Source organism: Prinia subflava, chromosome 23 (assembly GCF_021018805.1).
Source record: "Prinia subflava isolate CZ2003 ecotype Zambia chromosome 23, Cam_Psub_1.2, whole genome shotgun sequence".
NCBI classification, from domain to species: domain Eukaryota; kingdom Metazoa; phylum Chordata; class Aves; order Passeriformes; family Cisticolidae; genus Prinia; species Prinia subflava.
Genome location: NC_086269.1, coordinates 680,082 through 815,389, shown reverse-complemented (window position 1 = coordinate 815,389; position 135,308 = coordinate 680,082). Strand labels below are relative to the sequence as shown.

Here is a 135,308-nt window from a genome sequence, read left to right as displayed (position 1 = left end):
TCTAAGGAAAACGCTGGAAGGAGTGGATGGATGGAAGCAGAAAGCACATAAAGGCTCAGTTCAGCAGATCTGTCTTTGTGCTGCCTCTTTCCAGTTCTCATCTGCTGCCTGCTGAGCTGACAAGAGGTGCACTCCAGCTCGATTTTTTTTTCCTTTTGCCTCCTGTTGTCTTCACAGAATTTTAGAATATGCTGCCAGATGCTCATTCATGCCAGAGCAGGATGAGTAATAGTTTCTACATTCCGAAATGAGCCCCTCTGATTCATGGTATGTGCAAGTCATTTTCTGCAAACACCGAGGGAATCAAAGTTCCTCCTGGGCCGCTGTAGAAAGATGAACATGCCAGCAAAACTCTGGTGGGCAAATAATGCTGGTTTGTGTGTTTGCTCTTTGCCTGCAGTTCTTCCTCTCTGAGCAAAGCCCATCAGCATTTCCATGGATATTACATCCATTATCATAATGAGGAGGAGGTAAATCTTGCTCACCATCTCCTTGCTAATTCTGCCCTGACTGTGCTGCTGTAATCTCCTCCAGATTGCATCTTCTGCAGAGCTGCAAGAGCTGGAGCTATGAGATCATGGCCAAAGAAGCCCCAGGTCTGTGTCCATGGCTTTATATGGTTTTTCTAAGGAAAACACACAGAGGAAACTCATAAAATGTCTGCTCTTTCTTGTGTTGCTTCAGAACTAAGAGACTTGTAAATCACTGCTGAATGGGATGCTATGTGCTTTTCTGCCTCTATTATGTATTATGGGGAAATTAATAAGTAATGGGATTTGCAAGATGAAAAGCAAGGAAACCCACAGGGTAGGTGATGGAGAGGCATAATTTAAAAAGTCAATGAAAGGTTCTGTTAAATCACGGCTAAATTATGCTGATATTCACCAAAATCCTGTGGTAAAATGCTTTTTTTCATAAAATATTGAGACTCCTTTCTGCAGTGACAAATGAGGGTTCCCTCAGTCCTGGAGGACAGGAGGAGCTGGAGATGAGCCCTGTTGCCCTGGTGTGAGGTGCTGCAGCTTCAGAGCCTGGGCTCACCTTCCCTGGAGCTCTTTTGGGAGCTCTGCCCCACGGGCCGGGCTCAGGGAACGTGCAGCACTGCAGGGCTCAAACTTCCCAGGAAATGTCCTCCCCTTCCCAGCCCCTCCCGCTGCTGGGAACCTGCTCACAGCTTTAATTCAGGTATCCACACAGCCTCCCCCAGGCGCTCCTGAAACCAGGCCTGTTTCGTTGCCTCTGGTCCCATTTCCAGGGGAAGAGGAAGCTCCTGGAGGGGAACGGGAGCTCGGAGAGCTCAGACTTGCACACCTGCAGTGCCCTGGGGCTTGGGCAGACCTGCACCTCCTTTACTCTGCCCTTTACTCGGAGTAGGAGAGCTCCCCGGTGCCCAGCACAGCCCTGGGCTGCAGGAGCTTGTCAGCACAGGGAAAATGTAAATAACGCTGCAGGCAAACCCCCTCCAGCCCTTCCCATTCCCGCTCCTGCTGATGCTCCAGCCTGGCTCAGCTCAGCAGCTCCACATGGACCTAGCGCTGTCGGGAATGTGGGCAGGGGGGTTTTACCTCCCTGCTGCTCCTCAAGGGGTGAGAGGAGCCCCTGGAGCCCCTGAGCTGTGCCATGGAATCAGCACAGGCTGGGACATCAGCTCTCCCTCCCTTTCCCAGGGAATCTTTGCCCTTTTATCCGTCTGGGGGATAAAGCAAAGGGAACGAGGGGAGGGGCAGAGGAGCAGCCCCACAGAGCTGAACATCAGCTTCCTGCTGGCTGCAGCTCCTGGCCCCAGGGACAAACATCTGGGGGGGAAAGGATGCCAGGTGAGCACATGGATAAAACTCCAGAGCCTCTTCCCGACGGATTCAGAACCCCACTGGGCTTGAGCTGCTTCCCATCTGCAGGAAGAGGCTCTTTCAGTGCAATGTTTGACTGGGCTGTGCTGAATTCAGGAAAAAAAGTCCATTTTCATCCTCCATGGCCTTGCCCTGTTGGTGCCAAAGGTGGTTTGGCTTTGGCAGGGGCAGGGACAGGCTCCAAGCCTCTCCTGAGCCTTGTGATACCTGAACACTCTCTGTTAAATGGATTCTTGTAGGAAACAGTTCAGCACTGAAACTCTACCTTAGATCACATCATTTTAATACCTTTTTTTTTTCCTCCTGTTAAAGCTTGTAAGAAGCAATCTCCATCTTGTGAAGAATTGTTTTGCATTTGGGGACCTTGGGGAATTAGATGGGGCTGAGTAATTATCAAGAAACTTCCCCGAGTTGAATACAAATGGACTGAATGGGCACAAAGCTCCACAGTGCATTAAGATAAGGAAACTAAAATTGGGGAAGTGACTAAAAAAAGGTACTTTAACCTTTCTGTTGGCTTTAACCCACTTGGAATTGATTTGCATATATATTTTAAAGGCGGTTTAAAACTGTCTGCTCTGAATTGCCAAAATACCTTTGTACACCAACACTGCCTTTGACCAAAGAGGAAGGAACCTCGCTCAGCCCAGATCTCTTCAAGTATTTATAGACGTATTTTCCAGTTTGGCATTAATTTAAATTTCGCATTAATTTCCAATAAAATTCCAACATCTCAATTTTTGGCCAGATCTGAAATACGGAATGGGAGAGAGGGAATGAGAGACAAAAGACAATTTGGGAGGGAATTTTGGCTTCCTCTGGAGGGATGAGCAGAGGCAGGAATGAGTACTACCTGCTTGTCGTTTTTAATGGAAAAAGAAAGGGGATTTTCTCCTCATTTGAAGACAAACAGGAGCTGGGCCCTTCAGAAAGGAGCATCCATCTCTTACTTTCTAAAAATAGCTGCCTTTCCAAAAAAAAAAACACCCACTCCCCTAAAAAATCTCAGGTTCAGATACAGCTTCCATCTTGCAGAGTTATGTTCCCATTTGCATCCAAACTCGGTGTCTGACACTTTATTTTTACAGTGCAACAGAGAGGAAATTTGCTTAGAAATAGCCTGACAAGAGGCTGGAATTGAGGAGCTTTACAGCCCATTTTTACTGGGTGATTCCACTTTCATCACCCCGGCACTTTCCCGTCACAATCACCCATTGTTCTCCCTTCGCTTTGCACCGGGGCAAATCCGGGTGATCACAGCTTCCCATCCCCGCTCTGCACAGCCCCCAGAGGGACACTCCCAGTGCCAAAACACCTCGGAAAAAAGACACGAAGGCCTCAGTGTTGTCTCCCTTGGGGCTGCGAACCCTTGGGCGTAAAGGCGATGGGGAGGAAGAATAATTCCAGTGAGGTGAGCTCGGGGAGACGCTGCTGCTGCTCTCCCGGTGCTCTAAAGCCCCAGTGCCAGCACAGAGCCCTGCCCAGCACAGAGCCCTGCCCAGCACAGAGCCCTGCCCGGCATCGCTGCTCCCACTGCTGCCCCATGGGCTGCAGCACCCCCGCCTCACCCCGAGCCCTCCCGCAGGGCATCTCTCCTTTCCCTGGCAGAGATTTGCAATTTGTGCCGGTCGCAGTTTCCCTTTCTGAGGAAGACAAGGACCACTGAGGGGGCTGGGGCATTTTCCAGCAGCTTCTCCGGGTGCTGCTGTGTTTGGATTGGCGCTGGGTTTAGCCCCAGTGGCAGCATCGGCTTGATCCGGGGGGCTGGAGGTGCCGGGGTGCTCGCAGGGGATCGGAACTGCCGGAGCACAGAGGGGCAGGCAGAGCTGCCCTTGGGGCCGCTGCTCCTGTGGCTGTGTGCACACCTGACGGGGGGAGGAGGAGCTGCCTGTTGTTTTAAGTCTCCTTTTTCTTCTGTGCTGTGTCTGGGCAGGACCCACACGTCTGGAATGCACCTTAAAACAGCCTTATCTCCAGAACCCATCATTACATGGCAGGTGCTGGAGCCTACTTGATTTTCTCATTTCTCTTCTGTTTCTTCTCCTCCTTCTTCCCTCCCCCTCCACCCCAGGGTAGGAATTTCTGAACCCCAACCAGGGAACCTCACACACCTGGGCTGCACTCAGGGCTCCAGCAGGAAAGCAGTGGGAGGAAGAGCATGGAAAGCCACAACAGAGAGGCCATGGGCTAATCCAGAAGACAAATGCCCGTAATATCTTCAACTTGCACAGAAGCGTAACATTAACTTCTCTTCCTATTTACTTGCCCTGCTCCATGATCAAGACAACTTGTTTCCCCAGCAGGGACTCTCCAGAGGTGGTGGCACTCGGCGGGAAGGATGATCTTGGAAAAATTCTGTGTCCAAAATTGCTAAAATGAGCATTTAGTGCCCAGCTCTGCCATCACTTCAGGGAGAGCTGCTGAACTTGGCAGCACCTTCTGCTGCAGCCCAGTCCATGAGGCTTAAAAAGGACAACAGAGCTTTTTCCTGGGTAGCAGGAGCCAGGGCAAGACCCTGCCCCTGCCCACAGTGCCCTGCAAAGCTGACACTCATCCTCTGGAAATACCAACGTGTTTTTGTTCAGCACTTTCTGACTGCAAGGGTTGGTTTACAATAATTTCCACACCCTGTCCGTGGTGAGTTTAAGCCATGTAGGAGCTTTTTCTGTCCCTCTGTGCTGCATTTTTGCCCCATCAGAGCCTGGTGCTCAGCTTCTGCGAGTATTAAAGCACCAATCTGTGCCTGCAGCAAAGGGGGAGTGAATGCTGCAAATCTGAGGCTGCTCTGACTAGGAAGAATTTCTAAATCTAGAGATTTGGGTGCAGGATGGGCATTCAGAGGCAAAATCCTCCAAAGTGCCATGGATAGCACTGAGTGCACCAGATCTTTTTGAGTTAACTGCAGATATTGTTACCAGGATCAGTCTCACTGGACTTCCAGACTCGCCATAGGAGGCTGATCAACAAAAGAAAATGTATTAAAGTCACTGATGATTATTTTTGGTAATTTTCTGCTTTGAACTTGCCTTGCTGCACACCTGGAGTCTGAGATTTCTGCGAGGACATTCCACAGCAGCAGCAAGGCAGAAGCTGCAGAGCCCCAGAGTCCGCAGAGCCCCAGCCCAGCCCGGCAGCTCCGGGGCGGATTTGGGAGAGCAGAGCCTGGTGCTGTTCTGACTTGTACAGCAAGCACCCGGCCCAGGAAAGCCTCGGGATCAGAAATATGCAAAAATCCTGCAACTGTACTGCCTTTGCTCTGCCAGCCCTGAAAACACAGCCCCCAGTTACGCTTTCCGTGCTGGAAAACCCCAAAACCGCAGAGCACGAGGAGCAGCGGAGCCGCTGCAATGAGTCAGAGCGGGTTTCATCCCTCACAGACGGGCTGGGGGAGAGAGGAGGCACAGAGCTCCATTTGGGAAGGGTTCAAACACCTCACAACATTTGCTGAGCACCCCACACCATCCCCAGCCCAGACCCGGGCTCTGGGAATGTCCCCTCCAGGTGGGGGATGCGGCCACCTGGAAGTGTCATCCCCCGGAAACCCAAATTACACCCATTGTGGGGCAGGAGAGAAACCTGCTGCTTCCAAAGCCGCCTGAATTCCTCAGGTTTAATTATCTTGCTTGTTCACTTCTGGGGAAAAAAAAAATTCTGGCTCATAAAGTTACTTCAGGTCTGTGTTTGAAACAGTCCCAGGAATAAATGAATCGATATAAGGAACTAAACATAGAGAGGCATTTTGGGTTTGTTTGATTCTTCAAGCTTGGAACAGTTCAGGAAATCTGCATAAATTATTTGAATAAAATTACCACTCAGCAAATTCCTGGAGTTTCACCTTTGTCTTTTTTATTCTGCCTCTCTTCTTTCCTGTTCTGGACATTCAGGAATAAAATCTGTTCTTACACCGAAGTGCGCAGTGGCCACACGTCCACTGACACTGGGTATCAATCTCACCCCAGAGCTGGGAGGAGGCAGCCAAACTCTGCTTGTGCTGCATGTGCAGAGGCTTTGGGGAGCCGGGTTTAGCTTTATTTTTACAGCTGAAATGCAGAAAGAGAAATTCAAATCAGGGAAATGCAATAACCTCCAAGCCTGCTGCTCATCAGCGCATCACCCCTTAAAGAGCAGAGCCCTTTATTAAAAAGGACACGTCTGATTAAAAAGATATGAAACAAAAGTGATTTTTAATTTTATTGGGGAGACAGAGTCATTGCCAGAGACAGCCCATGGCTACGTGTGATGATCCAGACGAGGGAGGGCAGAGAAGCAGCAACACAAATATGGAGTTAATAACTTTTTTACTCTTAGGGAAAGTGCTGTTCAATTCCTGCTGCTCCAGGCGGGTGCAGCTTGAGTGGAAATTTAGAGAAATTACATCCACCTGCTTCCATCTCCCATCCAGGGCCAGATCTTCAGCCAGCGTAAATCAGTTTATCTGCATGCAGCCAGGCAGATTTATGCCAGCTGAAGATGTAGCCCCTGGTCTTGCACTTCACAGTAAGAAGCTTTAAAATACAAATGAGCATGAACCCCTTAAAATATTCCCCACTCCTGGAACTCGGGAGGAAAACCAGACTTCCCAGACAGGCTCCAGTCATCCCCCAGCTTGTGCTGGGGCACTCAGTGACAGTGTCCAAAGGGTCAGACACGAAAAGCCCCAGGCAGAGGCCGGGAATGAAAATCCCTGCAGAGTTCCAGGCTGATTTTCTGTCTCCTGGTTCTGGGATAATTCCCTCTAAATGGGCTCAGACAGAGGAGCTCAGACAGGCCAGGGAGGTGTCACTGGAGCTCTGCAGCCGCCCTGGCACACACCAGGAGGGAGCTGTGCCCGTCCTGCCACCAGAGCCTCTCCCAGCAGAGCCAGAGATCGGAGCCCCGGAATGGTCTGGGCTGGAAGGAGCCCAAGGCACAGCCTGGCTCCAGCCCCCTCCCAGTCACAGCCCAGAGATTGTCTGAGCCCAAGAGGTGCCGTGAGGACACCCTCAAAGGCAGGACAGGGCCTGGCTGGCTCAGCCCTGGGTGCTCTGGTTCAGCTCTCAGCAGCAAAGGAGGAGTTTGGGTTTTCCTCAGCTCGGAGGGGAGTGAGCCTTGGTTGGTTTTTTCCTGGGAACACCAATAATGTCTGCAAAATCACTTTCTGCCCATTCAAGTCGAGATAAATCACTCATCTCTGGAGCAGTTAGTGAAGACTTTCCACTGTTCATGTACTGAAGTCAACAAAAAACCAATTACTTTCTAACTGTGAAACAGCTTTCAGTCTTGGCTGGATGAAACAGATTCCCTAAAGTAGCATCTATGTTTATATTTAACACTGGTTCCTTACACATCCAAAAATGCCCTCTCAGAACACAAAAATACAAGATAACATCAGGGAAGGCAACCAAACTCCTCCTCACTCAATCATTAACAGAGCAATGCCAGCCTGGGATTCTGCAGAAAGCCCCTCTCTATCAGGCCTGCAAGAAGCCAGAATGTAAAACAAGGTCTCCTGTGGCAGGGATTTTGCTGACAGTTAGAAATCTTCAATTTTTAAAAAGGCAGAGCCATCCAAATGAAAATTGAGCTGCCTCTCCTCCTCCTCCATCTCGTTATAATTGTCACCATCAAAAATCCGAGCCGAGATGGCACCTCAGACAGGAGAGCCTGGAATGCACCAGTAAATAATGCAGGAGAGCATCGGAGCACAGCCGCTGCTGCATGGCTGCTGTGGCAGGTAGGGACAGCCCAGTGTTTGCACAGGAGCTCACAGGAGCTCACAGGAGGTCCTGGGAGCTCACAGGAACTCACAGGAACTCACAGAACCTCACAGGAGCTCACAGGAACCCACAGAACCTCACAGGAGCTCCCAGGAACTCACAGGAACTCACAGGAGCTCACAGGAGCTCACAGGAACTCACAGGAACTCACAGGAGCTCACAGGAGCTCACAGGAACTCACAGGATCTCACAGGAACCCATAGGAACTCATAGGAGCTCCCAGGAACTCACAGAACCTCACAGGAGCTCCCAGGAACTCACAGGAACTCACAGGAACTCACAGGAGCTCACAGGAGCTCACAGGAACTCACAGGAACTCACAGGAACTCACAGGAGCTCACAGGAGCTCACAGGAACTCACAGGAGCTCCCAGGAACTCACAGGAACTCACAGGAGCTCACAGGAACTCACAGGAGGCCCCCCAGAGAAGGTGGATTTGCTTTGGAGGTGTCACTTACAGACACAGACACAGACACAGAACTGATGGGTTGTTCCCTTCCAAGGCTCAGATTCCAGACCGTGTCACGCACCTGCCCTGTGCACGTCCCTGAACTCAGCCAGTGCTCACTTGGCCAGAGGAATGAAGCCTCAAATTTAAAATTATTTCTCTAAACCCCATATAAAGGCTGTGGGTGTTACTTTAACACACTTCACCAACACCAAGGTCCATGCCCACAAATATTTGATATCCAGGGCAGGGTCTGTGCGGCCCCAGCCTTGCAGGAGCCCGAGCGTGGCACCGGCCCCGGCGAGGCTCCACTCAAAGCTGAAGTTGTTTTCTTTGGATCTGAGCGGGCAGTGCCGGGCAGGAGAGCTCAGAGAGGCGCTCTCAGCCTCCAGAGCATCCCCGACAAGTCGAGGCAGCCCCGAGCTGCAGGAGGCTGAGGCGGGGAGCGCTCCCGAAGGCGCGGCTGGAATCGCGGCTCAGATAAGCCGGCGTGTTCCTTCTTGTCGGGCAGGGCAGGGCTGGGGCCGCTCCAGCCCGCGCTGAGCCCCACAAAGGCCAGGAAGGAGGTGACAGAGCTGCAGGAGCCCGGGGCGTGCTGCAGCAGCTCCGCAGCTCGCAGGAAGGGCCCTGACCCCCCGGGATGGCACCGAGCATCCCCGAGGGCTGGGCTGGGAGCCGGGATGGGCACGGCGGGCACCGGGAGGGGCTGGGCTGGACCAGAACTGAGCTATGGAATCAGAGTTTGGGTTAGAAGGGACCTTAAATCTCATCCCTGTCCTGGCCAGGGACACCTCTCACCATCCCAGGTCTCTGGGCAGTAAAAACACCAGAAGAACCCCAAAACCAAACCCAAACTTCTCAGTATTTTCAGCTTCACTCATCACAAAGTAAATCACATCACGGAGAAACAAATCCCCACTTCTTAGCATTAGCAGGAAGTGGATTCAAGCGAAGCCAGAACGGTACGAAAAGCCTCCAGAAGCCAAGGATACCTATCCAAATTAAGCCCGAATTTTGCACTACTACCTTTTGAAAGTTAGCTTTGTCAGCACTTGCAGTGTTATGAGGAGGGAGCCAGGAGCTCTGCTGGTGTTTTTGGGATCACACACACACTCAGGAGCAGCGATTGCACAACCCCAGGGCAGCCTCACTCAACATTGCACAGAAAACCCGAAATTTCCCCAAAACACTCTGGTGGCATGAGCAGGGAATGGCCCTGCCTGGTCTGATGCTGCTTTCCTGAATGCTGAGGGAGGAAAGTTTTCCTCCAGAGCAGGGAATCTGTCAGTAAAGGCTGGCAAAGCCCTCAGGACAGAGGGCAGAGCAAAGCTCTCACTCCCCCACGTCTGTGCTCCACCAAGGAAACAAATCCAAGTCTGGGCATCCACAGATTCCTTGGAAAACAAGTTATCCTCTGTCCCCCACCTGCAGGAGTTCTTCAAAACGCCTGGGATTGCAGAATGCAATTTTTTAGCTTTGTTTTAACTCCAGAGCAGAGGGAGGAATATTACCCCCCCATTCTCCAGGAAAGAGGTTTGTGTGTAATTTAATTTCCCTGTCTATTTTTGCAGTATAAATACCCCAGATCTCCGCAGACATGTGCCTGTGACTCAGTTGCATCAGCTGCCTTCTGCTTTCCCTCCTCAGCCCTGAACTTCTGCCATTGTTTTTTTCCTTTGCTTGGGAGCATGGGAAGCAAAATTCCAGCCCAGGATGAGGCAAACAGGGCTCCTGAAACCCAGCTGTGCACAGAGGCAGAGACCTCCAGCGATCTGCAAGCTAAAGCAAAGCTAAATGTTTCTTTCAAGGCATTAAAATTCACAGAGGAATCAGAAATTTCATCTCTTCTGCTTAAAAGTTCATTCCCTGTGAGGGCAGATGCTGAGACTTTTCACTTGCCTTTTTTTTTCTTTTGCAAACATAAAACTGAAAAATACACTCCTTAGCAATGCTCTGGTGGCTTCAGACCACATACATCAGCTTAAAAGGTTTATTTTTAAATTACAGTTGCATTAGTTTTGTCAGCGGGGTGATTCATTCTCCCTCCCAGAGCCGAGGGTGGGCACGGAGAGGGTTTAATCCTGCACCCACTGGGGGCTGCAGAGCTGATTTTGCCTGATGCCTGCAGCAGGTGGGTCTGGAAGATGCATCTCTGCACAAATATCTTTGTTAATGAGGTTTAGAGAGACTTCACAGGTAAAACTCGCTGACAGCAAAGAGCTACCCCAGCCAAACCCTCTGTTGGGATTGTTCTGCTCAATGGCCCTGTGGCTGGGGGAAAATGTCTTCTGAAGTTCTATTCCACAGCAGAAATCCAGGAATTACCATAAATCTCAGTTCTTGACCTCTTGCAGGCACAGAAAGCACAGGTAACCCTGCAGTAATTAAAACACAGCCACTGTGTCTGATCTTCAAAGGCAGCGCAGGCCTGGCTCCCTCCAGAGCCTTGGGATACCGCTGTACAATTAAGGCATAAATCAATCTCCAATTATTGCCTCTGAGGGTTCTCTAAGCCCTTCCCCTGTGCCAGCCCCTTCGGAAAGCTCGGGCAGAGATGAGGCAGCAGCTGCTGAGTCTCCTCCTCCCCACAGAGCCCCAGAGAGCCCCAGAGAGCCCCAGAGAGCCCCAGAGAGCCCCTCAGAGCCCCACAGAGCCCCAGAGAGCCCCAGAGAGCCCCAGAGAGCCCCACAGAGCCCCAGAGAGCCCTGGAGAGCCCCACAGAGCCCCAGAGAGCCCCAGAGAGCCCCTCAGAGCCCCACAGAGCCCCCAGAGCCCCACAGAGCCCCACAGAGCCCCAGAGAGCCCCAGAGAGCCCCAGAGAGCCCCACAGAGCCCCACAGAGCCCCAGAGAGCCCAACAGAGCCCTGGAGAGCCCCACAGAGCCCCACAGAGCCCCGGAGAGCCCCAGAGAGCCCCAGAGAGCCCCTCAGAGCCCCACAGAGCCCCAGAGAGCCCCAGAGAGCCCCAGAGAGCCCTGGAGAGCCCCACAGAGCCCCAGAGAGCAAAACAGAGCCCCACAGAGCCCCAGAGAGCCCCACAGAGCCCTGGAGAGCCCCACAGAGCCCCAGAGAGCCCCGGAGAGCCCCACAGAGCCCCAGAGAGCCCCACAGAGCTCCCCAGACCCCCGGGGCAGGGGCCCTGCCCAGCCCTGGGAGCTGGGACAGGGACCCACAGCCACTGCTGTCCTCTGGGGGAGGAGGAGCTGGCACAGAGGCCCCTCATTGTCCTCTCAAGGAGCTTCATCCCCAGATTTGCTCACTTGAGCAGCACAACTGCATCCTGCCACCTGCACCAGCCCCGGGCTTGGCGCTGCCTCAACGCTCCCTTTTATTCACTCTTCCAGTTGTTCAAAAAAAAAGAATTTATCTCCACCACAAACCTGCATCACACCAGCACTGCTTGGGGGCTGCTGTTTTTCCAGTGAAAGAGCAAAGAGCCCAATTTTAGCCACACTTAAAGGCTGTGCTGCCTTCTTTTCCCTGGTTTATCACCTCAGGATTTGGCTGGTGAATCACAGAGTGAATCATGGAATCGTTAAGGTTGAAAATGGCCTTTAAAAGCAACAAGTCCAACATCAGCCCAGCACCACCACTAAACCATGTCCTCGAGAGCCACATCCACAGCAGTTCCAGAGATGGGGACTCCACCAGTCGGACAAAAAGATTCCAAAGCCTCCAAGCTCCAAACCCTAATGTTGCAGCACGTGTTTCTTGCTGTTCCCAGGAAAAGCCGCGGTCAGAGCAGAGAGAGGAGCAGTGAGGGGAGGGACGGGCTGGGAAAGGCTGGGGCTGTGCTCCCACAGACACCCTGCAGTCACCCCAGCCCTGCCGGGAGCAGCAGCAGGCAGGAAGGGCCTCCCCAGGATCAAACGGGGAGTTCTGGCTCCACTTCAGAAAGGTCCCGGGCTGGTTTGCCTTTCATGCGTGTGGGAGAGCGAGCAGGGCCCAGGGACAGGGGCAGGAAGGGCCGGTTGTGCTGGGCACGGCAGGGAGAGCAGGGACATCAAACGGGGACCAGCACGGCCCCGAGGTCCCCTCCTGTGCCATGGGGACAGGGATGCACGGTCTGGGGCTCTGTTCCATCCTCACTCCTGTGGAAGCAGCTGTGCTACAAATACATTTTGCACAATCATAAACTTGGGAGGCAAACAGTGCAAAAACCCCCAAGTAATTCTTCTGCAGCCACTTGTAGACTGAATTTACAGAGGGCAGTTGCAGGAGATGTGGCCCTGAGCTTCCCTGGGCTGTGTTTGATGTCTCAGACCTCCAGACCCAGTAAACTGATCCCATTTATGGGACAAATTTAGAGGTCAGAGCTGACAAAGCTTCAAGACCACACAGGTTTGCAGTGGGGAGCCGAGGGGTGGAATGTGCCTGCAGAGCCTGCGGGGCAGAGCCTCCGTCCCTGACACGTTTCCATCAGCAGGGCTGGGCTTTGCAGCAGCACTTTTATGATGTGCTGGCAGCTCTTCCCACCTAACGGGGACGTGTTGAAAGTTTAAAGGAAGGGGTAGTTGACATAATTGGGTATTATGGAACAACAGGACATTCCTGCAGCTCCCGGTGCCCCAGCCAGTCCCTCCCTGTCTGTCCTTGACAGTAGCAGCTGTAAACTTTAAAGGTATTTGTTATTTTCCAGTAGGAGATAAAACAAATAAAAGGACAGATTTGTATCTGAAAGAACAACAGCACCGGCTTCAAACTGTGCAGAGTGAAAATTGTGGTGAGTTTGGCTCCTGATCTCACAGAGCCCTGAGAAAATAAAAGCAGGCAATGAACAGCGATAACCTTCAGTTCTTATTTCTCACATGAAAAACACTTACTTCCTTTCTCTGAAGGTACTGCAGGAGCCACATTTATAGACTGATGTGTTCACCTCTCTGCTTGAAATGTGTGGGCAAAAATCAGAGATTTTAATTCCTAACCGTGGGCAGTGGTGCTGGAAACTGCTGCTCGGGGCAGTTCAGTACAGCCCAAATTAAAGCAGCAAACCTCGTGACCTGTGTCACTGCTAAAGCAGCTTTGGAAACTCGAATTTACCCAGTGAACAAAAGGAAAATCACGACTTGTGTGCAGTCCTTACATGGAAAACGGTGTGGAAGAACAGGAGGGAGCTGTTAGCACCATAAAAAGAAAACAAGAAGAGCAGTGAGATTTAATTTTTTTGTTATTTAGTTATTTACACCCTACTCCACTGGAAAGTCAAACCAACTGGAATATTTCCATTTGTGCCGAGGAGCAGAGCTAGAAAATCCAGAAGAACGGTGCCTCCCAGGATATTTTTGCTAAATGCAAGGCACGGGCACCGGGGCTGGCCTGCAGAGCTCTCACACAGGGACGGGCTGGGGCTGGCAGGAAACGCTGCTGAGTTCTGTGCCCGTCCTGCAGGGCAGCCCCGGTGCCAGCCTGGGCTGGGCACCCCTGCCTAAGGAGGGCAGAGATAAAGGGACAAGGAAAGGAGGAGGCTCCAGAGACTCACAGGATGCATAAAAGGGATTCCTTTAGAACTGGAGTTAAAGCCTGTGCACGGTGGCCCTTGGACAGAGCATCCCTGCACTGCCCACGGCTCTGCTCCCCAGATTCTTTACACATTTATGTCCCCGTGGCAGGTCCTTGCCACCTGAATTCCGGGTTTACAGGGATCACAGTCCCCCTCTCACCTCTCACCACTCACGGGGCACCCAAGAGCCAACGCATTTCCCATTTCTTTAGCAGCTTTGGAAAAGTAAAATGAAATGTTTCTTGTATGGAAAGGCAGGGTTTCTTGGTTTGTTTTTTTTTTTTTTAAAGGCAATTGATGGGGTGAAAATTTAAGTGGACTCTGAAAACGTTCTCTACTTTGGATTATTGCTGGGTTTATAAGGAAGACCTCGGAGCATGGGCTGAGGGCAGCGGAGAGGGCTGGAGCGTTTTGGGGCCGTTCGGGTGGTTTTGTGAGGGTGGTGGAGAGGGCTGGAACGTTTTGGGGCCGTTCGGGTGGTTTTGTGAGGGTGGTGGAGAGGGCTGGAGCGTTTTGGGGCTGTTCGGGTGGTTTTGTGAGCGCGGGGGCCGGGCAGGGAGGGGCCCGCAGCTCCATTGGCTGCGGCCGCAGGTGAGCGCGGGGATAAAGCCGCACCTGAGCCGCCGGGAGGGGTCGGGGCCGCGCTGTCCCGGGCCCCCGCCCCCGGGATTCTGCTCCAAACACGGAAAGAAAGAAAGAACCCCCCAGTTCCCTTGCTCGCCCACTGTTCCAGCTGAGTCTCTCGTGTCCTCGGGCGGGTTTTGTTGCCTTGGCTGAGGCGCAGCGGCCGCGGGATGGGCTTGGGACGTGCCCGGCAGAGCCAGGTGAGTGAGCGCCCCTTCCACCGCCGTGCCCGGGGGCTTTGGAACTTCTGGGGCAGGGTCCGGAGATGGCATCACCTGTGCAGAGATGGGCACGGGCGAGTGGAGGCACAGGATGCGCTAACGAGCTGTGCTAATTAGCCCCGCTCCGAGCAGGAGCGCGGCTCGGTCCCCTCGAGCACAGCTGCCCTTGGCCGGGTGCAGGCAGAGGCCGGGACGTGGCTCCTAAAAGGGAAAATAAGAATTTCCTCCACAGGTCCTGGGGATATTTTGAGTCAGAGTAAAGATGCTGAAAGCAGCAGCTGATGGTGCATGGGGAGGGATCTCCCAAACCAGCAGGAGTGCGGAGTTGGTTTAAGAACAGTCAGATTCACAGAACCGGTGCAGTCGCTCTGCCCTTGCACTGGTGCAGCAAACTCCAGACCTGAGCTGCTGTCCAGGCCACCCTTTGTAAGGATTTTACTTCGTTCAATCCGTTGATTCTTCTCTTGATTTTCTGTGGGAATCGCTTAAAGTTGTTCCCTGTCCAGCGGAATCCTAAGTGAAATATTTGGAAAAGTCACACCTGGTAATTTGCCTTATGGAGACAATTTTAACTTGCTTTAGTCTGAGTTTGCCGAGGTGTTTGAGGTCCCAAAGTCATTGTGATGTGGTATTATGGGATGTTGAAGCTTACTTTGGGTGAGCTCCCTCCTGATCTCTGGGATCAGAGGGACCAGGGGGCTCAGGCTGCATTTCCCCCTCTCTGTGGATGTCGTGTTTTTGTTGCCTGTTGTGTTCCAGCAAGTGTCCAAAAGCCTCCTCTCACTTTTCCAAGAGACAATCGGGAGCTCTGGCTTCAGCTGCTGCTGAACTATCAGGGTTCTCTTCACGTGCAGCGTGCAGGGGTAAAGCCAATTCCAAATGGAACTGATTCCTGTGGGGTAAAACTCGCTCAAAACCAGGAGAAATTTTAAAAGAAATAGCAGCCAATTGCAAACAAAACGTTTGGTAAAGTGTGAGGGTAACGCCTGAGAAAGGCAGGAAGAAATGGAACCCCCTGAGTGAGCAGGAACAGCCCCAGGGTTCTTGTTGGACACAGCACCAGGATCGGGCTGGGGCTGTGGAAGTGCTGCCTCTGGAATTCAGAGCGCCAGAGCTGAGCCCATAGTGAGGGACAGGAAGGATTTTGTTTTCTCTCCAGGATGGGGAGCTCCTGGCACTTTTCATGGCATGGCACTGAATTTCCAGAGTTTGCCATCCCTGGGGTCAGTGCAAAGCCCTGGCAGTGCAGCCAGCGCTCAGAGCATCTGCCCTGGTCCCCCACAGACAAAGGAATCGAGAAATGTTTGCTCATTTTAAAGTTCAGGGCAGTCCAGCACAATCTTACCTGACCTTTAGCTAAAGGTTTGCCCCCTCTGAGCATGCAGCAGACCTTTGCTGCTGCTCAGGCGAAGCTGCAGCCTGACCCTCAACACTTCTCCCCTGCAAAAAGCAAAAATCGAGGGGTAGCTCATTAAAATTTGAAAAACTCAAACTTAAAATTTGAAAAACCCATCTCTGCACACTTTAAATTGGTTGTTTCGGACTGAGGGAGCTGTTGGAAGTGGAGCTCGTATTTCAGGTTTTTATTACCGTTGATTTAATGTGGGATTTCGCTGATAAGCGCCTGCATGTGACGATCCGAGCTGCTGCCGCAGCTGTTTTGGGCTGGGCTCGGTGGGGTTAAAGCCCCGGGGGAGCAGGAGGCGTTCGCGGGGTGAGCCCGCCCGAACCTGCCCGATAAAAGGGTTTGGAACAAGGCAGGGTTGCACAGAGGAATTTCACTCGCTGGGCTCCTGCCTAGGCCGCCCTTTCTCAGGGTTTACCCCAAAGCTCCCGACAAGTCCCGACACGGCCGAGGGAGCGGCCCCGAGCAGCAGCACGTTCACATTTAACAGCAGGAGACAGAGAAACACCCCAAAGCGTTTAACATTTGTTCTGTTAAATCGTCCATCAGCACCTCCGCACTGGGGGCTGTGGGTTGGGTTTTCGGTTGGGTTTGGATTTGCGTTTTTTTTAAATTTAAGTGCAGGCAAACATTCCAGTTCACCTTCAAGGCAAATTTTGCACCTTTACCTCTTTTTTCCCAAGCTGCGAAGTGGAAGCAAATTAAAATTTGAGCACTGAAGTGATCCAGGTGCTGGGAGATTTGCCAAAAGTCAGAAGTTGGACCCTTCTGAAAGCCCCGGGTTTCCCACACTGAGGAGGAGGGAGCCGGGGCCTTTTTGGCAAAGCCACCCAAACTGGAAACACCAAATCCTTGCTGGGATGTGGAGAATTCCCATTTCATTCGCGGGATTTGTGAGTTTTGATGTAGATTTGTTTTAAAGCTTGTGGCTCTTTAGAGGGGAAGCTACATGCAATGCTAAGGTTATGTATTATATTCTCATTTATTAATTTTATAGATAAAACCAAGACATATCTATAAAGCAAAATATTTAAACCTATAATCAGATTCTTTTGCAGGACTCTCAGAAATATCTTTACTGCACAGACGTAGGGATGGGTTGGACTTTGATGGAGGAATCTTTCTAACAATCTTAATTTTCATTATTTTGTCTCTTTCACAGATGGGAAGCTTTCAAGAAGAGGCTGCGCACCTTTTAGAAGGTTTTTAACTATTTAAAACTTCATAGTGCCCCAGGGCAATCCCATGAACTCCGTGATCCATCCCGCGGAAGGGACGGGCAGGGGCAGCCTGGCAGTGCCAGGGATGGGTCCGTGCCCTGCCCGGGCTTCACGGGGCACCCGCGGGGAGAAAACCCCAATTCCACGGCCCGTGGGGCCGGGATTTAATGGGATTATCCCTCCCCGGTCTCGGCTGGAGGGAAGTGGGATCTCAACACCCTCCCGGTACGACCAGAGGTCTTTAAAAAGCTCCAGCACTTGGAGGAAATCGCCTCCAGGCGTTCCTGGGTTTTGTAAATTCAGGGTTTAAGGCCAGAAGGGACCCTGGCCTTCCTCAGGTCGCACCTCCCTTGGAAGAGCCATAAAAGACAAAAAACCCGCCTGGAGCGTTTAATTTGCAGCTCCTGGTGGCTGAAAGGCCCTCGATAGGGGAGAGTTGCCACATGCTGGGGTCGCTGTTCCCACAATTAACGGGACAAGGTTCGAAATGGCTGCTTTGTTCCAGGCTAAAATTAGAGAGGTGAAAACCAGGATGTAGTGGAGGGGAAGGAAAAGGACGATTTCAGCCCGGAGAAGCTCCAAGCACCGAGTTCCCACCTCCACACCCGGCCCCGAGCCCGCAGGGGACCCAGCCAGGCTCCCCTGAAGGCACCAGAGCTCCCCAAAACCTCCGGAGGGAAGTGAGGACCATCCATGGGTTCTGTTGTCCTTCATTCCACCGGAGTCTGTCTCGTAGCTAACCAGATTTCAGTGGAGTGAAGCTCAAGAGACATGGAGCTGAGCCAGCACGGAGGGCTGGGGAGCGCCCGGAGCCGGGACACAGCAGCAGCACCAGGAGCTCCTTAATGACCTGAATATTCCCTGAAAATCCCCAGTAAGAACCCTCTGTGAGCGTGTGCTTCCTTTCTGCATAATGTGTAAAGATTAAAAGTCGACAAAGACCACAAGCTGCTTTCTGGAAGGTTTAAATACCTTATTAGCAGGAAATTAAACCCTGAAGTGGATAAATGAGCTGTGTAACCTCATCCCTTTCAGTCATCTTCCCTCCAGGATGGGACAGCCAGAGAAGAAACCAGAAAAAATCTCATTTCAGGCCACTTGCACCGCTGCCTTCCTCAAAAATCTCTCCCTACAGCATCCCCTGTTGTGCCTGCTTCCCTCCAACTCCCTTGCCACACCACCTTCAGGACCCGTAAAAACTCCATTAATATTTTAGACCCATTTATTTTGTAATAAAATTAATGTAAATACGATGGAAGTTGAGGGAGAACTCAGATTTTTCAGGCTGGGCACAAGATAGATCTTTCAAGGTGTCAGTGTAAATTCCTTGAAGGTTAATGCAGTTAAACACATTTGATGCATAAATGTGTCACATCTAACACTAATCATTCACCAGTTGTAATTGCCTTTTCAAAGTCCTCACCTCACTGAGACAAATGCAAAAAGAAATGAGATCTGGCAAATTTAGAACAAAAAAAACAAATAATGTCTTCCTCCCATCAGGATGTATTATTTGCCTTGATAGATTTAGTAGCAAATTTCGAGAATTTATTGTCCTGTATTATTTCCCAGCCGCCTGCCCCTTCTCTCTGGCTGATTGGAAGAGCATTCAGGGACCACTTGCTGGTGGTTTTTCCACAAGCACAGCCAGCAGCTCCCACCCGTCCTGGGCTGAGCTCACCCAGCCAGGTCAGAGCTCCTGGAGTTTCTTCCCAGGCCCGTTCCCGATCCATTCCTGTGCTGGATTTCTCACAGAGCCAGATTTCCCTGCTCAGTGTTGAAGTTACACTCGAGTTCAAATTAAATCATTTCAGCTACAGACCAGAGCACAACAGAATGGGAGTTGGGCCAGCCCTGCACTGGTTCAGTTTTCTCTACTTTCTTATCTAATAGTTCATATCTTGAAATCAATCACAGCCAAAGCCATTTTCGGGAGGCTTTCACAGAGTGGTTTGGTTTGGAAGGGATCTTCAAGGTTGTTCCATTCCGGCACCTTCCACCACCCCAGGCTGCTCAGAGCCCCGTCCAGCCTGGCCCTTCACACCTCCTTTTCCTGAAGGATTTTCCCTCAGAACATCCCAGAGCTCAGTGAGCCATTCTTTGGAGTTCTGGTGACAGGAGCACTGGGAAGAATTTGGAGATTTTTTCCTTTGTTATCCTCTTTACAAAACCAGGAGTCCAAGTGCGCCAGGGTAAGCCTCACATGCCAATCACAAGTGGATGAAAAAGGCACAACTCTGTGTATTTAGCCCAATAAAGCAAGGGGCCCTGCCTTGCCCGGTTTGGAGGGCAGGGCTCTGTGCTGCTGCTGAGATCCACTGCAGCACAATTTGCCTTCCTCCCCTCCTGCCTCCCTTCCTGCCTCCCCTCCTGCCTCCCCTCCGTGCCTGGCCTCAGCCCCCCAGCCTCTCTCCACAGGGCAGGTGAGGACACAAATGAAGCTGGGTATTAATGACATGCTGGGGTATTAATGAAGCTGGGTATTAATGACGTGCTGGGGAATGTTTACAGCATTACAAGTCACACATTACGGATCCATTTGTTCTTTTTTCCCCTATATGAAGGGTATTTTGGGTAACAGCTTTCCATACATTAAAGCAAGGCACATAATGAGGCAGCAGAAGTGGCAGAGTGTGGACAAGGCTCTGTCAGCTCGGGCTGAGTTAGCAGAGCTCCCTTCAGAGCTGACAGGTGCTGTGTAAATGCAAGCTCGTTATCAAAGCAACCACGGCTTGCTGCTCACACTGATGTAGCACCAGAGACAAGAAAAACCCTCCAGTCACTCTCTGGAGCAGGATCTGCCGTCTAGAGCCTGAGCACTCCCGGATCCTGGAGAGCAGCCGGTGATACCGATCTGGCAGCTCAGACAGGGGCAGGCTCCTCTCAGGGGAAGGGAGGAGATCAGCAGCCAACAAGTGCCAGCCAGGAGGGTCTGCCCCAGCCCGGGGAGCTCCGGGGCAATTCCCACTCCGTGCCCTCCCCTGCTGCTCCTTGTGGGCACCAAACCCTGGATGGTTCTGTCACTGCAGCGGGGTGAGGGAGAACTGGAGAACCCCAGGGAAAGGGGGGATTTGGGGCGCGTTTCTTTGAAAGAAAGAAACACACACTTGTGTGTGCAAGTCCTTAGCTGAACTGAGGTGCATTAAAGCCTTCAGGCACAGGTACCCCTGGTGTATTGGGGGGAAATAATTAAAATAATCAAATAACCCCGAGCAGGGCAGGGCTCCCACGCCAGGTTCACTGAGTGGGCAGCAGAAAAGCAGCGAGTGCTCACCCACTGCAACCTCCTGGCAAAAACTGAACTGTCAGGAGTGAGAGATGCCTGAAACACCACAAAACCAGGCTGGATTATTCCAGCAGAATGTCTGACCTCTCGGAATATCCCCCGAAGGAAACAAGGTCAGGAATTACACTGCCTAGCCCAGGGAGACACACTGCTGGAAAAGCCACGAGTTTTCAGGGTTTTTTATGGTTACATTTCAGTGTTGTGCCTAAATGCCTCACTTACCGCCAGTTTTTATTCAGGAGACAGCCAGGCCTCAAACAGCATTTCAAAATAAACCTTCCAGCCCTCTGAGCTGCTTCCAACAAATGCTGGTGGTAACTCTGCCGAGCTCCGAAGCAGAGGGGAGGTTTGGATGAGAGGCCCTTTAGAAACCCTTTACAAATGTAGAATTGATTGACTGACTGATTGAACTTAATTGCAGACATTCTCTTAATTGTACACTTAATTACTGACACTGTGTCAAAAGATTTCTGATGCAGCACCTGGAGGACAACCTTGCGAGTGCCAGTGGGTGCCAGCTGCAGAGACATCGGGAGGCGCTGCCTGGGAGGAGGGAAAGATCACAATATTTTAATAATATACAATTAGGGATCCGCCCACCCCAAACACGCGTGTGCACATGCACACAAGCACAGAGCTCCCGGCGGGGAGGAGGGAAGGGACAAAGGGGGACAATGACGGGCCCGTGTGACAGTGCCACCCCTCCACGGGCCCTGCCAGCATCCCCGGGCAGGGCGGGACAGAGGGCACGGTGCCACCTCTGCCCTGGGACAGGGACACAGGGACAGACACACGGCTGGCATGGTGCCACCTTCGCCCTGGGATGGGGACACAGGGACAGACACACGGGCTTTGTGTCACGGTTCCTGTCGCGGTTCCTGTCACAATTCCAGCCCTGCGGGTGCCAGCGGCCCTTTGGGGCACTGCAGGTGTCCCTGCGAGGGACAGAGGGACAGCACTGAGCTCTGCGTGCCACCAGAGGTGTTGCAGGAGCTCTGAGTGCCCCTCTTGGACTTTCCAGCAGCCAAACGAGTGCGCTGGAGAACGCAAACCCCAAAGTCAGAGCACACCAGAACTCCAGACAGGCAGCAGAGAAGAGTGGGGTTGTTTTAAACACAGATCTGCAATTCGCTCAAAACACCTGGAGCCTCGTTAATTTACCTGTGACATGTTGCCATACTTAATTGCCTTTGACAATTAGTAACATTTCAACACCTCCTTTAATGGCCCAATTATGGGAACACTTGTCTTCCGTGCGGCAGATAGAGGAAAATAGATGGGTGAATCTCCAATGCAAAACTCCTCTGCAGGTGTTTTAGTGAAGAACTCAGAAAACAAACCCCGAAGAGGCCGCTGGGACACAGGAGCAGGGATGGGTGGCACGGGAGCAGGGATGGGTGGCACGGGAGCAGGGATTGGGTGGCACAGGAGCAGGGATGGGTGGCACAGGAGCGGGGATGGGTGGCACAGGAGCGGGGATGGGTGGCACAGGAGCAGGGAATGGGTGGCACAGGAGCAGGGGATGGGTGGCACAGGAGCAGTGGTGGCAGCTCTGGCCCTGCAGGCTGGCACAGCCACCTCAGCTCATCACAGAGAGCAGGGCTGAGGTTCCACTCAGGTTTGGTCATTCCTCCTCTCTGCCAAGCAGGAGCATCCTCTGGATACCAAATCCTGCCTCAGACGGGGCAGGCACGGGGGAGCACAGGAACTCTCCCGGCCTCACAAGGTCCCGCCTGCCTGGTGGGAATCCCTGCCAGAACAAGGCTCTGCAGCACTGCCCGGTTAAACCTCTGCAGTCTGGGGCTGCTCTCTGGGAGAAGCACGCGGGGAGCTCCTCACACCCTCGAGGCACACAGGAGCTGATTTAACAGCTCCTCTGAGCAGGAGGGACTGCGGGAACCTTGCTGCTCTCGCTGTAATTTGAACAATCCCTGCTGATGCACACGCAGAACTCACCAGCGCAACAATTCCTCTTCTGCCTTCCCTTTTAGCAGCAGCTCTTCAAGGACTTGGATCGGGACCTGATCTTCTGCCGAGCGCTTTGTTCTCTCCCTGGAGCTCTGCAAACCAGCAGCAGGTCTGGAGAAAGCCTCAAAGCTGCCCCAAGGTGGCTCCTCCAAAAGAGCAGGTGGATCTCACCGCTGGATGGAGTTCATGAATAAAACAATGTTTTATTAAACTACTATTCCATTTTGATTGAACAGTGTTTGGACTACAGAGGAGCAGACATATTCCTGAAAGTAATTGGTTTTCCACATCTGCTTTCCTTTCTAATTGGACTAATTACTTCAGTGTAGGATCATGTTCACTACTCTCCAGAAAGCAAGAAACCCTGATTTACAGTGAGAAGAGCAGCAATTAGAGAGAATTAATTCATACGGCAACATCTAAATAAATCATATTATGAGAAGACAGCGATGTAATTATTGTGACTGGTGACTCCCTTGTTGAGAAACATCATCCTTAAGCTGAAATGGAGCAGCTCAGTCCTCCGAGGAACCCCCCACACTCCCCCGGTTTCACAGAGCGTGTAGGGCCGGTTTGGAGACCTAACTGAGGTTCACTGTCAGAACCAACGGGTTCTAGCACTCCTCAGGCAGCTGAGGAACAGCAATCACATCCTCGAGAACTCCACGTTTGTCCTCAGAACCCAACGCGTGTCCCACAGCCGTGGGTAAGAGCTGCCGTGGGGATTCCCTGGGAGTGGGACGCTCCCCCCGGGATGAGCCAGGCTTTTCCCCAAGCCTCACCCCATCCTGGCTGGGCAGAGGCTTCAGCGAGGAGAACAAGCCGAACCTCGGGGTGCCAGGAGAGGATCCTGCTGCACACAGGATAAATTACCTCCCTCTTCACCCCCGAGCATCTGGGGCTGCCCTGGGATGGGGACGAGACTTTCCTGTGCTCCTTTGGGAAGTGCTGAAAGCGTCTTAGAGAGCTCCCTTCACCTGCGTGTCATTAACTCTGTCCTTAATGCCACTCTCAGGTGATTAGTGGCGCTAATGACTCGTTAACGACACGTCTTTGTCCTCAAAGGCAATCTCAAGAACGCCGGCGCTCCTCTCGCTCGCCAGGGAAAGCTCTGCCGCCTTCTCCCGCAGTGCTTCCAGGAGAAAATCCACGATGCCTTTTTAGGGAGAGGAAAGGGATCATTTCCCCACCTAAACCCGACAGGGTGGAATGTCCAGTGCAATAATTCCATGGTTTAGCACCCCAAGAGCTCCCTGCAGGCACGGGGGCAGAACGACCCCGAGCTCCTCCTCGGGAAATGAATTCCCTGAATTCCCTGAATCCCCTGAATCCCCTGAATTTCCTGAATCCCTCTGCTCCCGGGAGGTGTCTCGGTGCCAGGGGCTCAGTCAGGGCCGGGCACTCCCAGATTCCAGACTCAGCCCCTGCCAGGGTCCCAGGCTGCCACACAGGACATTAATTAACATAATGAGATGCTGGACTCGGTGCCCACTGGTTGACACCGTTAAATCCCTCCCAGCACCAACCCCCGGGAATTTGGGTGATCAATTCTCACCTGGGCAGGTGCGGGCAGATCCAGCCCCATCCTGGGCCACAGCACAGAAACGCAGCCTCACTTCAGCAGGGAGAGGTCTCAAAGCAGGGCAAGCCCAGCCCTGGGAGCCCCAAAAAGGGACCCAACCCTGGGGCAGCCCCAAAAGGATCCACCAGAAAGGATGCACCAAAAAAGATCCACCAAAAACACCCCCAAAACACCTCCCTGTAGCCAGGGTTCCCCCCCCAAAGGATCCAAACCCCAGGGAATCCCCAAAAAGGCTCCCAAATAGGGGCAAGGCCAAATTTGGGAGCCCCAAAAAGGGACCCAGCCCTGAGGAAGCACCAAAAAAGGATCGGAAAGCAACGCCTGGGGCTTCCAGCAGATTTAGGAGCCTCAGCTCTCTCTGTTATTATTTACTGCAATTCAAATCTCTCCTTTTCCTTCTGAGAGGTTTTCATAGCTGCCTTTAAATCTCAAAACACTTCCAAAAAAATGAAGGAAAAAAAATCAAATAAAAATGAAGAATTCCCTCTGCATTGAGAGTTCATCCAGACTCTCAGACATTTGCATACATAAGGTGAGAATCCCTGGGGATGGATTCCCTTCATCCCGGACCTGGAGCCATTTCTGTGCAGAAAACACAGAAAGAGGGAAAAACGCTGCACAAAGGGGGCAAAACGCTGCACAAAAGGGGGTAAAACACGGCACAAAAGGGGTAAAATGCTGCACAAAGGGGGTAAAACACTGCCCCCCAGTCCAGCTGCTCTCAGCTGGCAGAAATTTGGATTTCAGAGCCACCAGGAACTTCTCAGCTCAGACCGAGCCCACCTGTGTGCAAACACCTCCAGCAGAGCAACACAAAACTCTCCAATCTCACTGCCTTGCTCCATTTTCATGTTAATATTTGTCACCTTAACCAGGCAGGCCTGGGAACGGAAAAACAGGGAAATGGATCTAATTAATCTGGAAGTATGGAAGAGATTTTTAATTGATTTTAGACCTGTATATCCCTAACAAAAATACAGAACGAGCAGAGGTCCAGAAAGAAAATGAAGGCCACAGGAAGCACAAGCTCATTACAAAAGCAAAAAGAAGTACAATAATAAATACACCCAAGTATCACAACAGTGTAAGAAGTATTTTGAAGGGAAGTGGAACAGCTAATAATTCACAGCCATTATTCTTTTATCATTGTTCAGCTGAAGGTTGAGAGGATTTTAAAACTGCAATTATGAACAATAGATTTGCATTGAAATCAGCTCCTCTGCTGCCTTTATCCCTCCTCTCCCCTCCTCCTCCTCCTAAATAAAGAGGTGGAAGCAACAAAGAAAGCAACATCTTGAACACAGGAGAGCAAAGGGGTTTTTAAGGAATATCCGCATAATCAGACACTCCAAAAAAAGGAAGAAAAACAGAGCCTGGCTGCTTGGGCATCTCCTAAAAACCAAACCAGTCAGGTTGGGATCTTTGTGCCAGTTGTTCAAACAGCAGGGGAGTCACACGGGCAGATCTTCACATCCCTCCCAGCCATCCTGGGCCGGGGTTCACTGCCCACTCCTGGGGCCCTGCTCAGCTCACCGGGGAGGGGAGGGATCTCCCACAGGGACAGAACCTCAGAGCCAAGGACGGGGCTGCAGATCGGGGCTGGCCCAGCACGGGCGGGCAGGGAGAGGCTTTCCCTGGAAAACCCTTTGGAGAGGGGCAGCAGCTTCCCTGCGCCTCCCCAGCCCCAGCAGCAACAGCTCCCCTGGAGATTTACCCCCTTCAGCAACTTCAGAAGTTTAAAATCACTTTTCTGGTAGAGCATTGCCTGCTTTGGATTTGTTTTCCATTTCTGGTGCCTCCTTCCCCGAGTCTCCTAATGACCGTGGATTAATGAACAATTACAAGGCTTCATTCTCACTGCCATGTAATTCCAAGAAAGGAAGAGCATCTTTCTGGAACATTATGCTTGAAAAACAAAGGAGAGCTTTGACTGTCAAGTCACTGATGTTCCCTCTTCACTTAAAAGCTTTCCAATTTACTTACAAATTATAGTGTTTTTTATGCAAATTAAGCACTAGAGAACATTCTTTCCTTCCCCCAGATTAGCAAGAACCAAATTGACCAAGAAAGCCAAACATGGAATCTGGACTCTATGAATATTTAAAATAATGAGGCTGTTTAATTATTCTGATTGGTGAAGGATGATGCTAAACGCCTCTGAGCTGATGACAGGGTTGGAGCACACGGCTCTGCTTTGTGTTTGCTGATCCTCTGTGTTCTGGCATTTTCTGGTGAGTGAACTCTGGGGTGAAATGCAGCTGCTCCGGACCTCTGGGGATCTCCGGGTTCAGGGGCAAATGCTGGGATGGGAAGGCATCGCCCATCCCCTTCCATCCCATCCCACAGATCCCATCCCATCGATCCCATCCCATCCCACAGATCCCATCCCACGGATCCCGTCCCATCCCATCCCATCCCATCCCATCCCATCCCATCCCATCCCATCCCATCCCATCCCATCCCATCCCATCCCATCCCATCCCATCCCATCCCATCCCATCCCATCCCATCCCATCCTTTCCCCTTTCCAGCACCTTCCCCCGGGCCAGCCCGAGGCAGCAGGAGGGGATTTATCCCAATCCCCCCTTGCCCCTCCAGGGAGCAGGGATGCTGCAGGGCGCTGTGAGCCCGAGTGCTCTGAAATGGGCCCGGGGAGCACAACAAGAGCAGAAACTCAAGAGGAAGAGCCTGGGATCAGCTGCAATTGGTGGCAGAATCACAGAGAAATCTGCTCAAAGCGGGGCTTTTTTGTTTGTTTTCCAAACATTTACCATTAGTTCTATTTCCAAATGCTCTGAGGAGCGCCAGTGCCCAAGGGCAGGGTCCCAGCTCTCTCCAGGGACCCGGGCATCCCGATCGTCCCCAAATGGGCAAAAGCTGCTGCTCTCAGAGGCCACGGCCCCCAAGGCAGAGATGCTGCAGCCCACCCAGCTCTGCAGCACCAGGACCCTCCTCCTGCAGCCCCCACTGAGCCTTCCCACTGCTGGCAGGGGCTGGAAATTTCCCCTCAGGAAAAAAAAATAATTCAAGCTTCTACCTACATGAGCTACTGAAGGAAAAGACACAAAACCCACAAAAGCCAACTAAGCAAACAAAAAGGAGATAAAAGCAGTTTGCTTTAAGGCAGCAGCTTTTCTGAAAGCCCGCAGTAAATCTTTAAGATTATCAATAATGAACACATTCAATGTCTTTTTTCGTCTTCTTTTAAATCACTTCTTGCAGTGGAAAGAAATCAGTCCGGGGGGTAGTTCCTATGTGAGCTGCATTTATTATCAAGGGATTGAGAGTGCTGGAGATGGAGAGAGGGAAAATGAGCCTCGACAGGGCTTGGAGAAAAAGCACAGCGCCACTTTCCAGTCCTTCCTCCACCTCTTTGTCACAGCACCCGTAATGAGCGCTGGAATTCATCTCCGCTCTAATGACACTCACAGTGGTGGATGTTGCTCCCAAATTTAGTCAAGTGACAACACAGAGTCTTTAATATGCAAAGGAGGCCTTTGTGTAACTCCCCAGAACTTTGGTGTCTTGTCAAGCCTTACAGGAATTCCGGGGGAAACAAATTGCGCTGATCACGGGAGGGGCGGGCGGGGAGGGGCTGCCGCAGCAGCAGGGGATGCTCTGATCATCCCGGGCTCTCCTGAATCCGGGGACTCCTCCTCAATCCAGGGACTCCTCCTCAATCCAGGGACTCCTCCTCAATCCAGGGACTCCTCCGCAATCCAGGGACTCCTCCGCAATCCGCTCCAGCCTCTGGGCACCCTCAGTGCCACACACCCGGCAGTGCCAGGGGTCACTGCCACTGTCACTGCCCGGCGGGCACTGCCCCAAACCAGCTCTGATCAGCTCTCACTGCCCCAAACACCAGTCCTGGTCAGTGGTCACTGCCCCAAACCAGCCCTGGTCAGTGGTCACTGCCCCAAACCAGCCCTGGTCAGTGGTCACTGCCCCAAACCAGCCCTGGTCAGTGGTCACTGCCCCAAACCAGCCCTGGTCAGTGGTCACTGCCCCAAACCAGCCCTGGTCAGTGGTCACTGCCCCAAACCAGCCCTGGTCAGTGGTCACTGCCCCAAACCAGCTCTGGTCAGCTCTCACTGCCCCAAACCAGCCCTGCCCAGCTGTGCCCACTCCTGGCTGGCCTTTCCCGGGCAGGATGGGTCCCTCAGCTCCTGGGGGAGCTCAGGGGAGCTCCTGGGCAGTGCCCACACCCCAGCAGAGGCGATGCTGCCGATGCCCACGGTCCAGAGAGCTGGGCTGGGGCCTCAGAGGGATGGGACGGGCTGTGCAGTCACAGAATTAAATATATATATATATATACACATTTTCATGGGTTTGTCTTTGGGGTTTGGTAGAGTTTGCTTTGGTTTTGGTTTGTTTGTTTTTTCCTTTAGCACTATTTTTTGATTAAATGGGGAGGAAATAAAGCAACACTCCCCTCCTAGCCCAAATCATTATGTTAGAAAATCCTTCTGGCCAAAGGCATGAAATGAAAAAGAATGTGTCATTTTCTCCTGATAATTTTTAATTGATCACATCCACCACGGAGGTGGAGCTTGGCTGGAAAGGGTCTGCACCAAACAGCTCCTATTTGTCTGTGATTTCCCTGGGGCATCTTTTAAACCATTAAAATTTACAAACAACTTCATTTCTTATTAACACAGTTCCTTAATTGCTTCCATGGGAAAAGAGTCAAGTTATTTGCATCTTCTTTTCTTGGGGCTCCAGGGCTTTAGAGCAAACATTTAAGGATAAGCTTTGAAATGAAGCAGCAGCTCAGCTCCAGACCCAGGCCAGGCTCCTCTCCAGGCTGCCTCAGACACTGCGCCTCCCACGAGGCCTTTGAAACCCCTGGGACGCACAGAGGGAGGGTTTGGGGCACGTTTTTGGAGAACCCGCTATTGGCAGCTCGCACCAAGCCACCTTCCTTGTCCCCAGCATCTGCCAAAAGCTTCCAGGGAGGGCAGCACCCCCTCCTCGAGGACTGAACAGCCAGAACCAGCATCTCCTGCCCGGGGGGACGTACAGACCTCAGATGTACAGATTTGTGGAGATGTACAAATGTACAGAACTCAGATATGTACAGATTGGTACAGACCTCAGATATACAGATTTGTGGAGATGTACAATGTACAGAACTCAGATGTACACATTTGTACAAATGTACAGAACTCAGATATACAGATTTGTACAAATGTACAGAACTCAGATTCATACAGATCCATACAGATTTGTACAGATTTGTACAGACCCCAGATGCACAGATTTGTGAGGATGTACAAATGTACAGAACTCAGATGTACGGATTTGTTCAGATTCGTACAGATTTGTACAGATTTGTACAGATTTGTACAGATTTGTACAGATTCGTACAGATTCGTACAGATTCATACAGAGTACAGAGTTGTACAGATTTGTACATATTCGTAGAGCTGTACCATGTACAGACCTCAGTGCCAGCTCCTCCCCAGCACGCAGAGCTCCCAGCCAAGCACATTCCCCTTTCCCCCAGCCCCTCATCATCACCTCAGTGTGTTACCCAAGCCCCCTGCCCGGCCGAGCCCCCGTGCCCCAGCAGTGTGAGCTGAGCCCGCTCCTCCCGAGCACGGCGCTGCTGTGCTGGGCTGTCCCTGGAGCAGAGCTCTGTCTGTGCACAGCCCTGCAGAGCCCTTCAAGGCTCCTCCAAGGCCCAGTGCCTCCCACAGCCCTTCCAGAGCCTGGACTGGCTCCCTGGGGCAGGGGAAGGCAGCCCAGCCACGGCAGGGGGATGGATAAACAACCTTTAACCAGGCCAAGCCCCTGTGGGGCTGCTGATTCCTTGAAATCCTGGTTCCCTGACGGGAGCCAGAGCTGAGTGCTGCATCCCGAGATCCCGCCCGTGTCTGTCCCTGCACTCTCCCGTGGATCCATCAGCCGTGGGTGGGAACACATTCCCTGGCAGCCCCACACCTGCCCGGGAATCCCAGCTCCTTCCACCGAGCCTGAGACACCCAATTCACATCCACAGCCTGCAGTGTAAACCCCAGAGCTATATTGAACCTGGATCTCACCCAAAGCCAGGAGTCTGTTGCTTGGCTTTAAATATCGCTGGGAAATAGAAAGGGATCCTTTTAGTTAATGCTAATTATTATTCAGTCTATCATTAACAGCAACTGCACTTTGATAGACGGGTTGAGAAGCAGCTTTGGTTTGCACTGATGAGTCTGTGACGAGTTGCCAAACTTTTCTTATTGCTGATAATTAGCTCCTGTTCGTTCATCAGCTGCTCCTCCAGCACCGAGTGCTGGGGGCTGCTCAGGAGACAGGAGGGATCTGAGTGGGCAGGGACAGCTGCCTGCACCGGGACAGAGGGAAAGGGAAATAAAAAAATATTGCTACCATGATCTGCGCTAATTTTTATGAAATGACCTTTGCAAAACTGGAGCTGCTCGTCCTCTCCCCGGCATTTTTAACACCACAAACGCAGTGCCGGGACTGGCGATGGCAACTTTCAGGTTTCCTGCTGGTGAGCACGGGATGGCTTCAGGTGTGTTTTAGAACTTCTGACACATCCATCAGGGTATGACAAAGAGAGCTGGGGCGCAGAGAACCCATTAGAGGAGCTTTACTCAAAATTCCTGGCAGTTGAGTCATACTTTTGTAAAATAAAGCCTCTGTTGATGGCTCCTCGGGGCATAAGAAGTGTTTATAAAATACCCATTCCACACAGGGATTATGAGCAATTTGGAGATTTATTTTCATACGTGAAACTGATAAAAAAATCTCGGGAAATTTCGGGCGTTAATTTCGCCCAGCGCCGCTCTGGCAGCTCCTTTGTTCCAGGGGACGATGGTAAAACAATGTTCCAGTGACCTCCAGTGGGGACCGCGGAGAACACAGAGACCCTGCAGCCCCCGGGGGCTCCCCAAAGCCCGGGCACGGCCGGGCTCCCCTCAGGGGCTGCCCCTGGACAAACACACCCAGCGCTCCGGGAAAACCTCCCCTGGTTTTTATTGAACCACCTCGAACTCCCCCCCATCCCTCTGATACAAAACTGGGTGAAAATCTTCCCTGTTTGGACAACGGGGCCTTGGGCAAAGCTGCCCGAGCCCAGCCAGCCCCAGAACTCTGCGGATTCCTCCCCTCAGCCAACACCAGCGAAGGGCTCTGAGCTCCCTCCCTTTCCTGGTTATCTCCTAATGACTTCTGAGGCAGCCAAGAACCAAAGACTTTTAGTCTACGATTAATCCCCCCTCCTGCTGCTGGCGGGGGCCAGGGAAGCAAAGGAGGATGGTGATTTTTAAACCACACGTCCTTCTTATCACCATCTGGTCCTGATGAATATGGGCAGAGCTCTGGTGCTCCATTAATAAATGCGGGATTACACGGTGGAACAGATAGCAGGGGGAGCACATCAGTCACACACAGCACAGCTCTGCTGGACTCACAGGCATGACCTTGGAATTAAAGGGAGCAGTGGCAGAGGGACAGCCCAGGTCCAGGCTCTGGATCTGAGCCAGGGGAGGCACCAGGACTAAACCAAAGCAGGACTGGAAATCTCCTGATCTCACCTTTCGCAGCCACCAACACCTGAGGGGTGTTTGTCCCCAAGGGGCTGCCCCAGCCACTGCTGCTGTTAAAGGAAAGTGCTGGGACTCGGTGTGTGGGGACACAAACCAGCCACAGGCTGTGCTCACTGCCAGGGAACCCAGAGACACCCAGGACACGGCTGAGCCCGGCTCCTGAGCATCCCAAAGCACAGCAGCACCCACAGGAGCTGCACCCACAGGAGCTGCACCCACAGGAGCTGCACCCACAGGAGCTGCACCCACAGGAGCTGCACCCACAGGAGCTGCACCCACAGGAGCTGCACCCACAGGAGCTGCACATCCCCACAGCATTCCCCTCACGCTGTTCCTGCCCCATAGCACAAGAAAAACAATTTTGCATCTTGCCTCTTCCTTTTCATAATTAAAGAACAAACATTTCCCTCAGAACTCAGGACTGTCCCAGAACACCATCCCTCATGGCAGTGGAACTGCACAGAAGGGCAATTCCTCATCGTGGAGGGAGCACCAGCACCAGTGCAGGGTCTCTATCTGCCACTGTCTGCACAATATTAATGTAGAAAATAATATATTGGCTGGAATCAATACCTCCCCGACTCCTCCATCCATCAGCCCCCCTCCATTTGATAAAAGTCCTTCCATGTCACGTTCCCCCAGACTGATGAGATCACAGCACCTCTTCCCAGCATGAGCGATGGTGTGGGGATGTGTAATTGCCCAATAAATCACCCTCTGATCAAAGAGCTGGGATCCTCTGGGTGCCAAGGAGGAGCAGCAAACATCACAAAACACAATAAATTAATTAATTGCTGCAAGATTTTCACCACCCTGAGACCAGTTGAGTGTAACTCGTCACACACAGATACCCTGAAGGACCCAGGCAGGAGCACCTGGCTGGAATTGTGACCCCCCTGCTGCTCCCATCCCTGTCCCAAGCACAGCCCGGCACCAGCAGCTGCTTCAGCCAGGAAAGGGAAGCCACAGTCAGTGAGTGTGAGCTCAGGGAGAAACCCCACAGCATCCAGAACCCTGTACAGGCATCTGATTCCACAACCTGTAATCCTTTCTGGCAGCCCTGCAAGATCAGGTATTAACATCTCTGTAACCTCGTGTACTAATTAAGACAGCAGATCCTTGGTATTCACCTCCCCAGCAGCTTCAAAGCCCAGCACTGACAGGGCACTGAAGTGTTTGTGCTGTTGGTGAGGGGCCCTTGTAAAACAGAAATGATAATGAGCACAGCACGGGCAGCCTCAGTGAAAGTGTGCAGCCATTAGCGAGTGGATTTGGGCTGAAAAAACACAGGTCCAGCTCTGGGAAATTCCCGGGAGCAGGCTCTGCTCCCAAACCCTCTGCAGGCACTCAGGAGAGCCCGGGATGCCCTGTCCAGCCCTGCCCTGCCCACAGAGCCACGGACACAGCCCGAGCCTCTGCTTCTCCCAGAGCTGCAGCAACTCCAGCAGAGCCCGAGGGGCCAGAGCAGGGCCAGGGAAACGCAGGAGCAGGGATCCTGTCCCCTGGAGCTGGAGGGATTTGGGAGGAACTCACATGGACACTGACCCCATGGTCTAGTATTCAGTATTCAATATTCAGTACCCAGTATTCAATATTCAGTACCCAGTATTCAATATTCAGTATCTAATATTCAATATTCAGTACCCAGTATTCAATATTCAGTACCCAGTATTCAATATTCGGTATCTAATATTCAATATTCAGTACCCAGTATTCAATATTCAGTACCCAGTATTCAATATTCAGTATCTAATATTCAATATTCAGTATTCTGGAGCATTTCTGAGCCAGGTTTCTCAGCAGTGAGGGTCTCTCCCCTGCCCACAGCTCACACCCCGGGCAGGGCTGGTGCTGCTCCCCCAGCACAGCCTGCAGCCCCAGGTCCTGGCAGCTCCAGGCCCTGCAGCCCCAGGTCCTGGCAGCCCCAGGTCCTGCAGCTCTGACCCCGCTGAGAGCTGCTCTGAGCTCTGGGCACAGCCCAGCAGCCAGGATTGAATAAAGTTGAAATCCCAAAAGCTGCTTAAGACTTAGCACTGCTATTTTTTGCCTGTGATGAGAGGTGAGCACTTTCTCCACCTGCACCTTGAGAACCACGGTTAGAGGGAAAGGGAACAGGAGAAGATGGGTTTGTATAAATATCACTTTTTGTATAAATATCACCTTTTGTATAAATATCACCAACCCTGCACAAACCTTGGGGCTCTGGGAGGCCAGACCTCCCCAGCCACCCCTTCCACCTGTGCAGCAGCCAGGTGTTCAGAGAGAGTAAAAAAGCAAGAAAACAAGACAGAAAAGAAAATAAAAACCTCAAATACTCACTCAGCTCATCCAGTCCTCCACAAGCCCCAATTTCCATTTCTCTGCTGCTGTCCCAGCACAGGCTTTGCCAAAGGTTTGCTCAGTGAGCCCCCATTGGAGCACAACTCACCTTTCATCATCTGCAGCTCCTTCACCTGCTGGGTCTGCAGCAGGTGAATAAAGTCATTTCAATAGAATCAAATCAATAAAATCAAATCAACAAAATCAAATCAATAAAACCATTTGGCCATAGAGGTTCAGCTCTTTGTCTCTGCTCTGCCCTTGGCTGAGATGAAGAATTTAAAAAACCCAAAAAAACAAAAACCACACAAATCAAAAAACAAACTCAGAAAAAAATCTTGGGGGAGGGGAACAATTCAATTGGAAATTTCAGTACTTTTGCAAACATCTCTGCTGGGTTTCACTCCATGCTGGCCTCTCCCAGCTTAACAACACTCTTGGCCAAGTTAACCTTTGGAAAGGTTCTTTTATCGATCAGATGTTCCACAGACATTTACATTTCTTGGAGGGAGGGAGAGGCAGGGAAGAAAATTAAATTACTTTGCTCAGTGATCTTAATTATCTGAAATAATTATCTTCAGTCAATTCTCAAACAAGAACTCTCTGGAGAACAGTGTGTTTTAGTTTGGATAAAGCAAAAGGAATTGAGTCCAAAGGAACACATTTTGTAACTTATTTAGAAATACCTAATTAACCATCTGAGTGAGGAACCCAACCAGAGCTCCTCCATTACACTTAATTATTAAAAGCCATTTGTAGGGACAGACAGAAGGAGGGGCCTAGAGCAGCTCCCTGTGCCTCAAAGGGTAATTTAGCAAAGAAAGATCGAGCTGTGTGCAGGGGCTGTGCACACAGGGGTGACCTGCCTGTTTTGGGGCCCTTTGAGGCATTTCCAGGACTTCTGTGGGATTCATGGAGATTTATTCAGCATCCAGTGTTCAGTATTGCACATTTTTTTCTGGGAGTTCCACTGCAATAAGGACACTCCTCCAGCCCCCGCTGAGGGGACCCCGGCCCCTGCTGTAAAATCAAATTAAGGGCTCAGAGCTCAGTGGCAGAGGATGGATCCAGCCCTCCCAGGCCCTGGTGAGGACCCAGCACGGCTCTCCTGGAGCTGGGAGGGTTCCCCAGCACGAGGAGCTCCTCTCCTGCATCTCCCGGTGCAGAGCTCAGCCCACCCTGCCAGCCCCCGAGGTGAGCCCAGGACTGAGGAGCAGGGTGGTGTTCAAGGGTTCCATCAAAGCAAACAAACTGCCAAAAATAAATCGGTATCCCATCTTTGGCAGGCAGGGAATTCAGCCTGGGCAGTCGCGGGTGGGGATGAAAGGCTGCAATAAACACCTTGAAATGGATATCTGAGAAATCTCGGGAAAATGAGAGGAGCAGGGGCTGGAGGGATGAACTTCCCAAGGCTTCCCCAGGCAGCAGAGCCAGGGCTCCCCGAGCCTCCCCAGATGCCCTAAATGGAGTTCTGCTCTTCAGGGATGCATAATTAACCTCTCGAGTAAACATCTATTCAAACCTTCATAATTAGCACCGAATTTTTCAAAAGGCTAATGAAAGGCCCTTTCAGGTTCCTAATTGGCTTCCTCTTAGTCAGCTCTGGGTGCCCTCTGTGTGGCAGGGGCTGTGGAGTGGGAATGGGAGGCTGGGACTCCACACAGGATGGCCAAGGGTGCCCAGCCAGCCTCTCCTGGTGCTCAGGCTGCAGAAACGCAGCCCCAGACCCCCGAGTCTGACTGGGGGGTGAATGTGGGGGTGGCGGTCGGTACAGGGGGCTGGGATGTGTCCCAGGCTTCCATGGAAACGCTGGAGATCCAAGAGATGGATGGGATTATTTAGGGACAGATAATGAAGCTGTGCAGTAAATGTGCCACTGAACAGGGTAATTAACAGTCCTGCTCATCAGGAGCTAATTACACGATCCTTTGCCATTTTTAAATGAGTGGTTACCATGTAGTTTCCAGGACCAGAATTCCCAGGTTAAGGAGAATGTGCAAAACCTGAGACTGAGTTCCTTGGGTGACTCATTCACCAATTTATCCACTGAATTTTTAAAAACAAACCTGGGGAAGGGAGCAGCTCTTCCCAATGCAGACTCCAAGAATCCAGACCCACCTCAGCTCCCTCCCAGCCATGCCAGGAGTGAAGGAGCCTCTGTTCTTTGCAGAGCCCCTGGTTTAGGGCAACAGGGACAGCAAATAAAGCTCCCAGAGTGAGGGGGGTGTGTTACTGAACCGCACAGTATTCCAAGGAATTCCACTGCAATAACTTCCCCATGCCTGTCCAAACCCCGACTGCATCTCTCGTGTTTTCACAGCTTTCCCTTCAACGAGGACGTTTCGTCACGAAATGAGGACGATGAGGACTTTTCCCGGCGCTGCCAGGGCCGGTGGCTGCATTGGCTGTGCTGCAGTGCTCTCTGCTGGCACCACCCGGAGCTCCTGGGATGCTCCAGCTCAGCACGGCTGCCCCGGGCCCTGCCACAGCCACGGAGAGCTTCAGGTGGGAAAAACCCTCAGGAGCATCGAGTCCACCCCTGCCCCCAGCCCTGCCACCGAGAGCACCCACGGGACTGCCAGACCCGAGGCCTGCAGCCCCCGAGCCAGGCTCCAGGACCAGCCCGGGGCTGCCAGCCCTGGCTCTCTGCATTTGCTGAGTGTGTGCCACATCCAGGGTGTCCTGACCCAAAATGCTGTGCCTGAACCCCCCGGGCACACAGGGCCCTGCTCCCCTCTCACAGAGGGTGAGGGTGGGAAGGGGTGCTGGAGATGATCCCTTTCCACCCTCCACCATCCCAGGCTGCTCCCAGCCCTGTCCAGCCTGGCCTTGGGCGCTCCCAGGGATGCAGGAGCAGCCACAGCTGCTCTGGGCACCTCACAGGGAGGAATTCCCTCCCAACATCCACCCCAAATCTTCCTTTCAGTTCTTCCAATGCTTCTCTTTTCATTTAAAACCACTCCTCCTTGTCCTCTCACCTGCTGCCTCTGTAAAGGGTCCCTCTCCATCTCTTTTGTGACACTCAGGAATTATTTTCCTCTCCCCATTCTCCGGGTGTGTTCCAGGTGTTTCTCCCCAGCCCTGTGCAGAGGGGCTGCTGTGCTGGGAACATTCTGCTGCTTCCCTGCCACCCCCTCGCTCTGATTCACGCCAGCAGAGCCAGCAGTGCTGCTTTCCCTGCTGCCTTTGGTTAATATCTGCAATTCCAGCTCCAGCCCACGGAGAGCTCAGCACAAGTCCCTGAACCGCGGTGCTGCTGCCCCAGATTTCCAGCAGGCAAGGTCAGGAGCCACCATCTCCATCGATTCCTGCTCAGCAGAGCCTCGGGGGAGCTCTTCCCCTCACTCCTGCAGGTTGCTGCTGTTTTTCTCTGAGTGCTTCTGAAGGCCAAGCTCTGAACTCGGGCGATGTGGGAGCACTGCAGCTGAAGAGCTCTGCTCTCCTTCCTTTTTTTTCAGGAATGTTTCTTCCTACTCCGACTGCCCCGGGCCCTGCTGCAGTTGGGCTCTGGCTGTGGATTTCTGACACTTTCACAGGGAGTTCTGCAAGAGCAAGGCGAGGTTTGGGCACCCAGAGCTGCCACCCCCCCCTGCAAAGAGCACGGGGAGAGCTCCCCCCTGTGCTCCTCACCCCTGCCTTGACCTCCCCCAGACCATCCCAGGATGGCTGTGAACCCCCAAAAACCCCCTAATAAACCCCCCAATAAACCCCCTAATAAACCCCAATGAACTCCCCTCATAAACCCCCTAATAAATCTCTCTAACAACCCCCCCCAAAAAACCTCCCAGTAAACCCCTCTAATAAACCCCTCAATAAACCCCAATAAACTCCCCTAATAAACCCTCTAATATACCTAATAAACCTCCAAAAAACCCCTTAATAAACCTCCTAATAAACCCCAATAAACCCCCCTAATAAACACCCCTAATAGACCCCCCAAATAAGCCCCCCAGTGAAGCCTCCCCATCTCTCTGGCCCTGCTGTCTCCCCCAGCAGTGGGACTGGCTCCCCCTCACTCCACAGGTGAGGCCTTTCTGTGGCTTTCAAGGTAAAATCTGGGCAAATTCCACCCAAACCTTGCACCCAGGGAAACCTGCACGTTCAAACCCAGGAGCCCTGGCCAAAATCCCTGTGCAGATCCCAGAGCCCGAGCAGCCAAGGAAGGAGCAACACCAAAGAGCCTTTGCCTTGGAACCGAGCTACTGAGGGGAAATAGATTGGGAAAAAGAATGTGATTTCCAAGCATTGCCTCCGAGCTGATTTATTCCTGACATAAAACTAAACTTCACAATGATATGGACTTTTTCCATGCATTATTCTAGATGGCAGTGTAAATCAACTGAGAATGCAGTCAGTAAAGTTGTTATTGCCAGCCCTAAAAATCCCACACTGTAGAAAAGATTCAAGGAATTATTAACATTTCCTCTATTCATAGGTGCTGTGCTTGAGCAGGCACTCGCAGGGAGGTTGTGAAAGTCAAAACAGAGCCATTGTGTGGGGTGAAATAGCCCGAACTCGGGGCACGGAGATCAGCTCTGCTCGCTGATTGTTCTCCTGGGTCTGTGCCCTTGGAGGGGGCGAGGAGCATCCCCCGGCAGTGCCGGGAGCTGTCCCGAGCATCCCGCGGAGCCCGGAGCCATCCCGGGAGCACGGGGCGGGTTCCAGCCCAGGAGGGGCTCCTGGAGGGGGCAGTCCCGGGGATGATCGGTGCCACACCGAGCAGCGGAGCGGAGCTGCACACCCGGCTCCAGCCCCGAGCCCGTGCCCTGCTGACTCCCCGCTTCCCATCTCGAGGCTTCATCTCCTCCTCCTCCTCCTCCTCCTCCTCGTGGAGCTCTAATCCCCGCAGACTCGGAGCTGAGCGCCAGCAGCCAACAGGAGTTGCTTTGTCTGCGCTGACTTGGGTAAGCAAAATATTCTTTCCTTCCGAGCCGTTTGCTGCTCCTGCTCCTGCGGTGGGGCAGGTGCGGTCCCCGCTCAGCTCTTGGCTTTGGAGGGGTTTTATCTTCCAGCAGGGACGTGCCAGAGGGATTCTGCTCCGTGCTGTCCTCCAGCACTCGGGCTGGATTCGGCAGTTCCGTAGAAAGCTGTCTCTGACATTTTACATCCAAAGTGTTTCAGGGAATCTGGAATATTTGTAATGAAAATGGAGATTTAGGAGGGGCTCCCCAAGTTGCCTTGGAAGGGATGGCGTGGTGGGGGCAATGGGGGAGCTTTGACTGGGTTTGTTTCTAATGGCGAGCTCGTGGTTGCAATTTCTTGTTCTTTTGTCCCTGAACACCGAGGCTGCCCTGGCACTCCATTCATTCATTCATTCATTCACATGCAGATCTGCTTGCTTTGCTGTATTTCTTTTTAAAATCAAAGCCCTTTGAATTAGTATTCTCCTTTTTCCCTATAAACTTCTAATTCCAAAGGCAATCCCCTGAAAGCTGCATGTCTGCTCCCCCTGCACATGGAAGTTTGTCACGAGACCATTAATCATGACTTACAATCGTTCTGCTAATGCACAGCATCCATTCAGAAGCAGCCTCTGGCTGCAGATGGATTTGTTGCTGTGGGATGTGGAAGGAGAACAAATTTCCTCGGGAAAGATTTAAGCAAGGTCATAATAACATCCCCGGCCCTGTGAGCAGGCTGGGTCAGACAGAGCAGAGCGCTTTGTTGGCTCAGGCTGTGGGAGAGCCCAAAGGTCAGACATTAATACCAAACTTGTTTATTATCTTCTCTCTATAATGTGAACTCCGCTGGAGCCCTGCTCTGATGGGGAAGGGGAAGCTGCACAGATCAAAGCCGTGCTCTGCCCTTCATCCTCAGCCCCAGAGCACTAATTCTCACCTGCATTAGTTAATGAGCTTTTCCACCTCATTATGCAACCGTGGCACTCCGGTGTGCCTGCGCTGCCAGAGGGGAAGGGGCCAAAGGGCACCACGGCCCCTGCTGGGGTCAGGGATTGGAATAACGGGAATTCCTGTGGTGCCCCCGGGTTGGGGCTGTGCTGGGCTGGGGCTGGGCTGGGGCTGTGCCCAGGCACGGGGTCAGGGTGGACTAGCAGGGGAAGGGGGCACAGAGTGGGGCAGGGAAATCTGCCAGTCCCAGCACCAGCAGCGTGCCCAACTTCTGCCGTGCTCTCACTGCTGTGGGAAGTTTCTCCAGCTTAGTGAGTCCATCCATGAGCCCAGGTTTGGGTACCAACAGTGGGAAAGGTGAGGGCACCGGGCACAGGGTGCCCCTGGATCCCTGGCAGTGCCCAAGGCCAGGGTTTGGAGCCACCTGGGGCAGTGCAAGGTGTCCCTGCCAGGGCAGGGGTGGCACTGGGGGGGCTTTGAGGTCCCTTCCCACCCAAACCATTCTGGGATTTTGGGATTGTTGCACCAGAGCTCGAACAAATAACAAAAGGCAAACAACAAATACATCAAACATTGCATGGTGCCCAACTGCTGAGAAGTGCAACAGGTGATTTAACCAGAGTGAGAGACAAAGATGAGCTCCCAGAGACTCAGGGAATTCTCATTCTCCTGATCCCATAACTGGCTGGGCCGAGAGGCCGCTGTGTCCTGCACCAAGCCCTTGGCAAACTCTTCCCCTTGTACCAAAGGAGGAAAAACCACGGGGAAGGATGTGATCCAACAGCAGCAAAATGGGCAACTTCCATCACCCAAGCACATCTGGAATCACAGGATGGTTTGGGTTGGAAGGGACATTAAGGATCCTTTCTCTTCCACCCCCTGCCATGGGCGGCTTTCCCTCTCACGATCTCAAATTTTCCATTCTGCTCTCAGAGGAGCAGCGTTCGCTCCCCTTGCTCGCAGAGAGGCGCGGGCAGGCAGGACAGGAGTGGCTGCTGATGGCTCAGAGGACCTGAGGGAGCAGGAAATGAAACCTGGGTGAGGCAGGGAGGGCTGCTGGTGCAGCCTGGCCCAGCACCCACAGCAGGGCCAGCAGGGCCAGCAGGGCCAGCAGGGCCAGCAGGGCCAGCAGGAGCAGCAGGAGCAGCAGGAGCAGCAGGGCTCTCACAGAGAACCAGGGAAACAGGAGAGCACCTCCCCTGGGGAGCAAAACTCCCTTTAAAACAGGGAACTTGTTGAATCCACAAGGAATTAAACATCAAAATACTCTGGGAATGGAGATGAAATGAGCCAGGACTGGGCAAATTTAACACTTGAATGGGCCAGATTCTCAGAACTGAGTGTGCATCACCCCAGGGTCCCCCAGGGGTGGGGACGGTCACCTCTGCCCAGGGCAGGAGGGTTTCTCTGCCCGTTCCCTCTGTCCTGTGGAGCTGGTCCCAACCAGGACGTGCTTCAGCACAGGAGCCCAAAATGCCACTTGTCCCCAGGGCCAGGCTGACCTACTTGGGGTTTTTTTTTCCCTCTTTTCTCACCTCATTCTCTGGCTGACAGCAGCCTGGGAGAGGAATGGAGAGTTCCTCTCAGTCTCCCCTGTCACTCAGCACCACCCTGCCAGCTCTGATATTTATTTAAAGTGGATAAAACTCACCTGCCATCACCAGCTGAATGTCTCTGCCAGCAAATTCTCTTTCTGTGATAGTCCAGATCTGTAGATTTGGGATGGGCAGATGACTGCAAAGAAAAAATTAATTAGGGACTTAATTGGCAGAAAGGTTTCTACTGATTGATCAGCATTTCTGTGAGGGGCTTTTGACCTTCCCTGATTTCAAACAGCAAGGCTGGGTTCTATGAGGAGCTGTATTTCTGTGAGTTACACAGGCATGGGAAACCAGGAGGTAAATAAAGGTCAAGTTCATGAGGTCTTTGGTGATTTTATGGACTGAAGCCTTCAACTGTTTACAATTGAGTCAATTTTGGTTCCAATAATGTTAAATTAACCTTTAAAATTGTGTCAAGGAGCTGAAAACCCTGCAAACGTGCTAATTAAGGAGATAAAGTAGGTTCAGTAGGAATCCAATATCTAAGCTGTCTCTCATGAAAAAAGACCTTTCAGCTTTTTCTCTGCTTTGATACTTTTGCCTTTTCCAAAGGGATAAAAGACATCCATGAAAGCTTTTGCTTTGTCTCCTGAAGGCTCGGCTGTGCCCCACAGCCTTTGGCTCTGGGAAGGGGGATGCTGCACACGTCCAGGGATGCTCCCCGTGCCCCTGCTGCCCCTTTATAACAGGGTCACTTTTATATCTATTTTTCCCTTGTCTCCAGGTTCCTTTCTCACCTCCCAGTGTCCCTCCAGCCCTTGGACCCGATCTCATTACGAGTGCTGAGGGGTTTGTGGAGCCTTTCACACCTCCCTGCCTGGGGCCAGCTCCAGTTCTGGCTGTCCCTGGGGGCTCCTGGGCTGCCCCCCAACACGGGGTGTGTGTCACTGACCTGTCACTGACCCGTCACTGACCTGTCCCCTCCTCCTGGCAGCGTTCCCTGCTTCCACTCTGGAGGAGATGGGGCGCAAGGAGGAGGAAGGCAGCGGCTGCTGGAAGAAGCAGACCAGCAACATCCGCAAAACCTTCATCTTCATGGAGGCGCTGGGATCGTGAGTACCTCCCCAGGCAGGAGCAGCCCAGGGCCGGCTGCCCAGGCCCCCCTGGCCCTGCCAGTGTCCCAGGGACCCTCCTCTCCCTCTGGGACAGGCCAGGGGGTGCCCAGGGTGCTGCTGCTGCTGCTGCTCCCATTCCCGGCTCACCCTTCCCAAACAGCCCCGGGCACAGCACCAGGTGCCCTCTGCATTTCCTGCAGCCCCTCTGAATTCCCTGCAGCCTCTCTGAATTCCCTGCAGCCCCTCTGCATTTCCTGCAGCCCCTCTGCCCTCCCTGCAGCCCCTCTGAATTCCCTGCAGCCCCTCTGCATTTCCTGCAGCCCCTCGGAATTCCCTGCAGCCCCTGTGCATTTCCTGCAGCCCCTCTGCCCTCCGTGCAGCCCCTCTGCCCCTCAGGGACCCCTGGCCCAGGTTCCTGCCCCCCTCCCCTGCTGCTGCTGCCAGGCCAGGGGCTGGCGCAGGCAGAGGAATTACAATAACAAGTCGTATATTTAGCTCAGGAACCCTGACTCAGTTGGGGAATGAAACAAAAACAAGGATGTTGGAGTTGTACAATCCTTCCCTGTGCGTTAACAGCTTGATTTGCCTATTCATGGGGATGAGACAACAAAACATTTCCAAGGTGCTGGGGGAGGAATTCTATTACCTCCACCAGCAAGTTCTGTCATGGACAAATTTTTCTGTGACTTCCGAGCCCACGACAAAGCTCCCAAAGAAGCAGCTACTCCAAATCCTGTGCCTTGTCAGCCTCAGATTAATTGAATTATCCAGCAGCTTTCGCTAAAGGAATGAGGTTAGAAAAAGCTTTGTTCTCTCCTAGCCCACTTGTTGATTCATCATTTTTAATAAGGGGCATAATTATTATAAACTGTTTGGGACAGAGATGTAGAACAGATGTCCCAGCAGCTGATTTGTAGGTTGTTCATTTCCTATTACTGCATTAATAAGAAAATTTAGTATTAGAAATTGGGATTTTTTTTCCCACGTGCATCACTTCAGCTCTCTGAAGAACTGAAATGAAGATCTGGGACTTAAAACCACCTCAAAGCTGTTCTCACTTTCCCCCAGGGCCCACAGCACTGCCCTTCCTTGCCCTGGCCTCAGCTCCCTGCAGGGCTTTGCAGACTCAGAGCAAGTCCCGTTTAATGACCTCCAATTAAGCAGCTGCTGGTTTGATGAGGATTAGTGCAGACTGGCCTGGCCCCGTGTCACTGTCACTGCCCCCAGCCTCGTGCCCAGCTCCCCAGGACAAACCTGTAACAGGACTGGGCTTTAGGCAGGTTATAAATACCTGCTGCTGCTCAGGGAGAGCCACACTCACTGTCCCCTTGTCACCGAGGGGAGCAGCAGCTCTTCAGTCAGAGGCTGAACTTAAACATTCACTGGGGTTCTCCTGCTGTTCTGCATTTTAGACGTGCAGAATGTTGGGTGACACCAACCCAGACTGCAGCTCCCTGGGGGCCTGTGCAGAATTAACCTGTCCTCTACACAAAAACCATGCAGGGTTTTATTTCCATTGCATAACCCTGCCTCGAACAGCCGAAGTCTGGGGCTGCTCCAGTGCAGTTCCACCTTTAGATCAGCACCCACAGAAAGTCCCCACCACGTTGTTTTCCCGTGCTGTTTCTCAGCCCCTCCCCGTTCCCAGAGCAGCACCCACTGAAATGCAGCTTCCCCCCCTCTCTGCAGAGGAGCCTTCTCAGAAGTTTTCCTGGTGAAGCAGAAAAGCACTGGCAAGCTCTTTGCTCTGAAATGCATCAAGAAGTCTCCTCTCAACAGGGACAGCAGCCTGGAGAATGAAATAGCAGTGCTGAAAAAGTGAGTGTGACAGTCCAGGGAGCACTCCTGATGTGCCGGGTGCCTTCAATAAAGGGTCTGGTCCCCCCACTGATGGTGCCTGGTGCTCCAAAAGGAATTGGGTGGGCAGCACTGATCCTCTGCCACGCAGGAGGAGGGACAGCAGCCCCAGAACACCCAGTGAACTTATCCTGGTGATCAAAGCGAGATGACTGCGGGGTTTTCCACCTCACAAGCCCCTTCTGTGCGTGCCAGGATTTGTTTCTGACCCGCATTTCCCTTTGCAGAATAAAGCACGAGAACATCGTGACTTTAGAAGACATTTACGAGAGCACAACCCACTTCTACCTGGTCATGCAGCTGTGAGTACCCGCTGAGCCCCTTCCCTGGGGCCAGGGCAGGGCCAGGGCAGGGCCAGGCACTGTGTGGGACCTCAGCACCCGCACCCCAGAGCCCCTCAAGCCCATCCAAACACCCTCAGTGCCAGGCTGGAGCCACCCCGGACACTCCTCGTGGCCCCTTGGCCAGCCCCACTCTAACAGCAACTTTCTGAGCCACGAGTTGGATCTGTTTATGCAAATTAATTCCTCACAGTTTAGCAGGGCAGAGACAGAAGTATTTCTAATTAAAGCTGTGCCACGCAGGGTTTCTAGAAATGGAATGGGCACCGTGTCAGCAGCAGAGGAAGAGCTCTGAGCACCCGGCTGCTGCTGCTCGGCTGCAAATTGAGTAAAGAACAAAACCCTAAAACCACTTGAGGAGTGGGGCCTGAGGCAGGGCTGGGTACCTGCAGCTCAGCCCCACCAGGACTTACCCCACAGCCTCACCCAAACTGCCCTGCAATCCCCACTGGGACTGCACCCAGGGGCTTCCATCAGTCTCAGCCTCCCAAAAACTGCTGTGGAAGGAGCAGAAACCCAACCTAACCAAACCGACACAAAAGCTTTTGCATTTTCCCAGTCCTCTTTCTAAGCTGCCCCCTCCACAGGGTGTCTGGGGGAGAGCTGTTTGACAGGATCCTGGAGCGGGGCGTTTACACGGAGAAGGACGCCAGCCTGGTGATCCACCAGGTGCTGACGGCTGTGAAATACCTGCACGAGAACGGCATCGTGCACCGAGACCTCAAGGTGAGCCCCGGGGCCGTGGGGACACTGCCCCTGCTCTGCCCCACCTCCTGCTGCCCCTCTTTGCCACTGCCCTGCCACCAGCTCCCCCCTCTGACCGCCCCCTCCCCGTGCTCACAGCCCGAGAACCTCCTGTACCTCACCCCCGAGGAGAACTCCAAAATCATGATCACGGATTTCGGCCTGTCGAAAATGGAGCAGAACGGGATCATGTCCACGGCCTGTGGGACTCCAGGATACGTGGGTGAGCCAAGGGGCAGGAGTGGCCTTGTGCTGCTGGATTCCCTGGAAAAAATGGTGTGCACATCCAGGACACTGCCTGGAAGAAGGGAAAGAAATCAACAGTGCATTGATAACAACATGGGAGTCACAGATGCACTGCACAGACCCCCTAAACGAGTGTGGGGACTGAAAAATATCAGCATTCTAAAAATGCAAAGAAAAGGGTAATTTTGAGGGCAATATACTTATTGAAAAGATTATAAAAATTATTTTAATGCAATGAGATTTCATTTAATTCCCACCAGACTGCATTGGGTGGATGCAGCTCCCTGGTTAAACCTCAGCATGCAGGCAGAGATTGTCTGTGCTTCTTTCTATATAATGGCATAAAAAAGATACAAAAACCACAGACCAGTTCAGCTGGGAAATGGGGCTGTTACTGCCTGACACTCCTGCTTTTCCCAGTGTCGGATAATTCATTCCTGCTCAGAACTGCCCTTTGCTTCTGCTGTCCTGCAGCCCCCGAGGTGCTGGCACAGAAGCCCTACAGCAAGGCCGTGGACTGCTGGTCCATCGGGGTCATCACCTACATCCTGTGAGTACGGAGCAGCTCCTCCAGTGCCCCCCAGCTCCCCGGGGCTCCACGGGGCTCTGCCAGCCCTCCCCTCTGTGCAGCACAGCCCTGAACCCCCCCTAAACACAGAAATTAAAGGGAGGTGGGAAACCAAGTGCAGGAGCGGAGATGAATTGCATTTGCTCTGTTCTCTGCCTCATCCCAGGCTTTGTTTTTTTCCAGTTCCTTACAAATACTATTCCATCTTCCCGGGTACTTTTTTGTTTTGTTTCCTCCCACACTGCTCAGCTCGGTACCAGCTGTGGCTTTGTCCCCTCGCTGCTGCAGTGACGTTTTTAACTCTTTTGTGCAGCTGTGCAGATCCCCTGAGCAGAGAGGGACAGCAGAGCAGGCAGAGCAGCTCCTCTGTCACTGCTGTCCCCCCTCACTCGTGTGGCCTCCGGAGGATCCTGTGCCCACTTTTGTGGTGGCACTGAAGGGCCCCCGGCTCCCTGCTCTGTTCCAGGCTCTGTGGGTACCCTCCTTTCTATGAAGAAACAGAATCCAAACTCTTTGAAAAGATTAAGGAAGGCTACTACGAGTTCGAGTCTCCGTTTTGGGATGACATCTCCGAGTCAGGTAAAGCTCCGGGGCTGGGCAGCTCCACACGCCCTCCCGCAGGCCCCCACCCCAAACCCCCAGAGCAGCCAAGCCTGGACGCCCTGTGCTGCCTCGGCAGGGACGGGGAGGGCTGAGCTCTGACCGGAGTCACTCACACAGCAGCAAACCCTTGGATGTGGGATTTTTCCTGGTATCCAACCTGAACCTGCCCTGGTGCCGTGATCCCAACCCCTTCTCCTCGGGACTGAGCTCTGTGCTGTTCACCCAGCAGCATTTCCCAGCAGTTCTGTTAGGATCAGCTCTGGGAAGAAGGAGAAAATCACCTTCTCTCTCTGCTTCTTCCCCCTTTCCCAAACAGCCAAGGACTTCATCCGACACTTACTGGAGAAGAACCCCAGCACGAGGTTCACCTGTGAGGAGGCCCTGAGGCACCCGTGGTGAGGCTCGGGGGGGCCTGGGGATGCTGCAGCCCCCAGGTGCCGCTCTGTGTCCTCCATGTGCTCCGTGGGAGCAGGGGACGGGAGTGTGCCCAGAGCAGGAGTGTCCCCAGTACAGGAGTGTCCCCAGTACAGGAGTGTCCCTGGGAGCAGAGGTGTCCCCAGGAGCAGAGGTGTCCCCAGGAGCAGGAGTGTCCCCAGGAATAGAAGTGTCCCCATTACAGGAGTGTCCCCAGGAACAGGAGTGTCCCCAGTACAGGAGTGTCCCTGGAAGCAGAGGTGTCCCCAGTACAGGAGTGTTCCCAGTACAGGAGTGTTCCCAGTACAGGAGTGTTCCCATTACAGGAGTGTCCCCAGGAACAGGAGTGTCCCCAGTACAGGAGTGTCCCTGGAAGCAGAGGTGTCCCCATTACAGGAGTGTTCCCAGTACAGGAGTGTTCCCAGTACAGGAGTGTCCCCAGTACAGGAGTGTCCCTGGAAGCAGACGTGTCCCCCACCCCGTCACTAACGTCACCGCCTCCCCCGAGCTGGCTCCTTACTGTGTGCAAAGAAAGCAGAAGATGAATAATTAAAGATGCAATTTGTGCATATTTGCCTCCACAAACAGAGGCAGAGGAGAAGTCCCACCCTGAGCTTTCCCAGGCTTTGAAGTGTGTGTTTGTGTTACATTTTGTTGCTGTTTTTCCTTTGGGTTTAATTATTGCTGATTGAACGTACAAAGCAGTTCAGTGCTTCCAGAATGTGGAATGCCTTACAAATGCCATCTGCCTACGAGCCCATTTTCTTCTCTTCCCATCTGCAGGATTAATGGAAATACAGCCCTCCACCGTGACATCTACCCATCTGTCAGTGCTCAGATCCAGAAAAACTTTGCAAAGAGCAAATGGAGGGTAAGTGGCTGCTGCTGGGAGCCCACAGCCATTTCACCAACAAATACCAGTTGCTGTCAGCCAGCACTGGGCAGGGCTTCAGCTGGGGAGGGTAAGCTGGATCCTCCAAAGCTGGATCCTCCAAAGCTGGGACTGCCCACAGCCAATGTTTACAGGGTGTTTGGAGCAATATTCCCTGCTGCAAATGAGCTCACACAAACAGAGCTGCAAGGGGGAGCAGAGGGCAGGGGGTCATTTCCAGCTCTCCCCATTTTCCTCACCTGGAAGCAGCCGTGAGCTCCAAGCCACCAGCAGCTCACACTCGATGGAGGCCGTGGTGTTTGTGGCAGGAGCGTGCCCGCCCCGCAGAGTCACCAGCGCCGAGCCTGGTGTCACCTGGGAGGGGGGACAGCGTGTTCTGGCATCCCCAGCCGCTCACAGGGGGGTTTGTCTCCTTCCCCAGCAAGCCTTCAACGCCGCGGCCGTGGTGCACCACATGAGGAAGCTGCACATGAGCGGCCACGGGGCAGCCGAGGGCTCTGTCCCTGTCACAGAGGCCTCAGAGCCCCCCAGGCCCGGCAGCCCCACGGGGACCCCCCCACCAGCAGCGCCAAGCGATGACAAGGACACAGCACAGGGCACCTCACAGGGGCACCCAAACCCACCCAAGCCCCCTGAGCCTCAGCAGGACACGGGAATGGAGGAGGAAGAGCTGCCAAGCCCCCCGGAGGAGGGAGCCCTGCCCGGGGACAGCAGCCTGGACCTGCCTGGGGACAGCAGCCTGGCCCTGCCTGGGGACAGCAGCCTGGCCCTATCTGGGGACAACAGCCTGGACCTGCCCGAGGACAGCAGCCTGGCCCTGCCTGGGGACAGCAGCCTGGCCCTATCTGGGGACAACAGCCTGGACCTGCCTGGGGACAGCAGCCTGGACCTGCCCAGGGACACCAACCTGGCCCCACCGGACACCCACAGCCCCCCGGGCAGGAGCTCCTGTGGCTGCAGCCCCTCCTGCATGGGCCATGAGAAGACAAAGGCGTCCTCCTGCTCCGAGACAGTGCTGCTCAAAAAGTCTTCCAAGTCCCAGTAGGTACCGGGGTCATTCCCATTGACTCCCAGCATGTCTGGGAACGCCATCCCTGGAGGGAGGTGCCTGCCACAGGAGCTGTGGCTAGGGGGAGGGAGAAGGGTTGGGATGAGCCAGTGCTTGTCTGGAAGCTGTGCCCAGCCCAGCTCTGCTGTGTGCCCCAGCTCGGGGTGAGCAGGGGGCCACAGCTCCCCATGGGCTGGAGCACACTGGTTTTCCAGAAGAGCTCTCAGTGCTTCAAGCTGCTGGTGCTGAGAGGCTGCACCCAGCCCTGCTCTGCTCTCACAGCTGATGTTCTGTACATTGACACCACAATTCCCCTACAGACTGATCCTAAATAATTGATATTTCTCTTCTTTCTGTTCCCTTTCACCCATTCCTGACCAGTCATTTCAAGTCAGAGGTTCTTGTTCCAATGAAAACCAGTAAACACTCGTCTCACTGTGGCACTGGGCAAACTGGAGTTTGTTTGGTCATGTGAGGGAGGCAGCCACGTGGTCAGAGGTGAGTGCCCTGCAATCCAATCATTAGCTGCTCTTAATTAATCCAATTAGGGCAAGCAAAAGGGAAAGGCACAAATAGCACAGTGACTGAACATGAAAAAACAGAACAAAAAGCCTTTCACCAAACCAGCTCCCAGCAGTGACTCAGCTCTCAGCTCCCATCAGGGCCAGGCCACTGAATCCAACTTTTACATCACAGGGAGGTTGCCCAGGAACGTGAGGGAGGAAGCCAGGCAGGGATTTGTCACACCAAACCCTGCAATGATGTCAGGCTGTTCATCACCACAAACGCTGCTGCCAACCCGTCCCTCAGCTGGGCTGGGGCTGTCCAGCCCCGTCTCAGCTGTGCCCATGAGCAGAGGGCTAACAGGAGCTGCAGGTCCAGGCTCAGCATCTCTTTCCCAGACTTGGCCCCGGCAGGGTTGAATGTCTTTGTGAGCAGACCCAGAGATGCTCATTTTGTAAAGCAGAGTACAACAATGCAGGTTTGATGCTGTTTGACCACAGCTTGGCTGGATCCTGTTACCATTTGCACACCCTGTGTGTGAGCAGTGGGCAGCTCTGGTGTCAGACCCTGCTCTGAGGAGTGTCCCAGAGGTGAGCTCCTGCTCTCCCCTGAAGGGACAGCGAGTGAGCTCCCTCCTCTTGTGTCCTGTGCCAGTCCCTGCTGAGGAGGGTGTTGGAACAGGACTGCCACACACAAAGGATTAACAGCAGAGACAAATGCGAGTCAGAGCCACCACAGACCCCAGAGAGGCGCATTCCAAGGATCAGTGCTGTGACAGGGCTTTGGAAGAGTCCACAAAGGGATCCCAGCTTCCCTCCCCTCACTGTGGCTCACTAGCAGCACCTTCTGCAGGCAGCAGGGCAGTGAAACAAGGCCCAGCCCTCACCTGGAATTCTCTCTCTTGCAGAACCAGAAGGGCTCTTCCTCTCTTTTCTGCACCTCAGAGCCAGACAGCGCCGGTGTGAGCAGCAAAGGAGGCTCTGCCTGCCAGCAGCTCTCCAGAGCAGTGCCCAGCTGGGACAGGGGCACAGCAGTGCCAGGATCCATCACTGCAGCGGGCTCGGGGTGTTTCTGGATCATTACAGCTGGGAGGAGGCGGGGGAAGGTCCGAGGCTCCTGCTCCCACACCCAGTGTACATTATCATAGGGCATCATCCGTGCTACCAGCTTCTGTTCTCTGTACCCTGGTTAGTTGTCACTGCACAAATGCCCTGCACAACAGCAGCCCCACAAACCAAAGCCATGCAGAGCTTTGCTCCCGTGGCAGCTCTTTTGTTTTTACAACCCTCACCCTCTCCTTGGGCCTGGGCAGTGCCAGGCTTTGGTGCCCTGGAGTTCAGCTGCCCAGGCTGCCCAGCCCTCACTGCGGCTGCAACAGGAAAGAACCTGCTAGAAACCTCCCCGTGTCCCACAGTAACACAGCAAGGTCTGAGCTCCGCTTCCAAGGCTGTAATTGCACAATGAGCACTTGCTTAATAAAGCTGAGATTTGTTTTGTAGAGTGCCTCTTGGTTATTCATAGAGATCTGATGTGGGAATGGTCTGCTAAGTCTCCCCTAAAGCTTTCCCTCTGCATCCCAGACCTGCTCCCGCTGGTGGTTTTCTGGCAAATGCTCTGTGGTAAATAAGCAGATTGTGGCAGAAAATCAAACAAGACATCTGACTTCACCTTCGACTATGAGCCTGTGTTTCTCTAATTTGCATAAATATAGGTATGTTATACAGAGGCAGATAAAATTCTCCATTTCTCTGATCTGCTTATTTGAAGGAAGATCTCAGAGGGAAGTACTGAAGCCATGGCATGTTTGAAGAATTAACTGCAGCACAGATAAAAAGCTTTAGAAGACCCCACAGGAGGGCTTTAATTTGAACAGCGAAATTCAGCTCAAAGAGCTTGAATTGGCTAAAATAAAAAAAAATAATTTCCTGGTTTATAAAGCCCTCTGGAAATAACAACCTGGGGATGTGTTTGTTTGCCATGGGAGCCTGATGTCTCTCCCCCTTTTTCCTCCAACCACCGGGCAGCTTCAGCCAGTCCAGCCCACTCCATGGGGTTGCTCCTTCGGTTCAGTGCAGCTACTTTCCAGAGGTATGGAAAATTAACTTGCTAAAAATAGGGATATTGGGCACAGGAGAACTCCAGCTGGCCTGGGATGAATGCAGCAGTCTGTGTGTGCAGAGGCAGCGGTGCCCCGCAGCACGGGGCTGCTCACGAGCAGCTCTCGTAGTAGGCGACTTTCCTCTTGATGGTGTCCCGGATCCTCCCCACCTGCTCCTCCAGCCCCGACAGCCGAGACATCCTGGACACCAGAGCCTCGTTGCCTTCCCGAATTTCTGACTCTAAAGCTGAGGAGAGAGGGCAGGGAAGGGAAGGGTTACATGGCGGGGTTGGGCTGAGCCTCCACCTCACTCCTGCAGGCTCTGATGGGGCAAGAAAACCAACATCCTGCACTCCCTGTGCTCCCCACCCTCCAAACAACCCCCAAAACACCACTCCCACTAGTTTTGAATGCAAACAAAAATGAGAGTGTGGAGGGAAATGGGAGCACAGTGGCACTGCAGGCACGGCTTCCCTTCATGGTGGCACCTGGGAAACTCTCGATTTCCTGGCACAGCACCACCAGCTACAGCCCGGAGTGCATCGTCTCCCTCCTCACTCCCTCCCCTCACACCACAGCAGTCCAAGCTCTTCCCCATGGTGACAAGAGTTTGTGAGAGCCTTACTTTCCATCCTGAGCATGATGCCCATGGTCTCCTGGAAGAGCGCCTGCGCCTCCCGGCCGATGCTCCGCACCCTCCTGCCCTGCTCGCCCAGCTGCAGGCCCTGCCCCAGCCGGCTCTGCAGCTCCGAGTACAGCTCCTTCACCTGGGCAAAGGCCTGGGGAAAAGCAAACAAACGCTGCAGGTAAGATCCAGCAGGCTGTGGAGAAGGGGGAATTCCCAGTGTTGAATCCTCTTCAGATATTAAATGGATACTGCACCAGAGCTTTGTCTCTGGTACCAAACGTGTGACATTTGATGCACTCCAAGACTGACAGACAGCTCCAGAGCTGCTCTGCCTCGGGCAGGACAGGCCAGAAACGAGTTCCCAGCAAAGGGCGTTAGGACTGGGAACGACTCTAGAGAAATCCAGCAGAGGGGTGACACTGTCACTGTGCTGGGACAGAAATCCAGCAGTGGGACGATGCTGTCACTGTGCTGGGACAGAAATCCAGCAGTGGGACGATGCTGTCACTGTGCTGTGGCAGCCGTGGCCCGCACAGCGCAGTCTGCAGAGCCGGGCACAGCCGGCAGTGCTGCCCTGGCAGTGGCACAGCCCCCCCGTACCTGCTGGGCGCTGCGGGCGCGCTGTGCCGCTGTCCCTGCCGTGTCCCGCGTGTCCCCGGCCCGCAGGCGGTTCTGCTCGGTGCCGCGCTGCAGCCGCGACAGCCGCGACAGCCCCGCCAGCCCGGCCGCCACGGCCGCCACGCTGCGCTCAGCCGGCCCCAGGACAGCCTCGATCTGCAGGCACAGGGACGGTCAGAGGGCAGTGACACCAAACCCCTGCAGGGACCAGCCCTGCGGCTGAAGGACACACACGGGGACAGGGACACACACGGGGACAGGGACACACATGGGGACAGGGAGGCACACGGGGACAGGGACACACACGGGGACAGGGACGCACACAGGGATAAGGACTTGGGCTCAATTCTGGGACAGAGATTCAGGTTCAGCTCTGGGACAGGGATTCAGGCTCAGCTCTGGGACAGGGACTCGAACTCAGTTCTGGGACAGGGATTCAGGCTCAGCTCTGGGACAGGGATTCAGGCTCAGCTCTGGGACAGGGACTCAGGCTCGGTTCCGGGACAGGGATTCAGGCTCGGTTCTGGGACAGGGACTCAGGCTCAGTTCTGGGACAGGGACTTGGGCTCAGCTCTGGGAAGCCACCAGCCGTCTCTCACCTCATCCACGCGCTCCTGGATGAAGCGCAGCGAGGAGCCCGAGCCCCTGAGGGCCCCCTGCGCCTCCAGCAGCCCCGTGCTGGCTCGCTGCAGGGTCCCCAGCACCTCTTCCACGCTGCCCTCCACGGCGTTTGCCCGGTTCCTGCAGAAAGGGGGGAAGCAGCCAGGAGTGAGAGTGGATAAGGGCACAGACTGGAAGTTGAGGTCACAGAGGTAAAATCTGGGAGCTTGGGAAGCAAGAGAGGATTGCTGAAGGGAAGGTTGCAACCTCCCACCCCCAAAACCCACAGGTCTGGACTCCAGCAGGTTTCCTTGTGAGAGAAACATCAGTTCCACTTCACAGCCTCAAGCTGAGGAGACAAACTAAGAAGGGGAGAGAAACACCTTCCTTCAAACCAGCCTGAAACGTTTATTTCATGGTGCATGACAAGGTATCAAAGGGAAAGCAGTAACACGGAAGCTGTTCCAATGAACAGTGCTCTGCTCACAGAGGGACTGCTCAGGCTGGGTGACAGCCCTGGAGAAAGCCAGGCTCCCCTGTCTCATCACTTCCAGCAGGTTAAGCAGGTGTCAGACACTGCCAAGGAGTTTACAGATTTATCCTGCTGACCTTCTCGCTGGGGTATTGCTGCAAGTCAACTTGTGACAAAGCAGATGCTCCAAATTGGCAAGGACACCCTGTAATTACTTTTTAAGGGGCCATGGAATAATCCTCCCAACTTTCACCCAGAAAACAAATAGCCCCTTGACTCTCCCCATGCTCTCTTGTGCAATTAGGATGTAGGTCACCAATACCAACTAATACCAGGGCAACGCTGTCATCTCCCAGCACAGGCACTCGAGATAAGAGAGGAGCCTCCACTGCTTTTGATAAAGCCCTTCTTGTCCTGGTATCTGTAACAGGAACTATTCTTGGGAGATTTATTTGCTCTGGGGCCCCGGGGAGGTGTCTGGAGATTGCAAACTCATTCTTTTAGGCTTTGGATGGACACAGAAAATCCTGGCCTCAAAACTTCAGATTGTGTAAGTCAGGACAGCTCGGGCAGAGCAAGATTTGAGCCCAGCTGAGAACCACCAGTTCCACCCCAGTCGAGGGCCTTGAACCCCCACCGACCTGGCCTGCTCTGCCTCCTGCTGCAGCCTCTTGGCCCTGGCGATGTCCTCGGCCGTCTGGGCTAGGATGTCCTGCGGGCACTGCAGCTCCGTGGCCAGCCTCTGGATCTCGGTCATCCTCCTGCGGACTGCGGCCACGTCCGTGGGGAGGCGCAGGGAGAGAACTGACTCACTGATTTCCTGGATAGAGGCAGGATCCGCGTCCTTGTCTGCAGAGCCAGCACACAGACAGCGTCAGGGAAGGTGGGAGTGCAAATGCACAGCATGAGGAGGGCAGACACCCATGCACAGCTCCCACACGTCTCCTCATTCCAGACAACTGCCAGGTTCCCTTCTGAATTAATCTTGAATTCCATGCACTTCTCATTCACACCAGCAAAACTTCCAGGAAACAGCGGAAATGATACCTTGAATTTGGCAATGACAACACCACGGCTGAGCCCAGAGCAGCCAGGCAGCCCCCACTGAGCAGATGAGGGTGTGTTTCAAGACAGCCTTTTTTCATTTCACAAATAAAAGTTAATAAATCAGAAGCAGGCAGAGCCCAAGGGACATTAGCCCAGCGATTAGCTCAGAAATATCTTCACTCATCATTAACACCAGGCAGCACCAAATGACCTGATTTTCTTATTCAGCTAATGCTCATGAGGCTCATTATGTTATTACAATCTGTCTGTGAACAATAACTCATCCCATCAGTTTGTAGGACAACAAGGAATTCTCATCTGATTAACAGCCTGCTCCAGAGAAGGGTCATCTGTCTGTCTGCCTGCCTCAGCGAGCGTGGCCAGAAAACCTCTCTGCATCAGGTCAGTGCTGGCTGCAAACCCCCTCCCCTGGAATGGCCAGGGACCCCCTGGACGTGGCCCTCTGCTCTGGGCTGGTGACAAGGCAGGGATGGGCACAGCTTGGCCTCGCTGACCCTGGAGGCCTTTTCCAAGCTGTGTGAGTCTCTGATCACCCCAAAGTGCACGGAGCAGGCTGCACCCACAGGTACCTGCCAGGAAGGCGCGCAGTCGCTGCAGGAGCTGCCGCAGGCGCCGCACGTCGCCCTGGAGCTGCGTCCTGCTGGTGCCCAGCTGCTCCGCCAGCCGCCGCACGCTGGCCCGGACCTGGCCGGCCGACAGCTCCGTGCTCTGCACCTGCACGGAGAAACACAGACACGGCCCGATGCTGCCTCTGCACCGCTGCTGCAGCCTCTGCACCCCTGCTGCCTCTGCCCCGTTGCTGCTGCCTCTGCCCCGTTGCTGCTGCCTCTGCCCTGTTGCTGCCTCTGCCCCACTGCTGCCTCTGCCCCGCTGCTGCCTCTGCCCCGTTTCTGCTGCCTCTGCCCCGCTGCTGCCTCTGCACCGCTGCTGCCTCTGCCCTGCTGCTGCCTCTGCCCTGCTGCTGCTGCCTCTGCACCGCTGCTGCTGCCTCTGCACTGCTGCTGCCTCTGCCCTGCTGCTGCTGCCTCTGCCCCGCTGCTGCCTCTGCCCCACTGCTGCCTCTGCCCCGCTGCTGCCTCTGCACCGCTGCTGCCTCTGCCCTGCTGCTGCTGCCTCTGCCCCGTTGCTGCCTCTGCCCCGCTGCTGCTGCCTCTGCACTGCTGCTGCCTCTGCCCTGCTGCAGCTCCGGCCGGGCCAGGCACCATGCTGCTCCTGTTATCACCGGGCCACAGCTTTGAAGGACTGTAAATGTTAAGACTGAGGGTTGGATCTGCAAAGGAAGCTCTCAAAGAGGGATGGCACCGTTTAGCTTTTAAAAACACCTTTGAAATGGATTTCGGATTACTTTGAAAGCTCACTTTGTCTTTGCAAGGCACAGAGAGAAGCTGCAAGAGCCCTAACATATGAACTCCCTCTGATTGTATCAAGTGCATCAAACCTGCAGGCTCTGAGAGTTTTCCACATTCCCTTCTGCCACACTGATCCCAACCCAGGATGGGGAGAGGCCTCCCTGTGCTGTGTCCAATGCCACTCATGTGCCTGAGGCAGGACCCACACACACAGGGAGCTCCCACTCCAAAATTCCTGGATTTCTGAAGCTGCCCAAGGGATCAAGCCCCAAAGAGAGCTCGAGGTGGGCATTCCTCACTCTCTGCAGAGGTCCGAGCAGGGGATGGCAGTGCCCACACTCACCAGCTGTGCAGTGTCCTGGAGCCGGGCGCTCAGGCTGCTGAACTCCTTGGCCGCCCGCCCGGCCGCAGCCAGGGCCCCGCCGGCCAGCGGGAAGAGGCCGTGGCAGGGCTGGCCAGCCCCACAGACAGAGCTGTTGTCCCGAGGGCACAGCAGCCCCTGGCAGCGGGCAGGGGTGCACGGCTCCGCTCGGGCCCCTCCGCACACCTGGGCAGGGAGAGAAGAGCTGGAGTCGGGCAGTGCCCGGCTGGACACACCTGGGTGCCCACGGGGAGGCAAACACAGCCCCACAGGCACGGCAGGCCCTGCCAAGGGAGCTGGGAACTGCTGAGCTCACACTGCAGGAGCTGTGTGGGCACGGGAGAGAGCCCAGCGGGCTGGCAGTGACACAGGTGGCACAGCCCAAAGCACTGGAGGTGTGCCACCATCAGAGAAGGGCAGCCAGAGCTGGATGCCCCCACCTGGCAGTGACACCAGGTCAGCACAGCCTCACCAGCCCCAGCTGGAGCAGAAACAGGGGCAAAGCAGGAGCCAAGCCCCAGTGGCTCAGGATGAGTAACAGCACATCTGTGTGGGGCAAACCCCTCTGCAGAACAACCCCTCTCCCTGTTTGCCCCTGGAGAGCAGCAGCAATTTCAACTCTGGCACCTGGCAGGGTTAGCCCAGACTCGCTGCAGCAGGGGCACGTGCACAGCCAGGCCGGGCTGGTGGCTCAGAACGTGCTGGTGCCCCCGGCAGCAGAGAGGGGAGGCTGGTGGTCTCCACAGCAACAGACACCGAAATGGATCTCCATGGCAATAACAAAGCAGCGAAGGAGAAATAAGAGAAACCTCATCCAGAAATTAAGTGAGTCTTGGAGATACAAGAAGTGACAGGAGAGAGCTCCCCGAGGGAAAAGCACACGGCTGGGAGGGGGTGGAGGGCCGTGCTTTGGGACCCGTGATCCCCTCAGCCCTGTGATCCTCTCTGTCTGCACAGAGCCCTGGTCCTGCCATGCCTGAGCAGGGGTGCAGGGCTGCAGGATGAGCTCCTGCTGCTCCTCAGGAGCTTGAGAACCAGACACACCCGCAGGGAAGATAAAAACCCCTTTGCATCTCCACCTGGTTGATGATGGGGGTGAGGTCGGGGGCCGAGGCCAGCTCGCCCCTCAGGGCCAGCAGCTTGGCCGTGTCCCCAGCCAGGTCCCCCTGCAGCCCCGCGGCGCTCCGGCGGCTCTCCCTGGCCTGGGCCAGCAGCCCCGGGGCGCCCGCGGCCAGGCTGCTGGCCCTGCCCGAGCTCTGGTAGGCAGAGCGGATGGTCTGGAAGGCTCCTGTGGGAATGAAGGTGACAAATGGCACAAATGACTCAGAAATGCAGCACAGCCCCCTTGCCCTTCCCACCCACCCGGCCAGGGGAACCCCAGGCAGCCATGCTGAGGTAAAGGAACGACTGCAAATGAGGAGAGGCTGCAGCTGCAGAGCTGTACCTGACAGGTCTGTGCTGCGGCTGCTTTCAAACTGCGTCCTCTTGCTCTGGTACTGGGAGCTGGTGACAACCAAGCTGCTGTTGAGGGCTTCAAGCTCCCTCGAGAGAGAGGCAGTGTCACCCAGGAAATGAAGGTCGGGGTTTATGCCTCGGACCTGCTCCCTGGGACAGAAAAAGAACAAAATGTGAATTACGTAGAGAACAAAGCACCTGCAGAGAGCAGGGCCAAGAGGGCCACCTGTGCTGGGGCACTGCCAGCACCTGGCAAAGGGGCACGGGCACTTCTGAGCCCAGAGATGGCCGAGGACACTCCAGGGCCCCGCGGGTTTGCAGAGAGAGAAGCTGGGCTGCAGCCCCTCCACAGCAGGGCTGTGCCCACGCAGGGAGCAGGAATGCTGGATGTGCCCTGAGAGTGCCACCACACAGCCCAGAGTGTCACCACACGGCCCAGAGTGCCACCATGCAGCCCAGAGTGCCACCACACAGCCCAGAGTGCCACCACGCAGCCCAGAGTGCCACCATGCAGGCTGGCCACGCTCCCCCTGCCTCGGGGACGTGTTGCAGGGGACAGGCACACATGGAAGCGCTGCCCTGCTGCTTCCCTGCCCCCCTGTGAGCGGAGCCAGGCATGGCAGGGACACAAACAGAGCAGAAGCCGTGCAAGCAGCTCCCAGAGGAAGCCCAGCAGCTCCTGGCGGATCAGACACACGCCCCACGGGCAGCCAGCCTCACCTGAGGGCAGCCAGGGCGCTGCCCGCCTGGGCCAGGCCCTGCTGTGGCACAGGAGGGCGGCCGAGGATGCCCCGTGCCTGCTGCAGGTTCCCCAGCGCCTGCGAGAGGCGCGGGCCCAGCCGGGAGCCCCCCGTGCCCGCGGGCAGCAGCGCCGTGGCGTTGGCCAGCCCGGCCTGGCGCCGGCGCAGGCTCTCCACGTGCCCGTCGTAGGTGTGGAAGCAGGGGTGGCACTGCTGGCAGCCGGGGAAGGGCCCGCACAGGCCGCGCTGGCAGCGCCCGCAGCGCGGCCCCGCCACGCCGGCGCGGCACAGGCACCGGCCCGTGGCCCGGTCACAGCCCGCCTCCTCCGTGCCCTGGAAGTCGCAGTCGCACTCTGGGACAGCAGAGGGGGAGGGAGAGAGAAGGTGGTGGTGAATAATTTTGTATCTGTATGAAACTGGCCCCTTAATTAGGGTTAATGAGGTCCCAACCTGAGCTGACATCCCTCCCCTCCCAGCAGCTCCTGCAGTGGCTGGGACAAAGGTGGCACAGGCAGAGGAAGAGCCCCAGCCCCAGGAGCTGGCACAGCCCCTGACCCCACAGGGCCAGCCCAGCGTGGCCCAGGACTCGCCCAAGGCTGCAGGGAGGGCACTGGTGGATACTGGAGATGAACTGGGAGGCTGCTCCAGAGAGGAAATCTCCCTTGCCATGGGAACAGGGATGTCAGGACATGGGCTCCTTTTCCCAGATAACCCCTGGTGTGACACAGAAATGCCGACCAAGCCAAAGCAGTACCTGTGCACCCTCCCTGGGCATCTCTGTAGTGCCTGGGTGGGCACTGCTGCTGCCCCAGGGCCGAGCACGTCTGTCCTGTGAAGCCGTCCCTGCACGGGCACTGTCCTGTGAACTGAGAGGGAGCACGTCAGGGACACCCAGTGCTGCACAGAGCTGCTCCTGACCACCACAACCAGCTCGTGGACATTTCCTCCCCTCAGCCTGTGCCCAGGCCGTGCCCAGGGCACCCGTGCCAGGCTGCAGCTCAGGCACAGGATGCAAACAGGCTCCAAACAGCCCCAGCACCACGAGGACGGTGTTCAGCCTTGTTTCAGAAACAAAGCAATCGCCCACGAGCAGCTGCTTTGCTGTCTCAGGTCTCCTCCCCACGCTGAGCTTGTTTGGAACCTATCTGAGGCTCTTAGAATTTGTCATGGTTTGGGGTTTTTTACATTTAATTTTCCCAGTTCCCTCTTAAGCCTGAAGTGGCACACATGCTTTTCATTGACAAATGAGCATAATTAACTTCCCTCGCCTCTATGAAGATGTCTTATTAGGACTTCCTTGATAAATATCAGGCTTGTTAAAGTGACTTAATCTTGCCTCAATAATTACCACCTTCTTTCATTTTCCTGAATAGTCTGTCGTGGTGTTTTCTAAGAATTAGGAGAAGGAAAATAGGAGTGGGATGCACTGGGGAACACGCGGCCTTTTTGTGAAGGTTCCTGTGGATGGGACAGGACGAAGGAGGTGGCTTTGATGCCCTGACAGGTCCCCAGTGAGGGGACACAGAGCCGTGGCTGTGGCACCCTGGTCTGTGCAGCTCAACCCCCCAAGAGCCCCCCACAGCAGCAACGTGGAGTCAGGAAAGGAAAAAGCAGAGCAAGCCCAGGGAAATGGACGGGAAACGCTGCTGTAGGGAGAGGAGTGACCCCGAGGCTGCCCCGCGGGTACCTGGTTGCAGTGGGGGCTGCGGGAGCCGCGGGGGTGGCAGGCGCAGGGCCGGCAGCCCTGCCCGCTGCCCAGGCCCCAGTGCCCGGCCGCGCACTGCCCGCAGTCGCTGCCCACCACGTTGGGCAGGCAGGAGCAGCTCCCGGTGTCACCGTCACAGGGCACGGTGTCCTGCCGCGTCCCCAGGGCATTGCAGGCGCATCCTGCGACAGGGAAGGGCTGGCTGCGGCGGGAACAGCCTCCCGCAGGAGCCGCAGCCTCCCGGAGGAGCCACAGCCTCCCGCAGGAGCCGCAGCCGCCCCGGGAGGGGCTCTCCCGCTCTCCCTCTCTCCCGCTCTCCCGCTCTCCCTCTCTCCCTCTCTCCCTTCCCACCCGAGCTCAGGAGATCTGCACCTCTCCCTAACAGCCCCCCCAAATGCTGCAGCAGGAATTGGAGCCCCAGGAGCCTCAGCACCCCGCAGCCCAGGGGACACAGCAGTGCCCCACAGCTGCCCTGCTCTCTGCATGGCATCGCCTCCCGAGCCCTGGGGGCACTCAGGATGCAGCTGCACCCCCCAAACCCCCCTGCCCTGTGACTTTTGCTGAACCTACACCTGAAATCACCCCCAGACAGAACAAAGAGCTTTCATAAACATTTACAAATGGGCCCAAGGCTTCAAAACCCCAAACCCAAGCTGGACCCGGGTCCCTTTTGGAGGGGGCAGAGGTGGGGAGGGGGCACCCCGGGGGCAGGGGGTGTCCCAGGGGTACTCACTGCGGCACCCAGCGGGGTTGGCAGCAGCCAGCTGGGCAAAGCCCGGCTTGCAGAGCTGGCAGCGGTCGCCGTGCACGTTGTCCCTGCAGACACAGCGCCCTGTCCCCGGGTCACAGACAGAACCGGGCACGGAGCCATCCGGGTCACACTCACAGGCTGCCAGGGGAAAGAAAGGTCGCAGCTGAGGGGGGCAGGTCCTGGGGAAGGGGCTGGGGGGTTTGGGGTGTCACTCACGCAGACAGGCCTCGGGGTGGCTCAGCTCCCGCCGCAGGTTGCGGAAATAGTTGGGTTTGCAGCGCTCGCAGTTGTTGCCCTCGGTGTTGTGCTGGCAGTTGTCACACACCCCCCCGCTGGCCCCGCCGCTGGCCCGGTACAGCTCGGGGTCAAAGTGGCACGAGGACGAGTGACCATTGCAGTCGCATCCTAAAACATCCCAGAACACGGCTCAGTCAGAGCTGGCACCGTGCAAACCCCTCCGGCAGCAGCAGCATTGGCACTAGAGGGTGCCCAAGGCTCCCGTGTGACACAGTGACACCGCAGGGGCACCAGGGCTGGGCACTGCTGCAGCCACCAGAGGCAAAGGTACCGAGACACCGTGTCACCAGCCAGCCCCACAGAGCCGCAGGGAAGGGGCTCGGAGCCCCGGCTGGGCAGGATTTGGGGTGGGGGGTGGCACTGGCCGTACGCTGGCACTCGTGGGGGTGGCTGTCCTCGGCGGGGGCCCAGGGCCGGGCGTTGAACAGGGCAGCGCAGCGCTCGCAGTGCGGCCCGGCCGTGTTGTGCTGGCACACGCAGTGCCCAGGGACCTGCTGCACAAACGAGGTGTCACCCACCCTGGTGGCAGCACCTCGGGACAGAACCTGACCCTCCCAATGCCTCTCCAGTTCATGCCCATCAAAGAGCCTCCCACAGCCCATTCCTGGGCACCGTGGCCAAGGTGTCCCAAGGAGCACCCTGGGCATGCAGTGGAGCCATCCCAGGGGTGCCCGGGCCCCTGGCAGAGCCATCCCAGCGGTGCCCAGGCCCCTGGCAGAGCCATCCCCGCAGTGCCCAGGCCCCTGGCAGAGCCATCCCAGGGGTGCCCAGGCCCCTGGCAGCCCGAGCTCACCGTGCTGTGCTGGTCCCCCGCAGGGGCGCAGCGCTCGGCGTGGCCGTGGCAGAAGCAGCTCCCCAGCACCTGCAGCTCCGTCACGGCGTAGAATGTGCTGGGCGAGTGGTAGCCCTGGCGGGGGATGTGGGGCAGCTCGGTGAAGTTGATGCGCAGGTTGGTGAAGGGCCCCAGCTCTGGTGGGGACAGGGGACGGGTGTGAGGGGCAGCAGGTGCCCAGCAGGAGCTACTGGTAGTTGGTGGGGAGGGCTTGGAGCAAGGGAGGGAGGAACTGGCACAAAGAGCAGCAGCTGAGCCATCAGCAAAGACCAAACGCTGCTCCTTGACCGCCCGGACGTGCAGCTCAGGGTTCCCCAGGGGCTACCCCAGCTCGGCACTTCCCGTCACTGCAGGGAGAGCCACGAGGAGCCTCATTCCCCTCTCCTCCTCCTCTGGAGGGGGCCCATCACTTACTCTCAAGGGCTTGGCTGTGAGAGGAGCTGATTGTAGACCCCAGGTCTCGGACACTGAATTTCACCTTAGAGGGAAAAAAAAATCAAGTCAAACAGGGAACTCGAGCTGCTCCCTGCTCCTGCTCTGGGCACTGCGTGCTCTGGACTTGCCTCTGCACAACATCACCAAACACAGGGACAGCCTTTAGGGCTGCAGAGGACTTTGCAGGAAGTCCAACACAACCTCACCCATCTCCGAGCAGCAAGAGCTCCCCTGCCAGAGGAGCAGGAACCCTCCAAGGACTGCCCTCAGCAGCGCTGGGTGCCACGGGCCCCACCCCCCACCAGGTGTACGAGACCACCCCGTGTTCCTGCAGCACCCCCACCCCCACCCCAACCCCACACCTGGGGGTCCCCACCATGAGCCCCTGTCCCTACCGTGCCCCCGTGCAGGGGGTGCCCCCGCAGCTCCTGGCACCGCGGGTCCTGCCAGCCCTCGGGGGAGCCGCGGGGCACGCGGGGGAAGGCGGCGGCGCAGTCGGAGGCCAGGTACTGCAGCACCTGCCACGTCCTGCCGGCGTCCACCGAGCGCTCGATCAGCATCGCTGCGGGCGGCGACTGCGGGTGGACAGACACACGGCTGGCACCACGGGACAGGGACAGACACACGGCTGGCACCACAGGGCAGGGACAGACACACGGCTGGCACCACGGGACAGGGACAGACACACGGCTGGCACCTCGGGGTGACACCACAGGGCAGGGACAGACACACGGCTGGCACCACGGGACAGGGACAGACACACGGCTGGCACCACGGGACAGGGACAGACACAGGGCTGGCACCACGGGACAGGGACAGACACACGGCTGGCACCAGAGGGCAGGGACAGACACACGGCTGGCACCTCAGGGTGACACCTCAGGGCAGGGACAGACACGCAGGCTGGCACCACGGGACAGGGACAGACACACGGCTGGCACCTCGGGGTGACACCACAGGGCAGGGACAGACACACAGCTGGCACCACAGGGTGACACCTCAGGGCAGGGACAGACACGCAGGCTGGCACCACAGGGTGACACCTCGGGGTGACAACACAGGACAGGGACAGACACATGGCTGGCACCACAGGGCAAGGACAGACACACGGCTGGCACCTCGGGGTGACACCACAGGGCAGGGACAGACACGCAGGCTGGCACCACAGGGTGGCACCTCGCCAGCAGAGGAGCTCCCACAGACACCAACCCTGAAGTGCAGCACGACGCTGTCCAGCTGGAAGGTCTGCTCCAGGTCCAGCTGCAGGGACACGCGCTCCACACCTGCGGGCACAGAGGGGCACCGTCACAGGGACACAGGGGGGGCATTGGGACAATGACCAGCCAGGCCAGCCATTTCCCTCTCTCCTCGCCATCCACGGAGCTCAGCACCGCTCCCTCTTCCCCTCGGGAGGGTCCTGGCAGCAGTTTGTGCCCTCACCGTTCTGGGACTGCCACCAGCGCGCGCGGCCGGCCGAGGACAGGACGTTCTCCACGCGGTGCCCGCTGTAGCTGTGGGGCAGCCTCGAGTCACACCTGCAGCATTTCATGCTCCACTGCGGAAGAAAGGACAGCAGGAGTGACCATCCTGCATCCATCCCGGAGGGAAAGGCCTCGGGTGAGGAGGAAAGGCGGGGTGGGTTCGTTAAGGACCAAGGAGAGTCAGCACAGCTCATTCAGGGAGAGCTGAGGGACCACGACCAGCGAGACTGGTGACACACAGGCCTCGAGTGCTCCCCTCCACATCTCGTTAAAAACCACAACTCAGGGTTCTGTGGACTAAAAACTGAACCCAAAATGCTTTTGGCTAACACAGATTTTTGGCGAGCCATCATAATTGTGGTTTTTTAAGCAACTCCCCCAGTTTCCACAATGCCAGCTCTTGATAGAAAGCCCTTTGCAGCTTTTCAGGGCTGGTTTGCCCTTTCCACACTGCCGAGGGGCTGTCTGCTGAACAGAAGGGCCTTTCTCTCCTATCCAAGGGCTCTCCCCCAGGAGCAGAGCAGGAGCACACAGTGGGTGAGAAGCCAGGGGGTGGGAAGTCGAGCGGCTCAAAGTTCAGCCCTTCACTTGAGCAAGTGACCCAAGGAGTAAACAGAGATTCAGCACGGGGAACAGGGAATGGGAGAAAACCGTCCCCGGGGAGCAAACAAATCCCCAAAATATCACTGACCAGGCAACGCTGCCTGCAGGCACCGGCAGCCGCCACCGCTGGGCTCCTGAGCCGGCTCGGACGGGGCAGAGCGAGCCCGAGCAAGGGCCGGGGGTGGGACAGGGCTGGGGAGCAGCCCAGGGGAGGGGCAGGCACCGGGAGGACGAGGACCACCAGGAAAGTGGGATGGGGACAGCCAGGTGAGGCCAAGGTGGGGAAGGGCAGGGCCCGGAGGATGGGGAATTAATTAGGAGATGGTGGATTAGGAGATAACTCTGAAGCACTTGGAGTGGAGCAAACGCCAGGGGCTGCAGAGACCACTGGGAGGGGAAAGATGCTGCTCAGGGCATGAAATGATGGGCTCTGCCCTCCAGCCTGGTGAAAACGCGTGATCCAGAGAAGCTGTGGCTGCCCCATCCCTGGCAGTGCCCAAGGCCAGGCTGGACGGGGCTCGGAGCAGCCTGGGACAGTGGGAGGTGTCCCGTGACAGGGCACTGGAACTGCATCATCTCCAACCCAGGGACTCTGAGCTGTCAGAGGGCTGAGGAGCCTCCCAAAGGGGCAGTGGGACACGAAGGTCACACGGACACATCCCAGAGCCTGAGGCACCAGGAGGATCGGGCAGAGTTTGCCAGGGATGGCAGGAGCCAGCCCTGGTGGCCCAGAAAGGTCACCCTGAGTCAGAGAGGGTCTGGCCTGGCAGGGGCACAGCTGGCACAGGGAGGCAGTGAGGTACCCTCTGCAAGGCTGGCAGGCCTGCCGTGGTTTGGGTGACACCAGAGGCACAGTGAGGTACCCTCTGCAAGGCTGCAGGGCTGCCATGGCTTTGGGTGACACCAGAGGCACAATGAGGTACCCTCTGCAAGGCTGGCAGGGCTGCCGTGGCTTGGGTGACACCAGAGGCACGGGCACGCTGGGAGCCCAGCGGGGATCAGCTTTCAGTGACTGAGCAGGGCATGGGGTGACAGTGACAAGCAGCACTTCACAGCCGTGCTGTGTCCGTGCTAAAGCACAGCCCAAAGCTTTAGCACAGCCCCTGCTAAAACCTGCCACAGGATGCTTAAATCAGAGTCAAATCCAACCCAAACCCAAACCAGGGCCCTTCGTAGGGAAGGGACAGGTCTGTGCTCGGGAGGGCAGCAGGGCTGGCAGCCACTGCGCCACAGTGACACCACAATTTCTGGTTTTCCCTATAAAAATTAATTTGTGGTTTACAAAAATTAACCTGTGGTTTCATTCCTAACACAGCCCAGACCTGAGGCTGCTCTGTCCCAGGCCTGGGAACCCTCCCCCAGCTGGGTGCACAGTGAGATCCTCTCTCGTAACCCATCTGTTTCCAGATTTTCCACAATCTTTATGTTCTGTCTATAAATACCCCGGCACAGGAGCTGGCAAACTACAATATTTATAACAATATCACAAAGTAAGCAAACACAGCACTGAAAATATATAATCATGCAATTTCCCTGGCTCTACCAGTGAGAATCACAAATAATTTAATCAGGACTAGGCAGAACTCATTTCAGATAATGGCCACGAGCAGCAAATTGTCAGGGAGCTGCAGGAATTATCCACAGAAATAATCTACTGAACAACTGCCAGTGGTGATTAAACTTCCCACCAGTTCTGACTGTGCTTAGCAAAGGAGAAGGGAAGGTTTTCTGCAAGGGGAAAGGTTAATCTCGGCTAAATTATTCATTAGGAGTGACTGGTGCATAGTTATGAGCTCATTCACAGAGCCAGGGACACCGGTGCTCCCCAGCAGCCACAATGCAGCTGCAGCCCCACTCAAACGTGGTGCTAACTCAAAATGAATCTTCAGCTCTGTGAGACAAACCCTTCCCAGGCAGCCCAGGGCTGTGCTGGGTGTGAAAAACTCCTTTTTTTTTTTCCCCTCAGTTTTTAAATTAAGCCTAGAATTAACTCTGGAAGCCAAATTCATTTCACATCCTCCGAGTGAGTTGTGAAACCCCTGGATTGCGCAACAGCAGGACTTGCTCTTACCAGCTGCGACTATGTGTCTCAAAGTTCCTTGGGACAGAGGGAATTACCAAAAATGACAGCCCAAATCGAGGAGACATTTACCAGCACGTACCAAACTTTTCCATCTCTTTCCCATTTATATCTTTTTTAACCAGGCTCAGTGGGTCCCTGGGAGCTGGGCCAGGAGCACACGAGGGCTGCAGCACTCTGGGATAAATAACAAGGAGGGGTTTGGGGTTTCCTCTATGTGATAAATGAGAAGGGTTTGGGGTCTCCTCTATGTGATAAAGGACAAGGAAGGTTTGGGGTCTCCTCTATGTGATAAATGAGAAGGGTTTGGGGTCTGCTCTGGCTCAGCCAGCCCAGGGCAGCGCTGGCTCTCAGCTCCCCTCTCCTCCCCTCCCTGCCAGGCACAGAACTGGGCTGTGCCTGGGGAGGGCTGGGGGCTGCCAGGGCCATCTCAGGAAGGTAAAAGAGGCTGTGGGTCAGCAAGGAGATCAATTCTCGCCCTCTGTGCCACCAGGCTCCTCCAGAGTCACCAAAGTATGGGTTATGGACATTCTGGGATTAAGGGAAATTCATTCCAGGCTTTTGAAAGATAATTCACAACACAGTTGTGTGAGGGGGAAAACTGCTGTGCTCAGAATAAATCGAGTCATGCCTCAGAAATAAATGGAAGGGGGGAAATGTCCGCAAAGAACAACTTGAAAATGCCCCAGGGTAAGAGCTGAGCAGGTTTGTGCTGCTCTCCTCCTGCCTGACCCTGTGACCCATTCCTGAGCAGCCTCTCTGCCCGTGCAGGGGCAGCAAACCTCACACAGCTCTAACCTGATGGCCCCAAAGTTATTTCAGGAGCTGCTGCTGCCATTTTAACATGGGCAGAGAGCCCTTGAAATAAAAACCTCCTGGCACAGGGGCACAACCCAAAATAAACTGCACTTATTCCTCAGCAGAAGGGGAGGCTGGGCTGTGCCGTGGAACAGGGACCTCTCAGGACCCTCGGGGGTCCCACACTGACCCCGTCTGTGGCAGGGAGCTCCTGGCACTCAGCTCCCACCAGGCAGCTCTTGCACAGCCAGCATTCCATAGGGACAGCAATTACCACTCCAATTTTATCTGGGAATGATCTGGAAAGCAGTGGGAATTTGTACAGAGACAGATTTGGGGTTATTAAACAATGGGGTGTGCAGCAACCGTAAGTTACCTGAGGGAAACAGGCACCTGCCAAGCCAAGCGATGTAATTCCCAATTCCAGCCCATTTTCTGCAGGACAGATCCCTGTTCCACACTGTTATCTGCAGGACACGGCTGTGCCAGGCCCGTGGAGCAGGGCTGGCCGTGCCTGTGAACAAATCCACCCATCTGCCATGGGAAAAGGCAGCAGGAGTCCCCACGGCTCTGTCATTGTGGTTAAACCTCCCAGTGAGCAGCTGATGTTCACTGAACTGCCCTGGCTCCAGTCTGGAGCACAGATCTGTCACAGAATGACAGAGCTGAAAGGAGCCCCAGGATCACTGAGCCCAGTCCCCAGCCCTGCACAGGACACCCCAAAACCCAGCCTGGGCCTGAGATCCTCTCTGCTGTGACATTAATGTCACTTCCTTGCCTGGCTGGTTGGAAATGACACCAAAAAGGAGCTCCGAGGTTTTAGCATAACAGGGAGAGGGCTCTGCCCACAGCTGGGTTTGACCCAGAGTCAGGGGGGCAGAGATGGGGTAAAGCCACGAGCTGGACAAACACCCCAGGGCTGAGCTTTAAGGAAATGGAGTTCCTTTCCCTTGCTTAGAACAGGCACGTGGGTGCTGTTTTCCTCACCCCATCTGTTCTCACATCAGCAAAACTTCATCTCAAATCTGCCAGGATGATCTGACAGGCTGCAAACCCCAGACTGCAGCAGCTTATCCCACACCCCACACGGCTCCTGCTGCAAGGCAGGACGAGGTGTCTCCCAGCAGGTGTCAACCTGCAGCCAAGGGGCCAAAAATGGGATATTGTGAAGGGGGGAGGGAAAAGTAATGGGAAATGGACTTTTTCTTGGGCAGGCAGGGGCACATCCTGCAGCAAAGAGCAGGGCGTGCCGGAATGCCTGAGTGAGATCAGCCCTGAGCAGCAGCCTGTGCATTACCTTCAACCCCTCAGGAACACAAATTATTCAGTGCAAAGCCCTGACCTGACAAAGAAAAGCCCAAACTCGGAGCCACGCTCTGCTCCCGTCCAGCCACAGCTATTTCATGGCTTTGGGGATGTGTGGCTCCTGTGAAAAGCTTGTGGGGCTGGAGCCAAAGCGAGCAGGGAGGCAGAGCTGTCCCTGCTGCAGCTGCCGGGGTGGGCTCGGGCTCCCTGAGGGCTCAGGCAGGTGGCCCAGCAGATGAAGGCAGCAGCCAGCACCAGCAGGGCCCCGGAGCCGTCTGGCACTTCCCTCCCGGCAGACACTGGCCGGTATTTCTGGAAGCAGCTGAGGAGGAGCTGGTGCTGAGGCTGCGGAGATGCTGCAGAGCAGCCCTGCCAGGCAGCTGCCAGCATCCATCAGGAGGGGCCCTGTGCTGTGCCAGGGGCTCACACGGGCTCACGTCTCCCCCCCTGCCTCCCACGGGGCCCAGGCTCCTCTGGAACCCCTGGTTCCTCTGGAACCCCTGGTTCCTCTGGAATCCCTGGTTCCTCTGGAACCCCTGGTTCCTCTGGAATCCCTGGTTCCTCTGGAACCCCTGGTTCCTCTGGAATCCCTGGTTCCTCTGGAATCTCTCCTCTCAACCCCCATGGATGGCTCCAGACACCAGAGCTGGTAAAGGTGACTGCCCACCCTTCACATCCCTCAAGTGCCCACAAAGGTCAGGTGGGAGGAGGCAGAAAATCCCAGGCAAACAACATTTTAAATATCAAAAGATCAATTTTAAATATCCAAATATCAATATCTGCCAGGGCTGGAGGGTGAGGACTCAGTCACACCCCCAGCCTGCTCCAGGAGCACCAGCACAGGGACACAGCCCTGCTCCTGTCCTGCCTCCTCCCCTGTTCTGTGGCTCAGGATCTCACAGGGGTGCTCAGGGTGTCTGTGAGAGGCCCTCTGTGCCTCCCCTTGGCTGGGGGTACCTGTGGGAGCCGCTCCGTGCCCCTCAGAGCTCTGCATACATTTCTATTTACATCTATAACATATATGTGTAGATATATTCCACGGTCACAGGAAGAGAAGGGTTAACTGAGGCTGGATTCACACCTCAGTTCCTCACAGCCGCTCACACCGAGCCTTTCCTCAGCCCCTCCCAGACCCCAAACCTCGCTCCTTTTCCCGTTTAATTCCCGTTTAATTCCCGGTTTCCCTGAGCCGTTCCCAGGCCGGGCCCTGGTCCTGCCTGTCCCCAGCCCCGCCAGGCACTGCCCGCGGCTATAATCGGCAGCGCTGAGCCCTTTTTGGCTTCCACGGGCAGGGATGGGGCAATCAGGAGTGAGAAATACAGAGGTTAGAGGGCTCCGGAGCTGGGCAGACAGCGGAGCAGAGGCTGAGGTTGATGAGTGACCACCAGAGTTGTGAAAGAGGCCCCGGGGCCAGCGGGCAGCGCTGGCAGCCGGGCACGGCGGCAGCGACAGCAACCCCTCGTCCCGTGCCCTCTGCTGAGCTTGCAAAACCACCTCCAGATTTGTACCTATTTGGCAACTGAAAAAGAGCAAGGCTTGCAACCAAAAAAGAGTCCTAGGAGTCTATAAATTAAACGTGCTTGCTTTTTATAGGATGGGAACAGGGAAATCGAGTTCAGTTTTGCCTAAATTAGGGAAGTAGAGAAAGGGAGGGGAAAATTAGGAAATGCTGAACCCGTGGGGATTTCTCCCAAGTTGAGAGTTGTATAATCAAACCTTCATCAGCAATTACAGCTGCTGAAATCAGGGGATTTGCTCTCAGTAACTCTGAATCTCTCATTTCAGTAAAGGAAAGGAGCAAAATGTAAGGAAGTGAAGACCCCATTCCCAGAGCTGGAACTGGAGAATCCAACTCAACATAATGTCAATTGTTCCATTTCCCCTTTAACCCTGGTACTTGTAAGGCAAGGGACGAGGGAGATGGAAACTGTTTAATTTGGGGATTTGTAGCCTGGAGGAGGCCACGGCAGCCCTGCTCCCTGCCTTCCTCATCCCTGATCCTGCACCCAGCTCATTCCTGCTCCAGCTGCAGCACAGCCAGCAGAGTTTCCAGGCTCCATTCAAAGATTACAAATGATCAGAGGATCCCAGTGATGCCCCTTGAAAGAGCTCCCAGGGTCAGCAGAGGAGTAACCAGCCCATTCCAGCTGCTGCTAGGATGAGCAGCTTCATCAAGGTTTCATCCACACCCACTTCCCCAGCACAAGGCCCCCATGGCCCCTTTTCAAATAAAAGTCACTGCCAGAAGTCATTGTTAAATGAAGAGGCACATTAATAAGCAATTTCCCTCATCTACAGGCAGAAATTTGGAAAGAAAAACTAATTAAGCCACGAGAAGCAGTAGGGGTTTGTGTGGTGAGCACAAATCCTGATCCCGGGGAGCAGCAGGAGAGCTCCAGAAAAAGGGAGTGGAGGAAATGCCTGACTGTGGCTGTCAGCCCAGAAAAGCCCTGAGGGAGGAGAGATGCTGCAGCCAGCCCGGCATCCAGGAGCGTTGGATGCTCACACCCCTCGGGGCCAGGAGCTGCCCCCTCCCTGAGCTCAGAGTGGAAATCTCTCCAGCCCGGCCACAGCACCGCTGGCTCCACAGCAAATCCCTCACAGCCACATCCTGGCCCTCAGCTTGCAAGGGAGTGAAAACCGGGAGAGCTGACTGGAGCTGGGCAGGGGCTGTACCTGTCCGTGGGGTGTGCAGGGGCAGAAGGGGCTGTACCTGTCCGTGGGGTGTGCAGTATTGAGGGGAAGGGGCTGTACCTGTCCGTGGGGTGTGCAGTATTGAGGGGAAGGGGCTGTACCTGTCCGTGGGGTGTGCAGGTATTGAGGGGAAGGGGCTGTACCTGTCCGTGGGGGGTGCAGTATTGAGGGGAAGGGGCTGTACCTGTCCGTGGGGTGTGCAGGGGCTGTACCTGTCCGTGGGGTGTGCAGTATTGAGGGGAAGGGGCTGTACCTGTCCGTGGGGTGTGCAGGGGCTGTACCTGTCCGTGGGGTGTGCAGTATTGAGGGGAAGGGGCTGTACCTGTCCGTGGGGTGTGCAGTATTGAGGGGAAGGGGCTGTACCTGTCCGTGGGGTGTGCAGTATTGAGGGGAAGGGGCTGTACCTGTCCGTGGGGTGTGCAGTACGTCTCGGGCTTGCTGAGGCCGCAGGTGGAGGAGGCTCTCAGGTGAGGGGCTCGTCCCAGCAGCAGGTCCCCGGGGGGAGGGTAGCAGGCGCCCTGGGAACAGGCTCCCTGCGCTCCCGGGAGCCGCGGGGCAGCTGAAACAGCAGGAAAGGGATCAGGGCTGTGCCAGGGAGGCACAGACACCGAGCAGCCCCTCAGGACAGCCGTGGGCTGCAGTGTCAGGAGGCACAGACACCGAGCAGCCCCTCAGGACAGCCGTGGGCTGCACCAAACCATCCACGAGCCAGGCTTGGGACGGCCTCCCCAGCACAGGCACCAGCAGAGAGAAGGGAGTTTGCCCTGAAGTACCTTTATATTTTAATAATAGTGCTTTGTACTAAGAGTTACTTCCAAAACACTTCCCTGCCTCGGCCCCAGGTCTTGGGCTGCAGGGATGCTCTGAGCCTTGCCCATCAAACTGACCAGCCCTGGTGATGTCCCCTGTCCCCAGAGCCAGCCCAGGCTGGTGTCCCCTGTCCCCAGAGCCAGCCCAGGTTGGTGTCCCCTGTCCCCAGAGCTAGCCCTGCAGCTCAGGACAGAGAGCAGCAGCCTCCTGCCAACCCCCAGTCCTGCAATCAGAGCCAGGCTCGCTGCTGCTGCAGATTCAAAGCTGCCATCTGCTTTGGGGCTATTCAGGCAGGCCGAGCCCTGCTCCTTCGGGACCCCGGTGTGAGCCTTACCCAGCAGCACAAGCACTGCCCACGGCCACAGCTGCCAGCGAGGCTCCATTCGGCCACGGACACAGCTGGGAAGAGTTTGCAGCGAGCCTGAAAAGAACAGAAAACGGCAGTTCAAAAGCTCAGTCCAGGTCCTCCTTCCTTCTCACTCTACAGGAGACACTTTTAATTAATCTACACAGAATAACGTGGGGGAAAATCAAGAACAATGAAGAGGAAAATCAGATGTTCTCTAACGCAGTGAGCCCCTGCCCCAGCGCTGCCAGTGCCAGGCGGGAATGCAGGGCTGGAAGGGAAGGGATGGGGAGTGCACACACACCCGTGCAGCCCCCAGCCACCCTCCGTGCCCAGCCCCACCCTCGCCCCGCGCTTCCAGAGCCTGTCCCAGACCCAAACTGGCCCAAAGTCTCATTCCAGGAAAAGGAGAAATCCGGAAAAACCTCCCGTGTGTGTCTCCCGCAGGGAAAGGAGCCCCGTGGGCCAGCCCTGGGAGGAAACGCTGCCAGCACACGCCCGCAGCAAGGAGAAAGCGGAAACCTCACCTGCCCTGTGCCCGCGGTGTCCCCGTGTCCCCCCGGAGCGCAGTGAGCTCCGGCCGCTCCTCGCAGGCTTTTAACACAGCTGCCTCACCTGCCGAGAGGTGCCTGTGGGTGCAGCGGTGATAAAGGAGTGATTCAGGCATCCCCAGACATACACACCCTGTCAGCGCATAACTCACGGCAGCTCCAGACGGGCACCGGGGGGAAGAGCCCGGCTGGGGCTGGCTGGAGCCCCCCGGGGCTGCAGGGGGGCCCGGGGCGGCTGCTGGGAGCCGCTGCTGGGCTCAGCACCGGCGCTGCACCCCCTGCAAATCCCCTGAACTCGCCCACCCTCCCGGGCAGGGTTTGCAGGGTGTGTTCAGCACCAGCTGACGGGGCAGTGCCACTGTCAGCACCTCAGCTCGATCCTTTCAAGCAGCATAGCTTTACTATTATTTTACTATAGCTTTACTATTATTACTATTAAATAATAGCTTTACTGTTATTTTACTGCGGCAGCAAAGTGAGAAACTTTAAATAACCTGTTTGAAATGAGGAGAGTTGAGAGCGCAGCCACCACCGCCCCAGCACTGCTCACACGCTGGATTTCAGCTAAAACAGGTTTTCATCCTCTGAAAAACTTTATCGAGGCTTTTCCATTGACTTCAGTGGAATAACCCCGGAGTCTCCTCCTCTCCCGCACTGCTGAGGGCTCAGCAGGGCCCTCCAGGTGCCTCCAGGTTTCTCTTCCCATTGCTGTTGGTGTCACCCACCTCCCATCCCCACCCTGGGTGACACAGGCACGTCAAGCTGAGGACCAGCAGCTCCCAGCAGGGCTACAGAGCTTTAAAAAAAAGAGAAATTTTGTCCCTCAGGCTACAGTGAGAGAGCCGGGCTGAGGTGGGGCACACCTGGGCGTGCCGGCGCTGCTCGGGCCCAGCAATGCGGTAACGCCGCATTCCTGCTCCGCAGCCCGGCTGGCGGCAGAGGGAAGCGAGAACAAACCTGGGATGTCTCACAGGGAAAGGGAGGGATGAGACGTGCCCCGAGCTGCCCACGCGGCTCCGCACCGGGAGAAGCCCTCGGTGGAACCTCGTGGGTGTGAAGGGCTCCCGCCGACCGCAGGCTTGCCAGAGCACGGTAAAACATCCCCTGCAATTCCAGGCTCTGCAAGCTCAAACAAGAACAAAACCGAGGAAAAGGCTCGTTTAGAGAATATCAACTGCAAACCAATGAACATGGGAAAGGAAAAAATCAGCTGTGAATGGGCGGGTGCTCAGGGCAGGGGCATCCCTGAATGCCCGGGGCCCTGGCGGGAGTCAAAGGCTGGAACAGCCCCAGGCTGCCTTGTCCGGTGTTGTCCTGGCAGCAGGGAGGGAATATGTGACAGATGGAGATGGTAACTGATGGTAAAAACGCACCACAGCAAAGCAAAGGTAAGCACGGCAGCGGTCTGGGATCAGACAGGGGGATGCTCACCGGGCTGGAGCTCCCCTCCAGCTCAGCCTGTGCCAGGCTGTGCCCACTGCCCTCAGAGGGCTGGGCGAGACATTCCCTGGAAAACAAACACCATTAACTCCCGCAGGAAGTCATGCTCTGAGTCACGGGACATCCCTGCCCTGCCGAGGCAGGAGGGGACATGGCTCTGCAGAAATCCTCTTCTCCAGGAGCTCTGCTCTCCACCAGCGGCTGCCTGCCCGTGCCCGGGACAGCCACACGAGCAGGGCAGCCTGAGCCCTGTGCTGCAGGGCCCCTGTGCCAGCCCAGCAGTGCCGGCAGGGCAGCAAGGCTGAAAGCACCTTGGCTGCTCGAGCAGCTGCTCTGCAATGGAAAAACCCAGGCAGAGGGATCAAACAGGCAGAGGGATCATTTGCGTGTGCTGAGCAGGATCTTGGCACAGGGGAGGGCAGGGCCCGAGCTCCCAGCCCCTCCAGCCCCTGACTTCCCAGAGCTGGCATGAAACCTCCCAGCACTGCGCAGGCACAGCCTGGGTCCTGCCAGGTGCCTGCAACCTTCGTGGGAAGAACCAGGAAGGTCACGGGACACGGAGCTGGAGGCACTGAAGCTGCTTGGGAAGAGGAAAACCTGGGAGGGTTTATCAGGGGTAAGAAATTGTGCCTCATGTTGTAACTTTTGGACAACTCTCTCAGTTGCAAAGTTAATTATATCAGTAATAAAAGAGGTTTTCCTCCACCTAATCTTTTCATTTGCCACTTTAATTCAAACCTGACCGGCAAACCACCTCCTTATTCCAGCAGAGATGATTTAAATCGCTGGCTTTGCTAATTACCATGATCACCTTTAAAAGCATTTCAGAAATTCCTGACGAAATTCCAATTCATGTTCTGAAAACCTGCTCTGAAAGCAAATAAAACTTTGAACTGAAATGCCACTGACCTAGTTTAGGTTTAAATTCCAATAACTCTGGGAGAGGGCTCCAAAGTGCAGCACCCTGTGAGCGCAGCCTCCCTCTGCAGTCCCTGCCCAGTGCCAGCTGTGGGCACAGCTGGGACATGTCCCCGTGGAGGGGACAGCTGTGCCCAGCACTGAGCTCAGGACCTGCTCCACAACCACAGCAGAGCACTTGTCCCAAACCCCTTCAACACCACTTGTACAGCAAAGCAAAGACTCAGGACTTGCCCTTAAACTGGGTTTTCCTTTTTCCCCCCAGCTCCTTTCCCACCCCGGGGAGTTCCCTGTGCCCTGGCCCACGCTGGGTGGGCACAGAACCCCCAGGATCCCCCGTGGAGCAGGAGGGGCTGGGCTGCAGAGCCCCCAGGGACACGGTGCAGAGCTGGCAGGGCACAGGCTGGCACTGCGCCCGCTTCCCACCGGGACCTCGATAAAATTATCCTTGCAGGGGAACAGCGTTATTTTTGTCACGTCCCCTTTTTCTAACCGTGAAAATATTCCATTAGGAAAGTGTCCAGCTCCCCCTGGGGGGGTTTGGCTTTTTCCAGGCTGTGGAATGGAGGGGTCTCTGCACCCCTGGTGCCAGCCAGCCTCCCCCTGCAACATCCAGGGCAGAAGGCAAAATTATCGGGACATTTCAGAGCCCCCTTTAAGCCTCAGGTTGTCCCTGTGTGTGGCACGAAGGACAAACTGTTTGCTGCTCCTGGCAGCCAGCTCGGGCCTTCCCCAAATGCTGGAACTGGAACAAGGTTTGAGCTGCCCAGGTAAAACTGAGTCTGGTCCCACTTTGCTGGGCTGAGGGCCGGGCACAGACAAAGTCCAGCAGTGCCCGACCCTTGTCCACTCAGGGACGTGTGGGACATGAGGCACCAGCTCTGCCCTGCTCTCATTCTGCTGCCAGGCCCACCGAGGGGAGGGCTGTGCCCCATTCCAGGAGCTGGCACCCAGAGGCAGCCCAGGGTTCTGTCCCAAGGACAAGACTGGGGACCAGGCAGCAAAGTCCCTGTGGCTGTGCCTCCGTGACCTGCCCAGGGCAGCAGCCGCTCCTGACACGGCAGCAGAGCAGGTCACCACCGTGACCAGGTCACCACGGGCCACTCTGTGTCCAGCACAGCCCGGGGGAGGCTCCCCTGGGGCCAGCCCAGCAGCACAGCCGGGCTGATGGAACCAAACCTGCATTATTTTATTCATTTTCAATAGGACAGACCTGTAATGTGCCTTGCTGGGCTTTAGGGTTCCCTTTCCTTTTTCAATCCTTATTCCCTCGAGTGTTCCAGGGTGACACCACCTCCAGCAGCCCGCGGATCAGATGTCCTGGAGCCTCCTATGGGGGTGTTCTGGCAGGAGGGGCAGCTCCCTTTCCCTCCCAGCCCCTTTCAGGGCACTTCTCCTCCTCCCTGAGCTGCCAGCACGTGGCCACAGCGTGGCCAGCGCCTGCCGTGCCCCTGCCAGGCCAGCACGGAGTGTGCCAACCCCGCGACAGTGAAACCAGTGAAACCAGTGAAACCGGAGCTGGGGCACCTGGAGCTCTCCCCCGGCTCCTCACTCCGTGTCCCCCTGCAGCCAGGGCAGCGCTCCCGCTGCTCCCATTCCCAGAGCATCGCCCAGGTTACCCGTGCAGGGTAACCCAGCAGGAGCTCGGCTCCGGGAGAGGCTCAGCATCACCTGCACCTCCTCAGAGCCACCCCGAGCAGATCTCCAGGAGCTGAGGAGCGTCATCCCCCGGGCTGCCACACACCCCGGCCTCCCTCCCCGCAGGATTCGGGTTAAGCCGCGGCTGCTGACGCTGCTCTGGAAGTTCAGGCAGAGCTCTTCCCCCCGTGACGTTAAACTCGTGCAGCTCCCCCAGCCACAAAGCCTGGTTTAATCAAAGTTGCGATTAAACCTGACAACATCCTCGTGCAGACTCTCCTAAATAAGATTTAGAACAGCTAAAATTAGTCTAATTTAGTGTTAATCATTAATCGTTTTATCTACACTTAATTCAATTTAAATGTCCACACAATGAGCTTGCATAGACTTTGTTATTGAAATCTAAACCGAAATGGAATTAAATGTTGTTAAATTAGATCAACACAATCTGAGTGCTGCTATGAGGAGTGTTTGCCAGAGATGATTATCAGGTGATTGGTTAATGCTCAAAATTCTCCTGAGCTCTGTGTTATCCCAAAAGCTCCCGCTCTCAGTACCTTGGGAATGCATGGACATCTCCATCAGTAATAAATGAACAAAAATCCCCCTCCCAGCCCTCAGGGTAAAACTCACTAACATAGGGATCAGCAGGCAACAAAAACCCTGCCTGAAAAAAACAAAGGCAACCAAAAATCACTCTTTTAGGTCAAATGTCACGATTCCAACACTTCACAGTGACCTTTGAGCCAGGGGCCGGGTGCAGCTCCGCTGCTGCTGCAGGGGCTGAGCAGGGCCCGGGCAGCCCCCACCCCTCCCTGGGGAGGGTCAGCACCGGGACCCCCCGAGAGCCCCGGCAGGAGCGCTGACCTTGACCTTCCCCTGTCTGGTCGCTGTCTCCTCCAGCTATCTTTTCTCCAATGGACATTTTGTTGAGTGTTGCAGAAGAGAAAAAACACGGCCCGAACGCAGGAACCAGCCGCAACCTCGGCTGCCAAGTTGGCAGAGAAGATAAGGACCCTTTATTTAAAGTAAAAAAAGCCCAGACGCCGAGGAGGGATAGACAAGTCTTTAGCAACTTTTACAGCCAGTCTTGCAATGAAATTTCCTAAGCAGACTCAAAACTTGCAAAAAAAAAAAAAAAAAAAGAAAAGAAAAGAAAAGAAAAAAAAGAAAAGAAAAGAAAAGAAAAAAAGAAAAGAAGAACACAAGTTTTCCCCAGAAGCATTTCCTTGGGCAGGGGCAGCTGCAGCTGCCCCGGGACGTGCGGGATGTGAGGGATGTGAGGGGTGTGAGCAGCCAGGGGTGACTCAGTGCCCGGCCAGAAGGGGAAAACCCGAGAGATTCAAGGACCGTGCCCCTCTTTGGGGTGGGTCTGCACCGAGCAGTGTGTGAGGCATCAAAGCCTGGGGAGGAGGGAAGGAAGGAAGGGAGGAAGGGGGGACATTGCTCACCTGGAGGATTGCAGGGGCAGGAAGGGCAGACACAGCAGCAGCCATTCCCATCTCCCGTTATTTACGTCACAGAGAGGTTTCCCCTGCGTGTGCTGAGGCAAAACCCAGTTCAGGGCATCACCCCCACCTCCCCTGTGCCACAGGGCCTGTGTTCCACCTGCCGGGGGGGCAGGGCTAAGGGGAGCCCCTTCTTCCCTCCCTGGCTGGGGACAAGTTCCCTTCATCTCCAGATGCTCTGGGGCTGCCTGACCACCCCCTGGGGATCCAAACTCCTTTACAGCATCCCTTGGAGGCTCCCTCTGAGCTTCACCTCCTCCCACATGCACCAACCTCTTCCTAGAATTGCTGCCACAACATCAGTTTGTATTTTAATTTCTATACATCAGCAGAGCAGTTCCCATCATCTCAGCCACACGGATCAGCCAGGAAATCCGTCATCTGTAAATCCCAACAGCTTCCCGTGGCTGTAGCAGCTCTGTGAGATGTGCATGGAATCCACAGGATTCCTGCAGCCAGAGCAGAGTCTGTGCCCTGCTGGACCCTGCAGCCCAGCAGATGATGGTGATGGTGATGATGCAATGGTTCTTGCATCATCAGTAGTGCCGGGGTTATTGGTGCAACCTCCCTGGCTGCAGCCCAGGCAGGCAGAGTGGCAGCTCTGCTTCTGCCCAGGAAACTGCCCCGTCCTGCAGGTGGCACAAGGAGTGACACCGAGGGGTGACAGATTCAGCAGCAGGCACAGGAGAAGTGACGAGGGGGCCTTATGGTGATGTAACCTCCCCCAGCTTTGGAGTTTCCAAAGGTTCTCTCAGTCCCAGAAATCGGGGCTGCCCCGCTGCAGAATCACCTGCTCGTGGTTCCCTGTGCCTTGGGGCACCTGGAGAACTTTCCACACACCTCGGCCTGGGTGACACCCCCGGTGCCTCCCGGGGGGTTTTCTCCCCCTCGAGAAGGGGCAGCAAGGCAGGGACGTTCTGCTGAGCTGGCCTCGCACAGCCCCGAGCCCTGGATCCAAAACTCTGCCTTGTTTTGGGAGCTGTGGATACAGACCCTGTCCCTCCCTCCCAGGCACTCAGCAAAGCTGCTATGAACGTATCAAATATTGGTTGCAGAAGCAGGTACTGCACAGCAAGTCAGGCAGCAGCTCTCCAGTATGGGAATCGGACTTTGAGACAATTTGGGGGTTTTTTGGAGGGAGTAAAACCAGAAATTTTTAAGAGAAGGAAGAGAAATGGAAGGAGGGATGGGAAAACACAAGGAGAAATGGAGGGACAAAGAAATGGAATGAGAAATGGAAGGAGGAGATTAAAAAAAAAAAAAAAAAGTTTTTACAAAGGTGGGGAGGAAAGGGTTTAAAAAAAAAAAAAAAAAGGCAGGGTTTTTTTTTTCGTCTGGCCGGATTAGGGGCAGAAGCTGCCAAGCGGCGAGGGGGGGCCAGGCTGGCCCGAGCCCCGGCCCGGCCCCCGCCCGCCCCGCCAGCGATAAAAGGCGGCGGCGGCGGCGCCGGGCAGCAGCTGCAGCGGAGCGGCCGCGACAGCGACAGCACCGGCGACAGCTCCAACATCCAACACAGCTCCGCAGCAACACCGCAGCGCTCCCTGCACAGCCCGGCCCCGCAGCAACACCCCCGGTAAGGGCTGCGAGGGGCGGGGGGCCCCGGGGGTGCGCCGGGGGTGCGCCGGGGGTGCGCCGGGGGTGCCGCGGGACGGGGACGCTGCGGGAAAGGAGCGGGAGCAGCATCGTGCGCCCCTCACCGCAGCCGGGGCAGGGCTCGGTCCTGGGGAGGGTCTGCCCTGGCTGGGGCACCGCGGGGACGGCGCGGGTGCGTTTTCCTGAAGGAAACCTCCGGCAAAAGCCCGATCCCCGTTTAAAGCGCAGCCGGGGGTCCGCGGGCAGCTCAGGGAGCCCGGGGCGCTCTGCAGCCACAGCAGCTGGGTCTAACTCGCTTCCCTCTCTCTCCTCTTCCAGAACTGACGCCTAAACCTGCTGCTGCTGAACCAAAATGGAAACCATGCACGAGCTGATCCCCTTCGCCAAGGAAATGCTCAGCCAGAAGCCCAACAGGAAGATGGTCAAGCTGTACATGCTGGGCAGCGTGCTGGCCTTCTTCGGGGTGGTCATCGGCCTGGTGGAGACCGTGTGCAGCCCCTTCAGCTCCCAGGGCGGGCTGCAGGAGGAGGAGGAGGACAGGAGGAAGGCGGCGGCGGCCCGGGAGCAGCGGCTGCCGCAGACGAGGGAGGATTTGGTGCCGGACAAGGGCAAGGCGCGGCCGGCGCTGCAGCGGGCGCTGGTGACCCGGCACCACGCGTCCTAGGCCGGGCAGCGCCGCCGCAGGGCCCGCCCGGGGGTTCCAGCTCGGAGGAGGCTGAAGGAGACCGCACGGCAGAGACTCGGCACACGGGAGGGGTTATATTTGCTGCTGTGCAGCAGTGGGGAAAAATACCTTTTGTTGGTATGAACCTGTGCACGACGCACAGCACGGTTTCTTATTTTTCTTAAGGACGCGTTTTACACCATTTTGCAAGATCAATAAATATTTTATATGGTACCAGCGCTCTCTCTTGCTGCATTTATTTTCAAAGCCTTCTGATTTTCGCAGAGGTTGTGCTCACAGCTCTGGCTCCTTTTGGGGGGCCGGGGGCCAGGGGACAGTGGAGGAAGGGGTGTCCCCTCCCCATAAAGGCCGGGGCTGCTCTGGGGCTCTGTTCTGTCTGTCCCTCTGCTCCTCCCCAGGGGCCAGCTGGGGAGGAGGTGCCGCCTGCCCCGAGCGGGAGGTGGGGCTGTACCTCAGGGGTTACCTGGGTTCAATGGCACAGATTTGTCTCTGTCACGGCCATGTGTGCACAGAACTGGTTAAAAATAAATCAAAACCCCATTCTTGTCCTGGCAAACCTCCAACAGGCTCCAGCTGCTGCATTGGAAACCAAAATCTGAAACCCAAAACCTTTCTGCCTTTCCTGGGATCTTTCACAAAGCCACCACAGACCCCCGATTGTGCAGAGTAATATTGGCTGCCAGTGCCACAGGGTGTCACAGATGGAAAAAAACGGAGATGGCACAGTCAGCCTGGAGGGTGTGGAAACTGTTCCAGGCTTCAGAGCACTGCCAGGACCATTAGAGGACTTTCACCTATTTAAAAATGTTCTGGGGCTTAGCAAGAATCTGTTGCACTTGGGACTATGTCATGTCAGTCAAATAAAGTATCCAGCCAGCCACAGCTGAGGATCCTGAGCACACTGAGAGGGGAGGGCAGGCAAACAGGCCCTGCCAGTCCTGAGAGGACAGAAAATCCTCTTTTATCTGCTCAAAGGCACCCGCAGGGCAGGGGGAGCAGCAGGATACACACCTCACACACAAACTGGGAGATGCACCAGCCACGTGCCACTCTCCAGCTAAAAGCAAAACGATTGAGCCGAACACTGGATCATGGAAAATGGAAAACCCCTGCCAGACCTCAGTGCCCCATGCACAGCTCCTCCAAGAGATGCACAAGGACCTGAAAATATCAGAATGTGGCTGAAGTTCGCAATTTAATTTTCATAATACATAACCCACAATTCACTTTGTTGACAATGATTTCTGTTACCAAAACAGAGTGGAGAAAGAATCCTACCCAGTATCTGCACAACAATGTCAACTTCAAAGTACCTTTTCCTCAATTAAAAGTATACTTGAATTTAAATAGCCTTTGAGAATTACTTCATCTAGTCTGTAACAAACCCTCTCGTCTCTGGCAAGCCTGAACAACCCCACTCCTCACTGATACATGGAAGTTCCATGGGAAAACAGGAGAACTGAGGCCTGAAGGGAGCCATCAGCTGAGGAGCATCCACTGTCCTGCCCACTGCAGCTTTTCCAGGGGTTTTCCATTTCCAGCAGGGCCTCAGGGCAGGCGGGGCTGGAACTCCCTGTGGCAGCCCCAGTGCAGGGGACAGCGGGAGCTGTGGCTGTGTCCGGGACGGGGGCGCTCCGGGGCTGCCCTGTCCTGTCCGGCGGCCGCAGCCCAGCGCTGTCCCGGGTTACCCCGAGGTGAGACTGCAGCCGTGCCCGGGGCACCGGGGCTGCCCCTCAGTGCCCAGCCTGGGCTCCCCTGCGAGCTCCAGGGGTCTCACCCTGCCCCGCGGGAAAGGGGCTCTCGGAAGGGGAGGAGAGGGCGCTCCTGAGCCAGGGGTGACCCCGCTGAGCCCTCCCAGGCCGGCTCCCACCGTCCCAGGGCTGCCCACACCTCCTCTTCCCAGTGTTCCAGCCCCGGGGTTATGAGCTTAAAGCAAAGAGGGTTGTGAACAGTCAAAATAGCTGCTCCTAAGACACTAACGGGATTAGACAGCTCAGGCACAGCCCTGCTCCGGGAGCCGCCCCGGGGACCGTGTCCTGCGAGGACGGGCTGCTCTCCTGCGGGCGGGGGGCTCAGCAGGCACGGCCCCCCCCCCCAGGCCAGCCCGGGGTCAGCCCTGAGCGCTGCCCCTGCCCCAGGGCACTGCAGGCACCCGGGGCAGCGCTGCCCTCTGCAGAGGGGGCAATTAGACGAGATTAATCACTGATTTTACCGCAACGACTGCGTAAAGTCCCGTTTAAACCTCCCGCTAAATCCAGCGGGCACCGGCTCGGTGACCCCTTTGGCACCTCTCCGGCAGTGACCCGGGCCAAACCGGCCCAGTGCAGCAGTGACAGGCTCCAGCAAAACCTGCACATCCTCACTGCAGCAAAACCTGCACATCCTCAAAGCCCAGCAGAGCTGCAGCACAGCCACGGCAAACAGCAAAGAGCATCCCCACAGCCCCGGGCAAACTGAAAAGACAAAGCTGAATTATAAACACCGGGATAGAGCAGAGAGAAAGCAGGTGGGGTAAGGCACACGGGACTAGCGAGCACTGGGGAGGGCATTTAAGGGTGAGTTAAACCCAAATCCTGAGGGACAAACTCCTGGGGAGAGCCACACACTGCCCCAGGGCTGAGTTACATTGCTGGGTTCGCATGAGGTTGGTTTCTGCTGCTCTCAGACTTGTCTGAATCTGGTTTATTCCAACCTCTAAGCGTGACACTTTGCTGGTACATTAAATCCTCAGGAAAAATGCAGTTGGCACAAAATGTGGTGAGTCTTTGTCTGTACCCATCTTTCCAAAGATCTGATTTCAGCCTGGAGCTGCCATCCAGCCCCTCATCCCTCGGAGCTGAAGGCCACTCCAAGCAGCAGCCCTCCCCTCACAGCGCAGCCACTCCAAAGGCAGGAGCTGGATGTTTGCTGACAGTCCTCACTCGCTATTTGCAGTGTGGACACTGGATACTCCAGGGGCTAAATTTAGGGGTGCAGATAAGAATATCATCCTCAGCCACCCAGCTCCAAGGGCACCGGGAACAGGGACAGCGGCCAAGGCTCAGAGCAGCCACAGTTCCAACAACGGAATTTCAAGGCAGCAATTCCCAGTTTGGTCACACATGGAAAAAACCAAAAATTTAAGGCTTGGAAATGACTTAAACATCACAGTATTTTCTCTAAACCAGCAGCATGTAGAAATGTGATATCAGACCAACCCAAAGCCATCCTACAATCCTCTCATCTCCCTTGGGACTGGCAGTGCATTCCCAGCAGTGGGGTTCTGCAGAATGTGCAAGTGGAGAAGTAGAACTGGGGCAGCTCTTTACATCGTCTGTAAAGAAAGGAACTAGAGCTCTGTTCATGACAAAGGGCACTGGGACAGGAATAATAACATTTTAATGTCTATGGGATAAAGGAAAGCAAAAGGGCAAAGAAAAAAGCAAAGGAAAATCTTCCGCATTTGACCAAGATTTGAAAATTATTTTTAAAAAGCCAAATACCACTCAAAAAAGGGGAAAAAAAATAAAAGCGGTATCCAAATTCCTGCCAAGTGTTTTTGGGTCTTGGAGCTGCCTGCACAAACCTGCCCGAGCCTCAGCCGTGCCCTGGAACGCGCTCCCGGCAGGGGCTCTCCAGCTCCCCTCTCCCGCTTTGTTGTCAGAACAAGTTCCCTTCCCAGAACCCAGCAAAGCAACCCCCGCGAGCAGAGCGGGCAGGAGCATCCCTGGGAAAGCACAGCTCGGACTCAGGGCACGCAGCAGGGGAACCTCGGGCCGCCCCAGCCGGGGCTTTCAGCAGCAGCCGGGCTCAGCAAACCCTTCCCAAACCCTTCCCGGGCAGCCTTTCCTGCCCCCCTCCCCCTGCTCCCCGCCCCCAGGAAAAAGGCAAAAACAAATTCTTGAGTTGCACGCAGGAAAACGAGGCCAGGAAAAGCCGCGAGTGGGAGCAGCAGCACGGCGGGGATGGGAGGCTGGTTTATCCCTGTGGCACAAGATCCACAGCACTGAATTTGCTCCTGCTGAGGCTCAGGGAGCTGCAGGGTGTTCTGTGGGTTTTCCTCAAGATTATCTTCAATTAAAAGTCAGAGCAAAGCTCTTGCAAAACCCACAGGAGGAACCACGGCAGCAGGGCCACGGATTTCTCTGCAGAAAACACATCCAGTGTTCCCTGTGGGGCTGAGGTGGCTGCACCCCACAGACGGGTCCAGCTCAGCCCCTGCTCCCTCATCTGCTCACAGACAACAAAAAAAGAGATTAAAAACTCAGCCCTGCCTCAGTTGGGGGTGCAGTGTGCTGCTGAGTCCCTGCTGCCTGCGCCAGGAGCTGCTCTGGGGCTCGGAGCAGCCACACCCTGGGGAGCTCAGGGCCAGCTGTGGGTGTCCCCCCACGGGTCACATCCCACCCAGGGCCTGCAGGAATAAAGGACGATGTTTAACCACCTGCACTGAGCTCCCTCTGATGTTCTCCAAGTGAAACTTGATGCTGCTCAGCAAAGACACACCTCTTCCAGGGTGTTGTGCAAAATTCAGCATTTTAACGTAGGACAGGAAATATGAAAGGAGGTGGGCAGAAGCCAAACAGCCCCGCTGGCCAGGCCGAGCAGCAGGGAGCAAAGCAAAGGCTTTGCTTGGCTTATCCATCCACCCACCCGTGATTTTCCAGGGCTTTGGAAGCTGCAGCTCCTCCGCTGACAGGTTTTTAAAGGGTCACATCACTGCTTCCCGCAGGAGCAGCTCTGCAGAGGGCTTTTGTTCCTTCCCTCTCTCTCATGCTGTATTTCCTGACTCCACAGTGGGATGGGTCGCTTGCAAAAGATTCTCATTCCCTTTCTGGGATTGGTTTTGGCCTTCTGGTTCTATTCTGCGAGGGACACTTTCAAACCGGGTAAGTATCCAAAGCAAATCTGTCTTTAAGGAAAAAAAGCCACATTTGGGTGTTTTGCATAGAAACCGGACAGAGCTCGGACCAAGCCCCGTCTGAGCCTTTGTGTGGTGGCAGATACAGGAAAATTGCTTTAGCAAAGATTTGAAACAAAACTGAGCAAGGACTATGCAGAAAAACCTCCCGAGGGAGCAGGTGAAGCAGGGGGCAAGAGGCAGAGGGCACTGAGGGCTCCATTTTCCTGTGTGCAGGAAAAGAGTTTATAAACAGGGCTTGTAAGCGTTAGAGTTTCAGCTTGGAGCACGCACTCAGGGGATTGTTTTTGTTACAGAATAGTTGGGGCGTTGATAAATTGTGCCCCAGCTTGTGGAAAAAGCTGCTGGAAGAGCCCAGCACCGTCCCTGTGTCACTGCATTCTGCAGTTTTTTCCATGAGATGGGAGAGCCCTGCTGGTGCCGGATGCTTTGCACTCGCAGGCTCCCTCACCTTCCAGTTAACTGCTGCTTCTCAAGGGCACTCAGGGAGGTTTTTTCATTTGAGTTTTAAGGTTTTTTCTAATAGCATTCGGATAACTGAACTGGCTGTGCCTCCATGGCAGAGATGCTGCGGGGAAAGCGGGTGATCGTGACGGGCGCCAGCACGGGCATCGGGGAGCAGCTGGCATATCACCTGGCACGGATGGGAGCCCACGTCCTCGTCACGGCACGGACAGAGGCCAAGCTGCAGAGCGTAAACGGCAACCCGGGCACTCTGCTCACGGCAGGGCCCCCACGGGCACGGGGAGGGGACCACAGCCACGGGGACACCCACAGAACAGCCCTCAGCATGGCACAGGGACAGTCACAGCCCCCAGCAGGGCACGGGGACAGCCACAGCTCCCAAATGGGCACAGGGACAGTCACAGCTCCCAAATGGGCACAGGGACAGTCACAGCTCCCAACCGGGAACAGGGACAGCCACAGCTCCCAGCCAAATACAGGGACAGTCACAGCTCCCAGCTGGGCACGGGGACAGCCACAGCTCCCAGCTGGGCACAGGGACAGCCACAGCTCCCAGCAAAATACAGGGACAGTCACAGCTCCCAGCTGGGCACGGGGACAGCCACAGCTCCCAGCAGGGCACGGGGACAGCCACAGCTCCCAGCTGGGCACGGGGACAGCCACAGCTCCCAGCTGGGCACGGGGACAGCCACAGCTCCCAGCTGGGCACGGGGACAGCCACAGCTCCCAGCTGGGCACAGGGACAGCCACAGCTCCCAGCCAGGCATGGGGACAGTCACGGGTCCCAGCCCCCTCTGTGCTCTGGGAGCTCCTGCAGGCACAGCCATCCCCTCCTGCAGGCACAGCCCCCTGCACTCCCCGTTGCAGTGTCTGGATGTTGTGCACATCCCCACACACCCTCATTCCACGGCTCCTGCTCCCCTGCACACGTGCAATTCCAGCTCAGCCTGCTCGCAGCTCAGACTGCCTCGGGTAACGCGCTCACCCTGGAACCGTGTTCCAGGCTCCCTTTGAAGCTCCCAAGGCTCCAAACACACTCCCCAAACTCCAAACCGCCGGTTTAAGGTGGGGACACGGCACAGGGAGCTGAGGCAGCCTCTCGCAGGCACGCGGGGGCTCTGGGGCGCTGCTGACCGCGCTGTCGTGCAGGTGGTGCGGCGGTGCCTGGAGCTGGGGGCGGCCTCGGCGCGCTTCATCAGCGGCACCATGGAGGACACGGCCTTCGCCCAGCGTGTGGTGAGGGAGGCACAGACCTCCCTGGGTAGGTCTGCAACCCGCCCTGCGTGCTGCCAGCACCTCGGCCTGGCCCTGCTCTTTGCCACGTGCAAAAAACGTGGGAGAGATGGGGCGAGACGGGAAAAATTCTCCTCCGATTCTGCCCTGCTCCTCTGCCGGCGTTGCTGCCTCTCAAACTGAACTGCGCTCTCGATTTCAGCCCCGTGCCCTCCTGACACGCTCTTGCAGTGTCACAGCCCCGGATTTCATCAGCCCAGTGCCAGGGGCTGGCAGATCCAGCAGCCCCGGCCATCGTGGCCATGGGTCAGGGCTCAGAACTGCAGCAGTCCAGCTCCCTGTGGAGCGCTCCCTCTGCCTCTCAGACAATTCAGGGGTGATCTCCCTTGGGCCATGGTATTTGCGTTTTATACTAAAAAATATATCACAACAAAATATTTACTGGCAGCTGCCATCCAGGCTGTATCCCTGCTCCGGAGATAACAGGCCACAGCTCTGACCCAAAAACCTGATTTCCTTGGATTGCACTTATTCTGCTCCCAGAAAATGTTGTTTTGCTGGTTGCAGCCCTCTCCCCCCCAGCACTAATGCCCATTTTTCTGCTTGCAGGAGGCCTGGACATGCTGATCCTGAACCACGTCGGTGCATCCTACTTTGGCTTTTTTGATGGGGACGTTGAGCACGTCCGAAAGCTCCTGGAAATCAACTTCCTCAGCTACGTGGCCATGACCACGTCAGCCCTGCCCATGCTGAAGGAGAGCGAGGGCAGCATTGTGGTGGTCTCCTCCATGGCAGGTGAGGGGACAGTGCCACCGGGCTGGTGACAGGGGACTCACCCACAGGGCACCTGGGCTGATGGCAGCACAAAGAGACACCAGACATCCCACAGGAGCCACAACAGCTCAGCACTGCAACCCCGCCAAAACCAGCCCCAGCCCCCAGATCCAGATGGGTTTGGGATTCTGTTGATGGAATTGGTTTCCTGCTCAATCCAATTGCCCCGTTTTGGTGTTTGACCAGCACAGCAATTAAACCCATAGGTGCTCTGCTGGTCAGTGTTCTGGTGATCAGCTCAGTGGCCAGGGAGAAGAGTTTCACCTTTGCTCCATCTCTCCCCTCAGTTTTGTGGTTCCTGTGGGTTGCCCATGCCCTGAGCAGAGATGTGAGCCATGGCTTTGGCCTTAAGAGCTGAACAAGAATATTTGTAAGGCTGCTGTTCAGGTGCCAGGACGACACTTCCCTGACTGTAAACTCCCTTTGGGTAAAACACAGCCTCTGACGAGGGCAAAAGAGAGGCTGGGGCAGAGCAGCCTCGTGTGCTAATACAGAACTTTGCTCTGTGTCCAGGTAAAGTCGGGTTCCCCTTTACCGTCCCCTACTCTGCGACTAAGTTTGCCCTGGATGGATTTTTCAGCTCCCTGAGGCAGGAATTCACCATTCAGAGCATCAATGTCTCCATCACGCTCTGCATCCTCGGCTTCATCGACACCGGTAAGAGCAGCGCTGCTCTGTCCCTGCTCCGGGCTCAGCATCCCCGTCCCGGCTCCTCCTCCTGTCCCCACCCCTGCCGCAGGGCCCCCGGGCGATGCCACCTCCCGCCACCAAAACACAGCCTCCAATCTCATTTCCTTCCCCGTGCCATAAAACCGGGCACAGGCTGGCACAGCCCAACACCCCCGCGGGTCCCCGCTCTCCCCTCACCCCCGGGGGTCTCTGCTGGCCCCTCACCCGGGCTGCGGCGCTGACCCGGCCCGCAGAGCGCGCAGTGCGCGCTGCCGCGGAGGTGCTGCGGGAGCGGCCGGCGCCGCGGGACGAGTGCGCGCTGGAGATCCTCAAGGGCGCGGCGCTGCGCCGGAGGGAGCTCTACTACCGCTACAGCTCCACGCGGCTGCCGCTGCTGCTGCGGGACTGCGCCGCGGAGCTCCTCGACTACCTGGTGCGGAGCCGCTACCGCCTGCCCGCGGCCCCCGGCGCCGCCCGCCCGCCGCACTGAGCCCCGGGCTCCGGGAGAGCCCCGGGCTCCGGGAGCGGCCCCGGGCTCCGGGAGAGCCCCGGGAGCGGCCCCGGTTTTGCCCGGCAACGCCACCGCCCGCTCGGTGACGCGCTGGCGGCACCCGCAGGGACACAGCGGGGCCGCACCGGCGGCTCCCTGCCCCGCTCTCGGAACACTAATTATTAAGGTAATTGTTGAATAAAGTGTGCTAAGCGGACAGCCCCGCGTGTGCCGGAGGGGTTTTGTCGCCTTTCTCAGCTGTTCACGGGCACAGCTCCACTGGACACCGCCGGGGATCCAGGCCCTTCCCACCCTCCCAGGAACAATTCCTTCCTAAGCTCACTCTCCTTACTCCAAGATCACCTACACAAACCAGCACACACAGAGTGGGTTCTGCCCGTTAAACTTTCAGAAAATCACTCTCAAACCCGTTTGCCATCTGCCCAGACTGAGCAGCATCACAACACTGGGAAAGCTGAAGATCTTTCCTATGCATCCTCTTGGCTCTTTTACTGCCATTTGCAAGCCATGGATTCCTCAACAGTGATATTTTTTAGGGGTAAGAACCCCCCAGCAAACTGCTGTCCCAGCCCCCAAACCACAGACCCCTGCTCTGTGGAGCTGGAACTGCTCAGTGCCTTCCCTTCAGCACTCTCAGAAAGCACAGCTGACAGCCCCGGCAGGCCAAGGGTGCAAAGGGACAGCCTAAAGTCCAAAGCCACACAAAGCTTCATTAGGTTAATGTTTGCTAAATCACCAGCAGGGCAAAGAAAAGGTCCAACAGATACCAGCAAACTTGTGTCAGATAAGAACCAGCTCAAAACTTCCCAGCCCCATTTGCAGCCTCCAGCCACCTCCACCTCTGCAAAGGGATGGGATTGCTCCTGAAGATTTTCATCCCTTTGTTGGGAGCAGCATTGGCCTTTTATTTTTATTCAGGAACTGAGAACTTCAATGAAGGTAAGTCCTGGGAGAAACAGGCTCTACAAGCACAGCCAGGCTGCTGCCAGAGGGGCAGAGTGTGCCGTGCACAGGAACCTGGAACGGCCTGGCAGAGTCAGAGCAGGAGGGCTGGGAGGGCAGACAGCCCCGGGCAAGGGGTCAGAGCACAGGGAAAACTCATGGAACTCCCCTGGCTCTGCTGGGACACCGTGTCTGACCTCTGTAAATGACTGATTCAGGAAATAAGCCGTTTTCCCACTTCGAACATTCAATCCTTTTACACATTCAGACCTTTTTGGTCAGCTCCCACCACACCCTGCCCAGGCAGGGTGCACAGCTCGAGCCTCACACGTGCTCCCCACCAGGGAGGGGAGCAGAGCTCAGACTCCAGCAGGGTCTGACGAGGCTGGCAGGGACAGAGAGGAGCCATGGGGACAGGGAAGAGCGGCAGTGCCCACAGCCAGGGCTGTGCCAGCTCTGAGCTCTGCGCCCTCCTCTGCAGAGATGCTGCGGGGGAAGCGGGTGATCGTGACGGGGGCCAGCAGTGGCATCGGGGAGCAGATGGCATATCACCTGGCACGGATGGAGGCCCACCTGCTGCTCACGGCACGGACAGAGGCCAAGCTGCAGAAAGTAAACGGCCAGCAGGGCGTGCTGGGCTGGGGGCAGATCCACCCCAGCCCGGGCACTCCTGGTACCCTCCAGATCCACCCCAGGGCCCCCCCAGCATGAGCCCTGTCTGGCCCAGGACAGGAGCAGCCCGGGGTGGGGGTTCCACGCAGGGGAGCCCACCCAGCCCCGTCCTGTGCCCCCAGGTCGTGGAGCGATGCCTGGAGCTGGGAGCTGCCTCCGCCCGCTACATCAGCGGCTCCATGGACAGCCCCGGCCTGCCCGAGGAGCTGCTCAGGGAGGCTGAGAACACCTGGGGTAGGTGCTGGGCAGCCGCCCCTCCTCACCCCACACACAGCCCAGCCCCGGGAGCCGCCTGGCTGGAGGTGCTGGTGCCAAACCTGCTGTGCCCCCAGGCGGCCTGGACATGCTCATCCTGAACCACATCGGCCAGAGCGGCTTCACCTACTTCAGCGGGGACGTGGGGCACGTCCGGGAGCTCATGGAGATCAACTTTGTCAGCTACGTGGCCTTGGCCACGGCTGCCCTGCCCATGCTGAGGGAGAGCGAAGGCAGCATCGTTGTGGTTTCATCCATCGCAGGTGAGCCCACGGGGCCCTGCCCACGGCCCCTCCTCTGCCTGCCACAGGGCCCTGCCCAGGCTCTTTTCAAAAGGCACAGTAAGGACCACAGGCAGAGAGCTGGGACTCGGGGTCAGCACGTGGTTTAGATCTATGGTGCACAATTCAAATCCCCTGGGAAATTTGTATTTTGTCCTGTCAGTCTCTTGGCACCCTCTGATCACCTTCACTCGCTGCAGTGCCGGTGATTTTGCAGGCATGGCCACGTATTGAACACACATTTACAATCCGTGGGCATCTCTGCAGGGATACAAGAGCAGTACCAGCTGCACTGGAAGGCATTTTGTGCCATATGCTACATTTTAAACATTCCTGAGTGTGTTTATTTCTCTCAAGCATTTATGACAGCTTATTCCAACACCCTAAATCCCAACACTGCAGCCACTGGCAGGGCAGGAGGAAGGGAGAGCTGCTCCCTGCCCAGCCCTGAAGCCCCGCACTGTGTCTCTGCTCCAGGTAGAATTGCTGGCCCTTTTACTGCTTCCTATTCCGCAACCAAGTTCGCCTTAGACGGATTTTTCAGCTCCTTGAGGCAGGAACTCATCATAGACAAGGTCAACGTTTCCATCACGCTCTGCATCCTGGGCTACATCAACACAGGTCAGCCCAGCCCCGCCGGGTCCCCGGGGCTCAGCCGGGCTGAGCCCACCACCCCCTCCCTGGTCCTTTCTTTCCTGCACTGCTGCTGGAGCAGCCTGCAGCCTGTGCAGATGTGCAGCAGGACTCCAGCTCTTAAAAAGGTGTGGCCTGAGGCCTTTGGCTCTGCCACCCTCGCAGAGAACTCAGGGGAGGTCCTGTGACCGCTCAAGAGGTGGAAAGGGAAGGGCAGCTTATAATTGCTATTTTCACAGTTCTAAGCCTTGTTAAACAGCTCTGACCCCCAGAGTTTGTGGGTCTGAGGATGCCCCAGACACCCTGAGGGAGCTGGCGGTGCCCCCACCCAACCCGTCCCTGTCCCCTGCAGAGAGCGCCGTGCGCGCCGTCTCGCACGTTATCCCGGACACGCCGGCCCCCAAGGAGGAGTGTGCCCTGGAGATCATCCGGGCAGGAGCGCTGCGCCGCCGGGAGCTGCACTACCCGCCCCGGGCCGTCAGCAGCGCGCTGCTGTTCCACAGCATCGCCCCCGAGCTCCTGGACTCCATTGTCCGCAGCAGCTACCGCCTGGAGAACGTCCGGAGAACGTAGAGCCCGAGCGGTGCTGGGACACCTGGGGCCAAGCAGGACGGATCTGGGCTGACCCAGCTGCTCGGGCGCCTTCCCACACCGCTGGGGCATCCCTGTGCTGGTGCCCTGGCAGCCTGGGGCAGGACACTCCAGGAGTCTGTAAGGCAGCACAAAATGTCCTTTTCGGTCATGGGCCCTTGTAAAGGGCTTTTTCCATCCAGGAGGCATTTCAGAGAAGTCCTGCAGCAGCATCTGCTGCCAGTGTCCTGCTCACCAGCAGGATTCCTGCTCATCCTGCAGAAACTGTTCCCTCTGGAACGGCACCGAGGCAGCTGAGCTGAGCCCCGGCCCAGAACCAAGGTTTGGGCCAAGCAGCACAAACCACCCAAAGCCACGAGAGAGTCTCTGAATCTGGAGATTTCTGTCACACCTCCCTTCCATGCCGGTCTTTGTAAAAATAAATCCAATGTGACTTTGAGATCTCTGCTCTTCCGGGTGTTCCTTCTCCACCTGCACAAGCAGGGAGCCCTTATCAGGGCACGGTGCCCTTATCAGCGCCCAGCTGGCTACACCGACCTCCTCCCGATTTGCATTAACCAAGCTTTCACTTCTCTAAAGACCTTAATGAATTTCTGCCATTCCTGACCTCTCCTCAGCTGCCAAAACACACTTTTTTCCCTCTTTCCAATCCACAAGAAGCCTTACAATAATAGCATTACTGTGCTTCCCTAAGTCTGGATTTCTCTGCCCCAAAGCCGCTCGGGGAACTCCGTCCCCGAGTGCCACAAGCAGCTCCGTGAGGCAGAGCTCAGCTCTGTGAGGGGGATGCCCCCAGAGATAACTGCTGGAGGGAACTGCTGCCTCTGCCTGGGGCCAGCCTGGACACTCGGGGCTCCCCAGATAAGCCTGGCCCCGCTGTGAGCACACACAGGAACCGGGGCTCGGCCGCAGCTGCACCGTTTCCTGTCTGACAGAGGGAAAAGGAGAGCAGCAGATGAGGTGGGTGGCACGGAGAGGGCAGCCGGGGCGTGTTCCTGCCTGACAGCACCGGCTCGGCACGGCACTGCAGGGGCAGGACAGGACCATGGCACCAGGTAAGCGCTGGAGCACCCACAGCGCCAGGCTGGTGGGACTGGAGGGGAGCAGAGGCTAAAAACAGCACCAGGCACCTTTTTCCTCTTTTTTCACCCAATACAACTTACACTGGGAAACTGTAAAGTGAACCAGCAAGAGGCACAAGTTTTCTTCTGGTTTCCCTTGAAGTGTAACAGCTTGGAAAGCAAAGATAGAGGACATGTTTAATTAGAGAGGGTAATTTAGGGTAGCAGAAGGAGGAAATAGAGAATTAGATTGTCAAGAAAGCCCCAACGGTTTGCTCAGCCCAGGGTGAGTAATGGACTGTGCTTCTTTAAGCTTTATCCTGCTTTTCAGTGCATTTTTGGTGAACTGAGGTTTCACAGCCCTGGGACAGGCTGGGCAGGCCAGAGGCAGCGCAGAGGGGAGAGGGCTGAGCTTTTCCTGATGGGGAGAGATGGATGAAGGGAGTGTGAGCAGGACACACAGCTGGGCCTTTTCTAAAATGGAGCAAAGTGAGCTGAAAAATGCTCAACATCTGGAGCAGAGTCCTGGCTGGGGCTTGTGGGCACCTTCCCCACCCAGGGCAAGCTGGGCACCTTCCCCACCCCAAAAATGCTGCTCACCCCCCAAGGAGAGCCCTAAGGTAAAAGATAGCACCAGGAATGAGCCATGAGCACCCCACAGCTGCCACAAGGACACTAACCAGAATTACAGAGCGATTTTAATACAAACTAAAAACCATGGGAGCATTCTGCAAGCACATGGCACTCCAGGAGCACCGCCCGATTCCCCACACCCATTCAGCCCCAGAAAGAGCCGATTTCCACTCTGTGTGTTCTGGCCTGGTTCCACAGGGCACAGCCCCCGGAGGGACAAGGCCAGCACGCCCAGGAGGGCTCTGCCGGGCGAGAGCTACGAGGAGAGGAGCGAGCGGCGACAGGAGGCGCGGGAGAGGCTGCGCTGCAGGGACAGGGACAGGGACAGTGGCAGCTCCCGCCGCCGCCCGGCGCGGCCCGGCAGGAGCCCAGCGCACAGCCCCCGCCTCAGGGAGTTCCTCCGGAGGAGAAACCTGGGGGGCGAGGCCGCGGAGACCCCGCCGGGACAGCAGCCCGAGGCACGAAGCCCTGCGGACCCCTCCCCTCGGGTGGAGCGCAGGGCGAGCAGCCCGCTGCAGGTACCGCCTGCCCCTCCGCAGATACCGCCTGCCCTGGCCGCGGGTACCGCCCGCAGATACCGCCCGCAGCCCCGGCCGCGGGTACCGCCCGACCCGCCACGGGTACCGCCCGCAGCCCCGGCCGCGGGTACCGCCCGCAGCCCCGGCCGCGGGTACCGCCCGCAGCCCCGGCCGCGGGTACCGCCCGCAGGTACCGCCCGCCCCCTCTGCACAGCTCCAACACCCTGGGGCATCGCACCCGTGTCAAACCCAGCCGAAATGCAGACACTGCGGACAAAAATGTGCATTTCCCCACGAACGCAGAGCCGGGCATGGGGCAGTCACCTCCCTGCTCCTCTCCTGTTTGCCCAGCCCTGAACCAGTGGAGATTTCTCTGCCATTTCTCCCAGTACAGCTCCACATTTTTGCTGCCAGGCTGCAGTTTTGCACTTACACAAATTATTTTAACCCCTGGTAAGTGGGCTCCATCCACCTGGCCTCCCTCCATCCCCTGTGCTGTGAGCAGGGAGGGTGAGGGGGCAGGAGACTCCCTGGCCCCCATTACCCACCCTGTGCCACAGGAACCCAGAGGGCTCCCTGCCTCCAAGAACACCTTCGGAGGGGTGCAAAACACCCCAGGCAGAGCCAAACAGATCTCCTGGTAAATACATTTCTATGTAAAACCCCCTGGTACACCATGGTGTTCACAAAGCTCTGTGAGCAGGAGGAGATTTACACAGACACACCTCGAGCTCCCTGCCCAGCACCAGAGCGAGCAGAGCAATCCCTCCTGGCTCAGCAGCTCCAGCCCCAGGAATCTGCAGCAAGCACTGACGTGCAGGGCCTTCCCTGCGGAGCTGTGCAGAGCTGAGGAGGCCTGGGGAGCAGAACCGGCACCTCTGCCCGAGGCAGCAGCACCACAGCAGAGCCCAGCTCCCGGGCACACTGAACTGTTCTGGGGTGTCATTCCCACACCCCAGCAGTCAGCAGGCTTTTCCCTGCTTTGCCACAGGGCCCTGGAGCTGCTGCAGATCCCTGTGGAACTGCCACGGCTCCTTGGCATCTCCTTGGTGCCCCTCACCTCCAGCCCTGCCCTCAGCCTGACTCCGGCTGCCCTCTCATTCCAGCACCCGAGGAGCTGCCCCACGTTTCCCCCTGCTCAGTCCCTGCTGAGCCCCAGCACCCCCCAGGGACGAGGGGACTCTCTCAACACCCAAGGTACGTGAGGGGTGCTCAGACTTTCCCACAATATCCCCTTCCCACCTTCAGGTCCCCATGGAGCTGTTTGGGATCAGCTGCTCCCAGCCAGCATCCCCACTCCTGTGCTGTTTTACCACCCCAAGTCCCAGTTTTCCCTGGCAATATTCTTCCTGGGGAAGGATAAACCAGCCCAGAGCTCGAGCACCAGTGCTGCTGAGCAGCTGCTCTGCCCCAGGGCTGCCCTGTCGCTGTCCCAAGATCAGGGAGTGACTTCAGTGCAGGATAACTCCCATGTGTCCACCAGAGCAGGGCGTTTCCTCGCCCCTTGAGCTCACTGAGCTGTCACTGGGCACTCCAGGCTGGGAGCAGAGATGGACAAACACCCTCATGGAAAAACATCCACGGGCCCTCAGGGGGATCGTTCACAGCCTCTCACTTTGGGGGGGTGGTTGACAGCCTCTCACTTTGCTCCCACAGGAACCCAGACCCTCCCGAAGCCAAGCTCAGCAGTGAGAGACTCGGGCCAGCAGACAGAGTAAGCAGCTCCTGCCTGGGAATCCCCCGGGGCAGCAGCTCCCAAGCGCTCCCGTCCAAATGCGCAGGGTTTGCTGCACACACTCCCAGCCCAGCTGGGCAGGGGGTGTCCAGACCCTCCCTGACCCCTCAGTAACACACTTTGTTTTTCATTTCAGCTGGGGAATAGCAGTTTTAAATAAGGTAAGGAAAGCACAGGTAATGACCAGCCTGGAACTCCTGAAAGTTCAACTGCTGTGGAAATATTTCCACTTCCCTGGAAAAACTAACCCAAGGAACCCCAGCAGGCTCTCCTTCTCCACCCAAATATAGGCTGTTAATGCCTTTCATTTAAAAATATTTAGATTTTTGTAGCAAGCTCATGACATGTTTATAAACTGAAACAATCCTGTTTTTAAACATTTGCCCTTTCCCTTTCAGGAAATGGTACAGCTCTCCAACTACCTGAAGGTGGGTACCAAAGGGTGCTCAGCACCCACTGGGACAGCTGGTTTCCATCAAGAATAATACTTTAAAATCGATATTAATATTGCTAAAAGCCCAATTTTAACATGGCCAAAAAAGCCAATAGACCTCCAAGTGCTGGAGCCCCCAGGCAGGGCCAGCCCAGCCCTGGGGGGCGCTCTGGGCTGGCCCCCCGGCCCTGGGGGTGGACTCTGGGCTGGCCCCCCTGACCGTGTCCCCCCTGCCCACAGGAGGCCCTGCACCGCGAGCTGCTGCTCAAGCAGAAGATGGTGATTCTACAGGAGCTTTTGTCCACTCTGCTCCAGGCATCAGAGAAATCCTGGCAGGTACCAGAGAGCTGCAGGACCCCTCCTCACCTCCCCTGCCTCGCTGTCCCCTCTCTGCTTAGGGAGGGCGGGACAAACTCAGGACAAAAGGGGGAACTTGGCCTGAATTTTCCTCTTTTGTGCCACAAGAGGTTCTTGCAAAACGCCCTTTGCTTTCAGATCAACAGCAAGGCTAAAAATCTGCATTCTTCCATGAGGTTTGGGGGGTTTTTACAGCTTGCCTTTCCCACTGTTCCTTACATAAACGCAAACAGCAGTGAGTGGGGAAGAAATAACAGGGTTATCCTCCCTGTTCCTTTCAGGGGTGTATTCTGGGCCCCAAACACAGGCCAGAGCCCCAACACCAAGGCTGCTGGTGCTGAACCGTGACCTGGCATCAAACTGTCTCCCCACAGCTCAAAAAAATCCTCTGGGCACTCTGAAACAGGGCCCTTTTTTCTTCTCTGAGGATGCAAAATTAAGAGGATACATTTTATGTAATATACAAGGCTTTCCTCTAGGATCATGAAACAGGATCATTCATATCATTGTGGCATTAAAAAAAAAAAGTGGTTTGAAAGTTCTGTTGGGGCAGAGAAGCAAGGGATTGGGTGAGGGGGTACAAAATTTTTGTCAGACATCCTGTGCTCAGAGACTTCCGCCTTTGCTTGCTCCTTCAAATAACGTGAGCAGGAAAAAACAGGCAGCCACACTGGCAGGAAGTGGCCAGGAGACCTCAGGCTGCAAACAGGTGGGTGCTGCTCCCTGCCCCTGCTGCAGGAGAGGCTTTGCTGCTGCCTCCTGCACGCTGCTCCATCAGCCTGGAACTGCCCCCAGTGCCGGAGCCAGCAGGGGGATGCTGCTGCTTGGAGGGGACTGCGCGAGGCAGGGGGGGCTGGGGGGCTTCTCCAGGGGGTGCTGGCAAAGGGAGGGGCGGATGGAGCCTTCCCCGTGACGCTGTGCCATGGAAGGTGAGCCCTGGCTGCCCCTCTCCTGCCTCAGGTGAGATGCCGAATGTTTGTTGCAGCAGCTTTTTCACCCTGTCCAACAGTTTGGGTATCAAAGGTGAGCTGTTAACACCCATGAGTGATGGGGCAGTGGCTCTTGGAGTGGCCACAGAGTCACTCCTGAGGTGCTGCTCGTGTGTGGCCGTGGCTGGATGGGGCAAGGGAAGGCTCTGCAGGAGGATGGGGGTGTCAGACTGCAGGGACAAAGCGTTTGCCTCCTTCCCCTCCCACAACTTCACCTCGAGGTCAGAGAGACCTTCCTAGCCCAGGTCTGTGCCTTAAATCCCCACCAGCTGTAGAATTGTCCAGCTGGTTCAGAAATGCTGCCAGATGAAGGATGATGCTCAGTGAGTCTCTGTTATTTTTAAGGCCCCTTCCAACCCCAACCCTCCCATGATTTCTGCCCAAAAGCACAGGAGGAGCCTGAGTGCCTCGAGCAGGGCACAGCCACATCTGTGCACAGCAGCTGAACCTGTGCAGACAGCAGAGGAGGAGAACTGAGGAAAAGCAGGCAGGATATTGCACATCTGAAATTGCTTTTCAAAATCCCACCTACTTACTAAGAGCCTTTAGTTCTTTGCACCAACAACTGAACTGGGAAGGTTTAGTCTTTGGGACTGCAAATGTGCTTCTGTGCAAATTTAAACAGTGCTGAGACACCAGCGGGTCTGGTTTTGCTTGGGTCTGTCAGCTATTCCTGTAACATCGAGCAGTTTCTTTTCAGAGTCGTGACTTCAAGCAGCAGTGGGCAGAGAGGATATTGGTGTTCTCAGTATTGGTGGTGGAAAAACAGCCTACGTGAACCCTTTGCTAGAAATGTTATCTGAATTTGCATGCAGCCTGCTTCCACAAAGCCCGAGCAGCCTGACTAACACTGAGATGATGAGAATGAGGAAAATGAATCATCCCTGGGCCCCTCCATCCCCCTGCCCCACTGCAGATGTTGTAACACAGACCCAACCTATTTTCTAAGGAAATCAGAGAGACAGGACCTCTCCAGCAGCTGGAGCTGGAGGCAGGGAGGGAGCACAGGGGATCTGCGGGGACAGGCAGCAGCTGCATTCCTGCCAAAGCAGCCAGAACAACCCCAAATCCCCTCGCTCCCAACTTGTCATGTCACTGCCAGCACCTGCACTCAGTAACCAGAGAAACTGCCTCAGGACAGGTTTTCATCCATAAAAGTTTTACTTCCCCCATATCCCATTTATTCTGAAGCTGGGAAGGTTTACTTGAGCTCTCAGCACTGGAGAGATTTTGATCTGATTACAGATGAAGGGAGAAAATGAAACAAAACACAACCCAACAAAGCATTGGGGACACATTTGCAGCTCATGATTTCACATCTCACTTCAATTGCTTTTTCCCCAGGGTCAGCTAAACGAAGACAAACTGAGGTGTAAACTGCGGGTGCTGGAAAATCAGCTGCAGGCCTGCACCCAGGTAAAGTCTGATTCACTGACAAACAGGAGAGGAAAGGCAGGAAAACAAAAACCAAGCCTTGTAAGTGGCTCGGCTCTCAGTTTCTACATCAATCTGATTAGATACCTATCCAAAAAGGACTTTTTGCTGAAGCAATGCTTCACAGCACTTCAGCAGCAGCATTTTCACGCTCTGGGTTTGCTAACACCCAGGTTTAGCAAGGTCAGGAATCTGACACATAAGCACTCCAGTCTTTCTTTCTCTGAAGAGTTACTCGAAGGAGTGTGTGAAGAAGATCCTGATAGAGATGGAGGACCAGAAGCAGACCTATGAGCAGAAGGCAAAAGAGGCTCTTCAGAAGATGCTGGAGGACAAACTCCAAACAGAGCAGCAGCTGCAAAACTCTCAGGTGAGCAACGTCTTACACCTGGCCTGGCTTTAATTCAGTCCAACTGTGACAAAGAAAATCCACATGTCAGGGGAAGCTGATGACAGGCTTACCATTAGCAGCCAATATAAAAAATGAGATTTTAGCTACTCAGCAAAGCCCAAAGCAGATTTAATGCAGCCTGTGCTCCCTGCAGGAGCTGCACGTCACATCACAGACAGCTCACGGCTGGGGAAATGTATTCGGGTTTGTCACCTTGAATTCCATCCCTTATCCCCCTGGGCCCTCCCCTGCTCTGCACACACACAGGGCACGAGGCCTCCAGAGCTGTTTTTTCTGGAGTTGCACATTTGTATGAAAACAGGTTTTCCCCAAGAGGCAGCAAATCACTTTGACCCACAGGATAGCTGGTATTTGCAGAAAAACAAGTGAGTTTTATCCCAGGAACAGGAATGTGCTCCACAGGGACACGTGTTGGCTCTGTCCATCAGATGGCATCAGCCCCACACGAGTGTTTGTATCCTGGCGCTGGGGGAGCCAGCACGGCCCAGCCGGTGTCACCCAGGGCGAGCTGGCATCGTTGCCCTGGGTCACACCCTGCCCTGGGTCCTGCTGTCCCTCCAGAGAAGCCTGGCAGAGACCCGAGAGGACCTTGCCTTCTGGAAAGAGCACGACGCCACAGTCAAAGCCGAGCTGACCAGGGTGACCACAGCACACAGCGAGCTCAGAAACAGCTTCCAGGCTCTACAGAGCGAGCTCCAGGTATGCCAGCTCCCCGCAGGAGCAGCCTCCTCTGGGAATGCCGGGCTGCCCGGAGCAGCCGTGCCCACCTGTCCCTGGCAGTGCCCGGGCTGGGCAGGGCTTGGAGCAGCCCGGGCAGTGGAAGGGGATGTGGGGCAGGCCGGGGTGAGCTGTGTGTGCTCCCAAGGCCGAGCAGGCTGTGACCGTGTCCCTGCCCAGCGAGCGGAGGCGCAGAGCGAGCGGCTGAGCCGGGAGGTGCGGGCGCTGCGGGAGGAGCGCGCGGAGCTGCTGCGCACGGCCAGCGCCCTGCGCAGCGACAACGACCGCCACGCCGGCACCATCCAGCACATCCAAGGTACCGGGACCGTGCCCCCAAAAACACGGAGGGGACAAGGGAAACGCTCCCAAAGCCGCGGTGCCTAGAGCCGCGTGCACACACAGCTCACTTCCACACCTCAGCTTGGCACAAAAGCTTCCCATTGCCCAAGCCCTCCAAAAGTTGTTCCTGACTCGATTAAAATGTTCAGAGAAGTGACTTTGCTGGAGGAAAGGATGTAATGGGAGACCTGGAAAGAAATAACAATCTAAGAGGTGTCCTCAGCTTGAATCAGGACTTTCCCCCCGTGCCAGACCTGCAGCCCGGGGCTGTGTGACGGTGGTGGCACAGAGGGGAGGACGAGGCCCTGAAGCACCAGCTCAGACAGAGGCAAGGAACCTCACACCCGTCATTTCAGACTCACAGATGGCTATTTCAAAACATAATTAAGGAAGAGAAAGTGGGTTGCAGTTCTAATCTCATAACAGGTCTTGCATGAACAGCTTTAAGATAAACCATAAATGACTCGAACACGAGAGGAAAAACTGCCAAAAAAGAAAGGGCAATAAACAGCTAAAAATCACATCCCTACAGAGAAGAAAGTCCAGAGCAGGCAACAAAGCCTGCTCCACTCTACACATTGTACCACCCTTGCATAAAAATACACAGAAATTTACACCAACCTTGACTTCCTTCTGTCCTTATTTCAGATAAATTGCAAAAAGAACAAGAGCAGAAGGTAACACTGGAGGCAACAATCAGCCATTTGCAGAGTAAGTAACACACAAATGCACAAAGTTAGAGCCCTCCTTTAGTGCCACAGACTATATTGTTCCTTTTTGTGTTCCCAGACTTGATCCACAACCAGAACAACCTGGGGAAGAGCCAGGAGGTGACGGTGCAAAGGAAAGGTCAGCAAACTTTGTAATCCCCAGGTAGCACTCCCTGGACACAGGAGCATAGCCCTGACTCTAGGAAAAGTCTACAGTGGTTTAGAATAAAGGGTTATTTTAGAGCTACACAGAATGAGTTGTTTTGCTAGCTAACATTAAAATATAAATGTATTTATGATGGCAAACACTTTAAAAATAAATGGATTTCCCTGTAAATTCTACTTCAGTGGCTACACCATACTTTTTCCCAAACAAAGCACATTCCAGTTTATAATTGCAATTACAGCTGTTCTTGACAAAAAGAAAGTAATAAAAAAGGCATTTTAACTCTCCCTCCCCTCCATTTCTGGCAGCAGCTTAGAAATATTGCTCTTGAGATGATGAACTTGTAGCTACAGCAGAGACAGGCGTGTGATAACAAACTCAGCTCCTGTGTCTTCTGCTTTTGCATAGCACACAAATATTATCCTTCAGTAAACAAGAGCTAAAGCCAGCACAGAGCCTGGAGCTGTTTCTCATCAGAAGCCTGACTGTTTTCTAGACCAGGTTTCCACCACACAGAGCCCACCTCTCTCTCCTGCCAAGGAAAACCAAAACGCTCTGTTAGAGCAGCCCGAGGAGGAGCAGGAGGGAGCAGAAAGCCTGAAGGATGAGGTGCAGGAAAGGACATCGCAGCTCACAGCAGAGGACAGCGAGGTGAGAAAGGCACTCAGGGGCTGCTGGTGCGAGAGCTCCAGCAGAAACACCACACACCAAAGCTCCTGCAGGGATTATCTGCCCTGAATTTTTATCCTGGTACCACTCTTGCCTGAATCCCCTGTGAAGCACCTGCACACAAGGACAGGGCTGCAGGAGCAGAGCTCTCCCTGCACAAACTCCTGCTCTCACAGACAGGGACCCTCAGCAGCCTCTCAGGGAAAGCCAAAGCCACACTTCAAGGACCAAACCCCTGAGCATAAAGGAAGGGGAGGAGGAAATGCTTGCAACAATAACAATAAAAAAACCAGGAAGGGTCTGCTAACAGAAGCGATGCCTTTTCAACTGGGCTGCAAAAAACCCAAACCAACAAAGTTTTTCAGCCTTTTACACACACTTTGCCATCAAACCAGCCTTCTTCCAACCAACAGCCCTTCAATTCTCATAGCCATGTTCAACTAGCAAGGAATTACTAAAAAGGACTTATAAAAAAATAATTTATAACTTACTGTGGTAGAGCTGAGAGCCACACAGGAGAAGAGCTTGCCACACTAACCCACAGAGCTGAGGGCAGCACCAGCATCAGGAATCACCCAGGGGCTCCCGGGAGGGGTTTCTAAAGCACATCCAGGTGCCCCCACTTCTTCCTGAAGCCTCTGGGCCCAGGCAGCTCCTTCCACAGCTGCTGCCTGTGCTCTGCTCATCAGGGAGAGCTCTCTCTGTCTGGGTGGTCAGGAAAAGGGGCCATCCCTGAGTTTTGGGGTTGTGCAGCACAACCAAGGCACCTGTCCCATGTGTCCCATCTCTCAGAGGGTTAAAAGGACTGTCAGGAATTGTTGTCAGGATCAGTGAAATGCAGAAGGAATTTCAGATTGAGGGGCAGACCCTGACAGGAGCCTGCATTCCCCAACTTCCTGCCCTGCACACTCCTGCAGTCATAAAAATCACCGCTGCTCCTTTCCCCCCGTGCTGCGGCTGTGCAGCAAAGCCAGGCAGGTGTGGGGCAGGGGCACCACGCTGCAGTAACACCAGCTCTGCTCTGTCCCTGCAGGTACACGAGGACACCCCGGCAGCAGAGCTGGGCCGTGCCCCGCTGCAGGCGCAGCGCTGCAGCCGCTGCAGCAGCCCGGCCCCGAGGGGCGCGCCCGGGGCCGAGGGGACCCCTCCAGCCGGGAGCCCCGCGCTGTGCCCGCAGTGCCGGGAGCTGCGCGGGGAGCTGGAGGCGCTCAGCGAGGAGTACCGGGGCTGCCTGCGCCGCCTGCGCCAGTGCCGGGACGAGCTCCGCCGCGCCCAGGGCAGCCCGGCACAGGTGGGAGCCCCGGGCCCGCCCAGCACAGACCCCCTCCTTGGTGCCGTGCAGGGGGATGGATGGCGTGTTTGCTGGGGCTGAGATGAGCAGGGCCATCCCCCAGCACTCCTGGTAACACAAGCCTCTCCCGGCAGAGACAGCGCGGCCCCTGGATCCCTCTCCTGGTGGCAGTGGCAGCAGTGGCCATGGCCATCCTCCTGGCCAGTTCCAGGCTGTGAAGGAGCTCCCCGAAGAGTGACCTCACTGCGGGGACTGAGCTCTGCTTCACCGAGAGCAGCCTGGCCTCACCCACCTCCTGCTGCTGTGTGCACCTTGGGTTTGTACCCCAGCTGGTGTCACTGCAGACACCCGCAGTGACACGGGGACACCAGCCCAGCCCTGGGCTACTCTCACTGCCGGGTCCTGCCCAGGGCTGCACTGCCCAGTGCCCGAGGCGCTCAGGGACAAAGCCCCTCTGGCCACACAGGGCATCCCGTGCCCCTGGCATCCAGCCTGCCTGGCCTTTGTGCCCCCCAAGTTCTCCTCCTGTGTTCACTGCCTCCCTAAATGGGAGGTGCTCATCCTGCCCACCTCTACTCTCACCTGACAAAGAAACCCAGCTCAGGGGGGCTCTATCACAGCCCCCTCCTGTGCCCTGAGCAATTCTCCCACCTCACACCCACCAGATCCTGTTCCATCCCACTCCTCAGCCTCTCCTGTGGCTGAGCATCCCCAGAGCTCACCTGCTCCCCTGTCACTGCCAGCACCACATGAATTCATCTGACACACGGGGTTAAAGTCCCTTTTGCAGCTGCACCGTGCAGGTTTTACAGCAGCACTTGCCCCTCATTCATGTGAGGCTCAGACACAACGCAGGCCATGACACCACCTCGCATGGGAAGGAAATATACCTGAAATATACACATAATATAGAAGTAATAATACACAGAGCCTACAATAAACTCCACTAATTCAAAGCACCGTGGTGTTCAAATAATTTATTCATCTTCAGCTGCCCACTGCAAATAAATGCACACTGACATTGCAGGGTGCGGTGCAGGCAGGACGGAGGCAGTGGAGCAGCTGGGAGCACACAGCTCTGCACACTTGTGTTTGTTAAAGAACATGGACCTGGTTTTGCCACCGGCCTGCAGTGACTGTCACAATTCAGCCTCCAGTGCTCAAGGACCACGAGAGATGCAGGGGACAGCACAAAGAGGGAACTGCATCTTCTGTCTCGGCCCCTGATGCAGTGAGGAGGCTAAAAAGGCTGAGTATGTTCGTGTTTTACAAGGCAACCGCTGGAAGAGACACGACCTCGCTCGAAATGCAGAGATCCACAAAATCCCTCTGGGCACTGAACGCCTCCCTGAGCTCCCGGCACCAGGCATCCAGCACGTCCCCGAGCTCCGCGCACAGGCTCTCCGGCACGCTGAAGGAGTAGATCTGCACCCGGAGCCCGTCCTTTATCCGCGGGCAGGAGGCCCGGGCCGTGAACACCCTCAGCGGGGTCAGCGCCAGGCAGTTCTCGGCGCCCTCGGCGAAGGTGTACACGGCGGGGTAGCCCAGCAGCACCCCGGCCACGGTGCACAGGTTCCAGTCGCCGGGGACGACCTCGCTGGCGGTGACGGGCTCGGCGCTGGCGGCCTCGGCCTGGCTCAGGTGCTCCAGCAGGGCCGAGAGGTGTCCGCGCACGGCCCGGGCGCGCTCGGGCCCGCACAGCCCCGGGCGCCGCCGCGCCGCGCTCACGTCCACGAGCGGCGCGGGCCGGGCGCGGAGCAGGGCGCGGAGCCGCCCGCGGGCCGGCCCCGGCCGCAGCACCAGCGCCGAGCCGCCCATGGCCAGGACGTGCAGGCGGCCCGCGGCCAGCCCGGCCTCCCGCAGCCGGCACAGGTACCGCCGCAGCTCGGCCGGGCCCGCCGCACCGCAGTCCCACAGCAGCGCCGGCTTCAGCCCCGCCGCCACCGCCAGCACCTCCCCGGCGGCGTGCAGCGCCCGGGCCGCGGGCAGCCGCCGCCTCCGCCCGGCCCCGGGAGCGGCCGCCAGCGCCTCCCGGGCCGCCGCCACCAGCAGCGGCACCGGCAGCGGCACCGGCACCGGCAGCGCCGCGGGCCCCGCGGCCATCAGCGGAACCCGCCGCGGATCCGGGGCGGGCCCGAGCGCGGCGCAGCCCCGGCAGAGCCTCCTGCGGGGCGGGGCGGGGGCGGCCGGGCACGGCCGGGAGAGGAAGGGCCGGGAAAGGAAGGGCCGGGAGAGGGGCGGGGAACCGGGGCGGGGAAGCGGGCCGGGGGAAGGAAGGGCCGGGAATCGGGCAGTGCCCGCAGCCTGGGCACAAAGCAGGGCACAGGGCAGCCCCGAGCCTGTTTCAGCTCTGTCCCATCGCTGAGTGCTCAGGGCTGTACACATCTGAAATCAGCACCACGAGACTGCAGGAGCTCCAGAGGTCCCTTCCAACCCCAGTCTGTTACATATGCATTGCAATGCCTGCATACACACATCTCGATTAAAAAAACCCACAGTATAAGAAGTGTCAGCCTTCAAATTGCTGCTACAGCCCCGTTAAACAGAAAAAAATTAGACAAGGTGCTATTGTCCAAGCAGCTTTAATAGAGCACAGATTTTTTTCTTTCTCCCCCTTTAGTGATCAAGTGTTTATATACATTGTATTAAAGCAGATTAAAAAATATTACAGAATTGAAAATCTAATTTATACAGAGGGGTTGCTTAAGCCAACAGCTGAAAAGGGTGAAGGAGTTAGAAATATTCCTGTAAGCCCCTCTGCTTTGAGCCACTTCGAAACCGAAAGCACCACAGACTGCTGAAATTGTGGAAGCAGATGATGAGATTTACAGATTGCATTTATTCAGATTCAGGCAAGGCACTGGTTAGGAAACCCTTCCGTGTCTGTACAAGGTGAGAGTGTCGGGTCACTGTGCTGGCAGCGGCTGTGCCATGTGCAGGGCGGGGGCCTGCATGGGCCAGCCCTCCTGGTGGTTCTGCAGCAGCCGGTACAGCTGCTTCAGGTGCGCCACGATGTTGTCCTTGATGTCCGGCGTGGAGATCTGCAGCCGCACGCTGCCGCTGTCGAAGGAGCGCGTGAAGTCCCCCGAGAACATCTCATAGATCATCCGGGCCACCACGGGGATGACCTGTTAAAGAAAGCCCCTTCTGTTAGCCTAAAGGCATGTGGAACGTCCCTGTTACTCTGCAGGAACCCCTGTCCTGGGTGCAGAGAGGTTTCCACAATACTCCAAAACACACTCACAAAGAAATGTCAAATCTGTATTTGCTCTCCCAAATCACCAGTCGTACTGGAGTTTTCCTGGTGTCAGAAGCCACAGCAGAAAAGGTCTCAGTGTCCGTGGGAACTGATCCCAAAGCCAACAAGGCTGGCACACGTCGCCCCAGAGCCCTACCTGCACAACGATCAGCTTCCTCTCCCTGGGTTTTCCATCGGGCCACTCTTCTCCAAAACAGAAGTAGATCTCGTATGGTGGCTGTTTCTCAATTTGTCCCTTCTGATGGGCAATCAGCTCTAGGAAGAAAAGCCGAGTGCTGCAGGGTTGTCCTCTTTAGGCTGGAAACACCCACAACATCCCACACCATTGCATCACCCTGGTCTTACCTACACACTGCCCGCTGCCACCTCTCACACAATTGCAGCTCACTCCTCACACATGAAGTGCTTTCTTTAAAAGCAAGGCCCTCTGATGTCTCTCAGAGCATTAAATGAGTGTAGGGTGCCTTTCTCCTGCCACACACCCGCTCCAAGCTCCCCTGGAGTTGGGAGCAGTGGCCCTGCCCTGCTCTGCACACCTGGCAGAGCCCAGTGCAGAACACCCCTTCCAACAGTGTCCAAAGCTCCCTTCCAGAAGCACAAGTTACCTACCGCTTAGGAACGTCTCCAGACAGAAGAGCTTGACCTTCTTTTGCCTCTCGATCAGGTTTGGGGTGGTGGAGGAGGGGGCACAGGGCCCAGACCAGTACACCTTGCACTGGCAGAGCCGCACGGCGTAGATGGCGTGGCCGCTGACCTCCAGGATCAGTCCCCTGTCCATAACATCCAGCAGCCGGCTCGTGAAGATCTTCTGCCTTTCGTTGGTGATCTGCTCTGTCCCTGGAAACTTGACTTGCTCCAAACTGATGGGCCCAAAGAGTTCCTCCTGGTCTGGCATAGGACCCAGCTCTCCGTAGAAAAGTCTGCAGCCCTGCGGGTTGCTCACGGTCGTCGTGGGCCCCGTCTCCTTCCCTCGATATTCAAACTTGATTTCCAGGTCTGTCACTGAGAGAGAAACCATCAGTGTGGCTTTTCCTGGAGCAGGGACACCACGCAAGCCCCGCTGCCCTCATGGGGGTGTTTAAACCACACACAGTTCTGTTTAAACTACACAAGAACTCATCACTCACCCACAAACAGCCACAGGAAAAAAAGGCAAAACACTCTTTTCTGTGGGGTTTTAAAGGACAAAAGCAGAAGCACTGTTACAAGCCCATGCACGTACTTGGCAGTGAGCTGATCCAGAGCTCAGGGCTGCTGAAGAAGTCGTGCTGCAGCACCGTTGGGGGCATTTCCATATCCAGAGGTTCATTCTTTGGCCACACAGTTTCAGTGCTGCAGTTCTCTGCACTGGCTGGAGCCATTGGAGAATCTATAAAAAGGCAACAACTCTTCAATACACCAAGATTTTATTTAAAGCATGCAGCAATTTACAAACGAATACCTTCACTACTACATTAGTCTGTGCCACCAACCATTGATATTAAGAAATGGAAATGTCTCTTGAATTGGGACATGCTGAGATTGATTCAGTTCTTCCTCCTCTTCATCATCAAGATCATTATCCTTTTCATCCCACGGAGCTGAGCCAGTGGAACCTGCAAACAAGCACATTCTTGTGGGTGGATGATCAGCACGGAACACTGAAAAAATATCATCTTCATATTGGAGATTAATTTGTGTATTTTTCAAATTTCATTAAAAAAGGATAGATCTGAACCATACAACATGCTAATTTCAGTTTCATATATAACTGCAGAAAGTAAAGGTTAAAGTATTGATACAGTAAGGCACAGTATTGCCAATATTGGACTGTTTAGCAGGAAAACACAGAGCTGTGTGCAGCTTTATTCATTTTAGTACTACAGCATGGTTTAAAGTCCTTTAATACAGGCTTCAGCTGGCAGCTGCTCCTGCTGCACAGGGGCAGCTCAGAGTTAATGCAGAGAGGGAGGGAGCTCCTTGGACCAACGCCTGCCCAGGAGCCAGCCCAGGAGCCAGCCCGTGGCAGCAGGGCCTCACCTGGATTAATGATTGACCCCTGCGACTGCGGGATGTCACACACTTCATAAATCTTGATGGGGTTCATGGGCACCTCCTTGGTGCCATCGTACATCAAATTGAACTCCCGGCTCTTGTTAAGCGCACATCGCAGCTGGGCTTTCCACTTTGCAGGGTCGGGCTCGTCCACTCCTTCCTGGTACTTCCCTGTTTCCACGGCCCATGCCTGGGGACAAAGTACAGCTCAGTGCAGCCCTCCCCACAGAGCAGCTTTTACCAGAGACCAAACTTCCAAACAAATCCACCGTAAAATCCTTCTCTTGCTGAAGTCTTGATCAGAGCTCTTGTGATAACAAAAAAATGGAAATACCCACTTTAATAGGTTTTTCCCGTTAAAAGAAAGTGGAGAAAAAGATGCAAATCCAAATTCCAAAAGAATTTTCACAGTTCTGGGTTAGAGATTTTGTGGGTCTCAGGTTCAATACCAGAAGTCATTTCTGACAGGGAGCCAGTGCAGGAGGAATGGACTCAGTTAAAATGGAGAGGAAGGACGGCCACAGACATCCAGCTGGCCTCTCCCTCTCTCACCCCAAAATCTGATTATTGGTCCAAGATCCCTCCAAGACAGAGGTCAGAAATTCCTCAAAGGAGTGCAGGGAGTTACAGTGAATCCCTTGGGATAAGAATATTAGAGACAACAGTGATGAGTGCTTGTGATGAGCTTGTGGTGGACCTCTTAAGACTTACGTAACAGCATTTCATGGTTTGCTGCCAAGAACAAGCCAGTGACCACATCCCAGCCCGAGCAGATGAACAGCAGTCACCTTCCAGACACCATGGGCCACACAGCACCCGGCCTTCGGTGGTGGGAAAGGGTTAAAGAACTCAACACCACCTCAGGCAGTGCCAAGCTTGGCATCCAGGTGCACAAAGTGGCTTTTCTGAGGGCAGATAAATAAAATGTGCCTGCGAACAGCTCCTGTCCAGCCCCCGGCCAACAATCCAGCCCTTTGTGCCTGTGATGCCCACACCCCGCCCCGCCTCACCTTGAAGATGGTGTTCTCCTCCTCGTGCTGGGGGCTGTGCCTCGTGGCATGCTTCCAGGGGATCTGGAACCGCTTGGCCTCGCGGTTCAGCCACACCAGCCCGGGGTACAGCCCGCTGTCCACCTGGGCCACCAGCCACGGCTTCAGGCGCACCCTGCGCGGGTGCAGGGCCATGCTCTGCAAGGGTGACAGCTGCAGGTTACTGCCGCCTCCTTGGCTTCAGAGGCACTGCATTAATTTAACGAGAAAGGGCCCCGTGCTGTGTAACTCTGTTACGTTTATGGTACTGCACCCTGAAACCACCAAGCAAGACTCAGCTGGGTGACTCCTCTGCCGGGAAGAGTCACACACACCTCCCTGAGCGGGGCCAGGACTGGAACAAGGACAACGCTCACATTCAGCGTTCCAGGGCGCTTCATTTGTGCTCACCGAGCCCTGAGCACAGCTCTAAACCCCGAGCAGGAGATAAAGCCACGAACAAGCCACAGCAAGAGCAGACAGCAGAGCTTCCAAAGGCTCCATGAACACCTTGGGGCAGGGGCTGATCTGATCTCTGCTCCCTCAGTCCTGTCAGCCTCACACCAAGGACGAGAAAGGCTCCCCCCGCCTGGGAGGCTGCACCAGGCTGAGGCACAGGGGCTGCTTTACCACAGGCTCTGAAAGTCATAAAATGACTTTTCCATGAATGCCCTGAATGCAGCATAATCACTGGCAAACAGCAGTGACCTGTAATAACCAGGATGTTTATCCAGAAGGACATGAACTGCAGGTCTGCCTGTGCTGCTGCTAAAAATCGAGCGCTGTTTACTTAATGTTTCTGTCAAGTAGCCCCGTGTTGCTTATACAATTGCAGCCAGCCAACAATATTTTCCTGGTGTAGAACAAAGCCAAACAAACAAAATTAATGCCTGTCCCTCTCTAAGAAGAGACAACATTCAGTATCTTTAGATTTTGGGAGGGAATTTCTGCACTACAGGTGTGCTCAGAAGCTGCGTCTCCCATACTCATTTGTAAATCCAGAAACAGAGGTGAGAAATCACAAATACTCCCATTAATAAAGCAGCTACAGGACAAGTAAAACCTTTGCCATAAGCCCTGAATATTGCTGGAGGAGTTGCAAAATGCGTCTGGTAGCAGAGATGGAGAAGATTAAAAAAATCCTATCCAAGAACTAGTCTAGGAACAGGTTTTATTTGTTCAAATACCTGCAGATCCCATTCAGATGCAAGCGTTCACACAAAATTAATCCAAACACAACTCAGTTTATCTGTTTATCTTTTCTGCAAAGAAAATGTTCGGCTTCAACTGCAAACCATCTTTAAATAATAGTTTGAAAATGTGTGGGCACATTACCAGGCTGTTTCCCAGGAGCTGCAAAGGATCAGGAAGCAATCATCAAAATTACTTTAGTGCTCCTGAAACTCTGCTCTGTTGGTTCTCCATGTTAAAAATGCTGTCAGAATTAAACCTTCAGAAGTGTGCTTGCAAAGACACAAAGTCCTGGTTAATCCTGGACTTAGAATCGAGACCAAAATCAGGTACTGGTTCCTCTTGAAAAGGAAAAAAAGTGGCATTTTGAAGAAGCCTTACTGGCTGGTTTCCACGGTCTGTTTTACACATAACCCACTGAGCAGTCCCTGCTCACAGCGTGTGCTGGCACACACACGTCTGGAGACACGGAGTAAATTCAAACCCCCAGAGCAGGGGGGATTTGTGCCCCTGTCCCAGCAGGGTCACAAGGTGGGCGCTGCCTGGGATTGTCCCTGGGCCCGCAGACAGCGTCTGTCAGTGCTCCACACCACAATGCTTTATGACCTTTTATCACCAATGACTTGTTGACACAACAACTGAGAACAAATCAACTTGAAGCCATTGCTGGGCTCAGACGGTGAGTCAGCCTCTTACAACCTTCAACTTCGATCCGGTGGGTCCCACCGATGCCAGACACCTGGGGAATGTCTGGGCACAGTCACAGCCCTGCCGAGGCAGGCTGGGGCTGCTCTGGAGGCTCCTCAGTGCACAGAGCCAGGGACTACCCACTCCCCTTCATTCCCACTCAGTTTGGGGGCTGGGTAGGGATAATTAGGGATAATTAGGGATTTCTTTTCCATAGAAATCCCTGTGCTGCTAATGCATCTCTGGTCAGCGATGTAATTACTCTCTGTGCCCTCATTATTAGTATTTCTCCTTGGAGACATTCAGCCCAACAAGAACAACTCAAGCTGCAGAAGGAGCAGATAGCCTGCAGAGGAGTGACCAAGGTCAGGGACAGCCTGGCCAGCTGTGGTGACACTCGGGGCCCTGGTGAGGTGCCAGGCAGTCCAACAGCACAGGGAGCACCAGGAAAACCATCCTGAAGCCCAACTCAGCTTTGCTACACAGATGCTTTCACTCCCCGCCTCCACACCCAAATCTATTCAGTGCCGCTGCTCCACCTGATCCATTAAAGCTTCTGGAGATGGAAGGGTCTTCTCGGGGTTCTCTGCTGCGAGCCCACAGACCCTGCTCCGTGCCCAATACCTTGGTTTTACCACATTATCCCGGATTTCATGGACCTGTATTTATTTTCAAAGGCAAACCTTCCCACAGAGAAAAAGGCTGAATTTCCATCCGCTGCCGAATCAGCTCCTGCACCAGGACCCTGGGGCTGCCTCATGTCAGTCTGTTCATCTCCTGCCTCCCACCACCCGCGCTGCCCAACACACCTCAACGCGATTAACCCTTTCAATTCCCAGTCTGAGCACCCCAACCTGGTCACCTCGGCCTCCGACACAGCCCGGCAGCCCCCGGAATTGGAAGGGGCAGGGGTTGTTACACAAAGTGCGGGGTTTGGTGTAACAGCCGCCATCCGAAGACTGCAGCGGGTGAAGGAGGTGGGGGGAAAACACCAGCCTTGCCCTAACTTTAGGCCTGGCTTTACACCGCCCTGAAAGGCGTAGCCCGGGGCTAGCCCAGCGCAGCCGATGGAGGAGCGGTAAATCCGCATTTTCAGGGGCTCTGCCCTCCGGGCTGCGCCCGGACCCGCACGGCGCCCCCGCCCCACCGCTCTCCACCGGGGCCGGGCAGCTCCAGAGCCCCCTCCAGACCCCGCACGGACCCCGCCGGTGCCCCGAGGCTCCGCTCCGGCCCCGCTCCGGCCCCGCTCCGCCCGGGAGCCAACGCGGGACGGGGCCGCGCCCGGCGGATCCCGGGCCCGGCCGGTACCGCCCGATCCCCGCGCCCCGCACAGCTCACCCCGTCCGTCTGTTTGTCTGTCTGTCCGTCCGTCCGTGGGGCTGGGGCGGGTCCGTCCCGCGGGGGCTCGGGGCCGCCCCGCGGGGCCCGCGCGTGGGGCAGCGGCGCTCGGGCAGCGGCGGCCGCGCTGAGCCAGCGCCCGCCCCGCCTCACCTGCCCCGCCTCACCTGGCCCGATCCGCCCCCTCACCTGCCCCGTTCCGCCCCCCTCACCTGCCCAGGTGCGCTCGGCGCAGCCGCGCCCCCGCCCCGCCTCGCCTCGCTGCCCCCGAACCCCGCAGATCCCCCCGAACCCCCTCGGGGACTCGGGGAGAGCGGAGCACCCCCGCCCTTCTGCCATTTTTCCTGTCAAATGGAATATTTAGGAAACTTCCAAACGGGATTTTTTTTCCCCCCTGGCAAATGGAATATTTAGGAAAGGAAGTTTGCTTTTAAGCGGGATATCTTTGCCTTTTAAATGGAATATTTTGGGAGGAAGACATGAAGTTCTTGGGCTTTTTCGCGGTTCAAAGCGTACTCGGCTGAGTCATAGAATCACAGCATAATTAAGGCTGGAAAAGACCTCCGAGATCATCGAGTGCAAACATTAACCCAGCACTGCCAGGTCCACCCCTCAGCCGCGTCCCCTGGCACCACATCCCAGGGGTTTGAGCACTTCCAGGGACGGTGGCTCTGCCACTTCCCTGAGCAGCCTGTTCCAATGCTTGTCCATCCTTTCAGCGAAGAAATTCTCCCAAATATCCAATCTACACCTCCCCTAGCACAACCTAAGTACTTTTGCTCTTGTCCTACATCCATCCATCCATAGAAATCCTTGCTCTTGTCCTACATCCATCCATCCGTAGAAATCCATATCCAGTCAATGATAGCACAGCACAGAGCCAAACCCTAAAGCCAGCTCTGATTAAAGCCACAGGCACACAGGTTTTTCTCTGAAAAGCACAAAACCTTCCTTCCTGCCTGCCTCCATCCCCGCTCTGGGGTCACACCTACCCCTGGGAAGGGGCTCAGCAGCTTCTCCTTGGTCCCTCCGCAGTCTCCTGCTCTCCAGCCTCGCGTCTTATTTATTTTCCTCGTAGGTGGAGGACCGTGACTCAGTGGTGAATCTTGGTTTCAAGGATCATACAATACTTCACCATTCAGTTTCAATGAACCAGAAAAAAAATGGGAATTTCCCTTCTCCTTCTCACCATGAGCACTGTGGAAAATGCTGAACCCTGACTTTGGGAAGGCTGACTTCCACCCACAGCTCAGTCCTGAGCCAGGGGTGTGGAACTAGACAAAATCCTCGAGATCTTCACACAGAGACAAAACAATTCACCAGTTTTTCAGGGGAAATTTGCCTTGCTGGATGCCAAGTGCAAGGTAAATATTTCAGGCTTCATTCAGCATGGAATTTCACTCAGAGGAAAGGTGCAGGTGTTTGTCAGCACATGAGAAAATCTTTTTGGCAATAGGCAGAAGATGTGACCCCCCCCGAGGTCAGCGCTGTCTGTGTTGGGTGAGATGGGTCTCGTCAGTGGTACCTGACCATTCCTGATGTGTAAATCGAGGGGCAGCTGCTCCTGGAATAAAACACCCCTGGTTATTCCTGCTGTATAAAAGCATTCACTGCTAGGACAGTTTTGGGAGCAACTGGGAAGAGACACAGGGAGATGTTGGGCTGAACTCCAGGCCAAGCTCTGAAGGATCTTTGATCTCTCCCCAGATGGGTCAGCACAAAAGCCGCCGTTCCTCCTCCCTGCATTCCTGCTGTCCACGCCACAGGGAAGGGTGAGGATGCTTCGGGCTGGCTTTGTCTGAGGTGGGAGCTGTGCAGGGAGACCCCAGCGGTGCTGCTCTCACTCTGCTGCCTTGGCTGTGCCCTGCTGGGAGCTGCCCGGGCGGGGATTTGCCCTTCCCGACCCACTGGAAGGACATTGGAGATGCCCAGCCCCAGGAGGGGTCCTGGGGCAGGGGCTGGGGTGTTTAAAAATGGAGCAAAGTGGCAAAGCAGCTGGGTGAGGACTGCTCCAGCCTGGCAGAGGGGGCCAGTCCTGCCTGCAGACCCCTCTGGGGGCTTCCCTCAGGCAGGCTGCAGCCATGGCAGCCAGCACCTTCTGCCTGTGCCACAGCCTCTGCTGCCTTCCCAGCTCCGGCACAGATGCCAAACAAATGAGTCTGCCCAGCCCTCTGCAGGGTTTGGTGGTTTTTTTTTTTTTCCTCTTGAGTTTCTACCAGGCTGTGCTGGAGCGTGTGGCAGCACGTTGGGGTAGGCAGCTGACAGGAAATAAGTTGTCTTTTTCCATGCTCTTGGCTGGGAAACTCGGCAGCTTTGGAGCTGCAGGGGTGATCATGCAGGGGTAACTCCTCAGGCAGGACGTGCAGTCAGCGTTACCTGTCTGTCACTGATCATGCAGTGTTCACTGACACAGCACACACAGCTCTGATCCTGCTCCTTCAGGCAGACAAACAGCACCAGCCTCAGGACTGAAGTGTTCTCTGGAAATTGTTCTTTTCATTTTTACGTCTCTCTGCCTATATTTGCCTCTATCTGCATTTTTTTTTAATCAAATGAAGAGATCTTCTGGCTGATAAAGTGTCCCGTGTGAAGTGACGTCCTGCTGGCTGAGAGACTGCAGCTCTTTCAGTCTGCAGAGCACACAGAGGACGTGCAGAGGAATTTTCATACCAGCAGCTATGGGATTTACTTTATTTCAGTGCCAAATTAATATCACTATTTTATCAACACGATTGTATGTCATGATACCTGCAACAGCAGCAGCTGGGCTTTGTACTCCAGCTCTCCTGCAGCCCTTTGTTCCCAGCTGGAGAAGATTGCAGTCATCAAAACATAAAGGAACCATTTTCTCTCCTGGGAACAGATCACCAAGTTCCCATAAGGCAAAACAAAATTATGCAATGAGTCAAGACAACGTCCTGGGCATGTGGAGTCTTGCAGTGTGCTCTCAGCACTCACATTCCAGCAGGCAGCTCCGTGCAGAGAGCAGCACAAAATGGTGGAGAGACCTCACTCAGCACATCCCAAACTCCCCAAATGCTGCAGGAAAAAGGAATAATTTCTTCCCACCCTGTCCTGGCAGCACCTCTGTGGCCTGGGGCTGTTTGTCACCCAGGGAGAGCTCCTGGCCTCACCAGCCAAGATAATTCCAAAAGTTATATAAAATAATTTATAAACATTACTGTGGCTACCAAAGTCTTCTTTCCAGTAGCTCTAGTGAAGAGGAGAAAAGGGGAGGATGGATTTATTGTTATTTTTCTGGTGGGCAGCCCTGGAGCTGCTCTGAGGCATCTCCGAGTCAGGGGCTGAAGCTCAGCTGAAGCAATCCCAAAGGAAGGGTTGAGTTCATTATTGTGTTGCACTCTTCTGGGCACGAGGATTGACAAGAATATCATTAGATAAAAATTCTTTAGCTGAAATAGAACAGTCTTAAATTTTCTGGCAACTTCTCTGGCCCTTCCCATCCATCTGCAGGCTCCTGCTGTGTTGTCTCTCTCCTCTCTTTGCTCCTCTTTTAAAGTGAAACCAAACCTTGCCTGGGTATCCTTACATGTGAAAGTGTAAGGTTGTATTCCACTCCTGCAAATCTCTGTGTATATATGTAAATATAAATATATATATAAATATATAATATATATATGTATACACACAGCACCACTGCTGGGTTACTTGCAGGTGTGAGGGGATTCAGACCACATCTCACTCTTGCAGTGCAGCATGAATTGCTCTACTGTCCTGCAATATCAAATTCAAATTTCAGCCTGGTTCTTAGCCAGTATTCTTCCATGAGAAAGGCTCTTCTTACCTAACCAACACCAAAAAAAGTTCCAAAAAAGTGAGCAGCTTAAATCCATCTGGGCCTTGGCATTAGGATAAGAAAATCTATGGTTTCCTATTAATGCTGCTCCAATCCTCTTAATGAAGATATTGGGCTGGCTTGGGCCCGTTTATAGCTCAGGTCATTCTTTCCACTGACACAGATAATGGCTCAGAGCACTGGTTTGGGGCGCACTGGGGCTCCTCAGGGAGGGGAGAGGGCTCTGGGTGTGCTCAGAGGGGCTGAGCCTGGCTGAGCCCAGGGAAGAGCAGCACTCAGAGCCTGTAACCAAAGCAATAAATGAGATTCAGGGGGAAGGGGGAGCAGGAGAATTTCCATGGACACAAAGAGGGGAAAGGAATAAGGAGAATGTGCTCTAAAAATACAGAAATAAACAATTCCTGCTCTTTTTAGCTTAAAGCTTTAAGATGGAGTTGTGACAATGAGGAATATGAGTGTAGCTAGGTACCTTCACTAATTGTCTCACAGCCTACAATAGGCACTCAATTAATTAAATCCATCAGCAGGGTTTTTTTATGGAAGTGTTTGTTTTCTCAGGATTCATCTCTGCAGTTTTTGCTTTTCCCATGCCCCATCTCACTGAAGCACTGAGCAACCCCTACAGGCAGGTAACACAAGCCAGCATTGCAAAGATCAATGTTCCTCCCCCTATAATCCCTTTTTTCCCCTGGAAGACTCTCCAGGACAGAGAATGGGGCTGTGTGTTGTGTGCAAAGGGAACCTCTGCTCCCACATTCTTTGACAGGGAGGTATTAATGTGTGAACAGGCCCTGAGCCCCTGGAGTTTGCTCCTAAATAGGGCACAGCTCAGAACATCTGAAGGTCTCTGGGGCTCATGGGTGGGAATCTCCTAATGATCTTTAGTTATTTTTATCCCTGCCCAGTGCTCAGTGCTCCGGGGCAGAGGAGCCACTCTGAGATCTCCCAGGGAGTGCACGGAGCTGCCAGGAGCTGGGCACGGGAGGAGGAACCAGAAAACAAAGCACAAAAAAGGGAAGGTGACATAGCAAGACACAGCTCTAACATCAGAGAAAGGCACGAGACAGTGAGGAGGAAAATAACAAAGGACTTTGGCAGGGTTTTTCTTCTTTTCCTTCTGTTTTTAATCCTGCTTTCTGGAGGAAAATGGGACAGCAGTTCACCAATGCTGAAGGGGAGCAAGGAGAGATTGATGTTGCGGAGCTGCAGGAATGGTATAAGAAATTTGTGGTGGAATGCCCCAGTGGGACCCTGTTCATGCACGAGTTCAAGCGGTTCTTCGGGGTCCAGGACAACCAGGAGGCAGCAGAGTACGTGGAGAACATGTTCAGGGCTTTTGACAAGAATGGGGTAAGTGCTGGGCAGCTTGTACAGTCATTTGTGTGATAATTGCCAAATCTGTCCTCTGCAGTGGGGAGGTGTTTGGGTTGTGCTCACCCTTCACTGAGGGGTGAGGGCAGGAGAAGCAGCACAGGCTGGCCTGGATTTATCTCCTCAAGGCTCTACCTAAACTAAGGTCAGAATGTCCCCTTGAGGGACTAAAGGGGGATTAAAAAGTTGAAACTTGGGCAGCCACACTTTGAGACTCTTGAATAGCCAAGGCTCCCACATGGCAAAAGTATTTCTCTGTTGAGAGAGTGGGGAAATCCTACTCAGGCTTCTTCTGTGTTGGAGGAAGTGTCTGTATCAATAAAATATTGGTTTTAGCTTTGCTTTCCAAAAGCAGAGGGATGCTGAAACATTCAGACAGTCTGGTTTTGATTCCCTTTGCCACAATTGTCATGAGACACCTGGGGGAAGTGGGAATTCTGGTTTAGTCACAGCTCCTGCTCACCCAGCACTGCTGCCACGGGCAGCACAGGATGCTTTTGGGCTTCTCAGCTGCCTTGGCTGAGCAGCACCTGCCAAATGGTTCAGTTATTCTTTTCCTGAAGCTCTTGTTCATATTCCAACATGGGGATATTTGTTCCTTGTATCAATGCAGGAAAAGGGGACTCAAGTTGATCATTTCTGATCAGCTCAGCTCCCTTTGAAAATAGGGTCAAAATCACATTGAAGTGGGAGCAAAAGTCAGTTTGTGAGAAAGGATTTAACAAGGCTGTGGAAGATGTTGGCAGGTCAGGCTTGTCTCAGAATTCTAAGTTGTAAAAACCCAAATTCCTGCAAAAAAATGAAAGCTTCAGGTACCAAATTCCACTATAAAAGCTGTGGAGAAAAGGTAGCAGAGCAAACTGTGCATAACAGATGAAGTCCCATTCCTCATTTACAGGAGCTTTCCTAACAGGCCGGAGGATCTGTTTGTGAGGGATGCTGGTGAGAGGAGCCCAGGCTGGGGGCACAGGGCTGTGGCTGTGCCTGCTGCTGGTCCTGAGCTGCTACAAACCTGTGCCAAACAAATGTCCCATGCCTGATCCTCCTGGCAGTTTTAACCCAGGATTTCTGGGAGCTGTAAAGCACTTTTCTATCAGCTTTCTGCCCCGCTCAGTGTCACCCAGCTGCTGCTTCTCTGTTGCCACAGGATAACACCATTGATTTTCTGGAATATGTAGCTGCCTTGAATCTTGTTTTACGAGGAAAGCTGGAACACAAGCTGAGGTGGACGTTCAAGGTGTATGACAAGGATGGGAATGGCTGCATAGATAAACCTGAGCTGCTGGAAATTGTTGAGGTAAGTGGGCATTGCCCAATCCCGTTTTTAAGCAATCCCTGCTCTTTGGCAATGTGATGAGCTGTAGGGGGTTGTGATAATCAGGTTTCAAAGCTGCTGTGGATGGTGATGAAGTGAAAATGCCTGACCCTGGTGAAAGGGTCTGGAGCCCGCTGGGGGTCTGAGGGCTCTGCTGTGCCCGCTGTGGGCAGCCTGAGACCCTCTGGGTGCTCTGCTCTGCCTTTCCTTTCAGCCTCTCCCCACCCAGGCTCCCTGTGCTGGTCTGGTGAGGAGGGTTTCACCCCCTGCCCTCCCTGGGGCTGTGCCCTGGCTGGGTGGGTGGTGAGGGGGCCCTCAGAGGTACCACCAGTCCCAAATCCCTTTGCACTGGGGCCTGTTGGGGTTTCTGCCGTGCCCTGCACTGGGATTTAGCCGTGGCTGTGAGGAGGCAGGGGAGAGGCCCCTCAGTGACTGCAGGGTTTGCTTGGCAAGGCAGGAGCTGCTCTCCTGCCAGGTGACAGAACAGGGGGAATCACCTCCAGTTGCACCAGGGGAGGTTTAGATCATTATTACAAAGAATTTCTCCACTGAAAGTGTTGTCCAGCCCTGGCACTGGAATCACCACCCTGCAGGGACAGAAGAGCTGTGCAGATGTGACACTTGGGGACAGGGGCTGGGGTGGCCTTGGCAGTGCTGGAAGATCCTGAAGGGCTTTTCCAGCCTGAGGGATGCAGGGGGGCTGAGCAGGCAGCCAGGCTCCAGTACCTGTGCTCCCACCCGAGGTGAGATACCGTGGTGGCTGTGCTGCAGCACCACAGGAGCTGTTCCCCTGGCCAGCAGGGCTCAGGGGGCTGAGAATGTCTGCTCATCCCCCAGCTGAGCATCTCGGGGAAGTGCAGAGCCAGGAATTGCCCCTGTGGGCAGCAGGGCTGCCTGGCTGGGAAGGTGAGCAGCTGTCACCTGCAGCAGCAGGGGTGACAGCAGGGCAGCCTGTCTGGGCCACGTCCCATTAGAGTTTTGAGGTCAGCCAAGAATTGCCCAGAACTCTGAGGCCACTGCTAATCCTCTCTCTGGGAAGACTTTACACAACCCCTTCCACCTAGGCAGCACAGGTAACAATGGGCAGGGGGTGCCACGGGAGGAGCAGATAAAGTCTGACCTGGGGAGCAGGAACCGTGGGTCAGAAGATGAGCTAAGCCAGGCTTGGTGTGCAGCCTGGCCACGGCTGCCCCAGAGGGAGGGCTGGCTTAGGCCAGATGAGCCTGGCTTTGGATATTAACGAAATGTCACACTCGAGGCTCGTGATCCTTCCCATCTCTGGAACGCCTGCTTTGTTCTTTGCCAAGGAGCCCTGAGGTCTGCCCGGTGTGTGAGGAGAACACGAGGGCAGCAGCTTCACACAGCAGATGAGGTCATTAATGTGCACCCAGTGTAGGTGTAAGGTCAGAGGTTCCAGCCCAGGTCTGAGGCTGCTGAGGGGCAGATCTTCCCAGAAAGGTTAAACCCCCAGCCTCTGGAAAAGACCTTCACGGTGAGGGCAGGATAACAGAGTTCACTGTACTCATTTCCAGTCCTTTTCCCAATTTGTGCGCTCCCTTCAGTCTATCTACAGGCTGAAGAAGGTGTGCTGGTCCGACGTGGAGGACAGGACCCCGCTGCTGACACCGGAGGAGGTGGTGGACAGGATATTTCAGCTGGTGGATGAGAACGGGGATGGTGAGTGAGGGATCCGGGCTGGCTGCCTTTGATGTGGCTGCCCAGAGATCGCTCGGCTCATTGTGTTACTCACAATGCACACGCTGGGTTCGGTTCTCTGTTCCACAGAGTCAAAGTCTCGGTGGAGCAGGGTGAAATCTTTTTCATTGTTATTTCAATGTGAAATACCGAGCTCGGGCTGGAATTTGATGTCACTCAGATTCCCCAGCAGCCCGAGGGCAGGTCCCGGTCCCGGGACAAGGATCTGAGCAGGGACCGGTGCCAGTCGGACTGGGACTCGCAGGGACCTGGCTGGGACCGGCCCTGGAGCAGCGGGGAGAGCCCCTGCAGCACCCCGAGTCCCTGCCGGGATGGGAGCCGGGGTGAGCCCCTGCAGCTCCCCGAGTCCCTGCAGGGATGGGGAGCGGGGCGAGCCCCTGCAGCACCCCGAGTCCCTGCAGGGATGGGAGCCGGGGTGAGCCCCTGCAGCTCCCCGAGTCCCTGCAGGGATGGGAGCCGGGGTGAGCCCCTGCAGCTCCCCGAGTCCCTGCAGGGATGGGGCGGGTGGGAATGCGCTGGGTCACAGCCCCGGCCCGGCAGAGCTGGGAGAGCCCCTGAGGTGGTGTCTGATTAGCGTCTCATCAGGAATCGCGTCCTGCCTCCTCCTCCTCCCTTATCTCAGCCCTGAGTGCCCATCCCGTGTTCCCCTGCTCTCCCCACAGGGCAGTTGTCTCTTGATGAGTTCATTGATGGAGCCAGGAAGGACAAGTGGGTGATGAAGATGCTGCAAATGGATGTGAACCCTGGGAGCTGGATCACTGAGCAGAGGAGAAAGAGTGCTTTGTTCTGAGAAAATTCGGGTTTGACACGGCTGGAATCGTGATGCTGATTCCCAACTGTGACCCTTCCTCTAGCCTGGTAGTGACTTTCCTTTTTAATTCGATCTCAGCATCCAGATGAAAATTTGGGTGGTTTAAGGAGCCTCTCTCGATGTAAAACCCGCGTGGTGACCACTGCTGGTACCAGGGACTATTTCTGGCCCATGGATAAGTCTTGCTGTGTACACAGCACTGTGTTTGCCAGCTCTGCTTTTTGGTTACAGCCCAAGGAACAAACCTTTTGTGGCCTCCTGTGCAGGTGCCGGGCAGGGTTTGTGGCCGGGCAGTGAGGAGTGCAGGCAGCGGTGCAGCTCCCGTGCAGGTGCTGCTGGCAGGGCTCCCCCTGCACGGGTGCAGCACCTCGGGCCAGCACAGCTGCCCTGGCTGCAGCTGGGTGGTCAGGGGGGCTCTGTGTAGGTTTTACAGCCTTTACTGCTGCTCGTGTCCTGCAGACCAACACTCCAAAAATGAGAATTGGCCGAGAGCAGTGGCCAGGACAACACAGAGCCGAGGGAACGAGGCGAGGGCTGGGCAGGAGGAGCAGCAGCTCCTTCCCCTCCCTCCCGGGGACCTGAGGCTGCTCCTGCCCGCTCAGGGGCCTGAGGGGCCGGGAGATGCTGGCTCCAAAGGCTGACATTCCACAGCCCCCCTCAGAGGGCAGAATGGCAGAGGTGTGACCCAGCTCCCTTTGAGCCCTGGCTCTGATGGAATCATCACTCTGGAACAGCTTTTCCTGCTCTGGATGAGCTCAGGGAGCTCCGGGATTTTCTCTGCACTGGGAGGAGTTCAGTGTGGGAGCAGAGATGAGGGAGAGCAGAGTTTTGCTTGGCAGGGTCTCTGCAATGAGAGGATTTGTGCTGCTCCACTGGCAGGACCACAGAAACATAAATCACAGATGGCTTGGGTTGGGAGGAACTTTAGAACTCCTCGATTTCCAACCCCCCTGCCCTTGGCAGGGGTGCCACATTAGGTTGCTCCAAGCCCTGTCCAAACTGGCCTTGAAAAGTGGAAAAAGTGACAAAAATTCCAGTACAGTGGTTTTACACTGGACTTAATTTAGCCCCAGACTACAGATATAAAATTTACACAATTTGCAGGCTGAGCTCTGCTGTTCTAACCCATACAAAGATGTATGTAGGAAAAGAATTTGGGTTGAATCAATATTTTGGTTCCCCTTTATTAGATTTACTGGTTCATTTACAAGAAAAAAACTCCCCAGGAAAATAACATGAGTTTGCCAGTTCCATTTTAATTTTCCCATGGGATCAGTGGGCCAGGTCATACCAATGAAAAGATTTACAACCCCTTTTTTGTGGCCTTTAATTAAGACTGTAATAACTGCCATTAGCTGATTAGTTTGCTGGTTTGTGGTCTTGTCAGTTTACCCAGTGTTTAAATTCCACGGAGAAGTGTTCAGGGTTAGACACAATCAGTGCTAGAGTGCAGATCGTGCACATTTCCACTTTGAAATAGCCTTTCCAGGAGTTCTCTGTAAATACCCAGCAGTTTGGCGTGTGCTGACTTATCAGGGCTGATTAGGCCTGAGCTCTCTGCTGCTCTGAGGCCGCTGGTCAAAGCTCTCTCCAGTCAATGGTTTAACAGCCCAAGATCTGAAAGAAAAATCTGACTTCTGACTTGAGAGCCTGGATGAAAACATTCACTTTTATTGATTTTCCAGCTTGTGAAAAAATGTTTTCAGTGGAGGATACAAACCTCTAAGAATTCCTTACATTTTAACATCTCAACCAAGGTAACACACCCTGCTGCTTGCATGGATTTAGAGAGGCTGTTTAGTTCATAGAATTGCATTTTGCTGGTTCACTGAAATGCTTCAGATTCTCCAGTTCTGCTCACCTGGCCAGCCCAGGCTCTGCAGGGGCTGTTTGGGCCAGCAGCCCTCCCCTGGTGAGCACTTGTACAGATGTTGGTAGAAGTTTTGTAAAACACGAATTGAATAAAGAAGTATTTATTAAAACCCTCTGTTTCCTAGTATTTCTTTGTTAATTAGGTGAAGAGCTGTGTAAGCACCTGAATATCTGACTGAAACTGTAGCCTGTGAGTGTGATATATTGAATTTAGGGGAGGAGCTGTGGAACGGCTGGGTCAGACAGAGATAAGGCAGAGGTGACGATGCTGTTGCAGAGGCAGAGTGGGGAAGGAGCCTCTTCTGTTTGACTTCCATGTGATGACAGCAAAAACCATGAGAGTGTAATTAAAAAAACCAACATTTCTCAATGGAACTCGGAACAGATGCCTAAAATCAGGCGAGCTGATTGCTGCCAGGAGATGCCCCTGTTGTAACCTGCCAGGACTGGAGCAGGACCCTCGGGGGCTCAGGAGCTGGAAGGTTCCGTGTCCTGTGTCCTGGGCAGGTGTGGGGTGGAGGTGCAGGGGATGTGTTTGTGTCAGAGCTGGCAGAACCCAATGGAAAATCGTTCCTCTTATCAACTGTGTAATCTTTGGTGAAGAAATCTGGAGGTGCTTTGGCCGAGTGCTATTTTAAAGCCCTGGCTATAAACAGCCTGATCTCCTCCCGAACTCCCTCAGCACTCACAGCAGGCTCCTGATGTCAGGCGTTTTGCATAATCCCTTCTCCAGACTTAGGGCCCAGCCCGAATTGGATTTGGCTGATCGGATTTCTCTCTGCTCTAAGCTGGGAAACAGGATGGCTTGGAAAAGGCAAATGACTTTTCTGGGCTACCATCTGCTCCGTGTTGGATGCCCCTGCAGCTGGGCAGGACCGAAGGTGGAATAATCAGGCTGGAGAGACGGAGCTGAGGCTGTTGTTGAAGGGAAGAGGGAACAGGAGCCAAGGAGGCATCACATCCTGAAATACCCCGGGAGATGCATCCCTGGAGAAAGCGCTGAGCAGCGGGGACGGCGGGCTGAGGAGGAGAGGGGATCCGAGCCCCCGGCTCTGTGCTCAGCCCTGCCCTGCGGGCAGAGAAGGCTCGGGCAGGGGCTGCCCGGGGGCAGGGTTTGTGTCCAGGTCATTCCCGCAGCTCCTGTGGGCAGGTTCCCTTCGCAAATGTCCTGTGGAAAGCCAGAGTGACCCCCTCAGCCCCGTGCTGGTCACTGCAGGGACTGCCGGGGCTTTTCTTACAGCACCTGTGCTCAGCTGTGCCAAGGCAAAATTCCTTTCCTTTCTTCCCTCCCTTTCCTTCTTTTCCTCCCTTTCCTCCTTTATTTTCCTTCTTTTCTGTCCTTTCTGCCTTCGTGCCTGCCGTTCCTTCCTTTCTTTCCTTTCTTTCCTTTCTTTCCTTTCTTTCCTTCCTTGCTGTCCTTCCTTTTCCTTTCCTTCCTTCTTCCCTTCCTGTTCTTTTCCTCAGAGCTGAGTGCACCTCAGGAGCTGAGCAAGTGTCCCCAGAGTGTCACCCCCGAAGATGCCGCACTTCAGGGCGTTCCGGGGTCCGAGGGGCGCTGCGGGAGCAGCCGAGCCCGGGCGGAGCCTTGGGAAGCGCCGGGAGAGAGCGGCCCCGGAGCCCTCCCGGGCCCGCGGACCGCGCTGCGGGCACGCACCGGGGCTGCCGGGGGGGCGACCGGGTTCGGGTCCCGGGGGTGTTTTGGGGGGTCCCGGGGCTGTTTTGGGGGGTCCGCTCGGGTTCGGGTCCCGGGGCTGTTTTGGGGGGTCCGCTCGGGTTCGGGGTCCCGGTGCGTTCCCGCTGTTCCCGGCGGGGCCGGCAGAGGGCGCTGCGGGCCGGGCGGACACGGCGGGAGCGCGGGGAGATCGGGGAGGGTCCCAAAAACCGGGATGGGGACAGGGATGGGGACACAGGGATCCCAAAAACCGGGATGGGGACTGGGATGGCACTGGGGTGGGACTGGGATGGGGACTGAGATGACGACTGGGATGGGGACAGGAATGGGGACTGGGACAGCCCTTTTGGAATAACTTTGCCTCTATAAATAGGAATCTGGCCGGTCAAAGCTGCTCCTTGGGGCAGAGGAGGGGCTGGGGCAGCTCGGGCAGTGCCCACGGAGGCTGCTCAGGAAGCCCACGCTGAGCTCAGCTCCCTCCTGGAGCTGGTGCAGAGCCAAAGGGCTCCCAGTTTTGTGCTGGTCACCTACGGGGGTGTTGGTTTTGCTGCAAGAGGGAGAGTTACACCCGGAGTAAACAGCTCAGCCCACCCCTAAGGAGGGGTTGCAGCTGCTCCCTCTTGCAGAGCTGTGAGGGGACAATCTCTGTCCACTGCCTGAGCTGTGAGTTGGCCCATCAGGGGCTCCTGTCCAGGTTCTGTGGTTTGTGAGCCTGACAAGAACCCCCGGGCAGCTGTTCCTGTGCTGTGAGAGCCACTACATCTGTCCTGCTGGGAACACAAGGATTGACTGGAAGAAAGAAGAAGCATGAGCTGAAATAATACTGTAAAACATCTTTATTAGTTCACTGTAGGAGTGGAAGTACAAAAGCTTCCAGGTAAAACTCTGTCAAATGAAAAAGACACACAGGAAAAATAACAAAACTTTCAGCTGGGCAAGAAATCCTTCCTGGTGTCCTGAGTTGCCTCACCACGCCTGGGGCTGCTCCCGGGGCTGAGGAGCCTCCCTGCAGGAGCGGCCCCGCTCTGCCCGGGCTGTTTGGGCTCCTGTGCCTCGGGGCTGCCAGCCCTGCCCAGGGCTCCGGGAAGGGACAGGGCCGAGCTCCCCGGGGCCCTGGGGATCCCACCCGGAGGATTCCTGCCTGTCAGGAATCCTCGAGGGTGCTCTGAGCTGAGTCTCACCCCTCTGTAGCAGCTCCCCCCTCCAAACCCCACACAGACATGGGGGTCAGAACCTCCTGGTGCTCCTTTTCCGGGTGGTAAAACATGCAGGAATATTCCTGCAACGCTTCTCCCTCTCAGGTTACTGCATTGCTGATTCTGCTTATCTGGAAGCATTTCCTTCCTTCCAGAGGCTTCAGGGAGAAACCTTTCCTTACAGTCCAGGGGGGTGTTAAAAAAGGCACCATTCAATGTTTTTAATGCTTTTAAACAAAGAAAAGCCACTGCATTCACCCCTCTCCTTTTTCTAGCTCATAGGAACATGTTTTAACTCACATTATCACTAATCGCTGCTGACCAAATAATAACAGATGAAGGAAGGAGTGACCAGAACAGGTAACCTCTTGCTCTGGAAATACAAATGGGAGGAGAAGGTTTAGATTTGCTTTTCCAGGACCCCTCTCACTGGGGCCAAGTCCTGGGCAGCCCTTGGCTGGACTCCACTGAAGGGGTGTTGGCCACGGCCTCGGTGGGAATTTTGGGATGTTCTTGGTGTGTTCTTGACCTGTACAGCCTCGTGCTGCTCCCCTGCCCAGGGAGCCCTGGCTGCTGTCCCCTCTCTGCGCTCCAGAGGCCCCAGGGCCAGCCCGGGTGGGTGTGGGACAGCCCAGCCCTGCAGCCCGTCCCTGCAAGGCCAGGGGGAGGCGTCCCAGGGGCTACTGGGCAGCCTGGGCATCCTGCCCGCCCTCGTGCGGGTTCTTGCCGTCGTTCTGGATCAGCCTCACGATGTGTGTCAGGTCCAGGCTGCGGGTCAGGATGTCCAGCAGCATCTCGTCCTTCTGCACGCCCTCCATGAACTCCTCCAGGGACAGCTCACCTGCAGGAGCACCCACAGGGCTCTGTTAAACCCTGCCCGCCCCCCAGGACTGGCACAGCCCTGAAATCAGGCTCTCAGCACTGGGTATTGTGCCTCAAAGCCCGCCCAGATCCCACCCAGAGGGGTTCAGGGCAGTGTCCCCTCGGGCAGCCCAGAGGGGATGGAGAGCTCGACCTTCCCAGGGAGCCGCCCTCAGCCAGCCCTCCCTGTCCTGTGTTTTGGGAGCAGCAGGAGCTGCCCTGGCAGCCTGGAGAGCAGGAATGGGGGAGGCAGGAGCAGTGGCAGTGCCCCAGGAGGGCCTCACCGTCTCCATTGATGTCGATTTTGTTGAACACCATGTCTGTGAACTCCTCCGCCGTCATCTTCTCGTTGCAGCGGTTGATGGATCGGATGGCCTGCAGGGACAGGGGCACAGGCAGTGCTGAGTGCTCTGCAGGTCTGTGTGCCCATCAGGACAAGTGGTCCAGTCACCAGACATGAAAGGCCAAACTCTTTTTTGGGGCTTAAACTGGTTTCCAGGCAGTTAGGCTTCGAAAATAATAAGTCCTGCCTAAAAAGCTGGAGATTAAAATCACCTAAAAAGGCAATCAATGCTTTACAGGATTTAGTGGGCATCCTGGGATAAGCCAGAAGCCATTCACCTCTGAAAACCCTTAGATTAAATTCAAGTGCTTATCTTGGCCCCAGTTCCAGTGAACAGAGTTAAGGGAGCTGCAGGGGAGGCCCAGGGGCTGCTCTGTGGCCCAGGGCTGTGAGGCTGGGAGTGCTGGCAGGGGACAGCAGCAGGTCTGGGCAGTGTCTGCTAATCGAGAGTGGAATTCACTGGGCTGGAAGTTCCTGTGACAGCCTCCCTGTGTCCCTGTGTCCCTGTGCCCGTCTGTGGCACGAAGGGAAGGGCTGAGCCCACTCACTTTGATGATGTTCAGCAGCTCAGCCCGGTCAATGCAGCCGTTCCCATCCACATCGTAGAGCTTGAAATACCACCTCAGCTTCTGGTCCACCTTCCCCTTCAGCACCAGGCTCAGAGCTGCCACATATTCCATAAAATCGATGTAGCCATCCTAAAAGCAGAAGGTTAGAAGCGAAGGTGAGACTAAAAGCAGAGAGTCAGGCAGTTATAGGGATTTTCTTGGTCACTTCTGGAAGTCACCCTTGGAACTGGTCCCTCTACCAGGGGCTCATGGAGCGCAGTGCTGAAAGCCAAGGTTCTGCCTGAATCTGTGCAGAAATGTTGTAGAATCAGAGAATTATAAAATCATGAAGGCTGGAAAAGGCCTCCAAGATCATCAAGTCCATCCTTGGACCGTTACTGTTGGGCAGGCACGGACGGGGTGCGTGGATCTGGCTCGGGGACAGAGCTGGCCTGTGCTCAGGGAATTAACACGCCAGGCATTAATTACCAGCCCAAAGCAGTGGGAATTCAGAGGTCAGAGAGGTTTATGCAGATGAACCCTGATAAATTACCCAACCTCATCCTGCCTGCACACAGCTCCAGCTCCTTTCTCCTGCCAGGGGGTCTCATTTCCAGGGGAGGAGTAAATTCAGGAGTCACCCCAGCTCACTGCTGACATCTCTGTCCCTGTGCCATTTCTGTACCTGCTCCACATTTGGAGCACAAACACCTTTATCTTTGACTTTCCTCCCAGCTCACACCACGGTGTTTGAGGTGTCCAGCTGGGCCCAGGGTGGTGGCAGCACTGCAAAGCTGCTGGCCCGAGCTCACGGCCACCAAACTGCCCCAGACCCTGCCCGTGATGCTCACAGCCTCCAGGAGGATGTTGGAATGCCTCCTGCCCACCATAGAGCATCCCCAGGGTGCTTTGATGGGAAATGTTCTTGCTGTGGGTGGTGGCACTGCCCTGGAGGTGCCCAAAAGCCCTGTGGATGTGGCACTGGGGACAGTTCTGTGAGGAACCCGGCAGAGCGGGGACAGGAGCTGGGATCGATGATCTTGGGCCCTTTCCAACCTTAACGATTCCATGATCCCCACTACAAACCAGGGTTTTGTCAATGAGCAGAGGCAGAGCCCCGGGGCGGTTCCAGAGGGGATCATCTGCTTTATCCCACTGCTGCAGGAGCCAGATTAGGGACAAAGAGCTGCTAAGCCCCATTCCCAGCAGGATTTCCTGTGCATCAATTCCCTTTTCAGGCACACATTCAAACACGGGGCAGTGAGCAAGGGAAAGGCCAAGCACAAACAAACACCTGAAGGATTTAGGGCCTGGTTTGCATTTTTGTCAATGGGATTCATCCCACTAAGCCCTTTGGGTTGCCATAAAATAAATTCCTCATCTCGAAGGAGGTGCAATTTCGGGTCATTTGCAAATAGAGGAGGATGCAGTTTCCTGTTAGAAACACAGCATCCATCTGCTTCCCTGGCACAGCTCCTGAGCTGGGCGAGCAGCATTCCCAAATATCTGCTCTGGGACTGCATTCCCAAATCCCTGCTCCAGGACTGCATTCCCAAATCCCTGCTCTGGGACTGCATTCCCAAATCCCTGCTCCAGGACTGCCCCGCTCTGGGGTCTGGCACAGCCACAGCCCGGGCTCAAAGCCTCTCCCCAGGGAGCCCGAGCTCCTTATCCCATGGAATAAAATCAATCCCAGGGCAATCCATTCACGGTTTCAAACAATGTCAACAGCCCCGACCCTGCTGGGGACTCACTGTCCCCGCATGAATGCTGCCCTTGTCCTCACTGTCACAACATCCAGTGTCTAAGGACTAAAGGGCACTTCATTTAAAAGGGATCAAAGACTGCCAGATAAAACCCCACTGTCTGGAAAGGAAAATATCAGTTCTGGGAGAAGTCTCTGTGTCCTTGCAGAGCAGGCAGTGGGTGAGGAGTTTATGCTGGCATTTTTCACATTCCAGAACTGATTCTACAATTTATGAGGCCACAGCAAATCAGGCTGTACCTGCTCAGAGCAGATTCTCTCACACCCACCCAGCCCCAGCACACAGAGCACGGCCGAGTGGAAAGGACAATATTTACCTTATTAAAGTCAAACGTCTCAAACATTTGCTCAACGTATTTGTTCGCTGCCGGACTCAGGTTTTTCAAGCCAAAAAACTGTTTGAACTCGTAGAGGGTGAGCTGGCCAGAAGGACACTCTGTCATGAACTTCTTGTACCACTGGTGGCACTCGGTGGTGCTCAACTCCTCCACGGTTTTCCCGTCCATGTTCCCCATCTCCACACCAAGTGCTGGTCCCTTTGCCGCCAAAAAAGGAGGAGTTGTGAAACTTAGGGAGAAAAAAATCTCGCAGTTCTTCTTTCTGTCTTTCAAAGTCCAGACGTGCCCAGCCCTGCAGGGGTCAGAGCATCAGGAAAACCCAAGTGCCTGGTGCTGTACAGATTCCAGTGGTGATGGGCGCAGGAGACTCCTCTTCCCGGGAAAACCCAAAAGCACAAAAGCCTCCCTGGACGGGAAGGTGACTTTTAAGTACCCAGCAAATCCCTCCCCAGCCAATGAGTGCTGGTGGGTCCTGCCAGGCATTAAGAGTTCAGGGTTAAAATAGAAAAGAGGTAAAATGGGGAAGTCTTGCAGATTACAGGCCCAGCAGGAGATTAGGAGGGTGGAATTTTCTCTGTGATGAGCTAATCTCTTAATCCACTTCATTTACCTTTTTGGGGGAGGGGGGAGGGTGGTGTCACAGGAGCAACAACTTTTGCACCAGAACCAGAGTGGGAAGAATGAGGGAAAACCACTCTAATCCTCCGTGCTGTTACTGCTTTTTGCTCTCCCTTCACCTCACTCTGCCAGAGGATTCCAAGGGGCTCTAGAGCCTGGAATTCAGGGAGGGGGAAATGACTGCAGCTTCTGGAAGAGACGCACCAGGAGGGTGAATTTGGTGTGAGGAGACGAATACAGAAACATAATTGCTCTGAATGGTAAGGGTTTAAGTGCTTTAATTGCAGACGGCAGGAAGGGGAAGGGGCCTCTCCCCCAGCTCCAGGGTCCCATGTCCAGTTCTGGTCCTGCTAATTGAGTGGTTTTTCCTCAAAATTGTCCCCCACTCTGCCCACCCCGCAGTGTGTCCTGGCTGCTGCATTACAAACTCAGCTCACACCAGTGGAGTTAATGCAGCTCCAATTTCCACTCATGATGGATTTCCATGAAAAGTTCTCCAGGTAAATACAACAAAATCCAGTGTGGTTTTCAGTTCAACACACAGCACTCTGAGAAGTACTCAGGAGTAAGATACCCTCAGAAAGCATCACGGGCCAGATTCTGGGACAGAAGTGAAGGGATGTGACTCCGGGGTCTGTCCCACAGAGGGTTTATCCGTAGCACAGTTCATATCTAACAACTGCAGTTATCTAACAAGTAACAGAGTCCAGCATTGCTTCTGCACCGCAGTAAATTAGGAATAACTCTGCTAAAAACAGCAGCATTACACAATCATAAAACACTTGCGGAAAAGGAATTAAGCTGAGGAGCACTAATTGGATGTGCTAATTCTGCACTTGCCACCAGGCCCCTGTTGTGCAAGGTGAACCCTGAGTGCTGCCCCGAGCTCCAGCCTGTGCTGAGCCGGGGGAGCTGGGCTGGGCGGGCGCTCGCTCAGGCCCTGTGCTGTGGCACCAGCACAGCGGGCAGCGAACCACAGGGCCAGCTGGGCAGGGTCCTTGGAGCAAAATCCTCTCTGTGCATCTTCCTGGGAGCAGCGGCACAGCCTCCCCTCCCATCCCCGGGCCCGGTGCTCCCTGCTGGCCGCGCTCACACACCGGCAGGACACCGCGGTCGCTCAGCTGCTGTTTCAGGGCTTTATTGCCTGGGCCGTGCCCGTGCCAGCTACGGCTTGGGGCGGTGGAAGGATCTCCACTTGGCGGGCTGGCAGCTCTGCAGGTCGGTGCAGCGGCGGCCGTGGCGCGTGCCCGGCTGGAAGCGGAACCCGCAGCAGGGCTCCTGCGCCGTGCAGAACGGGGCCAGGGAGTTGGGCCACGCGGGCTGGTAGAACACGAACCCCTGGGAGCTGAGGGCACGGCCCCCGGGGTGCACAACCACGGGCACGAGGCGGGAGCCCAGCGCAGGGGCTGGGGGCGGCCGGTCCCTCGGCGTGGGCGGGGGGCTGGAGATCTCCGGAGTCCCTTTGGCCTCCTCCGTTCCCTTGGCTCTCGTGAGGTCTTGGCTGGGGGTTTCTGCTGGTTTAGCCATCTGTGGAGCACAAGATCCAGGAAAATGTGTGGCAATTGCCCCCAGCCCTCACCATCCCCGCCAGGAAAGCCTGGGAAGCTCCTGCAAGGGCAGTCAGGGCAGTGTAAGTGCTGAGGAGCCAGGGGGTTACACATCCTTAGCCAAAAATCTGAGGTGGTGCTGCTTAAAGAGGAAAGGATTTAAACTCAAAAGATGCTCTGGAAATATGGAAGCAACTCAAAAACAAATTCTGAGAGAATACGAATTGTACAAAGGACTTGATTCTCTCCTGGTTCTCAGTCACAGCAGAGATAAATGCCAGCAACACTCGCTCCTGGTAAAGCTGTCACCAGCCGCAGCCGTGGCACAGCAGCCTTGAAAACGGCTCAACACAATCTGATCCAAGAGGATGCAGCAGTGATGGCAGAACCGGACACTGTCCTTGGGAGCTCAGCAGGGACCCCCCAGCTCCCCCAGCCTCCTCCTGCCCTGGGAATTGCTCTCAGCCAATCTCCAAGTGGGTTTTCCCCCCACCAGGGCACCAGGGCCAGGGAAGGAGCCTGCTGGGCCTGAGCTTTTGCAAAAACCTTTTGCAGAGGAGGGGTGGACGTGAGCCCCAAGACACACAGGGGTGACCTGTGACCCAGGGCTGCTGCAGGGCTGTGCTTGACTGCAGAGATATTTCTGCTGCTGTTACCTAAGCATGACTCAGTTATCTTGTTTTCATTGACGACACCTCTGTGGCAATGGAAACTGGCTCTTCCCTCAGCAATTAGCCACTCTCCTCCTGCCTGTCCTAAATAAACGCTTTGCTGTTTGCTTATTTTTAACCTGGTAAAGAGGTTTCCTACTTTCCGTGACGTACTTGGTGCTATTTTTGTTCCCTGGCCCCTAAACCCATTAGAAGGGGAATGCCTGCAGATTGTTTAGAAATCTCCTTAAAGCCTTTGAGGGTAATCACCAGATCCCTACAGGTTCACCACCTCTTCTTGTCACTCATTTCTCCAGGGAGATGCCAAACGCCTGACAGGCTGGACCTCAGCACACAGGGGGTGTGGTGGTGAAACCTCAGTCCGTTTTTCCCCAGGTGATAAAATAATGGGATTTTGACTCCTGAAAAGCAGACTTTATGCCACCACAGCCATTTTGGTGAGGTTTGTGCACCCCTGCTCTGGACTTGGATTGTTCAGCAACTGCTGTTTTCTCACAAGTGTTTGCAGGTAGCTCCTGGCCATCCTCACTTGGGAAGAGACAAGTACA

At 55.3% G+C, this 135,308-nt stretch overlaps 10 protein-coding genes across 20 annotated transcripts; 6 read left to right on the top strand and 4 right to left on the bottom strand.

The window, feature by feature from the left end:
- The first annotated feature begins 42,144 nt into the window (after positions 1-42,144).
- Positions 42,145-49,427, top strand: CAMK1G (calcium/calmodulin dependent protein kinase IG). Of its 3 annotated transcripts, none has more exons than XM_063418268.1 (12): positions 42,145-42,236; positions 43,929-44,057; positions 44,324-44,398; positions 45,025-45,163; positions 45,281-45,404; positions 45,902-45,977; positions 46,462-46,574; positions 46,915-46,993; positions 47,796-47,883; positions 48,326-48,599; positions 48,819-48,945; positions 49,334-49,427. In XM_063418268.1, exons 1-12 carry the CDS (start codon positions 42,145-42,147, stop codon positions 49,425-49,427), a joined length of 1,410 nt encoding a protein of 469 aa, XP_063274338.1. The 3 variants fall into 3 exon arrangements, with proteins under 3 accessions (XP_063274338.1, XP_063274337.1, XP_063274336.1); XM_063418267.1 differs by having other exon boundaries at positions 48,326-48,627; positions 48,820-48,945; XM_063418266.1 differs by having other exon boundaries at positions 48,326-48,945.
- Positions 49,428-51,288: 1,861 nt separating this feature from the next.
- On the bottom strand, positions 51,289-89,862 carry LAMB3 (laminin subunit beta 3). 6 transcript variants are annotated; one of them, XM_063418260.1, is made up of 25 exons: positions 74,491-74,641; positions 74,028-74,329; positions 73,510-73,611; positions 72,971-73,057; positions 72,231-72,385; positions 64,306-64,420; positions 64,075-64,148; positions 63,261-63,440; positions 62,845-62,908; positions 62,392-62,567; positions 61,969-62,092; positions 61,518-61,706; positions 61,284-61,439; positions 60,533-60,732; positions 59,600-59,711; positions 58,826-59,198; positions 58,095-58,255; positions 57,730-57,938; positions 56,633-56,836; positions 55,510-55,654; positions 54,514-54,721; positions 53,400-53,541; positions 52,783-52,956; positions 52,180-52,333; positions 51,289-51,801 (listed from the first exon to the last, which is right to left on the bottom strand). In XM_063418260.1, the coding sequence occupies exons 4-25, from the start codon at positions 73,017-73,019 to the stop codon at positions 51,665-51,667; spliced, it is 3,501 nt and encodes a 1,166-aa protein (XP_063274330.1). In that variant the 5' UTR covers positions 73,020-73,057; positions 73,510-73,611; positions 74,028-74,329; positions 74,491-74,641; the 3' UTR covers positions 51,289-51,664. The 6 variants fall into 6 exon arrangements, with proteins under 6 accessions (XP_063274330.1, XP_063274333.1, XP_063274331.1 ...); XM_063418263.1 differs by lacking the exons at positions 74,028-74,329; positions 74,491-74,641 and adding an exon at positions 89,844-89,862; XM_063418261.1 differs by lacking the exons at positions 74,028-74,329; positions 74,491-74,641 and adding an exon at positions 77,105-77,230.
- G0S2 (G0/G1 switch 2) lies at positions 80,388-81,528 on the top strand. Its single transcript, XM_063418258.1, has 2 exons — positions 80,388-80,610; positions 80,949-81,528. Exon 2 carries the CDS (start codon positions 80,983-80,985, stop codon positions 81,292-81,294), a length of 312 nt encoding a protein of 103 aa, XP_063274328.1. The 5' UTR covers positions 80,388-80,610; positions 80,949-80,982; the 3' UTR covers positions 81,295-81,528.
- On the top strand, positions 85,849-90,113 carry LOC134561354 (11-beta-hydroxysteroid dehydrogenase 1-like). 3 transcript variants are annotated; one of them, XM_063418270.1, is made up of 7 exons: positions 85,849-85,990; positions 86,089-86,180; positions 86,776-86,879; positions 87,827-87,938; positions 88,520-88,705; positions 89,258-89,401; positions 89,668-90,113. In XM_063418270.1, the coding sequence occupies exons 2-7, from the start codon at positions 86,093-86,095 to the stop codon at positions 89,901-89,903; spliced, it is 870 nt and encodes a 289-aa protein (XP_063274340.1). In that variant the 5' UTR covers positions 85,849-85,990; positions 86,089-86,092; the 3' UTR covers positions 89,904-90,113. The 3 variants fall into 3 exon arrangements, with proteins under 3 accessions (XP_063274340.1, XP_063274339.1, XP_063274341.1); XM_063418269.1 differs by having other exon boundaries at positions 86,776-86,906; XM_063418271.1 differs by lacking the exon at positions 85,849-85,990 and having other exon boundaries at positions 86,101-86,180; positions 86,739-86,906.
- A 566-nt stretch (positions 90,114-90,679) lies between these two features.
- Positions 90,680-93,721, top strand: LOC134561355 (11-beta-hydroxysteroid dehydrogenase 1-like). The gene is made up of 6 exons (XM_063418272.1): positions 90,680-90,863; positions 91,348-91,478; positions 91,661-91,772; positions 91,871-92,056; positions 92,552-92,695; positions 93,060-93,721. The coding sequence occupies exons 1-6, from the start codon at positions 90,776-90,778 to the stop codon at positions 93,278-93,280; spliced, it is 882 nt and encodes a 293-aa protein (XP_063274342.1). The 5' UTR covers positions 90,680-90,775; the 3' UTR covers positions 93,281-93,721.
- Positions 93,722-94,234: 513 nt separating this feature from the next.
- Positions 94,235-105,610, top strand: TRAF3IP3 (TRAF3 interacting protein 3). The gene is made up of 16 exons (XM_063418351.1): positions 94,235-94,353; positions 95,191-95,510; positions 96,617-96,707; positions 97,167-97,224; positions 97,382-97,406; positions 97,644-97,673; positions 97,919-98,014; positions 100,369-100,440; positions 100,688-100,828; positions 101,432-101,569; positions 101,768-101,903; positions 102,575-102,637; positions 102,716-102,775; positions 103,299-103,453; positions 104,505-104,762; positions 104,897-105,610. The coding sequence occupies exons 1-16, from the start codon at positions 94,344-94,346 to the stop codon at positions 104,978-104,980; spliced, it is 1,737 nt and encodes a 578-aa protein (XP_063274421.1). The 5' UTR covers positions 94,235-94,343; the 3' UTR covers positions 104,981-105,610.
- A 114-nt stretch (positions 105,611-105,724) lies between these two features.
- Positions 105,725-106,880, bottom strand: C23H1orf74 (chromosome 23 C1orf74 homolog). Its single transcript, XM_063418352.1, has one exon. It carries the CDS (start codon positions 106,863-106,865, stop codon positions 106,029-106,031), a length of 837 nt encoding a protein of 278 aa, XP_063274422.1. The 5' UTR covers positions 106,866-106,880; the 3' UTR covers positions 105,725-106,028.
- A 448-nt stretch (positions 106,881-107,328) lies between these two features.
- On the bottom strand, positions 107,329-115,411 carry IRF6 (interferon regulatory factor 6). 2 transcript variants are annotated; one of them, XM_063418225.1, is made up of 8 exons: positions 115,292-115,411; positions 111,066-111,242; positions 110,041-110,245; positions 109,494-109,616; positions 109,244-109,390; positions 108,631-109,023; positions 108,158-108,276; positions 107,329-107,890 (listed from the first exon to the last, which is right to left on the bottom strand). In XM_063418225.1, the coding sequence occupies exons 2-8, from the start codon at positions 111,237-111,239 to the stop codon at positions 107,669-107,671; spliced, it is 1,383 nt and encodes a 460-aa protein (XP_063274295.1). In that variant the 5' UTR covers positions 111,240-111,242; positions 115,292-115,411; the 3' UTR covers positions 107,329-107,668. The 2 variants fall into 2 exon arrangements, with proteins under 2 accessions (XP_063274295.1, XP_063274294.1); XM_063418224.1 differs by lacking the exon at positions 115,292-115,411 and adding an exon at positions 114,300-114,496.
- A 3,618-nt stretch (positions 115,412-119,029) lies between these two features.
- On the top strand, positions 119,030-125,223 carry GUCA1B (guanylate cyclase activator 1B). Its single transcript, XM_063418281.1, has 4 exons — positions 119,030-119,466; positions 120,635-120,784; positions 122,365-122,479; positions 123,181-125,223. The coding sequence occupies exons 1-4, from the start codon at positions 119,263-119,265 to the stop codon at positions 123,306-123,308; spliced, it is 597 nt and encodes a 198-aa protein (XP_063274351.1). The 5' UTR covers positions 119,030-119,262; the 3' UTR covers positions 123,309-125,223.
- Positions 125,224-127,827: 2,604 nt separating this feature from the next.
- GUCA1A (guanylate cyclase activator 1A) lies at positions 127,828-132,282 on the bottom strand. The gene is made up of 4 exons (XM_063418381.1): positions 131,904-132,282; positions 129,822-129,971; positions 129,215-129,305; positions 127,828-128,910 (listed from the first exon to the last, which is right to left on the bottom strand). The coding sequence occupies exons 1-4, from the start codon at positions 132,099-132,101 to the stop codon at positions 128,750-128,752; spliced, it is 600 nt and encodes a 199-aa protein (XP_063274451.1). The 5' UTR covers positions 132,102-132,282; the 3' UTR covers positions 127,828-128,749.
- Positions 132,283-135,308: the final 3,026 nt, after the last annotated feature.

Bases quoted from the DNA above. Each gene is read 5' to 3' on its own strand.
- CAMK1G (XM_063418266.1), top strand. From the start codon at position 42,145: ATGGGGCGCAAGGAGGAGGAAGGCAGCGGCTGCTGGAAGAAGCAGACC. The intron at 44,399-45,024 runs GTGAGTACCCGC...CCCCCTCCACAG, and splicing joins TTCTACCTGGTCATGCAGCT to GGTGTCTGGGGGAGAGCTGT. The intron at 45,164-45,280 runs GTGAGCCCCGGG...CCGTGCTCACAG, and splicing joins TCGTGCACCGAGACCTCAAG to CCCGAGAACCTCCTGTACCT.
- LAMB3 (XM_063418263.1), bottom strand. From the start codon at position 73,019: ATGGAGCCTCGCTGGCAGCTGTGGCCGTGGGCAGTGCTTGTGCTGCTG. The intron at 61,440-61,517 runs GTGAGTGACACC...TTCCCCTGGCAG, and splicing joins CCACCCCGAGGCCTGTCTGC to CCTGTGAGTGTGACCCGGAT. The intron at 56,837-57,729 runs GTGGAGATGCAA...CTCCCTGCCCAG, and splicing joins TCACCCCCATCATCAACCAG to GTGTGCGGAGGGGCCCGAGC.
- G0S2 (XM_063418258.1), top strand. From the start codon at position 80,983: ATGGAAACCATGCACGAGCTGATCCCCTTCGCCAAGGAAATGCTCAGC.
- LOC134561354 (XM_063418269.1), top strand. From the start codon at position 86,093: ATGGGTCGCTTGCAAAAGATTCTCATTCCCTTTCTGGGATTGGTTTTG. The intron at 86,907-87,826 runs GTAAACGGCAAC...GCTGTCGTGCAG, and splicing joins CAGAGGCCAAGCTGCAGAGC to GTGGTGCGGCGGTGCCTGGA. The intron at 89,402-89,667 runs GTAAGAGCAGCG...CCCGGCCCGCAG, and splicing joins CCTCGGCTTCATCGACACCG to AGCGCGCAGTGCGCGCTGCC.
- LOC134561355 (XM_063418272.1), top strand. From the start codon at position 90,776: ATGGGATTGCTCCTGAAGATTTTCATCCCTTTGTTGGGAGCAGCATTG. The intron at 91,479-91,660 runs GTAAACGGCCAG...CTGTGCCCCCAG, and splicing joins CAGAGGCCAAGCTGCAGAAA to GTCGTGGAGCGATGCCTGGA. The intron at 92,057-92,551 runs GTGAGCCCACGG...TCTCTGCTCCAG, and splicing joins TGTGGTTTCATCCATCGCAG to GTAGAATTGCTGGCCCTTTT.
- TRAF3IP3 (XM_063418351.1), top strand. The intron at 97,407-97,643 runs GTAAGGAAAGCA...TTTCCCTTTCAG, and splicing joins GAATAGCAGTTTTAAATAAG to GAAATGGTACAGCTCTCCAA. The intron at 102,638-102,715 runs GTAAGTAACACA...TTGTGTTCCCAG, and splicing joins AACAATCAGCCATTTGCAGA to ACTTGATCCACAACCAGAAC.
- C23H1orf74 (XM_063418352.1), bottom strand. From the start codon at position 106,865: ATGGCCGCGGGGCCCGCGGCGCTGCCGGTGCCGGTGCCGCTGCCGGTG.
- IRF6 (XM_063418225.1), bottom strand. From the start codon at position 111,239: ATGGCCCTGCACCCGCGCAGGGTGCGCCTGAAGCCGTGGCTGGTGGCC. The intron at 109,391-109,493 runs GTTGGTGGCACA...GCCTTTTTATAG, and splicing joins TCCATTTCTTAATATCAATG to ATTCTCCAATGGCTCCAGCC. The intron at 107,891-108,157 runs GTAGGGCTCTGG...TTTCTTTAACAG, and splicing joins GGAAGCTGATCGTTGTGCAG to GTCATCCCCGTGGTGGCCCG.
- GUCA1B (XM_063418281.1), top strand. From the start codon at position 119,263: ATGGGACAGCAGTTCACCAATGCTGAAGGGGAGCAAGGAGAGATTGAT. The intron at 120,785-122,364 runs GTAAGTGGGCAT...CGCTCCCTTCAG, and splicing joins AGCTGCTGGAAATTGTTGAG to TCTATCTACAGGCTGAAGAA. The intron at 122,480-123,180 runs GTGAGTGAGGGA...CTCTCCCCACAG, and splicing joins GGTGGATGAGAACGGGGATG to GGCAGTTGTCTCTTGATGAG.
- GUCA1A (XM_063418381.1), bottom strand. From the start codon at position 132,101: ATGGGGAACATGGACGGGAAAACCGTGGAGGAGTTGAGCACCACCGAG. The intron at 129,972-131,903 runs GTAAATATTGTC...TTCTGCTTTTAG, and splicing joins AGACGTTTGACTTTAATAAG to GATGGCTACATCGATTTTAT. The intron at 128,911-129,214 runs GTGAGGCCCTCC...GTGCTCCTGCAG, and splicing joins AATCGACATCAATGGAGACG to GTGAGCTGTCCCTGGAGGAG.